Source organism: Cryptomeria japonica, chromosome 4, assembly GCF_030272615.1.
Source record: "Cryptomeria japonica chromosome 4, Sugi_1.0, whole genome shotgun sequence".
In the NCBI taxonomy this organism is placed as follows: domain Eukaryota; kingdom Viridiplantae; phylum Streptophyta; class Pinopsida; order Cupressales; family Cupressaceae; genus Cryptomeria; species Cryptomeria japonica.
This window is the reverse complement of record NC_081408.1, coordinates 331,725,662-331,869,840: the sequence shown is the minus strand read 5'-3', so window position 1 is coordinate 331,869,840 and position 144,179 is coordinate 331,725,662. Positions and strand designations below refer to the sequence as shown.

At 39.5% G+C, this 144,179-nt stretch overlaps 1 protein-coding gene and 1 long non-coding RNA gene across 2 annotated transcripts; both read left to right on the top strand.

The window, feature by feature from the left end:
- Positions 1 to 68,254: 68,254 nt before the first annotated feature.
- LOC131875120 (uncharacterized) lies at positions 68,255 to 116,015 on the top strand. Its single transcript, XM_059219147.1, has 4 exons — positions 68,255 to 68,363; positions 114,443 to 115,277; positions 115,481 to 115,669; positions 115,866 to 116,015. The coding sequence occupies exons 2-4, from the start codon at positions 114,540 to 114,542 to the stop codon at positions 116,013 to 116,015; spliced, it is 1,077 nt and encodes a 358-aa protein (XP_059075130.1). The 5' UTR covers positions 68,255 to 68,363; positions 114,443 to 114,539.
- Positions 116,016 to 134,116: 18,101 nt separating this feature from the next.
- LOC131875464 (uncharacterized) lies at positions 134,117 to 135,329 on the top strand. Its single transcript, XR_009372322.1, has 3 exons — positions 134,117 to 134,447; positions 134,569 to 134,641; positions 134,744 to 135,329. It is a non-coding gene; the product is annotated as an uncharacterized LOC131875464 (long non-coding RNA).
- Positions 135,330 to 144,179: the final 8,850 nt, after the last annotated feature.

The following is a 144,179-nucleotide window of genomic DNA, read 5'->3' as shown; positions in this document are numbered from 1 at the left end:
GAACCCGATGGTGCAGGAGCTTGTATCAAATGTGCTCTAAGAAAGCATCAAATAAATTATATAGGAGATCGTATCGTATAGATGATGCGCATGATGTTGTTGAAGGGTGTAAGAAAAAAATTGTGCAACCTAATTATCCTGGTGAATCATCATCGAGAACATACATGCCCATTCCATATAGAGTGTTTTGGGAGATAACCGGTACGTGTTCTTTTTTAGTGTTTTAAAATGTTTTTTTAATTTTTTAAAATACATTCCTAGTTCAAATGTTTTAAAACAACTTGATCTATGTATGTTCGTGTACACATGTACATTTTATAGATGTGGATAGAAGATCAATTCATGGATGCAAGAGCGTGGAGAGGACAAGATCTTTGCATTGTGTCATGAGTACAGATAATCGCCCATGGACATTGTACACTAGGGATTATTCATGTTTTTGTTCTAATTGCATTGTTCTGAGTATAGATAATCACCATCTATCTAGGTAGGTCATAAAGTTACAATAAATACGTAAGCACCCACACATGAAGTGCATTCAATTTAAAATTAAAATTAGTTAAATTCTAGAGAGAGAGAGAGATCGTTAATCTTGAGCTCATTAAAAATTAAAAATGTACACATGTGAAGTTCTCGCATAATTCATAGATATATAAATTCAAAGTTCTTGCATAATTCAAATTTAAATAAAAAAATTTAAAGAGAGCGAGAGGGAGATTGAATTAAAAATATATAAATTTATCTATATATCACATACATACATTTTAAATTATTAAAGCATTAATGAGAGAGAGAGGGAGATCATTTTCATGACAGGGAGAGAGATATAATTAATTTTAGAGAGAGAGAGAGATAGATCATTAAAGATATATACATTTACTAAATTAAAACATAATTTTTAAAAATAAAAATACATGCCGAGAAAATTAAGGGAAGAGAGCTCGAAAGACTAAATCATGTGCATGTACATACTAATTCAAATACATGTTGAGCAAATTAAGGGACTCGAGAGAAAAAGACTAAATCATAATGTGATAAGTATGTGGTCAAATTGGGTCCTAACCGAGTACATTATAAACATTCTTGGATGTTATAAGGGGTCATAAATGGTCGTAAGGGGTCATGCATGTGTTAGAACACATGTGTGAACCCTTAGGACCACATATGACCCCTTAGGACACTATGTGATCTTAAGGGGTATGTTGTACACACTAGGATGTTATAAGGGGCCATATGTGGTCCTAAGGGGTCACGTGCATGTGTTAACACACATGCATGACCCCTTAGGACCACATATGACCCCTTAAACACTATGTAATAGACTAAGGGGTATATTGTACACACTAGGATTTTATAAGGGGTCATATGCAGTTCTAAGGGGTCACACACATGTGTGACCCCTTAGGACCACATATGACCCCTTACTTGACACTGTGATCCTAAGGGGTGTGTCATACACACTAGGATGTTATAAGAGGTCATATGTGGTCCTAAGGGGTCACACATGTGTTAGAACACATGCGTGACCCCTTAGGACCACATATTCAACCCCTTAGGACACTATGTGATCTTAAGGGACTGTATGTCGTACACACTAGGATTTTATAAGGGGTCATATGCGGTTCTAAGGGGTCATGCATGTGTTAGAACACATGTGTGACCCCTTAAGACCTCATATGACCCGTTAGGACACTATGTGATCCTAAGGGGTATTTCGTACACACTAGGATGTTATAAGGGGTCATTTGTGGTCCTAAGGGATCATGTGCATGTGTTAGAAGATATGTGTGACCCCTTAGGACACTATGTGATCCTAAGAGGTATTTCGTACACACTAGGATGTTATAAGGGGTCATATGTGGTCCTAAGGGGTCACACATGTGTGTTGTAAGACATGCGTGACCCCTTAGGACCACATATGACCCCTTAGGACACTATGTGATCCTAAGGGGTATGTTGTATACACTAGGATGTTATAAGGGGTCATATGTGGTCCTAAGGGGTCATGCATGTGTTAACACATGTGTGACAAGCCAAGTAGGACCACATATGACCCCTTAGGACACTATGTGATGGACTAAGGGTTATGGCGTACGTGCATTAGGATTTAATAAGGGGTCATATGTGGTTCTAAGGGGTCACGCATGTGTTAGAACACATGTATGTGACCCCTTAGGACTGCATATGACCCCTTAGGACACTATATGATCCTAAGGGGTACATGTTGTATACATTAGGATGTTATAAGGGGTCATATGTGGTCCTAAGGGGTCACACATATGTCAGAACACATGCATGACCCCTTATGACCACATATGACCCCTTAAGACATTGTGATGGACTAAGGGGTATGTCATACACACTAGGATTTTTTAAAGGGTCATATGTGGTCCTAAGGGGTCACACATATGACCCCTTAGGACACTATGTGATCCTGAGAGGTACATGTTGTACACACTAGGATGTTATAAGGTGTCATATGTGGTCCTAAGGGGTCACACATGTGTGACCCCTTAGGACCACATATGACCCCTTAGGACACTATGTGATGGACTAAAGGGTATGTCGTACACACTAGGATTTTATAAGGGGTCTAATGCGGTTCTAAGGTGTCACGCATGTGTTAGAACACATGCGTGACCCCTTAGGACCACATATGAACCCTTAGGACACTGTGATCTTAAGGGGTATGTCGTACACACTAAGATGTTATAAGGGGTCATATGTGGTCCTAAAGGGTCATGCATGTGCTAGAACACATGTGTGACCCCTTATGACCACATATGACTCCTTAAGACACTATGTGATCCTAAGGGGTATGTTGTACACACTAGGATGCTATAAGGGGTCATATGTGGTTGTAAGGGGTCATGCATATGTTAGAACACATGCATGATCCCTTAGGACCACATATGACCCTTTAGGACACTATGTGATCCTAAGGGGTATGTTGTAAACACTAGGATGTTATAAGGGGTCATATGTGGTCCTAAGGGGTCACGTATGTGTTAACACATGTGTGAAGGGCCAAGTAGGATCACATATGACCCCTTAGGACACTATGTGATAGACTAAGGGTTATGTCGTACATGCATTAGGATTTAATAAGGGGTCATATGTGGTTCTAAGGGGTCACGCATGTGTTAGAACACGTGTGTAACCCCTTAGGACCACATATGAGCCCTTAGGACACTATATGATCCTAAGGGGTACATGTTGTATACACTAGGATGTTATAAGGGGTCATATGTAGTCCTAAGGGGTCATGCATGTGTCAAAACACATGCATGAGGTCTTTATGACCACATATGACCCCTTAGGACAATGTGATGTACTAAGGAGTATGTCATACACACTAGGATTTTATAAAGGGTCATATGTGGTCCTAAGGGGTCACGCATGTGTTAGAACACATGCGTGACCCCTTATGACCATATACGACCCCTTAGGACACTATATGTGATCCTAAGGGGTACATGTCGTACGTACTAGGATGTTATAAGGTGTCATATGTGGTCCTAAGAGGTCACGCATGTGTTAACACATGTGTGACCCCTTAGGACGACATATGACCCCTTAGGACACTATGTGATCTTCTATGGTCCTAAGGGGACATATAGTGTCGTCAGAGGCATATGTGGTCTTAAGGGGTCCTAAGGGGTCATGTTGTGTGTGTAATAGGATGTGAAAAGGGGTCATAGAGGTTTTATTTTGTCTAATTTGTCTAAATTTATTATCTAAGTTTTTTAATGTTTTTTTAAATTTAAATTATTATTTTATTTTTCTAACGTTTTAATTTATTATATTTAGTTTTCTAACATTTTTCTAATTTTTAATTTTCCTAATGTTTTCCTAAAAAATTTCAAAAGTTTTTCTAAGTTTTAAAATTTTAGTATAGATATGTTTTCTCAATTTTTGTTAACATTTTTCTAAAATGCTGAAAAAAAAACAATAAATATATAATTATTTAATTAATAAAACAAATTAACAAAAAAAATTTTTACTAATTTTTAAATAGATTTAATAAAAAATAAATAAATTTTAAAAAAAACATTATTAAACAAAAAAAGGTTATTTTGTGCGCCTGAAATAATGTAGGTTGAAAGTTGAAAGATGAGAAGCGCTAGCTACTGCTGACAGGGCACGGTGACGTAATATTGATGTAGGGTTCGCTCTTGTTGGTATTTTGGATATGTTGATATGGTTTTGTCATTGATGTCAACACCTGTCATTACTTGTCAACACTTATCAGCACTTGGAGATTTTGGTTATGTTCACCGAGAAGACAAAGACTTATGCAAAACACTGGTATTTGGTTCACCGACAGATTATATTGTTCACCGGCACTTGTAATGACTTGGAAACTACTTGGTTATGTCGAAGACATTATTCGATTACTTGGTCTTGGCGATTTGGTTATTTGTTTATTTGGGTTTGCATATTTGATGTTACCGACAAATAGGTCCAGGATAAGCACTGACAGTCATATCTATTCCAGATCAGCATGGCATGTTATGGAGATGATTTATTATTATTGTAAATGCATTGAGCCGACATCATGCATCGTTTATTGATTTATTTTTAATTGATTTTATTGTAATATCTTTTAGTGAGCCGACCTATTGAATTGGTCTTAGGTTACAGTATATGTGTAAGATCTTATTTGTAAGATCGATATGCGATTGGGAAAAGAATTGTAATAGAGTATATGCAAAAATAAGCAGAGCTATACACACATATATCATTTGAAGGTTGAAGGAGGGTTTTGTGAAGGCAATCAGAACTACACCGGTACTGAATCCAGCATATGAAGATGCTATTTTGTGCAGTACATTATCATTGGATTTAACCATCCAATTGTAGTCAGTGTGACTCTCATTTTTTGATTGAGCAGTGAGCTCTAGGCAGCTGGCCTTTCTGCATGTGCAGAATCCATATTGTAAACACATACTATCTGCAGTAGTATCATTTGATTGTGGTTAAGGCTTCCCACCATGGTTTTTCCCCTTATAGGGTTTCCACGTACGAAAATTGGTGTTGTATGTTGTGGATGTTATTGTCTTTATGTTTCATGCATTAATATTTACCGGTACTACATTTAACTGTTAAGACTGTCTATCGGCATAAAGTTTGGTTTACCGATATTAAGCATTAAGTTTTGGTTAAGTTAATTTTGGTTGAATTTATTGGACAACTGATTCACCCCCCCACCTCTTAGTTGTCTCTGGGACCTAATAGCTCTAACCCCCTCTCCACAGTAAACTCCAAACTTGAAAATGATAGTTTAATTGTCATTTTTGGGTTTTATAGAGATTTTTTAAAAATATTTTTTTAATGGGTTCAATCGAACCCAGATTCGATGGTGGGTTCGATCAAACCCAGAGGATGGTTCGCTCGAACACCCCTAGTTCGTTCGAACCCCCGCAAATTTTTTTTCTCTGCCTCCGCCAATTTTGTTCGTTGGCAAAAGTGGGAACCATTATTGTGAGTTTACCCTAATATTACATAAATATAATTAGTCTAATATAATTTTAAAATAACAATGAAAAATATTATAATAATTAAAATTTAGAACAGATATTTTTATTACAATACTATGATGGCAAGTACTCGCCACTACGTGGCACTTGTTATTAAATAATTGTTTCATTGAGTGACCTTTGGTCTATCTATTAGTGACTTTAATGTCTCATAAATAACTTATTAAGGATCAAGTCTTATTAGGTATCAATATTTTTATGGAATACCGTAGTTCTATTTTTTTAGCATGTTATGTACCTCAAGTGATACTCTCACTAGTTGATACCACAACCTATACAAAATTTATTAGAGTTATCGTGCATTCGCTAATAATTATTTATTTTATTATTAGTCTATTATCCTCTATGCTTAAGCCAAACTTAGTCATTTAATAATATGGTAGGTATTTATACACTTTATTCCTTTATGGTTTCTTTACGGTTGCACACCTTTAGGGTTGCTAATCTCCTTTTATAAGGATTGTATTGTACTGTTTATTGATTCCCTCTTTGAATGATAATATTTTTCTTCAGAGCCATTATTGTTTTTTTGCCTCCATTCTTCTCTTGTGACAAGTATTTTGCTTGCAGGTGTTCTTGGGATCTCTGAAGTTGTATTTCTCAACTTCTTCATGGTATCAGAGCTCAGATCTGCTGATGCATGTTCTTGATTTTTTAGAAGATTTTTGGAGGCTAGGGTTTCAAGTTTTTTCAAAGCTTTTTATTTGGATCTGGGGTGCTTCTTTTTGGGGGGGCATTTAGGGCTCAAACGGACCTCACCTTTGAGCTCAAAACACTGAAAACTCCCCATTTTCGCATAAAATTTATCAAATTTGGACAACTTTAGTCTTTGGAATTTTTTGTTTTGTTTTTGCTCATTTTTGGCATGAATTTTGAGAAATTTGTTGAAAAAAATAAAATAAAAATTATTAAAATTGTTTTTGGGTAGTTTTACGACAATACTTAGGCTGAAATTAAAAAAAAATTGTGAATTTTTTTTTTTGAAAGTGTTTTTTAAAGCACATGGGGGGGTTGGTGACCTCTGTAGGTCCATATGACACGCTGCAGGTCGTGGACCCTGCCCCACCACTTGCAGCAAGCGCCGCCCTCACTGCCCATGCCTTGGGAGATGTTGCCTTCTAACCTCCCACCCGCTTCGCCAACCTAGTCGCCTTCCGACCCTCGGCTCCCACCTCACCACCGAACCTCTTGACCGTCGCCGCCACTGAGGCCCCCGCCCATCGGATTTTTTTTCCGACAGCTCCTTTACCAGTGCCCAATGATATTTTTCGGCGATGATTTTTCCGGTCGACGATCCCTTTCTGACAGGTGGTATTTTTTCGATGACCTATTTTTTTCGACAGCAAAGAATATTCTACTGACGTCGGCAATATGAACAACTTGCATGGCCCCCCTGTGACCCTCTTTGTGCCCTAAAAGAGGGTTTTCTTTTGTTTTAGCCATAACTTGAGAATACAATATCATTTTTTGAAAAACAAGATATCATCGGAAAGATAGTTTTGTCTACTTTTCAGATTTGTGGGTTTCATCACCTAGTTTTTCTACTGGTACATTCTATATCCATTTGAAGTCAGAGGTGTTGTTTTCAATCCTAAGCTCGTATCTTTTCACCAGTGTCTCTGTTTTTTGCGATTCCATTGGCGTTGGGACGGTGTTTCAGAGCTCTTCACATCCATCCATGCACTTTTTCCAGATTTTACTCCAGGTACATTTTATTCAGTTTTTTGTGTTTTCACACTCTGGTGAATTACCTGGACATATGAGCTCATGGAAACTTCTTGTTTGGGTGGGATGACTTTTTGTTGGTTGTTCTTCATGTATTTCCTTTTTTCTTCTTTGAGCATTGTATATATCATTTTGTAAGCATTTTCCCTTTTACAAACGCATTGAGATAAAGTGCCACTATGCCTTTCATGCTTGGGATCTTGCACATCTTGTGCCTTATTGTACACACACTCCATCATAAAGTGCTATAGGGGGGTTTGATGTTTTCCTTTGTTTTCCATCTACCTTTGTCACGTGAGTGTTCCTTCCATGATATTAGCCTCATTATATGTGTCAAGTGAGTGTTCCTTCCACGACATGAGCCTTTATATGTGTTTGTACTTTCTTTTGCACTCTCGATGTTTCTGGTTCTTCATCATGCAATTTTTCTTGGCATTCAGTTTCAGTGTACCTATTACCTCTCCCTTGTCAGCATTATGGGGGGGTTTCTCTTGTTGGTTGTTGGTTTTAATGCTTCCTTGGTTCATTGGAATGAGCTATGTATTTAGTATTTGTTCCTATGTACTAGGCAGATGCAGTGGCTGGTTACCTATGCATTTCAGTGAGATGGATCATTTACCATATGGATACTCTTTCATTCCATTTTTGGAGGCAACCTTCCATCTTTGATTGATCAGCTCTTTAGACTTTGGTGTTTTTACCATCTGTATCTTCGAGTTCAGTTGTTTTCCTTTGTTTGACATCTAATTCAAGTAGTGTTATTTGAGGGGCACTCATGCATATTACAGTCGTCTCTACCTAATCTTCTTCTATTTCAGTGGAGGTTCTTCAGATCGACAGTTATTCTTCGACAGTGTTTACAGTTCCATGCTTCAATGGTGTTCTTCATGTTCATCCTTTGTTCCTATTTTCTTGAACACTCTCTAGTTTGGAGGCTTCTTCAGTCCTTCACTAGCCTTCATCTCTTTTTGGAGTAGATTTTTGTCCCATGAGGTTTTCTCTATTTCTCCACTTTACAGAGATCTTTTGTATTTGGGTACCTCATCAGGCCTAGTTGTCGGGACCCATTGTTACTTTCATGCATTTTGTTTACATGCATTTTTTAGTCCTTAGTTGTTTTTAGCTACTCTCTAATTTCATCTTTAGGGGGGGTGTTAGAGTTATCATGCATTAGCTAATAATTATTTATTTAATTATTAGTCTATTATCCTCTACGCTTAAGCTAAACTTAGGTATTTAATAATATGGTAGGTATTTAATAATTATTCTAATTATTAAATACACTTTATTCCTTTAGGGTTTCTTTAGGGTTGCACACCTTTAGGGTTGCTAATCTCCTTTTATAAGGATTGTATTGTACTTTTTATTGATTCCCTCTCTGAATGATAATCTTTTTCTTCAAAGCCATTATTGTTTTTTTGCCTCCATTCTTCTCTTGTGACAGGTATTTTGTTTGTAGGTGTTCTTGGGATCTCTGAAGTTGTATTTCTCAACTTCTTCAAAATTCATATAAAGAATCATGAAATCAAATGAAATAAATATTTTCCTTAAAATCCATAATTAAGAATTTTAATCTCTACTCTAAATCAATTTATCTCGGGTAAGTGTACCAATAGTTGTTATAGCTAACTTCATGCACCCACAGATTCTAAAAGGACATCAAATTCTGATGCTTTTTTTTTCTTGCATGCGTCTTAACTTCTTATAGCTATTGTTTTGGCATCTAGGTAATAACAATGCACATTGTGGGATTTGTTATGTGTATAAGGGTAAAAAAGTACACATTTCAAAGTGTCACTCAATACCTGCTTTAAAATGTTCAAATAACAGTGCAGTTAAAATTGCAATACTATGCACAAATGCCCTAGTAGTTGTGTTCTATGGGTACCAATAATGGTGCACAAATGGGCCAATTATGGTTTGGTATATGTGAAATTTATCATGGGTTTTTAGTTATTAGTTTTTTTATTTTTTTTAAGTTAGTAATTGGGAGGTTGGGTGTGCAAGGAGTGGACGAGAACATGAACAATAACTGGTGCTCTTCCCCTAGTGATTTCATATTGTATTTGAATTTTAATGTTCACCAAATCTTATATTTAAGCTCTTTATTTATGATAGATTGAAATTCATGTGAATACATGATAGATGAAAATTTACATGGATACACCAAACCACTTAAATCCTACTTGAAATACTTAATCAAATCAACCACTATTGATCCTAATTTCTTACTCTAAATTTATAAGTATGAAAACATTTTTAAACTTAATCTCTTACCACAACATTATCTAAAACAACGCTTAAATCATTTGAATATCTAGAATAACACCTAATAATGTATAGAATTATAGGCATTTGCTCACTGAGCTGAAGCTCTAGAAAGTCTATCATACATTACATCTTTGCCGATGTGATTTGAGACGAGTTTATTTTAAGCGATTAAGAGATCCCATACTACCACAGTACTCAATTGATTTTGAGTAACATATCTTCTGCCAAGCGTTCTACAGCTCCGCCAATGCACTAATTACAGGCATAACACTATAGTGCCACCCAACTTTCTTTATAATCTCTGTCATTTCAGTAATGAATAAGAGCATATAAGAATAAAAAATTATCTCTTTATCTCTACCTATCTCCCTTTTTATTCATCTCTCTCTCTCTCTCTCTCTCTCTCTCTCTCTCTCTCTCTCTCTCTCTCTCTCTCTCTCTCTCTCTCTCTCTCTCTCTCTCTCTCTATATATATATATATATATATAGAGACATGCCTCCTATCCACCCATTTCTCTCTCATTCTCCCTCTTTTTGGACCTCTATATCCATATCTCTTTTCCTCTCTATATCTATCTTTCTATATCTTCATCTCTCTCCAACTATTTATTTTTCTCTTCCATATCTATATATTCCTCTCCCTTCTCTCTCTCTGCCTCTCATACCTCTCTCCTTCTCTCCATCTTCCTCTCCCCATTCTCCATCTCTATCTCCGACTCCAACTATATCTTCATCTTCTTCTCTATCTATTTACCAATCTCTCAATCACTCTTACCCCTCTATATATCCCTCTTTCCAGCCCTATCTCAACGTCACTCTTGCGTTCACCCTATTGCAAAGATTATATGAGCTTGTTGCTAATAAAACTTGATTATCTTATCAATTCAAAGGTTTTATTTTAGTTATGAATCAATCCTTGTAAGTGGATGCATAGTTGATTTTAAACTATAACCTCTCAATTAAGTCCTTTGTTGTACAAACAACATCGTGACCACAAATTGACCTCAGGCACTACACATTTATCCAAAAAATAAACCAAATTTTTCCCAATTGACCTTCCACACCTCTTTGCCATACCCATTGCACACCAAAGTGCAATTAGTAGTTTATATTATTTTATTAAAATAAGATTTATAGTTAATATTACATAAATATAATTGGTCTAATATAATTTTAAAATAACAATGAAAAAAATTATAATAATTAAAAATTAGAACAAATATTTTTATTACAATACTATGATGGCAAGTACTCACCACTACGTGGCACTTGTTATTAAATAATTCTTTCATTGAGTGACCTTTGGTCTATCTATTAGTGACTTTAATGTCTCATAAATAACTTATTAAGGATCAAGTCTTATTAGGTATCAATATTTTTATAGAATGAGGTCATGATCATACCGTAGTTGTATATTTTTAACATGATATGTACCTCAAGTGATACTGTTACTAGTTGATACCACAACCTATACAAAATTCATATAAAGAATCATGAAATCAAATGAAATAAAGATTTTCCTTAAAATCCATAATTAAGAATTTTAATCTCTACTCTCAGGTAAGTGTACCAATAGTTGTTATAGCTAACTTCATGCACCCACAGATTCTAAATAGTACATCAGATTCTGATGCTTTTTTTTTTTTCTTGCATGCAACTTAACTTCTTATAGCTATTGTTTTGGATTCTGGGTGGTAACAATGCACATTGTGGGATTTGTTATGTGTGTAAGGGTCAAAAAGTACACATTTCAAAGTGTCACTCAATACCTGCTTAAAAATGCTCAAATAACCGTGCACTTAAAATTGCAATACTTATGCACAAATACCCTAGTAGTCATGTGCCATGGGTACCAATAAAGGTGCACAAATGGGCCAATTATGGTTTGGTATATGTAAAATTTATTATGGGTTTTTAGTTATATGTTTTTTGATTTTTTTTAAGTTAGTAATTGGGAGGTTGGGTGTGCAAGGAGTGGACGAGAACATGAACCATAACCGACGCTCTTCCCCTAATGATTTTATATTGTATTTGAATTTTTAATGTTCACCGAATCTTATATTTAAGCTCTTTACTTGTGATAGATTAAAATTCATGTGAATACATGATAGATGAAAATTTACATAGATACGTCAAACCACTTAAATCCTACTTGAAATACTTAATCAAATCAACCACTATTGATCCTAATTTCTTACTCTAAATTTATAAGTATGAAAACATTTTTAAACTTAATCTCTTACCACAACATTATATAAAACAACGCTTAAATCATTTGAATATCTAGAATATCACCTAATAATGTATAGAATTATACGCATTTGCTCACTGAGCTGAAGATCCAGAAAGTCTATCATACATTACATCTTTGCCGATGCGATTCGAGACGAGTTTATTTTAGGCGATTAAGAGATCCCATACTACCACAGTACTCAATTGATTTTGAGTAACATATCTTCTGCCAAGTGATCTACAGCTCTGCCAGTGCACTAATTACAGGCATAACACTATAGTGCCACCCAACTTTTTTTATAATCTTTGTCATTTTAGTAATGAATAGGCGACAGATAAGAATAAAAAATTAGCTACTATTCGTATGAATTAGTTTTTTTGAGCTTTAAAGCTACTGACTTATGAGATTGGCGAAGCTTTTTAGCTGTAGAACTGGCTTATGGGATTGGAGCAGCACAGCAAAAAACATTCCAAATTTTTTAGCTTTAAAATTGAGTTATGGGATTGGGACAGCTTGATTTTTTAAGCTTTAGAGCCTTTTTTTAATTGGATTAGCAAGGCTTTTTGTTTACGTTTTCCTGCAGCTTACAAAGGAAGACACGTCTACAGTCTGTACATAAATTCAAAACATCTCAGAAGAGGCTGGCTCCATTTGAACACGTACGATTATTTAATGGGTGATACATTCATCTTACCCTCTTGCTTTAGGATAAATATTCTTTCTATTCTCTTATATTTTCAAAATAGGATTTCTCCTTATTACAATTTGATATTAATTCGAGCCATAATAATTGATATCCAATGAAGTTAGATGTAAGAATAACTAAAAGTTTTACCAACAAATTTTAAATAACTAAGAACAAGAAAATAACACAAGCTCATAGTCTTCTATTGCTTCTACTAATTGATCAAATGAACAATATTGCACGATGTACGTGCAACACAAAGTCTCACACACAACCCAATTAAACTACTCTAAATCGATAATAGAAAATAGAACAAAGTCTTCAACTATTATCAATTACACAACAAGATCTACAATTAGAATATTGTAGCACAAAGTCTACAAAATTTGGTTTGATTCTCTTTAAACAAATGCCTTCTCCACAATGCACAATTCAATTGATATAAGATAATGAAATGAGAAAGACATAAGAACAATCTCTCTTCATCAACACACTAAATCCAAAACAAAGGTTGGATGCCAATCTATTTTTTATATTGATGAAAATTTTGATTTACGGCTTAAGGTCAAAGTCTCAAAGTTCTCCTCAAGCCAATAGAGTTTTGATGCATAAATTAAAGATGGTTATCTACAATAAGACTCTCTCCTTTATATAGTGAAGAGCATTGAGCAAAAATAGGGATACTACAACTACTTTGACTTATTCAATAGTACAGTCCAATTTGATTCAGGAATTGTACTATCTTTACATGTAATTTTGTATATACAAAAAGACATGTAAAATGTCAATAACAAAATGCAAAATACAAACTAGAAAGCATAAAAATTTACTGTGTTCAGAGACACGTCTGTTGGCTTGATGATGATTGTAATGATTAACTTCATCATATGTTGTCATTGATGAAACACATACACACACATATGTTCATATTGTCTACTGGTGTGACTTTAAAGTTGTTTATTCTACAATCGGTATACTAGAGGTTTATATCTAACCGGTACATGGTGACAATAGGTATATGTATGGAGACAACTAGTGATTATACTTAACTCGACATCAACATGAAGATCCAGTGGATATTATCAAAGGAGCATCAAAGGATAAACGGCTTACATGATTAACTCCAACTGACATTGATTGTTCCAACTGGTATTCATTGATTATGTGATGAGTTATCACTAGTCGTGATGAGTTATCCTTACCGACAAGTTTTGGCAGTATTTTTGTGATGCGTTATGATTGTTTGACTAGATACACTGCACCTAGGTAATTGTGATATGATTTCTAGAGGCCGACATGAAATCTAAATGTCTATATATTGACATCATGATGAATTATTTTGTATGAGCGAAGGAGATATGTTATGTGCAAGGCAGAAGTATTAAGTTGCAGAGTATGATGGTAAAGAAGTGTTGAGTGCGTAGAAGAGGATCTATCCAAGAAAGTTGTGCTATTACTAGATCACACTACTTGTTGTTTTCTAATCATTGCAACAGTCAAATCCCCTAACCAGGTAAGCTCTAACAAGCTTCATTGTACAAATCCTCTAACTAGGTGATCCATTAGTTTGGATTCAAAAATCCTCCACTGAGGTTACTCCTTACAGGGTACCACCTTTTACTAGGTATAGATTTTAATTAAGCTTTGGGATCTTTAACAGGATTCGCTCCTAGCATAGCACTTTGTAGACCTTCATTGGTCAGTTATCTATTGCTACAGATATTTAACTTGTGAGTCCCATCTCACGGTGGTTTTTACCTATTTGGGTTTTCCATGTATAAACACTTGTGTTATGGTGGACATTATACTTATTGTGGATGTTGTTATATAATTTTAGATTACATGCATATTGTTTAACAAACTTATTAAGTATTTCTACCAGTCAGTATTTAAAGTAGTTTTGTTTTTGGTGTCATTGATTCACCCCCCTGCCCCCCCACCTCGGTGCTTTACAAGTCCATCAACGTCTTCTTCATTAGTGTTCCTCCTTGGGAACTCTTCAAACTTTTGGATAGCATTATGCATCTTGGATTCATTAGGCTTCAGAGTATGAATCAAGATGGAAAGAACTAACGAAATTGAATCCTCTATGTTGATTATCCCTTTTTATGCTTCTTTAGGATTATTTCCAGATTATCCAAGGTCACTTGGAAATTCATTAATTTATTGATAGAAGATAATATGGAATCACCTTCTCTAGCTTCCTTTTGAATTAATGGACTGGATCCTAAATAATAGTGTCAATGGGGAGAGTTTCTTTATCCTTATTAAATAGCTTACAAGGGAGCTCTGAAGCCTTGGTGATAATGTCAAGTACCTTGTCGTCACATTCTTCATGTTCTTCTTGTAGATCTTTTACCAATTATTCAAGAATGTCTACCTGATGTATCATCACCTCCCTCTACTGAATGTACATTCTTTTGGTGGGGATAAATTCATTATCCACTAGGATTTACAATTTAAAATCCTTAAGATTTGTCCAAGCCTCAAGGTCTTTCTCTTGTACTTGTATTTCCTGCATGAGAAGATCAAGTGTTTGGCCAAATTTAGACTTAACACTTTCCAAGGTTTCTAACAACTTAATTGAAGAGCTCAAGAGATGTGTTCTCTAGGAAATCATCATGTTGATCCATGCACTGACATCCCTCCCTTGTGAACCAATTTACTCAAATTTCTTGATGGCTTCCTCATCAATTGACGATCCCACTAGTTTAATCACTTCTCAAGATTGAGTGATTTTTGATCAGCACCACAGTGAGTTGTTCCATTTGAAGCTTGAGTTTATCTTTGATAGCTTTATCTCTATCATATCTCACAATCAATGCTTTGGGTGCAGAATGAACATCCTCCTTAGTTCTTTCATTGGTATGTTTTCCCAATTTAATCCTACTTATCACATAACTAGATGCTTGGACTTCCCCAACAAACTTATCCTAGGGTGGCACAACTACCTTTCTGCTTGGTCTACTTCAACCCATGAAATGGTTTTGGACCTTTTTGTAGTTTTTGGCTTTGCAAGAACAAGTTGAACAAAATTGAAGTCATTTGGGGAGATAGCTTGCTTTTTCCTTTTGGGTGTAACTGATTGTAGCCAAGGAGGAAGAGTAGAATCTACTTCTGCACTTGCAACTTTTATCTGAATAGATGTTGTCTCTTACAATGCAATGCCAATTGCAATTGGTGTAGTGTGGGTCATAAATATGGATGGGATTTCCATAGTTGATGTATTGGGAAAAACATTGAACATGAACCTGTCAAAATCAATGAAAGTGGCATCAAACATGGTGGTAGATACCTCTAACAAGCAAGGAAATGAAGAAAGTGAACCAAAAACATTTCCTACATTATCTTGAGGGGTGTCAAGGATTTATTCACTCGTAGAAAAGGAATAAATAGATATTGTTGGAATGACAACAGGAACTCTAGAAACAATGGGTGTAGATGCAACAATGGAAACAACAAGCAAAGATTGTACAATAGATACAACGAAAATAGGAGGAAGAGATTGTACACTAATGGCATGAGAAGTGGTTGCGATAGAAATAGAGGTGGAAACCTCTAGAGCCACTTCAAAAGTAGACTCATTTTGTTGTAACAAGAGGTTTTGAAAGATCTTCCTCTTCTTGTATTTACTACTCATCAATTTGTTTGAGAACCTACTCATCAACTTGTTCTTGAGCATGAACAAATGTTTCCCCTTTATCTTTCTTCTTATCCTTCCCCACTCTACATTTGTACTTAGGTTCTTTCTTCAAGGTAGAGGCATACTCTTTATTATTTGTCCTTAGTTCTTGCTTCTTTCCAAGAGGCCCTATAGTGTCCTATTCCAAGCTTGTTCTAAAGGGCTTCAACTTAATCCCTTTCTTTATGCAATCAAACATTGGTATTTACAAGGATAAATTAAAATATTTTCCTTATGGAGATTGACACCTTTCACGATCACTAGATCATTGGTAGAGGAGTGTCAGTAATCTTGTTCAACATGTACACAAGGTCAATGATGTATCTTTCATCTCCCATGGCAGCAACAACTTCTGCAAGCTCAATATTTTCAATTTGTTCCAATGTGAGCCGACTATAATCTAGCCTTCTTACATCTTCTTTAATTTTACATTTGACCCATATATCCTCAATCCAATGCACATGTGTATAACTCTTCTTGATTTTATCTTTCATTCCCTCATAGTGAAAATCCTCTCTTCTTTTGAATTTTTATGGTGGCCCATTGCATTTTAGTTTCCATCTATTTGGCTTTTCATGATGTAGTCAATGAGCATCTACCAATAGGTAGAGGAAATTTAAACCCGACTTTATGTGCTTCTGATTGTTGACTATGAACAATCATTATTTGTTGGTTGAACTCCATAAGGACAATTTTATCACTTGGATATCTTGGCAGCATGAAGGGGATCCCTCATACTACCCAATCCTGATGTATGAAAAAGTAGGGAATTGTATCCATAATTATTGAAAGTATTCCAAGCATCCTTTGATACTCTTCTTTTCTCCAACCCTTTCTCAAGTGAACACATGAGTCCACCAAAGAAAGCATCATTTACCCTTTTGAAATGATTCACACTTTCCTTGAGGGTCAACTGAGGATTGTACTTATAAATAGGAACAATCTTTAAGTCTCCTTTTGATGTGAGACCTGGGAAATGTATCATAGAGGCTGCAACATATACCAAATAGGAGGTCGTATAGAACTTCAAGGTAGTTGTTACTTGAGACAATTGTTCACAGATTACGTCACTAATTTGTTGTCCCTAATAGATCTTGTCTCTACCTTTCCTGATTACTTGGATGTACCAATACATCCATTCTTGGAAGATATTCCAAAACCTACAAACCTTTGACCCTACTAAGGAGACTTATCACATCTCTAATCTCTTCCTTGAAATCACTTCTACAAATAAGCTTTGTCCACCTTTTGATTGTTGGCCTGTATGCCTCAACAAAATTGGAATTTATGTTTCTTTTAAATTTATCAAATGCTTTATCATAGTGATCTTGGGCTGACTCTATGCTCATATTTGCATATTCATGTACCTCAAGACACTTGAAGATCATGTCAAAGAACTTTGTGCATCAAGCCTAATTATCATTTTCCTATCCATTTCCTTGGCACTCCTTTTCTCGTTTTCAAAATGTGCAGTTGTTGCCAAGACAAATTTAAGATCATGAGCTGTTGTTGGGAAGATGAAGGCCATTGTTGATGAGCACTTGCATATTGAAGAGTTTGTGGTTGTTTTTCTATCTATTCCAGGAATTTGAACATATCCACATATTTTATTGTATTGTCTAAATAATATTAGTGACATTTGAAGACATGATCTCTCTTGGAAAACACTCTAATATTTGAACTTCATCTTCTTACTTGAAGATGATTATGTCATCTTAGAGGAAAACTACAAGTTTGTTTGAAATCACTTCCCAAAGTTAGAAAAAAAAAGTATTTGACAAAAGTTGTAAATCAAGTTTTAAAACCTAATTTACGGAAGGGATAACTCAAAATCTTTCAAATTGGGTTTTAAAACCTGATTTGCAACTGTAGACACCTAAAATTGTCCAGTCTAATTAAATAAATATTTTATTTATTTAATTATCTAAGCCTAATTCTTCTATTAATTAAATAAATCTTTATTTATTTAATTAATTCATTTATCCTCTTCTAGCCTTATTTCTCATTTAAATAAATACATTTATTTATTTAAATTATCCCTTTCCTAAATTAAATAAATATTTTATTTATTTAATTATCCTACTTCTTCTATTAATTAAATAAATATTTATTTATTTAATCAATTCATTAGCTTTTTCTACACATGACACATGTCATTCATCTCTTAATTCATACACTACCTACCTCTTTCATTATTTTGGTATTTCTTTTACCTACCCTCTAATCTTAGCCGGCCTCTCTTTTTACACCTCTCAATCTTATCCCTCCATTTCATATTGTGTCTTCCATTTAAGAAGATGCCTCCTTCATTATCAAACCCTAATGACTAATCTTGAAGACTTGGCTACACTACGATCCTACTTGCAACCACATTCCGTTCTTTGTTGAGCTCTTGTGCATATAAAAATCTGAGAGCAAATATATCAAGAAAGATCAATGGAGATAGGAAGAATGGAGATCAAAACCCTATTGGACATATGATGGTATAATCTTTGTGATTTCATGTGATTTGCATTGTCTTAGGTAATCTTCATATGTTATGGTGGATCTTTGTTGATTGTTAGGCTAGGGTTTTGTGGTTGAATTCATTTAGCCTTTCAATATTGTTATTATTGTTATCCATTTTCACCATACACATTTTGGCATGCCCGGTGGGACTCTTGTCCCTTTGCATTTAACCCTTTTGTTGCAGATTTTGAGTTTTTGAAGTTGCAAATCGGACATTTTTCGACGACATTTTAGGTATTTCCGCGTCTGCGAGTGTTCGGATCGCATCTCTAAGTTTCAGGAGCGTCTGCGGAGGCGGGAATCGCGTCTGTGTTTTCAACAAATTTTGTTTTGCAGTTCTCAGACAGGGGCGTCTGTGTTACATAATCGCGTCTGCGTTACTTATGATCGCGTCTGTGTCCGAGAAGGGCGTCTGTGTGTTTTGGCCGCGTCTGTGCATCACAGAACCGCGTCTGTGTCATACAGACGCATCTGTGTCTGGTATAACAGCGTCTGTGTTTTTACTGTTTCAGAATTTCAAACTTTCTTTGATTCAGTTTTCGGATTTCGCACCTAGGGTTTCAGATCTGGTTTATTTTTGGACTAACCCTTGCAGATTTAGCTAACCAAGTTTGTGCAATTTGTCTTGGAAGCAAAAAAACGTTTTTGTTGAAGGCCCCTTTTTCACAAAGTCTTTTGGGTTTCTAAAATTTACCTAACTTGTGTGCTTGCAGGAAGGGGTGATCATTTGAAACAACCCAAACTACTAACAAATTTTGTTGCAGGTCCTTGGCTAGGGTTTTTGAGATTTTGTTGTGTGCCTTGTTTTCATAGATTAGCAAACACTTCCATTGGTGCACTAAAATTGAATCATTGTCTTTTGTGTCTTGAGCAATAGGCTCTTTTTGTTTAATCTTTAGAGGGCCTGTCTTCCCGTGTGGTCATTAGGACTACTAGTGAGAAGAGAACGACCCAAGTGGTAGCGAGGAAAACCCACCTCATCTGAACTACTATAATCAAATGTATTCATGGTGAAAACTATGAATAACGTGTGCTGATTAGTTCATACCGACACTATGTCTCCCCATAAACCCGTTTGATCAAATTTATTTGATCATTTGTAGGGCGTAACCCCTACCGGCTGGGAGCCTTCTGTATTTACAGAGCTGAAAGTGCCGCATGTATGGCCACACGAGCGGATGCCCTTACTAGCACCTTTTTGTTTTAGAGGCCCAAATCCTTCTAGTTGTTGAGGCAGGAGGTCGAACCTCTGGTAGCGGCCCACACACATACGGTTCTTAGTAGAGATACAAAGTTCGCCATGGGGAGTTTTCATGGGGACTGATGCTTGGCTGACCTGAGAAGTGAGTACCGAGGGTGGAGCCAGTGAGGTCAATCATCTAAGTATCCGCTCTGAATAGCGTAGCCTCGAGGGTAAAACCCTATGTGGGATCAACAACTATTGTCTTGGCCAGCCATAAGAATTGTGCTTGTCTTATGTTAAACATTCAAACATTCAAGACCAAACAACTAAACATTGTGTCTTTTGTGTCTTCAAGTGTATGCAAAACAACTTTATATCAAACAACACACTTTTGGAGTCTAAACACTTGCAAACATTGAGTCCTCATTAACATTGTATCCTCTTGTCATGAAAAACAGTCAAACAGTCGGATTTGGTCACAACAAAACAACTTCACAGATTGGAAAAATTCCATGAAGTTTACAGAAACGCGTCTGTGTCTGTTCTAACCGCGTCTGAGTCATCTAAGCACGTCTGTGAAGAGAAGAATAGTGTCTGTGTCTGTAACAGCGTCTGTGTCAAACAGAGACACGTCTGTGTCTGGGAATCACGTCTGTGAAGTATACAGAAGCGTCTATGTCCAAAATTGAAAATTTTTACAGTCCAGCAAACAAAAGAAATCAGTTTTGGAATACTTGAGCTTCCTAGGTTGTTTCTTCAGGTTTCATCTAGCATTCAATCTGTCCTTGGGTCTCATACAGTCCATCATTGCTTCATATCTAGTTACATTCATACTTGTCTAAACTTGAGTCAAAAAGGTCACTTGCTTGTCCTCATTATACTTTGTCAACATACTACATACAACTACACTTTGCTAAGTGGTCCCTCATCAAGGTTTCTTACCTTTGGGTCTCATTTGGTCTTACTTAGAGTCAAGGTCAGCTTACCTCATCAAGAGAAACAATCATCTCTTTGGAAGTCACACCTACTCTACTACTTACATACTTGGTCTTATACTTTGGACATTGCAAGTACACCTCAAGATTCATTTACACTCCATACAACTCTTGGTCTTCCATACTCTTTTCATTTTTCATATAGTCTCTCACATCTTGGTCAAACACCTAGTTCATGGTTGAAACCCGTCTTCAAAAATCTAGGAGAAAAGCTAAAGAAGCTCAAGAGTCCGCAAACATGAGTTCTTATGAGTATGACAATGATTTATTTTTCAATCCTGAGCACACTACATTACCTGACATGGATGTTTATAGACACATTCCAAATGTGGAAAACATAGACACTACAAACAAAAATGCTACATACAATGACAATATGGACAACTTTTCAATACAATCAGCAGATGTAGAAGAATCCATAATGAATCCTCATTTCAATAGATTGGTTGAAGAGATAATGAAGAGGGATAGACAATACTTCTTACACATGATGGCACAAAGTGGAGCTAAAATACCTCGTGACTTTGACATGTCTCAACTTATGGAAAACCGACCCTCGCAACAAACTCACTCCAACATGGATCAAAGGAGACCCAATAGTGGAGGAAATAGAGGACCACATATGGTACCTGAATCACCATCAACTTTGCTTCAAAAACCAGAAATCCCACATACACACAGTCAAACATATGATACTTACCTTCGAAGACCATTATGGAAGTCTTATGCAGATAGATATGCTCAATCACATGCTCAAGCTATGGATCAATCAAAACAAATGGACATTCAAAGGCATGCTCAAAATTTGGACACAAGGAAACCTCATGTCAAATTTGGGGGCAACACAATAGAACATGACATGCCTATAGAATATGGTATACACGCACAAAATAGATATGGGGTTCCTCAACATGAAGCTATACCAAGTGCTCCCTATATGCCGCATCAATATAGACCTCCTCCATACAAACATGTCTATGATCAATATCATCCATACATGCAACAAGCTCCTCCTCAAATTGGTGTCTCAAACATGGGGTATGCTACAAGCAGTCGATCGCCACCTAAGAATAATTTGGAGCAACAAATCAGAGATTTACAAAAGAAAATGGAGGACATGAGTACACCAAAACCAACATACACTATGAGAGACATATGTCCTTATCCATTTGATAAGAGCATCCCAATGCCTCCATTTCCTGCACACTTTGTGACGCCAAAATTTGACAAGTATAGAGGAAAAGGAGACCCCAAGGCACACATAAGACAATTTTTCACAACTTGCATTGAGGTAGCGGCAGAAGAAACACATTTGATGAGGTTGTTCCCGCAAAGCTTAGGCGATCAAGCTATGGAATTGTTCTCTCAATTACCTCCTGGTATTAAGTCATGGGGTGACTTAGTAGAGGCATTTATTCAGCATTTCTCTTACAATATAGAAACAGATATCTCAGTCACTACTTTGTGTAATACTAAGCAAAAGGAGAGAGAATCTTTTGCGTCATTTTTACAAAGATGGAGAAATCTAGCTAGCAGATGCTCTTGCGAAATCCCACGGAAACAAATGGTAGAAATGTTCACTCAAAACGTTAACAAGGACATTGGCTATGATCTAAGGAAAGCTTGTTTGTCCACCTTCAAGGATGTTATTGAAAAGGGCTTAGCAACAGAAAAGGTCTCAATTGAGCAAGGAATCATTAAGATATTCAAGGAAAACAAAGATGACTTTAAAGGAAAAGACAAGCCAAGATTTTGGAATAAAAACAAGAACACAGTCAATGATGGTGTTGTTGATGCCAATACAGTGAGACCCAAGTTCATCTTTTCGGGATCAAGTTCTACAAACAATCAAGTGAATACTCAAACAACTTCTAGATCACGAAGGAAGTACACCCCATTGGGAGAACCACTTGAATCAGTATTCAAAAAGCTTGTGGCAAACAAAGTGATCACAGTTCCAGATTTTCCTCCATATGAACCAAAGGTCAAACCAAATTGGTGGAATGATGATGAGTATTGTGAGTTTCATAAGAGCAAGGGTCACAAGACAGGTAATTGCCATCGACTGAAGAACATTGTGCAAGATCTCATTGATAGAGGTGATATTGAGATTGAGGGACACTCATCCAATCAAGAACATGAGATGTTTAAGGAACCATTCCCAAAGCATGACAAAGGAAAAGCCAAAGTAACAGATGATCAGGCCAACTATACTAGAGCACCTTACAACTATGACTCAACTATCAATCACATCTCGACGGACAATCATATCTCTACTATTACCATCAAGAACAAAAATCTTGAGAATCCTCCTCAGAGACCCAAGATTGTCCTAAGAGGTGTTGGATCTTCTTCCGAACATACCCCTGAATGTCATGTTACAACCTGTCGAGGTAAGATTACTTTGCCAGGTGCTTCCACTAAAAATGTCGCTTCTTCATCAACCAAACTTGAGTATGACCTTGTAGAACAGTTAGGGAGGACACCCACACTCATCTCCATCCTTGAGCTCCTATGTATATCCCCCGCTCATAAAGCTATTCTTGACAAAATCTTGAGAGATACTGCTGTTCCTACTGATCTGAACGTGGACCAGTTTCAAGCCATGGTGGGATACCTTTCCATTCCACATTCCCTTACATTCACAGAAGCCGATGACGCCTCCGTATGTCAGCCACATAATGCACCTTTACATGTTGAAGCCTTCATACACAAACATCGAATAAAGCGAGTCCTGATAGATGGAGGAGCAGGTCTAAACATTTGTACATTGAGCACCATTAAACAATTGGGATATTCAGATAAAGCTGTGAATTCAAAAAATCAAATCACCATCAAGGCATATGACAATGAAGAGCGCTCATCTAAGGGCACGGTCACCTTACCTCTAAGAATTGGGCCAGTTACAAAGGATGTGGTTTGTCAAGTCCTAGATCTGGATCTCACATACAACATATTGCTAGGACGTCCTTGGATTCATGAGATGAGGGCAGTCCCATCAACATATCATCAATGCATTAAGTTTCCTCATAATGGAGTCGAGGTAACAGTTAACGGTGATCCTAATCCGTTCATATATTGCAATAACCTGAGATCACATACGGAGACCATCATTCCTAGTAATCGTGAAGCTGTTCCTTCTTCGGCATACATTGACCCTGAGTCATTGAAACCTTTGACATCAAAACAAGGTGAACTTAAAGGCAAATTTCAAGACAAAGGCATGGGAGAATACGCTTTAAATCAGACCATGTATTTACGACAAGTCATGAGCTCTCCAAAAGAATATGGAAGGCCACATCCTAACAAGCAAATATCCATCATGATACTCAAATGGGATCCTACTACCTTTCAAAGATGGGGCGAACTAGAAGAGGAAGATTTATACAGAATGCTCTATAAAGACATTGAAGAGGACACACAAGATCAGATCAATATACCCTATGAGAAATATGGCAAAGGCTTCAAGATTCTACAAAAATTCGGGTATGATGGAAAAAGCCCTCTTGGGTTACGCAAAGAAGGCACTATGGAGCCCTTACAACCTGAATTGACTGTAAAAAGAGAACGCTCGAAGGGACTTGGTTTTCTGACTTCCAAGATCCACACTAAAAGGACAGAAGAGGCATCACAAATCAAAGTTGCCAAAGTTCAACAAGAAGATTACTATTCCACAGATTCCAATGAATGGGAATGGGGTTCAGACAAATCCTCCAGTGACTATGAGCTCATCGAGACATTTAGAGAGCCAAATGAACCGACAAAAGAAGAGGAATTTTATAAAAAGTTCAGGGTGGGTCAAGAAATAACCCATAAAGATTCCGCACAGTCTTCGTCTCAAGGTCTTAGGTCGAAATCACATAGGATGAGGACACCTGTCCCGGAAGGCGCTACTAGTGACGACAATTTGGATTCGCTTGCGATCGAAACTGATGAGGAGAGTGCCATCGATGACCTCGACAATTGCCTCGATATACCCGAATATAACCACATCTTCACTCTTAGCCCCGCAAACTCCGAAAACATTAAAGGCCTTCCCCTTGTTCACCACCAACTCATTGACTGGGATTATGAAGGACCAGCACAATTTGACACATTTCAAAATGACGAAGCTGTTATTGACTATCTGGGCATACGAGATGATCTTCCCCCTAGGGACCACAAAGCAGGATACACCATAGAACTCAACAACGTGGCATATTTTGGTGAGGGTGTCGGACCTTCCAGTTGCAAAAATGTGAAAATAAGAACAAATCAAGGGTCTTATGGCGAAAACCACACTGTGGCGCTATCTGATCCCAAAAAAGTAAAAAGAAAGGACGTATCTGAGGGTGAAAACCTCTCTGAGGCACCTGAAGATGGAAGGCTCGACATTCTCCCAGCATCATATGAGGAAAAGTCATCCATGTTGGTAGAAGAGACTATCAAAACGAACATTAGTATAGAAGAAGTTCCACACAATATATTCCTGGCTCAATCATTGACAGAGTCCGAAAGGGCAAAATTCATAAGCTTCTTCAAAGAACGACAAATCAACTTTGCATGGTCATACGCTGATATGCCTGGACTAGATCTAGATTTGGTAATGCATCATTTGACAGTCAAACCGGGGGCAAAGCCAGTAAAATAGAAATTAAGGAAAATGCATCCACAAGTGGCATTACTAGTCAAAGCAGAGTTGGAGAAATTATTGGATGTTGGATTCATACGCCCAATTGATTATCCTGAATGGATCTCCAATTTAGTACCTGTCAGTAAACCAGATCGCAGCATCAGAATATGTACAGATTTCAGAGACATCAACAAAGCTTGTCCGAAGGATGGCTTCCCATTACCAAATATCGACTTGATCGTTGATCTCACAGCAGGTCATGAAATGTTATCTTTAATGGATGGATTTTCCGGTTATAATCAAATCAGGATTGCACCCGAGGATCAACACAAAACATCATTCACTTGTCCGTGGGGAACTTTTTGTTGGAATGTTATGCCCTTTGGGCTAAAAAATGCAGGTGCTACATATCAAAGAGTAATGACCACTATCTTTCATGATCTCATGCACATAACCGTGGAAGATTATGTTGATGATCTCTTGGGTAAATCAATAGACAGAGATACACATTTGGACATACTTTCAGTCATCTTTGATCAGTTGGAAAAATACAAGGTAAGATTAAACCCCAAGAAATGTGTCTTTGGAGTAACCTCCGGGAAGCTCCTAGGATTCATTGTGTCCAAAAGAGGAATCGAAGCCGATCCAGCAAAAGTCAAGGCTATCTTGGACATGCTGCCACCCAGAAATATCAGTCAACTTCGATCCTTACAAGGGAGACTCCAGTCTATACGAAGATTCATAGCACAACTTGCAGATAAGTGTAATCCTTTCCAGCACCTGCTACATAAAAATATCAAATTCAAATGGGATGATAACTGTCAACAAGCTTTTCAGACGCTCAAAGATTATCTTTTGAATCCGCTAGTTTTGATGCCACCAATTCCCGATCAGCCTTTGCTACTATACATATCAGCTACTCCAACAGCACTGGGGGCACTCCTAGCACAACAAATAGCTGACGGTAAGGAAAAAGCAGTATACTATATCAGTCGCACATTGGTGGGATATGAGCTAAACTACACACCAATCGAGCGTGCATGTCTCGCTGTGGTCTTTGCTTCATAGAAATTACGCCATTATATGCTCACTCACAAGACTAAGTTGATTGTAAGAATTGATCCATTAAAATACCTTCTCAACAAAGCTACACTTACTGGGCGACTGGCCAAGTGGGTAATGATCCTGAGTGAATTTGACATTGAGTATGTGGACAGAAAAGCAATAAAAGAACAAGCAATCGCGGATCAATTAGCAGATGCCCCCATGATAGATGATGTTCCTCTAAATTCAGAATTTCCAGATGAATCCATTTTAACAATATCACACGAAAGACCATGGCAACTATACTTTGATGGCTCATACACACAGCATGAGGCAGGAGTTGGTATTCTCTTTATAACTCCTCAAGGCGATTCTATACCAAAATCATACCGCTTATCATTTCCTTGCACTAACAATATAGCGGAATATGAGGCATTAACAACTGGATTACGAATTGCAGTTCAATGGAAGATCCAAGAACTTCGTGTTTTTGGGGATTCTCAACTTGTCATCCGTCAAGCAACTGATGATTACCAAACGAAAGATGAAAAATTAATGCCTTACAAGCAACTGGTAGATGATTTGAAACGACACTTTACAAAGATAGATTTTGAGCAGATACCAAGAGAGAAGAATCGTGCTGCAGATGCCATGGCTACAATCGCTTCACTAATTGACCTGCCTCAAAATGAAACCTGCTATGAGTTCCTGGTAGACAACCTATTGGTTCCTTCATATGAGATCACTCCTACTGAAATGATATGCGTTGTCGGTCCCAAATCCCAATTATATGGTTCCATATTCACATATCTTCGTGACAATATCTTACCTCCTGATCTATCAAACAACCAACGCCGCACTTTCATTCGCCAATCCTCTCGATATGTCATTTTAGCTGATATCCTATACCGACGAGGTCTAGATGGCACTCTTCTTAGATGTTTAGAAAGCGACGAAGCTCAGATTGCGTTACGTGAAGTGCATGAAGGGATATGTGGTCCGCATGCTAGTGGTCCTACCTTGGCCAAGAAACTCATCAGGACTGGATATTATTGGCCCAATATGGAAAAAGACTCATATCAGTTTGTCAAGAAATGTAAGCAATGTCAAATTCATGGAGACCTCATACATGCACCAGCACAAGAACTACAACCACTGGTGTCTCCTTGGCCCTTTTGTCAGTGGGGACTCGATCTCATAGGCAAGATTCACCCTCCTTCTTCCAATAGTCATAAATTCATTATCACAGCCACAGAGTATTTCACAAAGTGGATTGAGGTTGTGCCTCTCACACAAGTCACTGGGAAACAAATTGCTACTTTCATCCTTAACTATATCATTTGCCGATATGGTATTCCTAAATCCATTATTACTGATAACGGGCATCCGTTCAAAAATTAGGATGTTCGTGAACTCTGTGACCGCTTCCATATTTCCCATCGTTTCTCCACACCATATTACCCCCAAGGTAATGGCCAAGCTGAGGCGTCTAATAAAACAATTCTTAAAATCCTCAAAAAGACAGTCGACGACGCTGGCCGTAACTGGCATAACCAACTCAATCCTGCATTTTGGGCCTACCGCACAAGTGTCCGCACACCTACAGGAGCTACACCCTACTCACTTGTCTACGGCGCTGAAGCCATCTTGCCTATTGAGGTCGAGTTACCTTCTTTACGGGTCTCTTTGCAAAACATCATCAGTGATGAAGATTACAGGGTCTCTCGCTTACAAGAACTAGAACTGTTGGATGAACGGAGACAAATTGCTTTTAATCATCTCAAGGCTTACCAACAACGAATGAGTCGCAGCTACAATCACAAAGTCAAGCCTCGCACATTTGAGGTAGGTGATTTGGTTCTCAGAGAAAATCCTAAAAATCAACAAGACAGAGAGAAGAGGGGCAAGTTTGAACCAAACTGGCTGGGTCCTTACATCGTTACAGCAGTCTATGGATCTGGGGCATATCAGCTCTCTACTACAGAGGGTGAACCTTTGGAGGATCCTATCAATAGCATGCATCTTCGCAGGTTCTACACATAGCTCTTAGGAATATCCTAATTCAAAAATACAAAAAAATCAAAAAATTTAAAAAATACAAAAAAAATTATAAAACATAAAAAATCGTTACTTGGTGAAAACCTGGCAAACAGGCGCCTTGTGACACAAAAAAAAAAAAAAAAATTTGAAAAATCAAAAAAAAGTAAAGAGAAATAATTTCGTCCAACGGTGAAAACCACTTCGGTGGCGCCCTGGGCAAGTACCATGGTGAAAACTGGGTCACCAGCGCCATGTGTAGAGACATTGCTCCTCCCTCCTTCAGGATTCACTTTCATCCTTCACTTTGCACACACTCACGACCTATTCGTCCACAATAAACTTACCCATTCCCATCATGGCTTGTTATTGATCTACCCAAGATTGGTTAGCCGTTCATAATAAACCTCCCTTTCCATCCATAATAAATCAGATCCTATCTGTGGCTAAGGCAAATCCTACGTCTAGTGATGGGTGTGGAACTAAGAACATCACACGTTCTGAGGAGTACAGTTTCTTCTATCTTTCTTCAGTCTATTCGCGCGCAATCCGCAATAAAGCAACATTTGCATCACAGATTCGCAATAAAGTTTCGTCTTCTCTGCAATAAAGTATCAGTTTCATGGATTCAGTCAGTTTCAGATGAGACATAGCAGCAACAATGGACTTCAACAAAATCAAATCTTTCAACAGACTCAGACAACATATGGTTCAGTGCTATCTATTTTTGTGAAAGTGAACATTGTGACCACAATCAAATACAACTTATACAAGTGACAAGAGACACTAAACTTGAGGACTACAGTGGATGTTGGGGGTCGAATCTTGGTTTTCTTTTGATTTCATCTTTTTGGTGACATGTCTTTTAGCTTTTCCGGGATGCCTCTGACTAGAGACTCTATCTCCAGGATGTCTTTGACTAGAAAGGCGAGGATGGGGTATCGTCACCTATTTGTATTTGCTGTCTGTGGATTGTCTCTTAGTAATGCTATGACTTGTCCAAGGATATGAGGACACTATGAGTCTAGTGTGAACTGGGGCATTCCTTGTTTGTGATTGTCTTATCTCCATGCAAACAGGCACAATGACTTTCTGGGTCGAACATATGCCTCGATTGTCATAACCTACTTGCCATAATAAAGCTCAATGATGATAACGCACAAGAAGCTCTTTCACTTTCATATCTTTTGTCTTCCATCCCCCTTTCTGGATTGACTTCCATCGTCCTTCTTGAGTCCGCATAGCCTGCTATCACATGACTGAGTATAATGACACACCAAAAACATTTGCATTTCATGTAGTTGCACTTGCATTACCACATATAAGCATTTCACACATACATATAGATATCACAATTGCATCACATCCTGCACACAACACTTGTTAGCACAATTTACATTTGCATTATCATATTCATCTGCATTACATACATTCACATTTGCGTCATGCATCACATATAAAACATAAAAGAACAAAAATATTGCATTGTATCATATACATATTTGCATCCATATCATAAGCATACATTCTAAGAACATCTCATCACATAGGTACACATGCATATCGCTGCCGCAAAAATGAATCATCTCTCATATATAATCAAATGTGTCATGATACAATGATGTCAAAAGAATCATATGGCTACAAAATCACCCGCGGGTGTCTACAATACAAAAAAATGGTACAAATACTGATACAAGGGAGCCCTCTATGGCTATGATGAACTCCCTCCCTCAGAGCCGCCTGGCCTCGACGGAATCTAAGCTCTAGAAGGACCCGCTCCAGGATCACCCTGCCTGTCTGGTGGTGGAGGAGGACCCATGACCCCACCACTCAATGCCTGTCTCCTCCGGCTCCCTCCCGTAGCCGTCGCTATCCGCGATGGTCTATGGAAGCTCCTCGCCTGCTGATCTGCTGGCACGACACCATAATACAGGTCCCTCCAGTAGGCAATCTCCTCTCCGGCTCGCAGGACATATGCATAGCCTGCTCCTGTGTCCTTCGCTGCCTGCCTCCCTGCCCTTAGCGCTATCTCAGCCTTAGTGTAGCGCTAAATCGCCTGATCCCTCTCCTGCTCAATATCCCTGAGCCGGGTCCTGAGCCGATCCCTCTCCCTCTCCAACTCCTGGATCTCGTCTACCTGGCCCTGACAGATCTCCCTGAGCTCAATCAGCTCATCCTCCTCTGGATCCCCACCCTCTGCCTCTGCCTGTGGCTCTCCCTCTGTGAGTGCCTGCTCCTGTACCTGTCCCTGTACCTGTCTCGGTACATGTCTAGGTCCCTGTACCTGTCTCTGTCCCGATGCCTGTACTGGCACCTGTCCCTGCACCTGTCCCTGTCTCTGTCCCTGTGCCCTAGGACCCTGTGCTGCTGGTACCTGCAGGGGCACTCCACCGTGACCCCTCACCACCTGGGCCTGTCCCTCCTGTCCACCCTCCCTCTGAGGTGCCACCCTCCTCTCCCCAACTACTCCCCTCCGCCTCCGTCGGCCTCTACCCCCATCGCCTCCACCATCATCATCGTCATCTCCTCCTACCTCTCCCTCCAGTAGCTCCCCTGGATCTGTCAGTCGCGGGAATGGATGCTCTGCCCAATATGTTGTATACTCTTCATCCATGCCTGCATCCTCAATCTCTGGCCACATATCCCAGGGTAGGGGCATCATCTCTGCCAGCTGTGTAACTGCCTGATCATATGACAACAATGGCCCGAACTGCGCCTGATCCCTCACTGTATGAGCATACATACCCGAGCCCCGTGGCATCCTCTGGATCCTGCCATACTGCCTGCATACTCTGTCTATCAACTGCCTCTCCAATATATAGGGCGTCCGCCCAATCAGATATCTGCTCCTGAAGGTATAAGGCAGCTCCACTGCGTCATCCTCCCACTCCTCACATCCCAGATATGGCCTCCAGATGACTACGTCAATGTCATCTATCACTCGCCTCCAATGCTCTAACCTGCCAATCCGAGGCTGCGAAGTGATCATGTCATATAAATGCACAAAGCTCTGTCCGTGACCCCTGCCTCTGAAATGTATCGGTCGTGTGATAGGCAGATGCTCATATGCCCAAACCTGCAGAAGTGTCACTCCACAGCCTAGTCCCACTGATCCATGGTAGACAAACTGGTGAAGCTCATAATATAGGTGGGCCAAAACACATGGACCCCACGCATATCTGGTGTGTTGCGTCACCAATATCTCCAGTGCTCCTCCCCGGCCCACTGCCAACCCCTGTGTCGCTCTGTCCGGACATAGGAACCCACTGATAGCTCCTCTGATCACAGCTGGCAAAGCTAATCCTGTCGCGGTCATGGTGTCCCATGCCACATGTCCTGCTCTCATCTCTAGGCCGGGATCCTGAAACACCCGTCTCAAAGCCTCTCTGTCTCCATCACGATCATATGGAATCAGCTCTCCATCGATCGGTATGTGCAGAATCCTATAAACATCCTCAAGGGTGACTGTCATCTCACCCATCGGCAAATGAAATGTGCATGTCTCTGAATGCCATCTCTCGGCCAGCGCAGTCAACAAACCCATGTTTGCCCGAAACTCAGGCACATACAGCACGTGTCTCAATCCCATCTCCTCAATGGCAGCTCTATCCTAAAATGACAACTCTGGTCGCAACCTCTGTGTGGACGGAAATCTCTCCCGTGACTCCAACATAGGCAAATACTCCTGCAGTCAAGCAAATCAATCATGTCAGTCAGGGTGGCATTCACTGTTCATCACAAAATGCTACTTGCTATCTAAATGCATATGGTTATCTATTCTAGTGACACTCACTGTTCATCACAAAGTGTTGCTTCTATCCTAGTAGTGCTCCCTGTTCATCACAAAGTACTACGTGTGTGACACTCCCTGTTCATCACAAAGTGTTACTCACATTTTGCACTCCCTGTTCATCACAAAGTGTTGCTCATACTTTGGGTACTCCCTGTTCATCACAAAGTACTCTATCTTGGTGCTCCCTGTTCATCACAAAGTGCCTTGATCTATCCTAGTCTTCCTCGAGGACCTGCTTGAGTGTATCCTCTCAGCAGCTTATCCAATCGACAACGTATGTTCATCACAGAACTGCCGATTTGACCTAGAAGACCAAAACCTTGCATTTTTTGACATATACGCGCTTTTAACTCACAAACGCGTTTCTACCTCACAAACGCGCCTATAGACTGCACAAGCACGCCTAAACAACACAGACGCGCCTGTTTGACATAAACGTGCCTAAATCATTCACAAACGCGACTTTGGCACACAAACGCCCCTTCAGGACGTAGACGCGCCCGCATCAAGCACAAACGCGGTTCCAGACACAGACGTGCCTGGCACCGACACAGACGCGCCTGTTGGACACAGACGGGCCTGGCACCGACGCAGACGCGGTTGCACGTTTTTGCACTTTTTTGTGCCCTATTCCTAAGCGCATTTCTTGCTAACTAGCATGCATTAATGACAAAATTGAATGCGTCAAAGTACGAGGAGGTTTGGTGGTACTTACCGGCTCTCCTGCCTCTGCTGGTCTCTGAAATCGGCGAACGCGGTCGAATCTGTGTACGAAAGCCATCGCTGCTGACTGCTACTGCTCTTTTTCTTGCTCTGCACTATGATCTCGTGAAGGTGTAGATGACAATGAGGATGTCTTTTGCCCGTGGTCTATCTTATAGCCTACCCTAGCCCTCGCCTTCATTTCCCGAGTCAGTCTTCTTCATCCCGTGACTCTGTCACTTTATCCGGTCTATCCATTCTAACCTTTCTTTCTTATCGAGAGATTGTCTGCAATCTTTTCAGACATTTTCATCCAATCTCTCGAGGGGGCATATTATTCCCATCTTGGGGCAACTCTGTATCAGTTCATCTTATCTTCTTTGAAACAACGCGACAAGCCGCATTGTCTCAAAGAGGGGCAAAATGTAGACACCTAAAATTGTCCAGTCTAATTAAATAAATATTTTATTTATTTAATTATCTAAGCCTAATTCTTCTATTAATTAAATAAATCTTTATTTATTTAATTAATTCATTTATCCTCTTCTAGCCTTATTTCTCATTTAAATAAATACATTTATTTATTTAAATTATCCCTTTCCTAAATTAAATAAATATTTTATTTATTTAATTATCCTACTTCTTCTATTAATTAAATAAATATTTATTTATTTAATCAATTCATTAGCTTTTTCTACACATGACACATGTCATTCATCTCTTAATTCATACACTACCTACCTCTTTCATTATTTTGGTATTTCTTTTACCTACCCTCTAATCTTAGCCGACCTCTCTTTTTACACCTCTCAATCTTATCCCTCCATTTCATATTGTGTCTTCCATTTAAGAAGATGCCTCCTTCATTATCAAACCCTAATGACTAATCTTGAAGACTTGGCTACACTACGATCCTACTTGCAACCACATTCCGTTCTTTGTTGAGCTCTTGTGCATATAAAAATCTGAGAGCAAATATATCAAGCGAGATCAATGGAGATAGGAAGAATGGAGATCAAAACCCTATTGGACATATGATGGTATAATCTTTGTGATTTCATGTGATTTGCATTGTCTTAGGTAATCTTCATATGTTATGGTGGATCTTTGTTGATTGTTAGGCTAGGGTTTTGTGGTTGAATTCATTTAGCCTTTCAATATTGTTATTATTGTTATCCATTTTCACCATACACAGCAACTAGGAATGAATGTTCAAATCATGCAAATATATGCAAATCGGGTTTCAAAACTCAATTTGCACTTTGTTTGGCTCATTATGCGAATCAGATCTTGAAACTCAATTTGTACCTATGGGTGGGATAATGCAAAAGAAAAATGTGTCAATTGGGTTTCAAAACCATATTGATATTTTTGGGGAAGGTCTTAGTCTTGTCATTTGAGTTTTGAAACTCAATTACAAAAATTGTAGATCAACACAGTGAAAGTCGTGGTTTGATTCCCAACCTATACCTCAGGAATTATACCTTAAGTGTGGGTAGGGATTCACACCTTGACCCACACATAGGAAATTGGTGATGAGATGGAAAGGTGTCAACTAAGGTTCAGGACTCGACCAATACGCAAAGTGTGTTTTGTCAGGTCATAAAACCTAGACAATACTCTCTCAAGTGTTGTGCTATTGAAACCAAATAAAAACTAGGTGGAGTTTGGGTTAGGAAGCCTATATTGCACCAAACATGGGTTTAATTTAGACTTCCTAGCTTGAACCCCACCCAATGAAGGTATAGTAAACATAAAACCAGTGATGGGGTTAAAACCCCACCCTCAAGAGACAAAAATAGAAATAAAACCCTAGGAAAATAATGTCGAAAACAAGAAAGAAAGTGATAAAACAAAACAAAAATAAAACGCATGTTATTTGTACCAAGAAAAATCTGAAAACAAAAAGTACATGATGGGAGGATTGCAGGAGGTCGAGGAGAACACCACAAGCAACAAGGACTAGAAATGAAATTAAAAAAAAAAAAAAAAACATTCAAAAAATGATTTTAAAAAATTATAACTCAAATTCCATTAAATGCAATACATACATGGTGTTTGGAGAGCATTTCAAGTTTCAAAACCTAAAATGTAATGACATTCATTTCGATTTTCAAAACCCAAAACATAGTCATGATAAGCTCCAAACTTGTATCCCGGGTTTTCAAACTCGAAATACATGTGTATTTTAGGTATCAAAATCTGAAATAGATATGACTATCAAAATGGTGCAAAGTTGAGTTTTAACCTTGAATTTACACAAAAGGAAGAAAAATACTAACTCCTAAAATTAAAAACTTGACAAAAATGAAAGGACTAAAATCTATCTCGATCGAAGCAACTTTTGAGGAGACGAATCACACATGAGGGAAGACTAAATATTACCTTATAAAGCATGCTTAGTGTTCATATAAGAAGTGTCAATGTGTTGGGTGTGTAGGATCATAGGGGTCCAAGAAGTGGCAATGGGGGAAAAAAAGTGTTTTAAACTTTGCCAAACATGTCAAATTCCACTTTGACTTTTTGTATGGGTCGAGAAAAAGTCGAATTTGATTTTTTAGTAACAAACCAAAATGAATATTTGCTAGTAACGGATATCCATTTTGTGACATCATTGTTATGGTGTCATGTTTTCCAAAATGGATATCTATTTTGAAAAGCCTAAAAAACATACTTTAGTAAAATGGGCATAAATTTTGTGTTTTTTTTAATAGAAATTTTGATCTTGTATAGGCGTTGGAAAGGTGATTCAAAGACCTATTAAATGGATGAGGTAATTTTATTAGAGTATACACCAAAAATTAATTATAATCATTTGAAGTTAATCCTTCAATTTAAAAAAATAAAAAACTCACAATTTTGCATACAAAGTATTTTTTTTTCATTTTTTTGCTCCCATGAGAATTAAATCATCTACAAAGTAGTAAATAATGAAACATTTTTATTTTACATACTAAAAAGACTAGAAAATTTTCATAAATCATCATAGAATTTTTCCTTGTTATCTTTGATCCTATACACACCTTTCCCAAAGTTGACATAGGATAACATGTCCTTCGATATCTCTCTATCCTTCTCTCTATTTTCTTAGGTATATCTCACTCTATCACCCCCCCCTCCTTATATTTCCCTTTCTAATCCATCTCTCTCCCTTTCCCTTACTCTACTTCTATATATATCTTTAATTTATCTCTTCCCTCTCTACTTATCTCTCTCCTTTTCTCATCCCATCTAGATCTTTCTCAAGTTATAACTATTTAAATACATATATCTCACTCTTTGTATTCATATCTCTCCCTCTCCCACTCTATCCCTATCACTCCCTATTTCTATATCTCTCTAATAATTTCTATTCTCTCCATTTATCTTCTCTCTACCTTCTTTTTCCTATACCTTTTTATTACTTATCTTTATCACCTCTTTTCTCTCCCACTCTTGTCCCCTCTATCTCTATCTCTCTAGAGATCTATCTTCATGTATATCTATATCTCATTATCTCTAAATCTCTCTTATTCACTCCATCTCTCCCTCAATTTGTCCTACTCTCTCTATGAATTTCTATCCATATCTATTTTTACCTCCATCTTAACATCTCCATCTCTTTCCCTATCCATCTCTCTTTCTATTTCTCTCTCTATCAATATATCTCTTCCTCTATACATGATTAATCTACCTCTCCTTCTCTTCCTCTATTGCCCTTTGTATGTATCTTTCCCTTTCTCTACCCTTATCTCTTTATTTACTCCCTCTCTCTATATCTTTGGCTCTCTCCCTCCATCCTTCTCTATACCCTCTATATATATCTCTCTATCTTTCTCCCTTTCTCTCTCCCTCTTTCTCTTTCCCTATCTATAATCTCTATTTCTCTCTTTATCACTCTATCACATTAACTACATCTCTCTATGCATCCATATCCCTCTTCCTTTATATATCTCTGGTGTGTGGATTATCTTCCCCTCTAAATTGTGTTGCTAGGGAGGGAGGGGGAGATAGGTGTGAGAGAGAGGGTGATTAGGATGAAGAGAGAATTAGAGAGAGTTGGGGGTAATTAGGGGGCATGAGGAGAGGGGAGAGAGACAAATATAAACAAAGGGAGAGGAGGAGAGATGGGGAGAGAGGTTAAGAGAGAGACAAGGAGGGTAAGGGGAGAAAAGAGAGAGATATGTGTGAGAGAGAGAGGGTAATTAGGGGACAAGAGAATGAGAGAGAGAGAGAGAGAGAGAGAGAGAGAGAGAGAGAGAGAGAGAGTAATTAGGGGGAGGGGTAGAGTGGGGAGAGGGAAGTATCAACAAAGGGAGAGGGGAGAGAGGTTAGATAGAGAGGGAAATTGAGGGGAAAAGGAAGTATCAACAAAGGGAGAGGGGAAGAGAGGTTTGAGGGAGAGAGAGAGGGTAATTAGGGGGAGAAGAGAATGTGTGTGTGTGTGTGTGTGTGTGTGTGTGTGTGTGAGAGAGAGAGAGAGAGAGAGAGAGAGAGAGAGAGAGAGAGAGAGGGGGAGAGGGGTGAGTATCAATAAAGGGAGAGGAGGAGTGATGGGGGGAGAAGTGAAGAGAGATATGGAGAGAGGGTAATTAGGGGGAGGGGAGAGGAAGAGGGAAGTATTGAGAGAGAGAGAGAGAGGGTAATGTGGAGAGGAAATTATCAACAAAGGGAGAGGGGGAGAGAGTGTTAGAGTATTCGGGTATTTACTTGATTAATTAAGCATTCTTTGTTTAATTATTTAAGTTCCCTTTATCTCTATTACACTTAAGCTAACTTTAGGTGCATATAATTAATTGTTTTAATTAATTATTATGTGCAAACTTAGGTTTTCCCTTTTTAGGGTTTCTTGACCTATTAAAGGTTGAGTTCTTTCTTTTAATTGTAAGAATCACATTACATATTTTTGTGAATATTGAGCTCTCTCTTTTTGAGCATATTCTCTGTGTTTTGTATGTTCTTCAGATTTTGCTTCATTGCTTCTGCTTGTAACAGGTTATTCAGCTTGCAGAAGATCTTTAAGCTCCTGTGGTGTTGTATTTTCTCAACTCCTATATGGTATCAGAGCGGTAGATCTGCAGCTGCTTGTTCTTGTTTTGAGATTTTTGGCTTTGGAAGTAGATCTGGGGTTTCAGGAATTTTTTTTGTGTACCTAGGGTTTGAGCTTTTTTTCTGAGCACTTTGGGCCTAAACGGACCTCACCATCGTGCTCAGAAGGCCCGAAAACCCCTATGGTCATATAAAATTTGACCTATTTTGGTTCCTGAGCCTCTGGGAGCAATTTTTTTCTCAGATCTAAGCCGTACGGCCCTAGCACGCAGATCGAGAAAAAAATAAAAAAATAAAAATAAAAATTTGCCTTTTTACGGCATGCAGGCCGAAATTTTCTTTTGAAAAAAAAAAGGTGAAAAAAAAAAAGGGGGAGATTTGTTTCTTTTTAAGAAAAAAAAAATTTTTGGGAAAGTTTTTTTTTGGGGTTTGTGGGTACCGCAGGGTACCGGACTGACAGGCTTGTCAGACCTGTCAGTCCGGCCCCTGCGGCCCCCGCCGGCGGCCCCTTCGTCCTTTTCCGGACGCCGCCGCTGTTCCTCCGGCTCCCGCCGCCCATGATCTTCCTCCGCCGGCGAGTCTCCCGCCGCCCGCAAACTGCCCCCGTCGGCCACCGCATATCGCCGCTCCGGCCCCCCACCGGCTAGGTCCGCCGTCTTCGCCTCCCTGCGCTGCCGCCGCCGGCCAATCACCGCCCGGCCGCCGCTCACCTTCCGGCCGCTGCCTACCAGCACTGCCGGCAGCCCGGCTCCGTCCGCTCCCTGGCCGCAGTTTTTTTCCGGCCGCCACCGGTGCGCCACCGGATCTCTGCTCCCTGGCCACCGGACCACCAACAGGCCACCAGACCCCTTTTTGGGGCCTTTTAAGGGGGTGTTTGGTTTTTTGGCCCTATCTTGGGCATACGGAGTCGGATTTTGGTGAACGAATAGGCGTTGGAAAGATGGTTCCGAGGCTGACCTCATGGTGTTGGTACTTTATTCCAATTTTGCTGTTTGACTGTGTTTTTTTTACAGTCAAAGTGAGGTCTCTTTTTTGCACTCCGGGAGACGTAGAATGAGCATCCGACCTCCGTTTTTCGAAAACTTTATATTTTCAGAAAGCGTGTTCTGTGTCCTTTCCAGAAAAATGAGTTTTTTTTCCAGATTCTTCTCCATGCATATTTTATTCAGTTTTTTTCTTTTCAGCACTCTGGTGGATATCGTGGTTGTTTCAGGTCCTGGGATCTCTTTTCTGAGTAGGGTGTCTCTGTTTTGGTTCTCATTTCTATTTCCAGTCTTCTTATCATTGTAGCTTGTAATTATGCAAACGCACTGAGATAAAGTGCCATCATGCATTGTTTACTTGGAATCTTGCATATCTTGTGTCTTGTTGTACATGCACTGTTGATCAAGTGCCATGAGGGGGTTGATGTTTGCCTTTGTTTGCCATCTTCCTTTGTCAAGTGAGTGTTCCTTCCATGACATTCACCTCATGATGATGTGTCTCAGCACCTTTGATGTTCTTGGTTCTTCGTCATGCAGTTGTTTTTGGCTGTCTTTTTCAGTGTTCCTGTCCCTCTCCTACTTCCGCATTATGGGGAGGTTTATCCTGTTGGTTCTAATGCTTCCGTGGTTCGATTGATCAGCTCTTCAGGCTTTGGTTTCTCATGCCATCTGTATCTTCGATTTCAGTTGTTTTGCCTTGTTTGCCTCCTGATTCGAGTAGTGTCATTTGAGGGCACTCATGCAGATTACAGTCTTCTCTACCTGGTCATGTTCTAGTTCAGTGGATGTTCTTCAGATCAACAGTTATTCTTCGACAAAGTTTGCAGGGTCTTCATGCTTCAGTGATATTTTTTTCCATCTCTTTTTGGAGTAGAGTTTTGTTCCCATGTGGTTTTCTCTATTTCTCCAGTTCATAGAGATTTCATTGTATTTGGGTACCTGATCAGGCCTTGTTGCCGGGACCCATCTTTATTGCTTTCATTAGCTGTTCTAGGTTTTAGCTTCTCCCTAAGTCTAGCTTAAGGGGGGGTGTTAGAGTATTCGGGTATTTACTTGATTAATTAAGCATTCTTTGTTTAATTATTTAAGTTCCCTTTATCTCTATTACACTTAAGCTAACTTTAGGTGCATATAATTAATTGTTTTAATTAATTATTATGTGCAAACCTAGGTTTTCCCTTTTTAGGGTTTCTTGACCTATTAAAGGTTGAGTTCTTTCTTTTCATTGTAAGAATCACATTACATATTTTTGTGAATATTGAGCTCTCTCTTTTTGAGCATATTCTCTATGTTTTGTATGTTCTTCAGATTTTGCTTCATTGCTTCTCCTTGTAATAGGTTATTCGGCTTGCAGAAGATCTTTAAGCTCCTGTGGTGTTGTATTTTCTCAACTCCTATAGAGAGGTGTGAGAGAGAGAGGGTAATTGGGGGGAAGAGAGAATGAGAGAGATATTTGAGGGTAATTAGGGGGTAGAAGGAGAGGGAAAGAGGGGAAAGTATCAATGGTTCAAAGAGAGAGGTCCAAAGAGAAGGTAATTAGGGGGAGGGGGAGAGTGGGGAGAGGGAAGTATCAACAGAGAGAGAGAGAGAGGTGGGGAAAGGGGAAGTATCAACAAAGGAAGAGAGGGAAGAGATGGGGAATGAGCCCCCTAATTACCCTCTCTCTCTATCTCTTTGTTCATACTTCCCTCTCCCCCTCTCCCTCCCCTAATTACCCTCTGTCTTTGTCTCTCTTCACCTCTCTCCACATCTCTCCCTTTGTTGATACTTTCCCCTCTCCCTCTTTTCCTATCCACTAATTACCCCCAACTCTCTAACTCCCATTATTTCTCCCCCCTAATTACCCTCTCACCTCTCCTCCATATGCCTTTATAGATACTTCCCTCTCCCCTCTTTTCCTATCTACTAATTACCCCCAACTCTCTAACTCCCATTATTTCTCCCCCCTAATCACCCTCTCACCTCTCCTCCATATGCCTTTATAGATACTTCTCTCTATCTCTTTGTTCATCTCTCTCTCTCTCTCTCTCTCTCTCTCTCTCTCTCTCTCTCTCTCTCTCTCCCTTTATTGATACTTCCCTCTACCCATCTCCTCGTCCCCTCTAATTTTTTTTGCTAGGGATGGGAGGGAGATGTAGAGAGACAAGTCTACATCTTAAGACAAAGAAAGTGAGATAGAGGAGGGATTAAATAAGAGGTAGAAATATAAGTGTAGAGATTGAGAGAGAGAGAGAAGGAATGAGGGATTCAATGAGAGTTAGAGAGACGGGTCTATAGAGAGATGTATAAATATGGACAAAAAGAGAGGGAGGGGGCAACAAACATGTGGAGTGATAGGTTTAGATCTTAGGAGAGAGAGGTAGAGAAAGGAAAAAATATAGATAATATGATTTACCAAAATTTATTACACTCCTTAGTAAAATTCCTAGATTTGTTATTATTAATTACAATTTTGAGAAGATTTTTGCAAACAAATTCATGAAAGAGGGAATTCATATGTAAAAGTAGAGAGATTTTGATGTTTCAAAAATGAAAGATGAATTAAAATTAATTAAAAATATTTTTTAATACATGATATAGAAACACTACCTATTCCATAGTGTAGAGCTCTGAACCACCTTTCCAACACCTATAAATAATCAAAAATTTGATAATAAACGTAAAACTTATGTCCATTTTACTAACTTGTGTTTTTCTAAACTTCCAAAATAGATATTCATTTCAAAAAACATGACATCACAACAATGATGTAAGGAAAAATATATCCATTAATAATTGATATCTATTTTTTCTGACATAATTTTTTCCCTGCATATTTCCCTTGGGTTTTCTTTGGGATTTGGCTTGGACATTCCAAACCTGGAAAGTCAACACAAATAACGCATTTACAAGTTTTCCTTGGTTTTCCAGAGTTTTCTCATGTGGCTGACGACTTTTTTCTACCCAAAGTTGATGAAAGGAAAAGGGTTTTTTAAAGGAAATTATCAACTTTCTAATGAACTTATAAGGAACTGAGAGGGGAGGGTGAATCGGTGATAGTAAAAACAATACAAACTGAATATCAATTTCACCAACTTAAAACTCAATAGACGTGCAAGAAATAACACCAAGTATGTGTTAGGATAACCAATGGACAATTGAGAGGGGGGGGGGGGTGAATCAGTTGTCAACAGATTATATTAATCAAACCACTTTATAACCTTTAACCAGAGCACATAAAAATTGAATACCGAAATAGCAGAAACAAATACCAGTAAGAAATAAAACTTACGAATGAAAAAAAGAATTAACAAAATGCAACCATACCACATAACACCATGATTTGTACGTGGAAAACCCAATAAAGGGAAAAACCACGATGGGAAGCCTACTCACAGTCAGATGATACTTCTGCAGAAAGTATGTGATAAAATGAGGGGCATGTACATGCAGGAAAGCACACTGCCTAGAGCGTACTGCTCATTACAAAAGAGTCTCACCGACTACAGATAGGTTATAACCACCTCAAGATAATTGGACAACAATCAAGAAGAATGAACTACCAGAGATAGAATCTACCATGCTTGATTATAGTCCTGGTTAAGCTCAATACCAGAGGCCTTTGACCTCTTACTTCAACCCAATTCGATCACCTATGATCGACCAGATCTCCTTCGCATATGATATTTCATTCCGCGAGCACAACACTCTATCTACAATGAGATCTTAAATCAATTTATACAAACCCTAAGGCCTAAACCAATTAGGTCAGCCACCTAAAAGATATTACAATAATATCATTACATATATCCATATTACAATGATATGTCATGTCAGCTTTAGATCAAAACAACAATAACCAATCCATAAAAAATATCGGTAACATGTAGAGAACACGTTAGCATGATACCGGTCCATAACCTAGATAGGTACCGAGCCTAATCTGGGTCCACCACGCCAAAGTGATATCTCCAATCAGTTGAGGCATGATCAAGGATCACCTTCTGCATCATGAATTCCATCTAGAAGCCGCACCAGCGCCACTTTTACATTCTGTCAAATTTTCTCAGTAAAAGCTTTGCTGGTTAAACCTTAAGCCCTTACCAGTAACACAAGATCTTCTATCGGTAACCAAAACCTGTCTGTCGGTAACCAACCAAAACAGCTAGTGTTGACATCAATGATAAAACATCAATGCAACACATAATCAATTCCTCCATATTACCAACAATCTCCCCCTTTGGCATTGATGGCAACACTAGATGTGAAAAGAAACATCTAAGTGCCAAGAAATGCCAAACATTTCTCATAGAAGATATAACAATGAAAAAATGAAAAAAAAAATGTAGCTGGGATTTTTCACATTCACATAAACATTATTTTTCACATATAACTCTCCCCCTTTGACATCACTGCCAAAGATATGACATAGATATCAAAAATTATGTGAATCTCAAAGCTTACTCCCCCTGAGTAGTAGCACCACTACATCAACCCGGAGCAAAGGATAAAGTTGATGATGCATACCGGATTGATGGTTTGCTCCACCAATTAAGTTTCTATTTGAAGGGTAGATACCCCTAACTTGTCTCTCAAATACTCAAATGATTCCTTAGGCAACGATTTAATGAACACATCTGCAATCTGCTCTTTAGTGTTCACATAAACCAATTTGACTTCCTTTTCTTCCACCTTTTCCTTTAGAAAGTTATATTTTATTGATATGTGCTTAGTCTTAGAGTGAAATACCAGATTTTAGACATGTCAATAGCTATAGAGTTATCACAATAGATAACTACCAGTTCACTACAATTTACCTTGATATCCTTCAACATTTGTTTCATCCATAATACTTGAGTGCAATTAGTTGTTGCTGCAACATATTCAGCTTCTGCAATAGATAAAGAAATGCATGACTATTTTTTGTTGATCCATGAAACCAATTTCTTTCCAAGAAAGAAAACTCCACTAGAAGTGCTCTTCCTATCATCAATTTCTCTTGCCCAATCTGAATCTGTATATGTACATAAAGTGAAGTTATCATCTCTAGAATACCATAAGCCATATTTTGTTGTTCCTTGCAAATACCAGAATATTCTCTTTACTGCACATTCATGATTTTCTTTAGGATTACTTTGATATCTTGAAACAATACTTATTGCATTCATAATATCCGGTCTAGTCTGAGTTAGATATAACAAGCCACCAATCATAGACTTATACGTTATCGGATTTACCGGTGCAGGTGTGTCTTCGATAGATAATTTCTCACTTGTCACCATAGGAGTACTTACCGGTTTGGAATTATCCATACCAAACTTCTTCAACAATTCCCTTAGATACTTAGTTTGATAGATAAAGATGCCTTTGTCAGTTTGAGTAATCTGCAAACCTAAGAAAAATCTCATCTCACCAATCATGGACATTTCAAATTCATTCTTCATATTATTAGAGAATTCCATGCACAATTTATCTTCACATCCAAAAATGATATCATCAACAAATACTTCAATAATCAGAATATTATCATCAATGATCTTATAATATAAATTACTGTCAATACTGCCTTTAGTAAAACCAAGCTTCAAAAGATATTTATCCAACCTTGCATATCCAGCTCTAGGAGCTTGTTTCAATCCATATAAAGCTTTTCTCAACCTGCAAACCATATCTTTATCATCTGCCAGTGAAAATCCATCAGGATGCTCAATGTATACCTCTTCCTCAAGTTCACGATTCAAAAATGCACATTTAACATCCATTTGATAGAACTTATAGTTCTTATATGCTGCATAGGCAATAAATAGTATAACAACTTCAATTCTAGCTACAGGTGCAAATGTCTCACCATAATCAATTCCTTCCATTTGAGAATATCCTTTACAAACCAATCTAGCCTTTTTTCTTAAAACTTGACCATCTTCATTTAGTTTATTTCTAAAAACCCATTTAGTTCCAATAACATTCTTATTTTTAGGCCGGGGAACTAAAGTCCAAGTCTCATTCTTCTCTATCTGATCTAATTCATCTTCCATAGCCTTTAACCAATGTCTATCTTTACAAGCTTCAATAACAGATGTCGGTTCAATTTGAGAAATAAGACATACCTCTTCATTTTCCAGTCTTCTTCTTGTCATAACTCCCTTGTTCCTATCTCCAATGATTTGATCTTCAGAATTATTTAACCTTACATACCTTGGTGTCTTCTGAATTTCAGGTTCACTATTCTGATCATCAATCATAGTTGAATTTTCTAATTGTACTCGTGTAACTGTCTCAGTGTCTTGTACTGATTGAGTCATTGCCGGTTCAGTTAAGATCATTTCCAATGTCGGTTCCCTGTCATATGATATAGATTGATTTCTGTATTTCTCATCCACTTTCACATTTTCTCCCATCATCATAGTTCTTGCTGCATCCAAAATGGTTCTATTCTTTCTTTCCACTACTCCATTTTGCTAAGGAGTCTGGGGTGCAGATAACTGTCTCCTAATTCTATTTGTCTCACAATAACTGTTAAATTCATGAGAAGTGAACTCACCACCTTGATCTAATCTCAAACATTTGATTTTCAATCCAGTTTTTGTTTCTACCTTAGTTTTAAAGATCTTGAATTTCTCAAAGGCTTCAGACTTCTCCTAAGAAAAGTCACCCACATCATTTTAGAATAGTCATCAATTATCAGCATGAAATACCTATCACCTTGAAAGCTTCTAGTCCTTGCTGGACCACATAAGTCAGTGTGAATCAAATCAAGTACATCATTAGATTTATCATGTATGCTCTTAAAAGAAGTTCTAACTTGCTTTCCCAATTGACATTCCTTACATACCAGATTATGAGGCTTTATAATCTTAGGTATATCTCTAATTGCCTTTGTTGAACTAATCTTAACAATACAATCAAAATTAACATGACACAACCTCTTATGCCATAACCAACTCTCATAAATATGAGCAATCAAACATGTCTTATTACCAATGTTCAAGTGAAAGATATTACCTCCAGTCTAAGTACTGATTGCAATCTCCAAACCAGTTTTGTTAATGATTTTGCATTTTTTATCTTTAAACTGAAGTTGGAAACCCTTGTCCACCAATTGACCAACACTTAAAAGATTATGCTTTAAACCTTCTACATAGTAGACATTATCAGTATTATGCTTGTCATCCAAAGAAATAATACCTCTACCTTTGATCATACATTCTTTGTCATCTCCAAATCTGACTTGACTGTCATTCTATTCTTGTAGGGATATAAATTTTCTTTTATCACCAGTCATATGATGTGATCATCCACTATCAATTACCCATTCATCCATGTCTTCAACTTTTGCTACCAGGGCCTTTTCTTCACTCTTGATAGCCGGTTCCAGTTTTTCTTCCTTTAAAGCATAAAACACCCATTCCTTTCCATTGCCAAATCCACTAGCAGAGTAGGTTGTCAGTTCATCCTCAGAGTCATCACTTACTCCTTCCTCATCTTCTATGTATCATTGTCTACTTTTCTTGAATCTATATCTGTTCTGATTAGGCTTAAATGATTTCTTAACTCTTTCGTCAAATCTTGCATTCCTTTCAGGACATCTAGATGCAAAATGACCAATTTTATTACATGCAAAATATTTAAAAGGTGCTTTTCCTTCATACTTACTTCTTGTCGGTCCTTCAAGTACTCTTCTAGCAAATAAGGCTTCAAGTTGCTCAAATTCTTCATCCTCTTTCCTCATATCTACCAATTCCTTTGCATATAGGGCTTTCCAATCACTTTTGTCGGTAGATGATGATGCATGAAAAGTAGGTTCAGACTTTGTAGCTCCAGAAGGTCCAAATTCTTCAAGCTCAAAATCATATAATTTCCGAATCAGAATGTCTCTGTTAACTAAAGTGTTTGCCATTGTTCTCAATTCATTAATTGTAGTTGCCTTCATCTTGTAAGCTGGTGGGAGGGCTCTCAAGACTTTGGAAACTATTTCATCTTCACTCAGAGATCCTCCACAACATTGAATTCCCATGACAATCCCATTTACTCTTTCCATAAATGTAGCAATTCTTTCATTATCTTCCATCTTCAAGTTCTCATATCTTACCCAGTAACCATCAAGTTTAGCAATTTTGATAGTAGGATCACCTTTATTCATAGTTTGCAATTTATCCCTCATAACCTTTGCCGATGATTTATCAGTCAATCCCATGGTTTGTTGATCAGTAAGTGCACACAAGAGGGCATCTCTAACTTTGCAATCATTTTCAATATTCGTGTCCAGGTTTGCAGGAGTTGGATTGACAGATGTCGGATCATAAGGTGTGTATCCTTTCTCAGTGATCTCCCAAATATCCTTGCCAAGACATCTAAGATGAGTCTCCATTTGAATTTTCCATATCCCATAATTTGTTCCATCAAGCTTAGGGATTTCTCTTCTGAAAATAGTTGCCGGTGGATTTGAAGTATTAGTTTCCATAGGATCTACCTCAAGCGGTTAAGCTTCTGCAAAAGAGGACCAAAGCTCTGATACCAATTGTTAGGATAACTGGTGGACAACTGAGAGGAGGGGGGGGGTGAATAAGTTATCAACAGATTGTATTAATCAAACCACTTTATAACCTTTAACTGGAAAACATAAACATTGAATACCAGAATAGCATAAACAAATACCGGTAAGCAATAAAACTTAAGAATGAAACAGAGAATTAACAAAATGCAACCATACCACATAAAACCATGATTTGTACGTGGAAAACTCAGTAAAGAGAAAAACCACAGTGGGAAGCCTACCCATAGTCAGATGATATTTCTGCAGAAAGTATGTGATACAATGAGGGGCCTGCACATGCAGGAAGGCACATTGCCTAGAGCCTACTGCTCATTACAAAAGAGTCTCACTGACTATAGAGGGGTTATAACCACCTCAAGATAATTGGACAACAATCCAGAAGAATGAACTACCAGAGATAACATCTACCATGTCTGATTACAGTCTTAGTTAAGCTCAATACCTGAGGCCTTTGACCTCTTACTTTAACCCAATTCGATCACCTATGATCGACCAAATCTCCTTCGCATATTATATTTCATTCCACGACCATGACACTCTATCTACAATGAGATCTTACATCAATTTATACAAACCATAAGGCCTAAACCAATTAGGTCGGCCACCTAAAATATATTACAATAAGATCATTACATATATCCATATTACAATGATATGCCATGTCGGCTTTAGATCAAAACAATAATAACTAATCCATAAAACATCTCGGTAACATGTAGAGAACACGTTAGCATTATACTGGTCCATAACCTAGATAGGTACCGGACCTAATCTGGGTCCACCATGCCAAAGCGATGTCTCCAATCAGTTGAGGCACGATCAAGGATCACCTTCTGCATCCTGAATTCCATCTAGAAGCCGCACCAATACCACTTATGCATTCTGTCAAAATTTCTTAGTAAAAATTTTGACGGTTAAACCTTAAACCCTTACCGGTAACACAAGATCTTCTACCGATAACCAAAACAACTAGTGTTGACATCAATGACAAAACATTAATGCAACACATAATCAATTCCTCCATATTGCCAACAGTATGTAATCACCATATAAAGCATAAACCACATGACACAAGAGTTTATACATGGAAAACCCAAACGGGAAAAACCACGGTGGGAGTTAGTACCCACAAGATCCACTATCTATAGTATAGAGATCTGACTGGTTAAGGTCTACAACACCCGGTTAGGGGCACACCCTATTAGAAGTGTCTAAGCCTCGTTAAGAGCTTTACAAAAAGGTCCATGAGAACCAACCCTGTTAGGAGCTACCCAAGTTATTGGGATTTAAAAAACACAAGCTAATGTGTCACCTGGTTAGAGGATTTAATGATCAAAACTGTTAGGATCTGACTGTACCCTGTTAGGAGTGACCTTGTAAGAGGATTTTCTTGCTGCAACTATTAGGAAGACAACAAGTACAAATGATCTCAGTATAACATCTTTTGTGTCTGATAAGATCTGCTTCAGAACATTACAACATCACAAATACTTCATCTCTCAACTCCTTTGATCTTCGCACTATCAGAAATACAAAATTTGCTCATCATCTATCACACTATCAAGCTCATGTATATATATCCTTTCATACCTCATCACACAATTAAAATTATCATAAGGTCGGCTAGAACCTTATTACAATTTCCTAGGTTCAATTCATCTAGACAATCTTGCATTGTACGCTTTAGTTATGTCAGCCACTGACATAATAAATCCAATTTTGTGTCATTTTACTGATCTGAGTGATTTTCATCACTACCGGTTAACTGTGTTTCTTGGTCTCTGCCTTGTTGATCAAATCTCATTTATCTGATTAAATTTTCTTGTGTGGTCATGAAGTTATCATCATTTGATAGTCATCAATGTTGCTACAAAACCGCAGATCCCTTCATCCTTCATGGATTTCACATACCGGTTATCAGTGTGAGACTCTGTTAGTCATTTTACCGGTTGAAGTCCTAATTACCGGTTCTGATAAAACTGTCTCTGCTTTATCGGTTAAGTCTATCCAGTTGAACTGTAGGACTTAGATGACTTAAAGAAACATAGTTGCCATCAATGACAACATACAAAATAATCTCATACATAAATCTAAACTCTATGCACAACAGACATATACTGGTTGCATCAAGCAAATACACATTACCGGTTTAGTACAAATGATCAAATGCCAACAATCTCCCCCTTTGGCATTGATGGCAACACTTAGGAAAATTTTGTCAACTAAGTGTACAAAACAAAAATTGACTTCATGACATACACTCCCCCTTAGCAATTGCATGCCATTACAAAAGTGAAATCATTACTCCCCCTTAACAGTACATACAAAATTTTGACTAGAATCTTATAATTCTACTCCCCCTTTGACAACAATACCAAATAAATAAGTAAAATACATACATTGCATCAAAATTTGTCATTAAAAATTGCATGTATATAGATATACATAAAAGTTGTAAGGTCTTTACAATGCAATTCTTAAGAAAATATCACTGAAATGAAACTTCAATTGTTTAAGGTCATTGTCTCATGTGTCTAACAGTGTCTCAGTGATTTCAACATGTGTCAAAATTTGTGTAGCAAATTCTTCCATAGCATCAACAATGCTCATCTCCGGGGTAGCCAAAATTGCTTCAGACTCCTTGTATGTTCTTTGTAAGATTTCAACTTTCAGAATTAACTAAATCTTCAGCTCCTTCAAGGATCATATCCGCTTCACTTGTTCAAAATCATAAATTCCTAATATGTGGTGTAAGGCATCAACTGATTTACCAAAATCTAAAGTGGAGTCTTGTACCGGTATGTATGCTTCACTTATCCTTTCCAGTTCCTTCTCTGTATCTTCTCTCTTTTTCTTTAAGTTAGAATAGAGTAATGATACTTTAGATATAGTGGCCAAAATTTTACCTCTAGTTTCTATTCCGATTTTCAAAACATCTTTGCTCACTGTTAAAGCAACCTTACCTTTGTCAATTTTTGAAAACAATTGTTCTCCCCTTCTCTTCTTGTAATCTTTTTCTGCTAAAGCATGAGCTACCGCTTCAAGTGATTTTAGTTGTTCACTGGTATCAACAACTAATTGTCCAAGCTTTGCAATAGGGGTGGATAGATTATCTATATTAGTCTCTAGTAGGAGACTTGAAAAAATTTCAACAGCAGTTTAAATGGTCTCTGCTTCTTGTTTCTACTCTTTCAACCTCTTATTTTGTGCTCGGGATTGCATAGCAATGGCAATCTCCATTAATTCAGAGGAACTCAAATTGTCCATACCTATAGGACCTTCAATACTTACGGAGTCCTCATCATCATCATCATCGATCAAGGTTTTCTTCTTCTCCTTTGTTTTCTTCTCTTCATCCCTTTTCTCTTTTGACTTCTTCTCTAGTTTCTCTTTTCATGTCTCTGTTTTTTCCTTCTGTGTTGTTGTAGTGACTGGTGGGAGTTCACTTTCAACATGATGTTCCTTTACTGGTCGTGGTTGCATTTCCACACTTTGTTTAGTAGTTGGTACCTCCTCTGCCTTATCAACTGAATCCTTCTAATTATCCTCAATGGCAATATTTACATTTGCATCTACACTTACATTGATTGGTGCAGTTTGAGTTTATGTTGATTGTGCATTCACTGGTTGCTCAGAGAGCTTTTGTCTGCTTCTTTCTCTTCTCCTTTGTTCTCAACCTATTCCTGTTGAGTATCAAACATATGTACATCAACTTCAAAAACATCTACATTATCAGCAGTGTTAGCAACATTATTTGCATCACCAGTATCATCATCTATTATATCTACCAGTTCAATATCAATAGGATCATCTTGCATATACTTCTTGTCCGATTAAAAGTCTATGACCTTTACACCTTCAGGAAGTTCTGCTGACTTTGGCATATCGGGAGCAATAGCCTCAATTACTTCACCTTTATCCTCTTTTTCATTGGGAATGAGACCCAAAGCCTTTTTCACCAAAATCTCAGTCTCCTTTTGAACTGATTCGGTCTCTCCAACAAGCATTCTTGTTAATCTCTTCTTTGATCTGAAGAAAGCTTTTGCATTTACCTTTATTTGTTCAATTTCTTCTTCAGTTGCTTCCGGTTGCAAGTATTTAAGTGTATAATCAATAAACTCTTTATCTAGGCTAATTGCCCCTTGCCACCTAACATCAATCAAATTATATAAGGAATCCAGAATTTTCCCTTGTAATTCAATCAGGGCTCTACTAAACTTTTTCATACTGAAGATGACTGCATCTTTGATCTCCCTTCGTTGAATTTCAGAAAAATGAGTAAACAGTATATTTAAACCTTTGTAAATATGACACTCCTTAATAATTCTAATCATTCTAGTGAAAGAATCTTCAAGTGTCAATATTTTTCTAGTTGCTTTACCTTTACGAGTAGTCTTCTACTTCTTAGCACTTGCCCTTAGTGCTCTCTTATCTTCTTCTAATTTTGTTTCCTCTATATTTGTCATCGATTTGTGAGCTTTCTCCTTCTTTCTTTTTCCGGTTTGGGCAGGCACAACAAGAGGTTCAACAATTTTACCTTTCCTTCGGAATTGTATTTTAGAGGGTTTCCCTCTTTGAGATTCAACAGGCTTCTTCACCTTAGTTTCTTCTTCTTTCTTCTTCTCAGTTGCTTTGGTTGCTCTAGTCTTACAGGTGGGGGTACCGGTTGGTACACTGGAAGGTCCACCTTGTTGAGCCTCAAATTTGTCTCTTGTTGCAGCTATCTGTTCTTTTGTGAATCCGGCCTGCTCAGGAAAGGCATGCACCTCTTTTCTTACTGTCTTTGCTATCACCAGTTTCTATAATTCAAAATGCACTTTCAGTAGTTTCTCCTTATAGGTTCCGAACCTCTCAACAGTAGCATCTACTGGTTGGCCTAATAAATGGTCAGAATAGGCAATGAGTAGATATTTATCTACTTCATATCCCATGGGCATTACCCATGTGGTTCTTGGAATCACAACTTCCATTAGCCATGTATCTGTGTCAACCATGAAACAGATGGAATCCTCATATTTGTTTACAACTTTAGCTGAAATTCTCTCTTGCATGCATTTTCTTTTGAAATTTCTTGAAATATCCCCAAATGATACCATCAAACTTGTCTTTGATCATTCAGATACTGTTCTTTATTTGCAATAGTGCTGGAGCACCAGATATCCATTGAATATCACCTATACCGGGGAAAAAGTTCTGAAAATAGAAGAATAAGCCCATAATTAGTTGAGAAAATTTAGATCTCAGTTTCTTGTTCTTCTTGACAACTTCCAAATTTGTCATTAATTGACTTCTTATTGCTTCATAGAGATCATAATCAACATCCTCCTTAATCATCCGGTAGGCAATGTGAATAGTTGTTGCCTGTATACTGTTCATTCTGCTTGAATAGAAAATTCTATAGCCAATCACCATAGATGCAAATTTAACAACAAGATCATTAATATCATTCACGGTCATGGCTCTTTTATCCCATCTAGATCCAGTTAACTCCACAACATCATTCTTAGGTATAAACCTAAGCAATGACACTTCGCTGGTTGAGCAGAAGTCAGTTACATCCTGGATTGCTTCCTTAGTGATTTTGTGAGGTCTGTCCAACCACATAAATTGATCATGAATATGGCTAAAAAAAAATCTCACCAACTCGTCATCAAAATCATCGATGAAATTGATCGCATGATGAAAACCTTTATTGGTTACGCTTTCGAACTGTTCTTTTAATCTTCCCTGTTCATTACACAGAGATTTGTATTGCTCATAAATAACTGTAACTCCCAAGTCTTCAAGTTTATAGTGATAAAAGGATCTTACATCCTCTACATGCAAAAACACATTCGATACACCAGATAGGGCACCAATAGGGTCAGTTTCCTCCGACTTGTATGGATGTCGTTTATATTCAAGTCTTGTCCTCTCGGTCACATCAACTAGATGTGGAGTATCCATACTACAATATGCACAACTTTGAAGCAAAGAGTAAGATTCATTGATAAATACCTTGTCTGCTTCGGTGCTAGGGTTTCCAACCATCAAAAACTTTCAATACTCGATCACCGAATCAAACTTCACTTCGATCACCTCAGATTGTTGGTAAATGGTCTGAATGTTGCTAGCACAAACTTATCTTTGCTCTGCTCGCTTCGCCAAGAGTTCTCAAGATGTAAAGTGACAAATGAAATTCAAAAAGTTCTATTTATTTGCACTTTAACTACTGCAATAAATGTATTTACCGACAAAACCCTAAAACGCATTAGCAAACTCTAAAGCATATTACCGGTAGCAAAAAATCAATGATATTTACTGGTTATGATCCATAAACATATCAAAACATAAAAATGCATCAGAATATGCAGATTTAACTTACCATACATCATCCGGGGGTTCAACTCAAGATTTGACAATAAGCTCACCCCAAGTTGTAGAAATGACTTAGTTTGTCGGAGATGGACTCTCCACATTAGGTGAAGAATCTTGATTCCTCAGATGGTTTGTCATCACTCTTCTTCTTCTAGGTCTTATTCATCTCAGCTTTGGTTTCTTCAATATCAACCTTTTGCATTCCTTTCCGGTTTGCATGATGATTCAACGGTTGGTTCTTCTGTGTTCTGCAAAACTTGGCAACATGTCTCAGTTTGTTGCAATGATAGCATGCCATTCTATATGCTCTCCAAGGTCCTGCATTGCCTCTCCCTGCTCTTATTCTACAATTCATAGCCACATGTCCATAGTTGTTGCAGATTGAACAAGTCACATTGACTCTCTTTTCAATCTCATAAGGACTAGACCGGTTAACATTGGGTCTTTGCCAATTTGTGTTCCTCCGATCAGTGAAATTCCTCCTCCTATCATCGATAGGTCTTGGATTCATGTGAGGTGCATGATTGTTTGCTCCATATTTGCATGCAACTGATCTATGCCCATACATGTTGCACGTATAACAATAACCTTCAAATCTCCTAGGCATATATCTAGTATTATGTCTATAACCAATTTTAGCATCACATCTGCTTCTACAAACATTAGTAGTATGTATTGGATTATGACAGTTAAAGCAAACATGTTTGTAAGCTTTCTTATCGGTAGGCTTCTAAGCCTTAGGAGTAGTTTTACCTTCATGCATGTCGCTATTGGTACCAGAAGGTTCACCTTTCTCAAATGTATTGTATCCTAACCCAGATGTATCACCTTTCATCCTCTGAGATTGGATCTGTTCATCCAGCATAGAGGATATCTTGTTGAATTTATCAAGCTTCTCATTGGCCTTAGCAAGTTCCTTTGTAAGATCTTCATTTCTTTTCATGAGGGTCTCTCTAAGAGACATTGCCATTTCAAGATCTGACTGTAATGCTTATTTTTCTTCCTTCTCCTCATGCCAATGTTCATACAAAGTTGAATCCTCCTACTTGATCTTAAAGATTTCATGCTCTTTATCTCGGATCTGATCCTCAACTTTTCTTCTAGCTTCAAGTTCCTCACTCATCCGAATTGTAAGTGCTTCAAGCTCTCTTCTCAGGTTAGTCTTCTCACCATTTAGCTTCTCCACTTCTTCAACCAATGCATCAATTTTCGCCTCATCTGAAGAGCTGATGTCAGAGATCTCCAACAATTGTTTGGTTAGTTCCTTCCTTTTAGCTAGTGATGTCTTATACTTGCCTCTTAGAGTTTCTAACTTATCCTTAGTTTCAACAAGTTCTCTAGCCATCTCTCTATAGCTCATTCCTTCACCCATATTTGCCCTAGGATTAGAGATCCCTTCCAAGCGGTTAAGTCTTAAGGAAGTTAGGCTCTGATACCAATTGATGAACTTATAAGGCACTGAGAGAGGGGGGGGTGAATCGGTGATACTAAAAACAATACAAAACTGAATATCAATTTCACCAACTTAAAACTCAATAGACATGCAAGAAATAACACCAAGTATGTAATCACCACATAAAGCATAAACCACATGACACAAGAGTTTATACGTAGAAAAAACAAATGGGAAAAACCATGGTGGGAGTTAGTACCCACAAGAACCACTATATGCAATATAGAGATCTGACCGATTAAGGTCTACAACACCCGGTTAGAGGCACACCTTGTTAGAAGTGTCTAAGTCCGGTTAAGAGCTTTACAAAAAGGCCTGTTAGGAGCTACCCAAATTACTAGGATTTGAAAAACACAAGCTAATGTGTCACCTGGTTAGAGGATTTAATGATCAAAATTGTTAGGATCTGACTACACCCTATTAGGAGTGACCTTGTAAGAGGATTTTCTTGCTGCAACTGTTAGGAAGACAACAAGTACAAATGATCTCAGTATAACACCTTCTATGTCTGATAAGATCCGCTTAAGAACATTACAACATCATAAAGACTTCATCTCTCAACTCCTCTGATCTTTGCACTATCAAAAATACAAAATTCGCTCATTCATCTATCACACTATCAAGCTCATGTATATATATCATTTCATACCTCATCACACAATTAAATTTGTCATAAGGTCAGCTAGAAACTTATTACAATTCCCTAGGTTCAATGCATCTAGATAACCTTGCACTGTACGCTTTAGTTATGTCGACCACCGACATAACAAATCCAATTCTGTGTCATTTTACTGATCTGAGTGATTTTCATCACTACCGATTAACTGTGTTTCTTAGTCTCTGCCTTGTTGATCAAATCTCATTCATCTGATCAAATCTGCTCATGCAGTCATGAAGTTATCTTCATCTAATAGTCATCAACGTTGTTGCAAAACCACATTCCTTCATCCTTCATGGATTTCATGTATCGGTTGTTAGTGTAAGACTCTGTCAGTCATTTTACCAGTTGAAGTCCTAAATATCGATTTTGATAAAACTGTCTTTTCTTTATCGGTTAAGTCTATTCGGTTGAACTGTAGGACTTAGATGACTTAAAGAAACATAGTTGCCATCAATGCCAACATACAAAATAGTCCTCATACATAAATCTAAACGCTATGCACAACATACATATACCGGTTGCATCAAGCAAATACACATTACCGGTTTAGTACAAATGATCAAATGCCAACACTTTCTACCAATATTATTTTGAAATTAATAAATAACTATTACTAATTATTTACATACATTGTGTCTAAAGTCTTGATTGATAGGTTGATTGAAAAACATCTATACATTTAACATGGTTAAACATTTTTCAAATCCAAAAAATGCAGCACATTCTATGTTTCATCTACTATAGGAATTAAAAAATAAATGAATTTGATGAATTTTTCGCCAAGTTATGGTCCACAAACAAACACGTTTTTTTAATTTTTAAAAAGTTCTAATAAAAAAATTATAATTAATTAGCTAAAAAGATACAAAAAAAATGTGGCATGTTCATTCATGTGTCCTCTACTTATATTGAAAATTTTAGAAAAAAAATATATTATGTTTTGTTTGTACTTATGTTGCGCAGACATACACTGACTTTTTATTTTTTCCTTGAAATTTTAGTAGTACTACATTGAAATTTCATTTTTCCACCAAATAGATTTAGCTTTTTTCAAAAAACAACTAGTAGTCTAGAAACTAGATTCAATTTGCTACAAATTTGTTCTTACATATTATTCAAATTATGTTAATAACCTATTCAAATTTTTATGTCAATTTGCCTAACTCTGATTTTCTGAATTTTCATCACCACTTAAGGGCCTACTTTGGACCCCCATGATCCTACACACACCCCGTGTCTTCTTCTTTCCACCTACATGAAAGATTCAAATGTCTCACAAACAACATGTTAATCCTTCCAAAATACTTGACATTTAATAATAACCATTCATCATAACAATTATCATTATTTAGCATTAACTACCTAAACATACAAATGCATATCAATCATGATTATTTATAGCCAATGCTTCATGAAATCAAGGTAAAGTTGACAAATGTATTGGAATGTCATTGTAAACATAGGATAAAGTGCCATAAATAATGAAATAAATAAGACAATTTATTATGCCATAGGCATCTACAATGACATCAAAATGTTCATAAACAAAAATCCATTCTTGAAACAATTTGACATGCAAATGACAGGTAAATGCATGAAATACATGCCATGTTTCAATTTTTGTGGATGTGTTATTTTATTACTCCAAATAAAATACAACCCTCGCCACTTGTCTCCAACTAGATTCACAACTTTTTGCATGTAGGACTTTTAATGGATTTGTGATTCTCTTCTATTACTATTATAAGATAGCTCTCGACATATTTTACACATATTTTTTAAATATAGGTATACTAGTAGGCTCATTATGTCGAGAGGAATCTACAATGACATCAAAATGTCCATAAACAAAAATCCATTTTTGAAACAATTTGACATGCAAATGATAGGTAAATGCATAAAATATGCCATGTTTCAACTTTTGTGGAGGTGTTATTTTATTACTCCAAATAAAATAGAACCCTCGTTACTTGTTTGCAACTAGATTCACAACTTTTTGCATGGAGGACTTTAATGGATTTGTATTCATGGTATTTAGTATTTTAGAAGAACATTTATTTTATAGATGAATCTCTTCTATTATAAGATATCTCTCAACATATTTTGCATATATTTTTTAAATATAGATATACTAGTTATAGACTAGTTTTGTCTTCACTCCATCCATTCTTTTATTTGGATCAAATTTGTAAATGATGGAATTGATGGAGATTTGTTTCACAACATGCAAAAGTAGCCCTTAAATGTTAAAAAATTAAATATATATTTTGGGCTATCGTTTTTGACTCCCTTTTAAGTAGCCATTATGAGTTGACTTGGGCATAATGTTTGTTAACTTTATGTTAAGGTATTGTATTTAAAGGCAATTTGTAATCCTTTTCAAACCATCTAGGATTTATTTGAACATTTTTCTTAGAGCATCAATATTGCATCAACTTACACCAACATTCCAAGGTTTTTTACCATGCTTGCATGTTGTCTTTGATCTTTTGTTTAATACTATTGACTTGGTGACATGTGTTTATTCAAAAGAGAATATTCTTTACCTATCAAGTTCCTCAAAATTATCTATTTGCATTGCCCTCTTTTAAAAACAAGTACTAGATCAACGTGAAGCTTCTAGATTATGAATTTAGTAGAGATCATATCCACATGCATTAGTTCAAATCTATATATATGAAGGTCAATTTTGTATTTGTAAAAATAAAAGAAGAGAAATACATTTCTAATTTGAAAACGCTCATTTGATATTACAAAAAATATGTTAGGATAACTGATGGACAATTTAGAGGGGGGTGAATCAGTTGTAAAAAATAAAACCTTTTACCGGAATAACAAATATATCAATTAAGCACAAACATAAATCATAAACCAAATATCATGCATCCACAACACATAACACCAAGATTAGGACATGAAAAACTCTGGAAAGGGAAAAACCACGATGGGAAACCCTACCCACAGTCAGATAATACTTCTGCAGTAGGTATGTGATTACAATAAAGGGGCCTGCACATGCAGGAAGGCACACTGCCTAGAGCACACTGTTCATCACAAAAGAGCCTCATTGACTACAAAAATCTTCGAACTACAATCCAAAAAGAATAGTGAACTGCAAGAATAACATCTCCTATGCCTGAGTACAGTTCCAGTTAAGCTCAATACCGAAGGTCTTAAACCTCTTACTCAAACCCAATTTGATCACCTATGATCGACCAAAACCTCTGCATATGATTACAACTTTATACACACACAGATAATCAAATAACCCATGATCTACAAAGAGATCTTACATCATATTTATACAAACCCAAGACCTAAACAATTAGGTTGGCCACCTAAAAGATAATACAATAAATCCATTACATAAACCCTCAAACCAATGATAACCCAAGTCGGCCAGAGATCGAAACAACATTAACCAAACAATAAATCCAACCGGTAACGCATCAGAAGCATCCACCAACACATTACATAAACCGGTCCATAACCTAGGAGAATAACACAGAATAACACCAAACCTAAAATAGGTTGCCATAACCCAAATGTAACACCACTGATCAACTGGAACACGAACATGATAACCATCAGCATCTTGAGAACCTTCTAGAAGCTGCACCAATACCACTTATCGAATCCATCAAAAGATCTTCAACAAAGATCTGTCGGTAAAACCCTTACCAGTAACCTAAAGGCTTACTAAAATATATGATAGCTTCCAGATCACCAAATCCTGAACCAACTGAATGTAACACGCATCTAAACTGTTGGCATTTTTGATGTTTATGTTGTGATTGTCATTTATGGACACACACTTGTATTGAGATCCCCTTTATATGTATGAGCTTGTGCTCAACCGGTATTTGTTCCAACCAGTATGTTGTATACTAGTCTTTAGACTAGTGGTGATTTTGTAGAATGTGTTTCTCGGTCTGAAGCGGCATGTCGACCCCAAGCAGTTCGTAGATCACAAGTGGTACGAGGGAGCAAAGCGGCACAACACATTCTTACTAGTCTTCATTTTTGTCAAACTGGCAACCGGTATTTTGTATGAACCGGTAATACTCTGTGATGAGTTACCAAGCGACATTTTGTGATGAGTTACCAATCCACCAATTGTTTGACGGTGCTGACACATTGACGGTGCTCCTTGTGTCGTGTTACTGAGTATGTCCAGATTCATTGAACCTAGGAAATTGTAATGTAATCCTATTGGACCGACATGAAATCAGATTCCTTTAAAAGGACATCATGTCTAGGGTTTTAAGTTGTTGCTGAAAGGGTTAATGTTGAGCTAGGGTTTAAGGTGGGAGTCAAGAACGATCTTATCTGAGAAGATCAAGTTGTAACTGTGAGAGAGAGAGAGAGAGAAGACTAAAGTAATGCTGGAATGCATTAGCTGTGAGCAATACTGGATCTAACCAAGCAGTTTGTACTATTAGATAGATCAAACACTTGTTGATTACTCACATCTTTGACAAGTTTGTAGCCCTTAACCGGGTAGGCCTCAAAGCCTTTGTAAAATCCTCTAACAAGGTGGTTCACACATGTGAATCTAAAATCCTCTAACAAGGTACTCTTTAATCAGACTTATCTCCTAACAGAGATTGAGATTCCTAACAGGATCTGTTTTGGTGAAGAACATTGTAAGACCTTAACCGGTCTGGTTTCTATTCTGCAGATAGTGACTTGTGAGTTCCATCTCACCGTGGTTTTTCCTAGTTGGGTTTCCACGTCAAATATCTTGTGTTATGGTTGTATTGCTTTTGTGGGTGAATGCTTTATTCGCATTTTGGTTTGCATGTGTGGTAACCAGTTTGACTGTTAGACTGTTTTACCGGTTTATCTTTAGACTGTGTAAGTGTTTTAGTGCAGAAGTTTTTGGCATACTAATTCACCCCCCCTCTTAGTATTCATCAATTGGTATCAGAGCCTACCTTTCTATAAGTTTAACCACTTGGAAAGAGATATGGGGGAATACACCTTGAGGGAACTTACTCAATGGCTCACTAAGTCTGAGCAAGCCTATGATGATCTTATGGTCAAATACAAGGCATCTCAAGCAAAAAGAAGAGAACATGCAGAGAGGCTGATGGAACTATCTAAAAGTAGTTCTAAAGATGAAGCTAACATGGAAGCCATGATTGCTGAAGTGAATAAGCTGAATGATTCAAACTCCAATCTGAGAAAGGAGTTGGAAGGACTGACTATTCGGTTTAGTCAAGAGCTTGAGAACCAGAGAAAAGCTGAAGATCTGGTAAAGGATAGAGATCATGAGATCTCCAAATTGAAACAAGAGATTAGTGCACTGACTGCTCGCCTTCATGAGAGCAGAATGGAAAAAGAAGACATGCAAGGAGAACTGAACATTGCCATCTCTGAAAATGCAAGTCTAATGGAGACAAATACTGCTATTTCCAAAGAACTCTTTGAGTCAAAGGAAATACTTGCTAAGTTTGGCAAAAGTACTGTCAAGCTAGAGAAAAAGCTTGAGTCATCTAGACCGGCAAATAATACCAATGGTCTTGGTTTTTCTGGACATGAGGAAGGAGAATCCTCAGGAACAAATGCTGAAGCATCAAAGAAGCAACCGACACTCAAAGCAAAAGGTAAGCAAAAATTCAAACCTATTTTCTTTAACTGTCTTAAAGAAGGACACACTGCCAATGTATGTAGGAGCAAGGCCTACAATAATTTTCCTTATTTTATCAATAATGTACCTAGATCAAATAAGTTCAATGGTCATTGTTATGCATGCAACAAGTTTGGGCATAGAGCATTTGAATGCAGGTCTGTAATGAATAACACTCGAAGATATCCTCAGAGGACCCAAGGAACTGGTCCTAAACCTTGTATGAACCGGAACCACAACTGGTTTAATGTCTTCAATCATTAGTCAAGAAGTGGTGGCCATCAAGTGGCAACCAGATGGAGAGAAAGTTGTATGATCTGTCATAATCATGGTCACACTGTTGCAACATGCAGAAGGAAGAATGGAAACATGTACAATGGACATTGGAGAGCACCTGGACTTGCTTGCTATCACTGCAACAAACCGGGTCACATTGCAAGATTCTGCAGAAGCAGAAAAAGTATATCTGATGATATACCAGTCACTTAGGAAGGAGAAATAGATGTTGAAAAAGTTCAAGGGGACATGAAGAAAACATGGAGGAAGAAACCAACAATGTTGGAAGAGGAACCGGTTTCTGCACCTAGTGTGGAAATATCGGAATCGGCAAACTAAGCCTCAAAGGCTTAGGGGGAGAAAATGACGAAATGCTTTCGAACCCCCGGTTGACACCGGTAAAAGACCTTAACCGGTATGCGATACCTGTTGCTTGGCAGAAGACCAGAAACGGTAAAAAGACAAATTAGGGTTTACGCCCTAATAGAGGAGCATTAATGACGGTAGGTGAGAAACATGTATAAATGCATTTTTCAAATCATTTCTCACTATCTATTTTCGAGCGAAGAAAAGTTTTCAAGTGCAGGGCGAAGAAAAGGCGATTTGAGCTTTGATTTCAAGAAAGTGAACAACCTTGAAAGAGATTCAAATCCAGTTTGCAAGCGGTAGTGGAGAACACAAAGTGGTGATTTGACATCGGCGGAGAGTGAAGTGAAGCAGAATCAGGAAGCCCTAAATTCGCGTTTGAAAGGTATTTTTCGTGTTCTTGAAATACTCTTCAATGGCGTCCACATCTCATACCAGTTCAAGTACATCCATTGAGTCAGAAAGTTTCATTCAGAGGAAGTCCAAGTATAATGCTTTATCACAAGTTCCAGCCGGAGTCATAGTTGAAGAAGGAATTTCTGATTATATTGATTGCAAAATAGAAGACCTAGGGTCTTTAGCCATTTATACTTAGTTAGGTCTATTTTGCGGAAAGGACAAAAGGATCAAACCAGAATTTAGTGTCATAGAGAAGAAGAAATTCCACAACACAGTATATTTTCTGGAAGACTTCACAGAGGATCACATCAGGATTATCTTGAGTAGAGTCCATGGTGACAAGATGTACTTGGAGAGGATGCATGATATCACGCCTCAGGCAATTCATGCAGTCACCGGTTTCTGCAACACAGGGGAAGTGCCGACCCTGAGAAAAGTGAGCAAAATGGAAATGACCAAGCTCACCGGTTCAACAAGTGATTCACGGGGTATGACAGTCAATCCTATCAAGGATGATCTGGTGAAATACGTCTGCATGGTGATAGGATACAAAACGTTTTCAGCTAGTAGGATTAATTCTGTATCTGTTGCAGCGGTAAATGCTGCTTACCAAATGATAAAAGAGGATGCATCTTTTGATTTATGCACCGACATGCAGGGCAACTCCTGCTAAATCTTAAGGCAATCAAGTAGGACAACTCACTGAAGTTTAAGTTTGGACAACTACTGGTAGGGTTGTTCTTTTATTTCCAAGGCTACTTTCCAGGTGTAGGAGATGTCCAGTGGTCACCTGACCAACCGGTAACCAAGCAGATAAAGGAAAGCGTGCAAGCCATTGGAAACGGCTACCCTGAGGTACTGAACAAATATTTTGATGAGTTCAAAAGAAAGATGAGTCAGAGGGTAAGAATCTCAGGTGACATAGTGAAGAAATACGAAGATGACATCTATTTCACTATTCAGGTGGAAAAATGCCTAATGGAGGCTGTTGAGCCTAGAATGGAGGAGGTAGAGCCAATGGGCTATGAAGTTATGTTTGACATGCTGGAAGGGTATGCCTCAACCCTTATTGCCTTGCCTCTTGATCCAAAGGCTAAGAGGACTGGAACCTACTTGGAGAGGATTGCACCTGTTGAAGAACCATCGGTGAAGAAGGGAAAAGAACCGGCAACTAAGAAAGCTAAGGCAATGCCTGCAACATCGTCACCGGCTACCATTGCAACTCCAAGAGTGACCAAGCGGTCATCGGCAAAGAAGAAACTGGAGGTAACACCAGCAAAAGTCTTCGAAAGAAAGAGGAAGACTAAGGCAAATGAACCGGACTCCGAAGAAACCGAGTCTGATGAATAGCCAAAGAAGGCAACACAGACAAAGAAGATGAAGAAGAATGAACTGACAACATCCGCACCAGTAAATATAGACATCTCCTCATACAAACCTTTGACACATTGTCAAAGAACAATAAAAAATATTAGGAGAAAGTTACTTCATGATTTAATAGATTATTATGATGAATTCAATAGTGAGGAAAAATATGAAGTACTACAGGAAATCATTCTTTATTTATGTAAAAATGACTGGTCACCATCAGAGATTAAATCTCAAACACCGGATTCATTATTTAAAGCATTAGATAATAAATGATGCATTGCCATTGAAAAGGAATAGGAGATCAGGGAGAAAGTCTTTGCACAGTACTTCCTCGAACTCTCTAATTCAGAATTATTTGATGCCCTGGATCAAAATAAAGGTCTCTTCTTCACAAGGAGAAGAAGACTCTGGTTGCTGGAGGGGAGAGTTGATGATGTTGAAAAAGATACACATCAGCATATGGCTCATGCTATCAACTCTCACAAAGCACGAATGGCCAACCTCCAAGCGGAAAAGGAACCGGTTATTTCCAAACCGGATGAGGTCTTTGATGAGGAAGGAAACCTGGTTGAAGAACCAATCGACACCATCAATGTTGATGCCCTGGATGTAGATGATGGCACTTAGGACATACAATCTGAGGGAACTGAACAGGGGCAACAAGCCGATCAGGGTGGTGAACAAGTTGAGGACACACAACAAGCGGCAAAGGAACAGGAAGAGAAAAAGAAGAAGGATGAAGATGAGAAACAGAAGAAAGAGGAAGAGAAGAGAAAAGAGGAAGAGGAGAAACAAAAAGATGAAGAAAAGAAGAAGCAAGAAGATGACAGGAAAAAGAAAGAAGAAGAGGATAAAGAAGAAAAGAGAAAGAAGGAAGACAAGGAGAAGAAAAAGAAAGAAGAGGAAGAGAAGAAGAAGAAGGAAGCGGAAGAGAAGAAGAAGAAGGAAGAGGAAGAACATAAGAAGAAGGAAGCGGAAGAGAAGAAGGAAGAGGAAGAACAGAAGAAGGAAGCGGAAGAGAAGAAGAAGGAAGAGGAAGAACAAAAGAAGGAGGAAGAGGAAGCACAGAAGAAGAAGGAAGAAGATGCAAAGAAGAAGGTAGAAGCAGAAAGAAGAAGATGGAAGAGGAAGAGAAGAAAAAGAGAGAAGAGAAAGAGAAGGAAGAGAAGGAGAGGAAAAAGAAGGAAGAAGCAGACAAGACAATCAAAGCGATGAAGAGCACACAGATGGAGACTCCTAAGGCAACCGGTAGCCAAGCCAAACCGGCTGCTATCTCGAGCCCCATTGATCTCCAATCTGCAAGTGAGTCTGAGCTTATGCAGAGCATCAAGGTTGCCCAAGAGCACCTTGAAGGCATTCGCAGGAAAAGAGAACAAGCTATTATTTAGGCGGCTGTAGACACACTTACCGGTTTAATCCCCGGTACTAATCTTCTTGACATTGAATCATCACTAGCACCACTCAAACTTCTATGTACTGTAGTGGATGATTAGGTGAAGAGTCTAGAAGAAGCAACAGAGGCCAATGTAAAGAAAGAGCACCAAAAGGCTCTTAATGTCGCTCTAGTGAAGAAGTTGAATGAGCTTAGGACTGAACTGCTAAAAGATCAAAAGGACATAAGGAATGCCTTGGATGAGGGAAACTTGCTACTCAACAAAATCTGTCAACCTCATCTATTTTGTGATGATGTGCTAGCCAAGAAGCAACAACTTCAAACAGACTTACAGTCCTACTTGGGCACATTCAAGACTCCTTATGATTCCTTTGCAGCATATGGGCAAACCGTTCATCGGTTCCAGGTCCAGTCAGCCAAGATGGAGCAAGAGATTAGTACACGGTCTAGGGATTTGTAGGAGCTTCAACTGGTATTATTTCCACGACTGCAAATTCTTCAGAAGTGTTATCTGAACCTGGATGCCCTGACAGTCACACAAGAACTGAGCACAATAGATGCCATGGAGGAACAGGTATCCCAGATGCAGACAGACAAGGAAGTGGCAACCTCCCTACTTGAGTCTTGGTCCCTCTCCATGAAACAATTTTTGCAGGACTATAAATCGGTTTTTGACAAGTATTATTCATTATTGTCATAAACTCTTTTATATATATATGGAAACAGGGTTTTTCAGCGGTACTTTGCCATTGTTGGCAAAGGGGAGAAGTATATCTAGTTTTTAGTTTTAAAATTTTGATCTTCTGTCATATGGGGGAGAAGTATATCAGGGGGAGAAGTATCTGTTTTGAAATTTTGATATATGATGTGATATATGTTATATGCTCTGATGATTATGCTCTGTATGCAAAATTGCTATACACTATGTTGATTAAAGGATAGTGTATATGCTTAGGGGGAGCAATTTTGTTAATGGCAAGTTTTTGTTGTAAAACACTTAGATGTCAAAATTTTATTTTCCTAAGTGTTGCCATCAATGCCAAAGGGGGAGATTGTTGGCATTTTTGATGTTTATTTTGTGATTGTCATTGATGGACACACACTTGTATTGAGATCCCCTTTATATGTATGAGCTTGTGCTCAACTGGTATTTGTTCCAACCGGTATGTTGTATACTAGTCTTTAGACTAGTGGTGATTTTGCAGAATGTGTTTCTCGGTTTGAAGCGGCATGTCGACCCCAAGCGGTTCGTAGATCACAAGTGGTACGAGGGAGCAAAGCGGCACAACACATTCTTACCAGTCTTCATTTTTGTCAAACCGACAACCGGTATTTTGTATGAACCGGTAATACTCTATGATGAGTTACCAAGCGACATTTTGTGACGAGTTACCAATCCACCGATTGTTTGACGGTGCCGACACATTGACGGTGCTTCTTGTGTCGTGTTATTGAGTATGTCCAGATTCATTGAACCTAGGAAATTGTAATGTAATCCTATTGGACTGACATGAAATCAGATTCCTTTAAAAGGACATCATGTCTAGGGTTTTAAGTTGTTGCTGAAAGGGTTAATGTTGAGCTAGGGTTTAAGGTGGGAGTCGAGAACGATCTTATCTAAGAAGATCAAGTTGTAATTGTGAGAGAGAGAGAGAAGACTGAAGTAATGCTGGAATGCATTAGCTGTGAGCAATACTGGATCTAACCAAGCAGTTTGTGCTATTAGATAGATCAAACACTTGTTGATTACTCACATCTTTGACAAGTCTGTAGCCCTTAACCGGGTAGGCCTCAAAGCCTTTGTAAAATCCTCTAACAAGGTGGTTCACACATGTGAATCTAAAATCCTCTAACAAGGTAGTCTTTAATCGGACTTATCTCCTAACAGAGATTGAGATTCCTAACAGGATCTGTTCTGGTGAAGGTCTGGTTTCTATTTTGCAGATAGTGACTTGTGAGTTCCATCTCACCGTGGTTTTTCCTAGTTGGGTTTCCATGTCAAATATCTTGTGTTATGGTTATATTGCTTTTGTGGGTGAATGCTTTATTCACGTCTTTGTTTGCATGTGTGGTAATCGGTTTGACTGTTAGACTGCTTTACTGGTTTATCTTTAGACTGTGTAAGTGTTTTAGTGCAGAAGTTTTTGGCATACTAATTCACCCCCCCCTCTTAGTATTCATCAATGAAAAACTAATTCACCAAATCCCGAACCAACTGAATGTAACACGCATCTGAACCACATGAATGACCGAACCAAACCATTTCCACCAATCTGAACGTACCGGAGAATACCAGAGATGGTCTCCAGATCAACATCACAATCCAACCACTCTACCGGAACCCGATAGACAACCAAACAAGCTAGTGTTGACATCAATGACAAACATCAATGCAACACATAATCAATTCCTCCAAATTGCCAACAAAATATTGATAAATCAATAAATCGATTAATAAAACAAATTTACATCAAATTTTTAACAAAATAACTTTATTTAATTTCCAAACCTTTATTTCAACAAATTTCAAAACCAAATCATATCTAAAATAAATGATTTATTAACACTTATTTAATTTTAACATATACACGTACAATTTACTCCCTTCATTAATTTTTTGGTTTTCAATTAAAGAAAAAGATAATATCTAATGCAAATTTTTAAAAGTGAAAGGAATAAGAATAAAGAAAAAAAAAGAATTATGAGCGAACCGTCGCATTGACTTGAATTAAAATAATGATCTAACTGTCATATCGAATTGAATAAAATGAAAAATGAGCGAACTGTCATATTGAATGAAATTAAAAAAAATGAGCGAACTGTCATATTGAATGAAATTAAAAAAAATGAGCGAACTATCATAGAATTAAAGTGCAGGCAGTGCAGGCAGTGCATGAGGTATGCTGGTAAAACAAACCTTTTTTTCCATAGTTAACACTGTAAACTGGTTAGATGCCATTTTTCCTGCAATGTGTTAACACTTGCTCATCTAAATTGCCACCTGTGCACGCTTTTCATTCTAGCATAAATTGAGTAAAATACCTAGTATCAGGTTTGTAGTCTGTTTTTTGTAGTTCACTATGGCAATAAATTTGGCAGCTGGGCAGTCAATCAATTGGAACTAGAGGCTGCATTTTACTCACTTTTGATCTGCAAAACCATTGCGATGACCAATTTGAATTACATAACTAGAGTTATCCTATGCATGTCTAGTAAACCAAAAAAACATGCCAATCGATGGAACCCACAATGCAGGAGCTCTTGGTATGGAGTCGTCCGGGCTGACAATCTCAATTGAATGGTGTGAGAGGACCACGAAATTGGGCATCTCACACCATGAAAATTGGCAGCCTGTTTCTGTCAAGCTCTGCTTTATTCTTAAGCTGTTGTAATGCCAAACTTAAGGGAAGTACATTTGCTGCAGGTGGGTTGGTTTACTGATGGGCTCCGGTAATGCAGTCGAAATCTGCGGTACAAAATTTAAACAATATAAAGATGAATTGACGAATGTTCTTGTGGAAGTCCACAGATGGGTTTTACGGGTCAGACTGGCGTGTGGGTTGGCAGTGCCCTAAAAAATAGTCTATGCACTTTGGTGTAGTTGTTTTGGAACATATTCTAAAACTTGCTCATGAACAAGGTAAATGGAATCTTTTTTTCCCTTGTAAGCTCCTACATGGGCAGTCTCATATGCCACATTGCTATCGGTTTGGCCATGACCTAAAAAACAACCTTTATATATGTGATGGACATAAGTTTTTACCTGTTCTTATATTTATTTAGCAAGCTTCTCGAACTAACCTTGTGATTAGAAACATTCTGACACAATTCATTCCAAAATTACACAGTTAGTTCCAGAAGCTTGCTAAATAAACCTATATATGATTTTGTTGTTCTATCTGCCTAAACACTAGGACAGACTGAGATAGACTAGCAGGGGTTTATGGCATGGTGCCTCATAGCAGCATTTTAATTTCTGGGAGTGGCATCATGTTACGTACCATCACGTCCTTGTCCATCCGAGAATCCATACCACCTGTGCAAGAAGCCCCTACATCTGTTCAAACTATTGCACTTCCTCAAGAGTTGTATCATGTGCCCGGGAAATTACTTCAACTTTCTAGGCAGCAATCTTCCCTGTCTGTGTAGGTAGGCCCATTTGGAGAAGACTTTTTAAAGTTCGGGACAGAACATTGTCCATCGGTTTGAGAGGGGTACCAACTTGTTTAAGAAAGGAATTGGTTTGAATTTTGTCCACCATTCAAAGATTTTAAGTCTTCCAGCAGTGGTTGCAAGTTTGTTTGGTGGGAGTTCGTCACGGCCGTACATGGTTCTAAGTTCACATTTTGGAACTAACGGGGGTTGTGAAGTCTTCGGCAAGGAATTTTAGATATTGAGATATCGAAATTAGTGCCACTTCACTGTTGTTTGCGAAGTGCAGAATTTCAACGATAAAGGTGGGATAAACAACTAAAAAGGTTCACAAGGCAAAGAATTTAAACTCAGACTTCGTGTTTTAGGGGTTTGACTCAAAGGAAGGGGCATCTAGTAGTATGTAGAAATTGGGAACAGGGGATTAAGAGGTTGATGAAGCTCATTATCCAGTTAAAATTTTAGGACAATGTTGGGATAGAATACCAAAGAATTAGTAGGTCAGATTATTGGGGGCATACTTTAACGAGTGTAGCTTGAAATAGCCTTGCTCAAAAAGTGTCTGAAAGCTTAGGATGTGTACAACATGCTGGAAGGACATGGAAAATTGTTAGACAAAGGCTGACCCTCAAAAACTGTATTGAAAGGACTGAAATTTGCAAAGTAAAAAAACCAAATAATTATGAAAATTTGGGAAAACTTAAATTTTGCTGGCAAGAAAGATCCTCTCAACCTCCTTGGGGATTGCTTGTGACATGCTTTAGATTCCAAGTTGAATTGTTACATTTTCTCTTTTGAGACTGTTCAATTCTTGTAAAAAAACAGCTATAAATATAAATGAATAGCCATCTGAATGCAAAAATTAGAGAGAAGTTTTGTCGCAAGACGTCTCGTCTCAAAGGTTGCATTTCTTTAATAAAATGTGGAAATGATTGTCAAATGGCCTTTCAGATTTCAAGTTGATTTGTTTTATTTTCTATTTATGGACTGTTCATTTCTTGTTAAAAATTGCCATGAAGGAATAGCCATTTGAATTAAAAGTCAGAGAATTTTTGTTACAAAACATCTCTTCTTAAAGATTGCTGGCCTTTTATAATATGCTAACAATATTAGAAAGCAGATGGTGTCAGCTTTACAGTACTTCTTAAAGATCGTTACCTGATTTCTCCCATAATATGGGAGAAATGATTTGCATCTCCTCTTCGAGATAGCAATACACACCTCTCATCATCATGTGAATATAGTAGCAAATTCGTTTATTTAAACTTTGTTTTCCCTGTGTTAACTTTTTTCTACGTTCATTCATGGTTCAATTATTTCTATGCTATAGTTATTGCACTTTAAGTGTTTTTTCCCATAAGACATCAAAGCTCCAAGAATTTAGTTAGCTGTCCTCTGGATTCTCAATGTAAGTTTGGATCAGCTCAATTCTCACCTCCCAGCATCCATGAACAGTCTGAATTTAAGGAAGCAATGAGAGAATGTATGGGAAGGTTGAGAAAGTATAGGCCAAAAATGCAGAGAGCAACTTCGACGAAAAAGGGAAAGATGTTACCTCTACACCACCACTTACAGATTAACCATTGTAAAGTAGTTATTAGAGTTCCAATTGAGACCAGTAGAACCTCTGAGACGGCCACGGCCTTTGATACAAAGAAGAATAATAGAAGGTAAGGTAAAAGGCGTTGCTCAAAGTTATGCATCTGTATCATCCCAGTGGAGCATTATCAATCCATTGGTGAAAGAAAATCAAGGCATATCCTAACATGGAAAAGTTGATTGATGTGCAAGTACACCATATTCTGTTGATGCTCATCTTTAATGGGAACAGTGAGTTATCCAAATGAATATTTTTAATCATTTTGATGCAAGAATAAGGAAGTATAACTTCATGGTGTACAGTCAACCACTCATTATCTCCCATGAATTGATGGACGTTTTATGAAAGAATGGTAGGAAAACACCAATTCCAAAGGCCCAAGAGGGAGTTTCGCCGAGTTCTGTACAGAATATCGTCTAGAGATGTTTTAAATGGCAACATTCCAAACTATTATAGGTTTAAAGATCACACACATGAAGTATGTGAAGCTCCAACTCCAAGTTCTCCTAGGCTTGTTATGTTGCTAACTAATGGGCGAGTAATGTGATTTTGACATGGCTCTACAATTCATCTTATTATAGCAATCAAAGAAGGGGAATGCCTTTAGCTGGTGTGAGTTCTTGTCCACCGAGTTGAATGCATGTTGAAGGATGCTTAAAGGCTTTCTAGTGGTCATTGCATGAAATAGCTCTTTTCTATGATCAAGTGCATGTGACAAGCATTGCACTTAGTGGCATTGAACAGATTTTTCTACTTGGCCAAATGAATCATTTGGAGGAGGTTTTGGTGTACCATTGAGACTATTTGGGAATTAAAGTCACTTCTCCCCCAAATTTCAATTAGAAAACACCAAAATTGAGCAAAATTGGGAAGAAGGTGCTGAGATTTTTTGAGAAGACATGACTGCAATTTTGGGAGAAGTCAAGCACATCCTGAGTTCTTAAGAAGTAAAAAGTCAAGAAATGTACATATAAGAGAATAAATGGATAGAGGGTAAGGGTTTAGCAATAGAGGAGCTGCAAGAGGAAGAGAAATTTGAAGATTAGAAGCATGAGATAGAGCTTGAGAATTCTAGATGTATAGCAAGCGACAAAGTCTATTTCCAACTTTGATGATAAATATGGAGTTGACACTTCTAAAGTAAATTAGACGGTGATGGAGGAGCTGGCAAGTGTACACCAAGTACCCATGAGGCGTGATACTTCTCAGTACCTGTTCCTTTTATTTATGTCGAAGAACTTTACACTCTAGTTCTTTGATAGGTGACATGGGCAAGATCCTTGGCCTTCTACTTTTTGTCTCATAGACTAAGATCCCCAACTTGTTGAGCTCATGGTTATACATAGTAGTGAGCCTTGATCCATCAAAGAGTTGTTTACCAATTTTTGAGAGGATGACTGTTGACGATAAGGTAGCTTCAGTCATAATTCTTGAGGACTGACTGAGACACCATTATTGTCTAATTGGCCTTTGGCCTTAGACAATTACGAGTAATAGTTATCAATATCGTTAAACCCCATAAGTAGCGATTTCGAATTAATGCCAATCGATGACAATCGACTTGACTCCATTATCAAGTTAGAAGATTTACATAATCTGTTGTTCGATCATCACATTGGTTAAATCGCTTAAAGCACATCAGTTATAATAAACTGATCTATTAATCTATAATTGTTAGTGCTAAGTTAATCAACCGATCATAATGGAATTGATTAATGAAAACCCTTGAGTATCATATATCAATGATGATACGATCATTGCAGATGGATATATATAAAGGTTATACAATTGCAGATCATCGAAGTACAGTCGGGATACAATATAACAGTTGGTGACCAATAAATATATAAATCATATTTGGCGATATGTATATCTGAAGTGTAAATGTTATTGCAATGTCCAATTTAATAAACAAATTATATGTTTGACGGTGTATTTCAAGTTTTTGGTATTATGACTATGACAATAATATTTTTCTTTCGTTTGCTGCAGGTATGGAGGATGAACATGTATCGATTTCAATGTCATCTCCTTTATTTTGAATGATGTATAAATAGTAAGATAGCCACGATCAAGTGGCACCTTGATCGGACATGTCTTTTAGACATGTCCGACCAAGATGTCACTTGGTCGTGACTCTTACAACCATCAACCGATCCATAATGATAACTAATCGGTGCTAGTGTAAATGATAACAGATCTATAAACATACCCGATAATGAATCGGTATCATTGTTAATGGTAATAGATCTATAAACATACTCGATAATAAATCGGTATCATTGTTAATGGTAACAGATCTATAAACATACCCGATAATGAATCGGTGTCAAAGCAAATGATAATGGATCAATATAAACACATTGATAATGAATCGGTTTAAAGTAAACAATAACAATAACTGTTAGCATTATATGTGATCGGTTTAATACCCCGATAGTATATTAATGCCGATTCATATATGAATCGACATTAATATGCTATCGAGTTACTAGCCCGATAGCATTTAGATTGACGCTTAACATAGTTAATTAGGTCGTCAATCTAATCCATCATTATCCAATATCAATATCATAATTATGATCAATGTTATAGTTTGATAAACATAAAGCATGAATGAGTAAGCTAACAGAATAGAGGAGATTAATGATTTAGGAGAGTCTTATCTTGCAAAAGCTACTAATGCATTAACACTCCCTCTTAGCTTTGGAAGATAGATAAAGTAACCTGCATCACATTTCTTTTCCATAATGTCAGTCTCCAAGAATATATATCATCTATACATACGATATGAAGTACCATCAGGACATAAGATACAAATATAGAACATCACTCTAAGTATGTGACATAGAGTATCACCCAACCATGTGATATAAAAGATTCATCATTTTATTATGACAAGATATCACCTAAACACGTGATATTAGTATTGCCTAAACACGCAATACTAAGGATAAACATATGAGGATTGTTAAATTCTCATCTTATCCAGATTGTGATATGTGCACAAACATTTTATACAAATGTTTTATCACAATACCGTCATGGCACATCCATGACATACCAGAGATCCAACGTGATAACTGGTTTGAGAATCATAAGATTGTCACCTTATGATATTTGCATACAAGTGTTCATAATCTGAGAGATCGTCACCTCTTAGATATAAACATAGGGGGTCAAACCCAGAATGTCCCAACATGACAAAAGAAGTTTACACATTAAACATCTTATTAAAGCAGATTACCTTTCTATCATACCTAAACCTTTTCTGAAGTGATCAACCTTCACTCTGGAAAGTGGTTTGGCCAAGAACTATATGTAACCTTATTCCTCATTATTCATGACAATAGACTGATTACAAAATGTCAAAACAATGGCCAAGACTCTTGGCTCACAATGAAGTATGACTCAAAATTTCTGAGTACTAATGGCAACAATTAACTCATGCATACATAACTGAAACTCAATGAAAAACATTGCCAAAAGAACCTCTATGTGGCGCCTTGGAGTATAGATGAAGAAGCAAGCAATATCAAGTCTCCTTATGCCTCCCTTGTGCCAAATCGACCCCTTTTGCAAATCTGCCTCTATTCTGATGTTGATGGCAATAATAAATAAATAACAGCTCCAACGCCTCCTTTCGAGCATCAAATATCATCAATGTCCTCTAAAGAGGGCGCTCCAATCTAGGAGTGATTCGACGCACCAAAGTGAAGATATGAGCAAAATCATGGGATATGGCAAGTCTGGTTGAACTTGTATCAGACTTGATATATGATTGACTCCTCCCCAATTTCACCTCCAATATGCTTTCTTAGGAAACGCCTATCCCTTCTTATGTTGTAGATGCAAGCATGGTTGTTAATTCACCCAAGAGCTGAAGTCTTCTCCAGAATCATCCACCATGAATGCTGATGTCAAACCTCAATAAACTCAGTATGAAGGACTGAAGTATCCTTCACTCTCAATTGCAACCCTTCAGAGGATCTTTCACCACCTCAGTTATGCTATCAATGGGAGGTATCGTTGCCAAAGACAAATAGATCTGCAGAAACCCTTGGCTCCATAAACTCAATCAATACAAATTTCAATTCCTGGTTGCTCAACTATGAGGCTGCCTCCTCTATTTATTCTTTTTGTTTTAGAGGTCGGCCTCCTTCTAGAAGAAATAAAATAATATTTAATTGATCTATCTAGAAGATTCCCCTTAAATAATAATAATGTTATTAAAGTGACTTTATTATTTATTTGCACTTTAGATAATTAAAATATCATTATGAATATAAAGTGCAACACACGTGACATCATACGTGAGAACACATTATCTTACTTAAAATCATATTAAAATGGAATGTGAAGCCACAAGCAACTGCCCAGTTGACCCTCTCATCAACCTTTTGACCTACGAGGATCAAGTAATAGGCCAAAGTCTTCTGCAGACTGATCCTTATGAAATTGGGGACATTAAAATCCGCCCTCCCTGAAATTGCGGACGAATCTAAGAAGATGAAATCACCAACCGACAAGTAGATAGCTGCCATATCATAAGAAATGGGTAACAAATCTAAAGATGGATTGTGGTTGCCTTCATTACCCTCCAAGGACAACTCTTGAGTGGCTGATCCACTATGAGTGTCATCACAAAAATCATCATTACCCTCAAAATAATGTTCCTCAAACTTTCTAGAATTAGACAAACTTTGTCTATCATGAATGTGTTGAAGATGAGCTTGGTTTGTTGAACTGACAACTTGGCTTGCTTTGCCCTTTCTGGCCATCCATCAATCAACCTTTAGGACTTCTCCTTATCAGCTGCTCCAAAGTGCCTGAAACTTCTCCTGGAATGAGATGCAACACCAAAATTTCCATGTGCTCTACTTGCATCATGTGTACCAAGATACCAACCATAGTAACACTTATGTCACTCCCTTTTCCATAATTAAAGGTTGCCATATCATGAGAGAGTGAAGACATATCACTGTTGTTCATGTACAGAAAATAGGGATTGATTAACTTGTTTGTCCTTGCCTTCGAATTCCTCATGTGACAATGTGGTCACCCCATGTTGATGTAAAGAAGTATGACTACTGTTATCAAAATTAGAATATTTGTCATACCATTGTGTAAAGTCTTCACCCTTTTCAAGCACCTCTTCAATGTAAGCTTCATGACCCACACTTGTAGACTCATCTTCACAATTTCTTCCATGTGTAAGGACTGTGATCTCATAAGAATTGTGGAACATAATGCTGCTGTCCTCAAACAAATCAGTGATGATATCATGCCATTGTAAAGTGTTACCTTCATCACGAGTAATCAGAACACTAATGGCTGCTCCTCTAAGAAGAGGATCAACTTTCACATCCACCCAAGTCTGATATAAAAAATCAGAATGCTCATGATTTGAATTCATCCCACCAAACCCATCTTTAACACGTAATTCTTGAGTGCCATCTAGAGATGATTCCAAGGTATCATCATTCTCATGATGAAGTGTAAAAATGTGTCTGCTGTCATCAGTATACCCGTCATATTCTTCAAGCTTCACAAGTGCATTTCTATTGGAATTTTCACCCTCAACACTTGCACTTTGTGGACCAATACTTGTTTTCTCGTTTTCACAAGTTCTCCCATGTATGAGAGCAGCAATCTCATAGGAATGAGGAGGAATATCACTTTCCCAATTTAGATCTTTGGACTCTTGTTTTTCATTGTAGTCATCAATTACTATCAAGTCTTGTTTTGTCTCATCTCATCTTCTTCTCTAGGAGTAGCTGCTACAAGGGATTGATTTTCTGGATTATGAGAGGAGTAAATATGCCCACTCAAAAGTAGACAAAGGTCAGCAATTTCTCTATCTTGATCTTTTACCAATTGGACAACCCTGTCCCTATCTCTAACCATTTGTAGATAGTCCTCTTTTATCAACTCCAAAGCTTCTTTGAAAGGATGCAAATGTTTATATGGAATGCCATGTCCAAATGAGATCCTCTAGATGTTTGTGAGTGCTGTCCTTTCTTGACAATGTATGAGTTATTCCATCTTCCTCCACCAACATTTGAGCTTCCAAATCTTCCCAAACCAAGGGCTTTTGTTCCAACTGTCCTTGGCTGCCATAGTCTGATTTTTCATCATGTGAAGGTGAAGAAGCAGTATGATCATCCATAGAGTCCATACCATTGCTACCCATATCATTAGCATGCTTTACGCTAGCCTCCAATGTAGAAGTCTCAAGTGAAGCTTCTTGCAAAGATGAATTAGACAACTCATTCCGCATGGCTGTCCTCATATCCTCTTGAGTTAAATCAGCATGTCTAACAAAATCATCATATAAATTTCTGCCTATCATGGGTGAAGTATCTGTTGAATCAATTTTCATTGGATTAGACAATTTAAGCACAACTCACTAATCTGATCAACTGCAGGAAGAGTAAAAATAAACACAATAACAACAACACACATAACACCAAGATTTTGACGTGGAAAACTCGGTTAAGGGAAAAACCATGGTGGGAACCTACCCACAATAAGATGATACTTTGCAATAGTATGTGTAAATATTACAATGGGGAATGCACATGCAATTAGGCACATTGCCTAGAGTTCATTGCTCAAAATATAATGACCTGGAAGGCTACAACTCTTAGGGAAGGTTCACTACCTTACAATAACATTTAGACTACAATCCGGTTAAGATGAACTGAAAGAATAGCATCTCCAAATGCCCGATGACAATTTCGGTTAAGCACAATTGTCTGCCCCGCAACACACTCTGATCAACACTTCACACTGAAAAATGAATTCGCTTGCTCGCACATATACCACTCTTTGACAATGCAGACACAACCATCACACCTGAATTACATGAATATAACACTTATTTGTACAAATTATCAACCTTGACTACAAGATCGGCTCAACCCTCAAGACCTAATTACAAAATTACATCACATGATACATAAACCAACCATCGGACCAATACAATGTCATAGACGACATAGCATGGACCCAAATCAAATCCTCGAATACGCAACACCACTAAAAGTCCTGCCAAGATCAACAACAACACGCTATACCACTGAAAATGTTGCATAACACGAAGAACATCACCAAACCCATAAGATCTTTAATAACACGCACAATGATCAATGCGGACCAGCAAAACAAATAGGGCACGATTAGGAAACACCAACAAGCACGTTAAAACCATCTGCAATAGCTGCACCAACGCCACTTAATCAAATCTCCATTGATCAACACGCTAACACTCAAGAACACTCAACAACAACAATTGGGACAAGAAATATAACTTTCGGAGCACCAAATCACGAACCATCTGAATTGAAGATACACATGAACATTCCAAACATTCTCCCAAATCCGCAACCAAAGATATGATCATAACGGAGCACAACAGATCAAATACCAACTTAACTCTTTGCAATCACCGAAACATTAAAACATAGGAATATGTTGACATCAATGACAACAAGATATCTTATGAATGTAAAAAATAATCAATGCAAAGGAATAAGTCAACACCAGCAGTCTCCAACAAACTCCCCCTAAGATCATGCATACAAAGCTTCAAAGATAAGGCAGTTTTTCATATGCTTCTCTCCCCCTTTGACAGCAATGCCAAAGACAAACTACAATTTTTTTTTTTTTTGATCGATAACATTATGTAATATATTGCTTAAAATAGAAAAGTTTTACATCCGAAGAGCAGATAAACTTCTTGCGACACAATGGGGACACGCCCCTACGACAAAAAGGAACCCGACAAGACTCCATCCCACCATGGCCAACAACCACAAAAAAGGCCACATACATACACAAAAACCACAAACTAGGCCCTGAACAACCCATAAAACCTAGCTACGAAACCACCCCAATGCCTCTTCTCTTGAAAAATTGGGGATACCCCTGCTGGGTCCTGCCTCCTGCGTCACGCTTCCTCCATCTGGCACCGTTCCTGGCCTGCTACCACACAGAGACCCTCGCTCCACCACCTTCGCCAATTTCTTTGGGATTTGATGTCGAACCAATGGCCTCCCATCCACATCCAGAGGGGCCTTAGACCGAATGGGAGTCACCTTCCCACGGATCTTCACTCGCTCGGTCGGCCCCAATTTGCACACAAAAACCACAATCTTGTCCCAAGCTTTCCTTGCATCCTCCACCTGCAATTCTACCGGCCGGGAAGCCGACCAGATGACAAAAGGCTGCAGCACCCCAACATCCACTCCAATCCTCCTCCGCGAGCCTTCCACCGGCTTCAGCCCCTCGCTAATGATAGCTCATGCCGCCACATCCTGCAAACCACCTGCCCATTTGGGACTTAACACCAGGGAGGTAATCCATTGCACTTCCTCCACCGACTTTCCCACTTGCAAAGCCAAGGTAGCAAAAATCGACGAAATGTCAAGGTTGGTTCTCGACCGCCAATCAAGCGTCAGGAATTCCTCTCCAAACATCAACCTCACTGCACTCCAGAAATCCTCTCCATCCACTCTGAAGACGTTCGTCAGCCTAATCCTCGAGATCAGCCCACGAAACGTAGGCAATTGCCCATCCGACAACAAAGAAAAATTGGCTTCCATTCTTTCACGCTACTTCACAAAAGAAACTCTGAATACTCCGCCTACCACCATTCAGCCACCACAAAACGCCAGGAGTCGAAACTCAAAGGCCTTTAAAAGCCACCTCCATCACATGTCATGATTATTCCACACACCTCGCAGAAAACTAAGCATCATCGCCAGTCACTCACACCGATCGCCTCCATCATCATCCATCACCGCAAGGCCACTTGCAGTAGCATCGTGGATCACACACCACGAGGATCTTTAATACCCACAGGACCATGGCAACAATTGGTCACTTCAAATCGAGCTCGGGTTCACTTTTCTATGATAAGCCATCTAACCAAATTCAAAATCAAGAGGGCTAGAATTTCTAAAGTCCTCGAACAAACTAAACTTATTTTCCAAGGAGCCATTCGCTCCCACATTTGAAAGTTTGTTAGCTTCCAAGTTTGCTTCCCGAAGGACACGAGTCACCTTAAAATCTTCAAAACCGCTCAACAGAAGTTGCATTCTTCAAACCTGCTTGTCTAAATGCCACGCCTCCATTCGACCTCGAGCTATCCCATTCATCACAACCTGAGAGTCTCCTTCCAAATGAAGTTTCTTTACTCCCAGTTTCCCAGCCATAAGGATAGCTTCTAACGCTGCTCGACACTCAGCAACGTTGTTCGTCCCATCCACCAATCTCTTAGCACCAATGGCCAGAGTATTGCCCTGATCGTCGTGAGCAATCACCCCAACATTAGACACCCTTGGGTTGCCCCTCGAAGCGCCATCAAAATTAATCTTAATCCACCCCTTTTTAGGCGGAGTCCACTCAGGGATTGAAAGACCCTGACTCTGAAGATTAGCCCTCAAAAGCCCATTAACAGGCCGACAAATTACAAATTATTATTCTCTCCCCCTTACTAGATAATCTCTCCCTCTTAGAATAAACTCACAAATCTGAATATCAGATTCATACACTGACTACTCCGGATGAGTAGCAACATCAACTCATCAATCTGGATAAGAAGATAAGACTATGAAGTCCACCGGATTGATGCATCTCCATGCATCTAGTTGTCATCAGGAGGGGCAGAGACCCCTAACTTGTCTCTCAAATATACAAATGTATCTGCAAGCAAATGGTTAGTAAAGATATCTGCAATTTGATCCTTGGTAGATACATACTCCAATCTGACTTCATCATTGACTTTCTCCCTCAAGAAATGATACTTGATTGATATATGCTTTGTTTTAGAATGCAGTACCGGATTCTTGGAAATATTAATAGTACTTGAATTGTCACAGTATATAACAGTATGCTCATCATACACAACTCTAATATCCTTCAACATTGCTTCATCCAAAGTACCTGAGTATAGTTGCTAGCAGCAACAATGTATTAAGCTTTTGTAATAGATAGAGATATAGCATTTTGCTTCTTACTGGACCATCGAAAAAGAAAGCTCCACCAGTAGTGCTCTTCCGGTCATCAACATCACCTGCCCAATCATCATTAGTATAAACACATAACATGAAATCATCATTCTTTGGATACCACAAACTATAGTCAACTGTCCAATTTAAGTATCTGAAAATCCTCTTCATAGCAGTAACATGATTCTCTTTAGGATCAACTTAAAATCCTACACAAAGGCAAACAACATGCATAATGTCTGGTCTAGTCTGAGTCGAGTATAGCAGTCCACCAACCATAGATCTATACAAAGTCTGATTGACTTTCTGAGATTCATCATGTTTAGACAATTTGCATCCAGTCACCATAGGAGTTTCAACAGGTTTAGAATCAGCTAACTGAAACTTCTTCAACAATTCCTTCACATACTTAGACTGAGAAATGAAAATGCCTTTAGCAATCTGTGTAATCGACAATCCTAAGAAGAATTTCATCTCACCTATCATAAACATCTCAAACTCTTTTTGAATATCATCAGCAAACTTCATACTCAAATCATCTCTTCCAAAAATAATGTCATCAACAAAGACTTGAACAATTAAAATGTTATCATTATCAACCTTAAAGTATAAATTACTATCAGCAGTACCTTTACAGAATCCCAACTTCATCATATACCTATCCAATCTAGCATACCAGGCTCTAGGGGCTTGCTTCAGTCCATATAGTGCTTTCTTTAGTTTACATACCATGTCTTCTTCATCTGATAATGAAAACCCATCCGGTTGCTCAATGTAGACTTCCTCTTCCAAATCACCATTCAAAAAGGTTGACTTAACATCCATCTAATATACCTTGAAATTCTTGTAAGCAACATAGGCAAGAAGTGATCTAATAGCTTCAATTCTAGCTACCGAAGCAGAAGTCTCATAATCAATTTCTTCCATCTGAGAACATCCCTTACATACCAATCTTGCTTTGTTTCTAACAACTTCACCGACTTCATTCAATTTATTCCAGAACACCTATTTAGTGCCAATCATATTCTTGTGTTTAGGTCTCGAAACAAGCTCCCATGTGTTATTCTTCTCAATCTGATTCAATTCTTCTTCCATAGATTTTATCCAATTCTCATCTTTACATGCTTCTGCAACATCTTTAGGTTCAATCTTGGAAATCAAACATATCTCTTCAGCTGCAATCCTTCTCCTAGTCATCACACCTTTATTTTTATCACCAATAATCTGATTTTCTGAATGATTCAATTTCAAATACCTCGGAGTCTTCTGATTATTCTGATTCTCTGGTTCTTGAACTTCTTCATCGGCAGCAACAATGTCCGGATTAACTGTCTCTACCAGATCATTCTGCTTTAGGATCTCAGTCTGCACAGGCTTTGAAATAACATCTTGATCTTCAAACTCATATCTACATGCCCTGATCTACTTTCCATGACATTCATTAACCTTCACAATTGCACTTTCCACTATCTTCTTCAACCTCTTATTGTAACACCGGTAGGCCTTGCTCTTAGTAGAATAGCCCAAGAAGATTCCTTTATCACTTCTTGCATCAAACTTCCCTATATCCTCATCCCTTTTGATATAACATTTGCTTCCAAAAATTCTGAAATATCTAATTGTAGGAACATGACCAAACCATAACTCATAAGGAGTCTTATTGGAATCACCTTTTATATGCACCCGGTTGAATGTGTATACAACAGTGCTAACATCTTCTCTCCAAAAGGTTTGTGCAACATTTCCTTCAATCAACATAGTCCTAGCAGCATCCAAAATGGTTCTGTTCTTCCTTTCAACAACTCCATTCTGTTGAGGGGTTCTAGGAGCAGATAACTGTCTTCTAATTCCATTCCTTCCACAAAACGAATCAAACTCACTGGATGTGAATTCTCCTTCTCTGTTAGATTTCAAACACTTCAACTTCAACCTTGTCTCAATCTCCACCTTAGCTTTGACTATCTTGAATTTCTCCAGTGCTTCTGCTTTCTCCCTTAGAAAAGTAACCCACATCATTCTAGGATAGTCATCAATCAACAACATGAAATATCTGTCACCCTGCATGCTTCTCACTCTTGTAGGACCACACAAGTCAGTATGCACAAGATCCAATAAGCCACTAGATGTATACAACTTACTTTTGAATGAAATTCTTGTTTGCTTTCCCAACTGACATTACATACCGGATTAAAAGGCTTATCCTAATCATGCAGTCAAAATTAACATGGCACATCCTTCTATGCCACAACCAACTTTCATCTATCTGAACAATCAAACAACTTTTCTCACCGACATTCAAGTGAAAGATATTACCTTTAGTCTTAGTCCCTAATACAATCTCTATAACGAAGGCATTTAGAATCTTGCATTTACCATTCTTGAATTGCAAATCATATCCCTTATCAACCATCTGTCCAACATTCAAAAGATTATGCTTCAATCCTTCAACATATAAGACATCATCAGTATTATGTTTACCAAAAAAAAAAGTAGAACCTCTACCACAAATCACACAAGCTTTATCATCTCCAAATCTCACTATACCACCATCATACTTCTCCATATTCACAAATTTGCTTTTATCACCTGGCATATGATGTGAACAACTGCTGTCAATTACCCATTCATATTTTTCTTCAATCTTAGCAGCCAAAGCTTTCTCCTCAACAATGCAACTTGTAGAATTCACTGGTACCAGATCATCTTCTTTGATAGCAATAAATACAAATTCATCTTCTGAATTCCCATTCTCAGACTCTTCATCTGCCACACCTTCATCAACAACATAATATCTTTTCTGATATCTGTACTTTTGGTTAGGCTTATAGGGATTATCATACTTATCATGCTTCTCATATCTATCATGCTTATCAGATCTATCATATTTATCATTCATACCTTGACATTCTTTGAGGACACCTAGAAGCAAAATGTCCTATCTTATTACAAGAGAAACATTTCAAAGGTAACTTTCCATCATACTTAACAGATCCCTTAGGCAATCTCTGAGCAATAAGTGCTTCAAGCTCATCCAACTCCCTTTCTCGTTCTTCTCTCTTTCATATCTAGAAACCCTAGATGAACTCTCTCCCGGATCATACTTTTGCTTCCTGGATACAAAAGCTTTAAATGCAGTCTCAAATTTACCATGTGATTCTCCAAATTCACTCAACTCAAAAGCAACAAGTTTACCAACCAGCATATCTCTTGTCTTAGTAGTTACAGTCCGGATCTCATCAATAGCAACAACTTTAGATTTGTAAGCAGGAGGCAAAGATCTCAACACTTTAGCAACAATCTCATCTTCTTCAAGAGTTCTATTGGCACATTTGATGTTCATAACAAGTTCATTCACCTTAGCCATAAAGGATGATATGTTCTCATCTTCTCCCATCTTCAACATCTCATAGTTTCCTTTCAAACTCTGCAATTTAGCAACTTTGACATGTTTATCTCCTTCATACAAGGTTTCTAACTTTTCCCAGATCTCATGTGCAGTCTGCAGACCCATCACATTAGTCATCTCTGAATCGGTCAAGCCACTCAGCAATGCTTCTTTAGCTCTTATGTTATGTTTAGCATACTTGATCTTAGTAGCAGTAACCAGACCATTCTGAGGAACATTGTAGGTATTCTTTGTAATCTTCCAATAATCATCTCCAAGACACTTCAAATGACACTCCATCCGGTCCTTCCAAATAGTGTAATTGTTTCTATCAAATCTTGGACTCTCTTTCTTGAAAACATAGGTTGCCATCCCGGATCTCCTCAAGCAGTCAAGCTTATTCCGGAGGATCTAGCTTAGATACCAATTGTTGGCAACAACAATGAAGGAAAACTGAGGGGGGGGTGAATCAGTTTTCACCGGATTAGACAATTTAAGCACAACTCATTAATCTGATCAACTGCAACAAGAGTAAAGATAAACACAATAACAACAACACACATAACACCAAGATTTTGACGTGGAAAATCCGGTTTAGGGAAAAACCACGATGGGAACCTACCCACAATAAGATGATAAGCTGCAGTAGTATGTGTAAATATTACAATGACAAATGCACATGCATTCAGGCACACTGCCTAGAGCTCACTGCCTAGAGCTCACTGCTCAAAATATAATGACCCAGAAGGCTACAACCCTTAGGGAAGGTTCACTACCTTACAATAACATTCAGACTACAATCCGGTTAAGATGAACTGAAAGAATAGCATTTCCAAATGCCCGATGGCAGTTTCGGTTAAACACAATTGTCTGCCCCGCAACACACTCTGATCAACACTTCACACCGAAAGATGAATTCGCTTATTCGCACATACACCACTCTCTGATAATGCAGACACAACCACCACACCTGAATTACACGAATATAACACTTATTTATACAAATCATCAACCTTGACTACAAGGTCGGCTCAACCCTCAAGACCTAATTACCAAATTACATCACATGATACATAAACCAACCACCAGACCAATACAATGTCATAGACGACATAGCATGGACCCAAATCAAATCCTCGAACATGCAACACCACCAGAAATCCGACCAAGATCAACCACAACACGCTACACCACCGAAAATGCCGCATAACACAAAGAACATCACTAGACACATAAGATCTTTAATAACGCGCACAATGATCAATGCGGACTAGCAAAACAAATAGGACATGATTATGAGACACCAACTAGCACGTTAAAACCATCCACAATAGCTGCACCAACATTACTTAATCAAATCTCCATTGATCAACACGATATCACTCAAGAACATTCTAGAGCAGCAATTGGGACAAAAAAGATAACTTGCGGAGCACCAAATCATGAACCATCTGAATTGAAGATAAACATGAACATCTCAAACATTCTCCCAAATCTGCAACCAAAGATATGATCATACTGGAGCACAACAGATCAAATACCAACTTAACTCTCTGCAATCAGCGGAACACCGAAACACAGGAATATGTGGACATCAATGACAACAACATATCCTAGCAGCAACAATATCCAACAGTATCTCTATTCTTTGTTCTTCTTTTTTGCTTGCCACAACCTATCCCATACTCCATATAGCAGTCGAAATCTAGAAAACTTTTGGTCTTATCTGGAAGTCCTCTACACTCCTCATAAGCAATCATCACTTCATCAACAAATTTAGAAGTCATATTTCTCACACAGGAGGGCAGGACACCGCTCTGATACCACTGTAATATCCCCTATTGTTATGTTTGAAAATGTAGGGAATATTAACAAACAATTGTCTGATAACCTTTTGTTCTAGTTTCAAACTATATAACTTGCGTGTTATGTTGTTTAAACAACTGGTATAATTTTGCGTGTTATGCAACCCTTGAAGAATTTCGTCAAACACTTGACATATGACTGAAACTAAACTTTAGATTGCTCCCATGGTACTAATTTCAATTGGCAATGATATGATTGCTTGCACATAACTTCTAAAACATCAAGATAGCTGTTGACGAGAATAATCATTATGTTATGTTGTTATATTATTTTTATGTTGTCGTCGGTAATAATGAGTTACGGCGGTCAGTTAGTTAGCCGACGGGTAGGTAGTTGGAGTCGCGACGGTTGTGTCGTACCCCTTCGGGTATTATATATTGTGTACCTTTTCTTCGAAGTATGATCATGTTAGTAGTGTCAGATGTAATGTTATAAGCACTTATTGTACATGGACTGTGGAATTAATATATAGGCTGGTTATTTAATATATTTCCATTATGTTCTGTGCATTTACTTTCTGCATTTAACCGTTTACCCGAGAGGGCAAACATTTGGCGCCGTTGCCTAGACGAACTCGGGAACGGAAGACACGGATGGCGCACAGACACAATGGGCCCACTCGTTGGTGAAGTAAACCCGGAGGCCGACGACGCGCGGACAGAACTTTACATAGGAGAAGACACGGCAACGCGAGAATTTTCAATTTTGCTCCAGGTAGCCATTCAGACATACGTTCGACGAGGAGCGGCGGAGGTAGAAATCCCACCAAGTGCCGTGTGGACAACGTCGGAGGTTAGCCCGGCAGTAAATCGGTTGATGAACCACCTCCCCCGGTTGCTTGCACAGGCATCGCTGGCACAACAGGCCCGCCTGGAGGAGATTGCCCAGGAAGAGCGACGACAACAAATCCTGCAACGCTACGAAGAGAACAGCCGACGGGAAACAGAACGAGATGGCGCCAGGCCAGGAGGAAATTGAACCTTTGACTTATGCCCAATAGACTAAATAAGGGCAAAAATAAAAAGATACAGAGTGACGAATGGGAAGTGGCACAAACCGCATTGAATCTCAGACAACAGATAGAACGAAGGCGTAGGCTAAAGCAGCTTGCCGAGGGACGACCGGCCGAGGGGTTGCCCAAAGGGAACCTAGGAGGTGTCACGGAGGTTGCGGAGGCAGAGATAGATGGAGAGAACTACACTGCTTACACTGTTGTAGGGTTGCCAGGAGTCACGGAGGGTGCCGAAGGAGAACTCTACAGTTCGCCAGAATACCACCGTAGGGTAAGAAGCCGCGAAGAGTTGGTGGAACAAACAAGGCGAAGTCTAAACCTGATCGACGCTACCAGAGACTTGCTAAAGAATTTGTCCATTTCAGAGGACAACCGGAGGGAGACAACCAACCGGAGGGAGACACCGGAAGGTGACGGTACGATCGAAGGTGCCGAGGGAGCACAAGGGTACCGTACGGGAGGCAATTTGTTTGGTTCGGTGTCAGCAACTTTTTCCGGAGGACCCACGAGTGGAGATTCAGTTGCAGGAGGCGAAGGATCGCCAGGTACAAGCACACAAGGAATTAGAGGAGCGAGACCCAGCAGTGGGATGGCGAGTAAACAAAAATTGCCAAAGTTCACAGGGGAGGGCAAGGACGACCCCTTACGGCACTGCCGTACATGTGAAACCATTTGGTCCGCCAACGGAGTAACAGACCAGGATGACTGGGTGCAGCAGTTCCCAGCCACGTTACGAGGAGTTGACATAGATTGGTACTCCGATGTGGACAAGCAAAAAGTGGCCACGTGGGCCAATCTACAGAAGGAATTCACGAGGGAGTTTCGGTTGCTCCGTGATGACAATGAAATTGTAACGGAGATATACAGTACCAAACAAGGTACGAGGGAGACAGTACGGGCATACAGTCGGAGGCTGAAAGAACTCTTGGGTAAAATGGAAAGCCAACCCGTAGATGGATTGAAGAAACGATGGTTCGTTGAAGGGTTGAAATCCTCCCTACGGAGGAAGATGAAAATTGTACCCCCGACGTCATATGACGACGCTTATAATAGGGCGATGGACCTGGAGAGCGAACACAAAACATCAAAGAAGAAGAAAAGTAATAAATCCTCATCCGAGGATAATGACTCTTCACAGGAAAGCAACAGCGACGACGAGGCTGGCAAACGGGTGCAAGCGCTCCAGAAAGACATGGAGCGAATGAGAAAGGAATTCAAAATAATGAGAAGCATTGGTCGGAACGAAGGGGACATATGGTGCACTGAGTGCAAAGAGGAAGGGCACACAAAGGGTACTTGCCAAAAGAAGGCATTCTGCGAGATTTGCCAAGTGATGGGACACTCCACCAAGGAGTGCCCATACAACATGAAAACCCGAGGTACGCAAATGAACCAGGTGCTGTTCACGGAGCAGGCCACAACATCCGCACCAGCGGGTACCGGCCAACATACCAACACAACGACATCATCTGGAGGATACCGGGACAACAGACGCGGCGGCGGCGGAAGGAATAGCAACAATACCAATAACGGAAGCCGTATCCAGTATGACGCCAAGGGCCGGCCAATTATCCAATGTAGGGCCTGTAATCAGTGGGGGCACTTCGCCCATGATTGCACGAAGGAAGCCACCCCTCAGCACCTCTGCCGTTGGTGTGGGCCAGGCGACCATGAGGACGCAAATTGCCCGCAGGCAGGGGTTAATCTCCTCAACATTGAGAAGGCTGAGAAGACTGGTGAGAAAGAAGTACTGGCGATCACCCGCGCCCAGACGAAAAAAGCCACTTATCTCGACCCTCGTACGGAGGAGGAGAGATTACGGGAGGCAAAGGCCAATATTGAACGTGAGATGACGATCGAACGACGGGACAATGAGGTGGTGAGTACATCATTCCGTACGGAAGCGGAAAATAACATCATTGGGCAAATATTGCAGATGGAGGTGCCGATAAAGGTAAAAGACCTTCTAGACTCTATGCCACAATTGAGGACTGCCATCCTCACCAATGTGCAAAGCACCGCATTATCGAGTACACCACAGGTAGGGGTTCCTGCCACCGCATCGTCGAGTGCACCACAGGTAGGGGTTCCTGCCACCGCATCGTCGAGTGCACCACAGGTAGGGGTTCCTGCCAACGTTTCGAAGAGTACACCACAGGTGGAAGTTTCCGCCAGCCCTTCGACTGACGCGATGTTACTAGCCGTAAGCAGTGGTAGACACCCAGCTGTGGTAGATATGGGTATCCGTGGGACCATTCTGAAGGACACCATTGTGGACGGTGGATCTGGGGTGAATGTACTACCAGAAGAAACATGGAAGCGGTTGGGGAAGCCCACCTTGTGGCCACCCACATTCAACCTGGTGGGAGCGGACCAACACGACATTAAGCCACTCGGCCTGTTGATGGCTCAGCAAGTGACGATTGGTACGCAACCATTCTTGTTAGATTTCGTGGTTATTCCCTCGAAGAAGAAAGGCTATGACGCCATCCTGGGGAGAGCGTGGTTGATCAACGCGAGGGTAAACCACAACTGGAAGAATACCCTTTCCATGGAGAAGGGAGGGCGGAAATATACCATTGACCTACACACAAGATGTCAGCGAAGAGCTCGCCTCTTCAGACTCGGACTCAGAGGATTCTAATAAAGGGGAAGGGGGTCCCGATGAAAGCAAGGGCAAGAACGCGATGGAGCCGAACAGTGAAGGGGTGCTCGAATTGGAGGGATGTTCTGAAGATGAGGTATGCTCACTTAACGGGCTCTTCCACTGGCAAATGGAGGATTACGAAATGTTCCAAAGCTACAGGCTCGAAGTAGAGGAACCAGAGCAACCAACAGAGGTGTACTTGTCGGAATACAGAAAATATTGGAAGGGAGACGCCCCAAACCCTGGCGATGTAAATAATCCGAAGAGTGTCGGCAACGATTGGAACCCTGTGTGGAAGGCCGCAGCCTTCAAAATCTTTATTATCCTTCTTCTTATGTACGGGAAGGAGGTCGTGGTCCCTGTAGAATTTGTGGTTCCAGGTCTTCTGATGGCCATTGAAAATAGATTGGCCACCAACGGGTACAAATTGAAACCTTACCACGCGAAGCACGCAGGGGACCCGAGAGGCCAGACAGACACTCGAGAGCCCGGAGGGGGACTCGAGAGGATGGAAGGGGACCTAAGAGGCCGGGCAAGCAACTCGAGAGGCACGGGACAAAAGCAGGAGACTTTTGGGCGAGAAAAACCGAGAAGGATGAAGGGCGATCCCAGAGATAGGGGACCTGAGTCGAAGACTCTCTAGACAACTTCAAAAAAAAGAAAAAAAAAATCGCACTGTCGTACGACAGCGACCGTACGGTCAAAAAAAAGGGGAAAATGGCCACCATACGGTGGGACCAAGGTGACAAGGTGACACCACTGTGCGGTGGACGGTGCACCACCGTGTGGTGGAACCACCGACGGTGACACCACCGTGCGGTGGAATCACCAACGGTGACACCACCGTGCGGTGGAATCACCGTGTGTGTCACCGTTGGTGGTTCCACCGCATGGTGGTGCACCGTCCACCGCACGGTGGTGTCACCTTGTCACCTTGGTCCCACCGTACGGTGGCCACCACCGTGCGGTGGACGGTGCACCACCGTGCGGTGGAATCACCGACGGTGACACCACCGTGCGGTGGAACCACCGACGGTGGAACCATCGTGCGGTGGGACCATCGTGCGGTGGAACCACCGACGGTGGAACCATCGTGCGGTGGTCACACCGTGCGGTGGGAGCCACCGAAGGCCGCGCAAGGATATAAAACGCCGCACACCGAGGAGAGGAAGAAGACACCACGCCGCACACCACCGAGGAAAGGAAGAAGCCACCACACCGCACAACCGACCTTGGCAATAAAACCCCGCGGAGGAAGAAGACTCCGAACACGGCCGAAGCCACATCACCGCGCAGCCAGGGAAAGGGACGCACCGCACGGCCCGATCAATACACACAGCCCACGAGCTACCGCAGGGAGTGAAGCGGACGGATGGGGTCGAGGGTTCTTACAGATTGATCCGCCGCTTAGGGAGAGCGGGATTTCGCACAATTCCACACAGCCACGTAAGGGCAAAACGATCGCCACAGGTAGACCAAGCAGTCGCACGATTGGAGGTGCCAGTGCTATTGTTGACCGTACAGGGAGGTTGTATGGCCGGGTTGCCATCGGGGACATTACAGTGCTAAAAAAAAAAAACGACAACGACCAGATTTAAAATAATTTGCTGGAGTTTGAAGCCAGGACACTGGAAATTCAGAGTAGAAAAGAAGGGTTTTTGGCATCTTAAAATATCACAGAAATGCAGTGCGCCATGGACTTTCGTATGGTTTTGAGGGTTGTAAATTGGTGTTGGCGGCGGGGGCGCTGCCCCAGGACCCCGCGAGGGGCGCTGCCCCAGGACCCCGCGAGGGGCGCTGCCCCTCGACCCCGAGGGGGCGCTGCCCCCAGACCCCCAATTTATTTTGAGCTACAGAAGACCACGGGAAGTGTTGTGGTTTTCCGTATTGTGAGAAAGAAGCCTGCAGCTAAGCATTGGCGGGGAAGCCATAAGTCGTAGAGGGAGACGGATTTGGAGGTTGGGAACAAACAGAGTTTGAGGGAAGGCATTGCAGGTTTGCGCAGTGGTATGACACCAGGGAGTTATTCAGTTCAGTTTTTAGCCTTTGGGGAGTGTGATGGAGGATTTGAGGCGTCTCCTAGCATTTGTGCCAGCGGATTGTGGCCACCTCCAGGCATGACTGGTACGCTTTGAGGAACTCGGAGTATGTCTCGGCTGGACGTGAGGTTGCCTTGGTGGATGCACAGAGGGCTCGGGAGGAGCTGTCCACCAGGTTGGAGGCAATAGTCACGTGAGACTTAGTTCAGCGTACCCAGGAGTTGGATGCCGGGAGAGCAGCACGGGTGGCTATCGAGGACAAATTGGCTAGGGAGATAGTATCAATTGAGTAGCAGTTGGTGGAAGCTGAGACTGAAAAACGTGTTTTGCAGACAAGTTTGGGTTAGGCATAGGAGGACTGTGATGGCAAAAGAAGCAATATTGGTGAAATCCGCACTTGAGCATCGGATGGTAGCAGAAAAGGGTTTTCAGGCGAGGACGCAGGAAGTGTATAAGATCCGGGCCCGACTGGCGTCAGTAGTTTCTGCCGTTCATCTCTATTTTGTATTAAGTCGTCGGAGTCGACTTCTTTTTTTTGGGGGGATGATGTTGATGGGAATAATCATTATGTTATGTTGTTATATTATTTTTATGTTGTCGTCGGTAATAATGAGTTACGGCGGTCAGTTAGTTAGCCGACGGGTAGGTAGTTGGAGTCGCGACGGTTGTGTCGTACCCCTTCGGGTATTATATATTGTGTACCTTTTCTTCGAAGTATGATCATGTTAGTAGTGTCAGATGTAATGTTATAAGCACTTATTGTACATGGACTGTGGAATTAATATATAGGCTGGTTATTTAATATATTTCCATTATGTTCTGTGCATTTACTTTCTGCATTTAACCGTTTACCCGAGAGGGCAAACAATAGCCTTCTAGGATGAGTATGCAATAGTTTGGTGTTTTTTTGATGCATATACATGAATTTAATGCGAGAAATGCACACCTACATCAGACTGATATTTTTTCACACAATTGGTATACAACTCGAAGATTGAAGCAACAACATAAGAACTATATGTAACCTTATTCCTTCTTATTATTCAAGACAATAGACTGAATACAAAATGTCAAAACAATGGCCAAGACTCCTGGCTTACAATGAAGTATGATTCAGAGTACTAATGGCAACCATTAACTCATGCATACATAACTGAAACTCAATGAAAAACAATGCCAAAAGAACAGCTCCAACGCCTCCTTTCAAGCATCAAATATCATCAATGCCCTCCTCCAAAGAGGGCGCTTCAATCTAGGAGTGATTCGATGCACCAAAGTGAAGATATGAGCAAAATCGTGGGATATGGCAAGTCTGGTCGAACTTGTATCAGACCTGATATATGTTTGAATCATCCCGAATTTCACCTCCAATATGCTTTCTTAGGAATCACCTATCCCTTCTTATATTGTAGATGCAAGCATGGTTGTTAATTCACCCAAGAGCTGAAGTTTTCTCCAAAATCGTCCACCATGAATGTTGATGTCAAACCTCAATAAACTCAGTATGGACTGAAGTATCCTTCACTCTCAATTGCAATCTTCCTTCGGAGGATCTTTCACCACCTCAGTTACCCTATCAATGGGAGGAGGTATCGTTCCCAAAGACAAATAGATCTGCAGAACAAATATCAATTCCTGGCTGCTCAACAATGAGGCTGCCTTCTCTATTTATTCTTTACCTTTTAGAGGTCAACCTCCTTCTAGAAGAAATAAAATAATATTTAATTGATCTTTCTAGAAGATTCCCCTTAAATAATAATAATGTTATTTAAGTGACTTTATTATTAAATTGTAGTTTAGATAATTAAAATATCATTATGAATATAAAGTGCAACACACGTGACATTATATGTGAGAACACATTATCTTACTTAAAATCATATTAAAATGGAATGTGAAGCCACAAGCAACTTCCCAGTCGACCCTCTCATCAACCTTTTGGCTTACGAGGATTAAGTAATAGGCCAAACTCTTCTGCAGACTGATCCTCATGAAAATGGGGACATTACAATCCATCCTCCTTGAAATTGTTTGTCCCCAAGCAATCTCAGCTGCAATGCCAACACTAACACCACCAACTGAATTTGCTGTATCAACTCAATAGCTGATGTGAACCATGCCAAAGAAAGATGTGCAATGGGAATCCAAGTAGGGCAGCCATTGATCAATGACGAATCTAAGAAGATTAAATCACCAACCAACAAGTAGATAGCTGCCATATAAGAAATGGGTAACAGATCCAAAGATGGATTATGGTTGCCTTCATTACCCTCCAAGGACAACTCTTGAGTGGCTGATCCACTATGAGTGTCATCACAAAAATCATCATTACCCTCAAAATAATGTTCAACCTCAAAATTTCCAGAATTAGACAAACTTTGTCTATCATGAATGTGTTGAAGATGGAGCTTGGTTTGTTGAACCGACAACTTGGCTTGCTTTGCCCTTTCTAGGCATCCATCAATCAACCTTTGGGACTGCTCCATATCAGTTGTTCCAAAGTGCTTGAAACTTGTCCTGAAATGAGATGCAACATCAAAATTTCCATGTCCTCTACTTGCATCATGTGTACCAATTTACCAACCATGGTAACACTTATGTAACTCCCTTTTCCATAATTAAAGGTTGCCATATCATGAGAGAGTGAAGACATACCACTGCTGTTCATGTACAGAAAATAGGGACTGATTTGAACTTGTTTGTCCTTGCCTTCGTATTCCTCATGTGACGATGTGGTTACCTCATGTTGATGTAAGAAGTATGACTGCTGTTATCGAAATCAGAATAATTGTCATACCATTGTGTAAAGTCTTTACCCTTTTCAAGCACCTCTTCAATGCAAGCTTCATGCCCCACACTTGTAGACTCATCTTCACAATTTCTTCCATGTGTAAGTACTGCGATCTCATAAGAATTGTGGAACATAATGCTGCTGTCCTCAAACAAATCAGTGATGATATCATGCCATTGTAAAGTGTTACCTTCATCATGAGTTATCAAAACACTAGTGGCTGCTCCACTAAGAAGAGGATCAACTTTCACATCCACCCAAGTCTGATATAAAAAATCAGAATGCTCATGATTTTGTTTCCTTATCGTTTTAGGGATTTTTTCTTTGTTGTAGAAACTTGCCTTATTCAAAGGAACTATGTTGAGTTTGTAATGTGTTTCGTTTGTACACTTATGGTATTGAGTTAAAAGGGTAACTTGACTGACACTTCTCGAAGTCTATCCCCTAGTTATATCATAATGCAAAGTATATTTAATTTACACCTGGAATAAGTCTGAGTTATTGATGGGGCATTCATATTTGAGACTCCGCTTCAATTCTTATAAAAAGTTTATTTTATACATTCTAAAAGGAGTGATGCCCCTTACAGACATCTTCTTTATTAATAGTCACCACCTTAAAAGCAAATCACATCTCTTCATGACAAATAATTTTTCTTTAGTAATTGCACCTCCTCCTTGCATTCTAAAAACTTTGCAATTAACAGAGCTTTACCTTTTGACAAATATTTCCTTTGGACTACGAATCGCCCTTCATTAAACTTTCTTCTTATTCTCTTTTCAAATCTACTATAACTCTTGTTAATTAAATGGTTATTGTTTGATTATTCACAAAAGAATCAAATGTACATATAGCAATTACAAAGATGATGTTTCCTAAAGAAACAATCGTTCATTGAGCACGAAATTAGAAAGAAACTAATTACATTAAAATCACAATATTGACCAAGTAATAAATACATATGCTAAAATATTCTAATACCCTCCCTTAATGGTCAATTTGTCAACTACACCAAGTTGCCCCCTAAATTTTACCAACTTGTCCGGGCTCAGCGACTTGGTGAGGATGTCTGCAATTTGATCCTCAATTGGAACATATTGCAACTAAACTGATTAGTCTTCTACAAGTTGGTGGATGAAATGACAACGAAGCTCTGCATGCTTGGTTCTTTCATGGAAGATTGGATTTTTGGCAAGTTTGAGCAACCCTTGATTGCCACAAAAGAGGGGTGAAGGCCCTGCTTGAGACATTTGCATGTCAGAAAGCATCCTTTGAAGGCAAATTGCCTCAGAAGCTGCTTTAACCATTCTCCGATATTTTGTTTCGATCGAGGAAAGAGCTACCACCTGTTGAGTCTTTCTAGTCCATGTGACTGCACCTGTTCTTAGACTAAAGACATACCTCGATGTAGACTTCCTGTCATCAACAAAACTTGCCCAATCTGAGTCTATGTAACCAATAAGTCTAGGGTCTTTGCTTCTACCATACATAATGCCAAAGTTAGAAGTGCCCTTCACATATCTCAACAAAGGCTTCGCTGCATAATTGATGTTAGGTCTAGTGGCGGGAGATAGATGAGAATGCCCACTAGTTGCCTGAACGCTGATTCGTCCACCATAGGTGAATCTAAATTGGCTGACAACTTCAGCCCTTTTTCCATAGGTGTTGAGGTAGGTTTGCAATCCTGCATCCAAAACTTATCAAGCAGACTCCTGGCATACTTCAATTGAGAAATAAAGATACTGCCATCAGTCTACCAAACCTCAACACCTAAACAATAACGCAGAAGTTCCAAGTTTGTTAGGTCAAAGGATTGGCACAAACTCTGTTTGATCGCCTCGATCAAAAGTGCTGAACTACCAGTGATAATCAGATCATCAACATAGATGACAAGTAGACTAATATCAACACCATTAGTTTTGACATACAAATTGGAATCAAAAGGACTCCTTTGAAAGCCTTAATCATTGAGGTACTTATCAATTTTTATGTGCCAAGCTCGAGGAGCTTGTTTCGGGCCATAGAGTGCTTTCACTAGTCTGCATACCCAGTGTTCTTTACCGACAACCTTGAATCTTGGAGGTGACGTCATATAGACTTCTTCCTACAACTCACCATTGAGGGATGCACTCTTGATGTCCATTTAATGGACTTTCCAACCAAACTGGGCTGACATGGCAAGGACAAGACGAATTGTACTCATTTTGGCTATAGGAGCAAAAGTCTCCTCATGGTCAATGCCCTCTTTTTGTGAGAACCCCTGAGCAACTAACCACGTATTGTACTTATCAAGGGTTCCATAAGCCTTATACTTAACTTTATACACCCATTTGTAGCCAATGGGCTTTTTCTTGGGTGGAAGATCAGAGAGGACCTATGTTGTTTTTCAGAAGACTGTGATGTTCAACTTCCATAGCCTGTTCCCACTCAGGTATACCTTTAGCCTCTGAATATGTTTGAGGCTCATAAACACTTGGAATGTTGGCCATGAGAGCAAAATTAACTGTATGTTGCTGTTTGCCCTTGTTTCTAAATGATCTACCCTCAATGAGCTCATTATCATGAAGATCACCAATAGTCTTGGCCCAGCACTTAGGCTAGAGAGTAGAAGTACCAACATCTAAAACAGGTGGATCAACATCACCAGGAATGTTAATAACAAAGTCATCGAGATGTTTCTCAAGATTCTCCTAAGCAAAGTTAGGTGGAGCAACAACATGCCGAGGAGACTCCACACCTTTAGAGTCAAAGTCTGCAAAATCCCTCCCATTAGGTGGACCTAAGAGAAGACAAACATCCAAATCCTTAGCCTTTAGAGGCTGATCCTCAGGGATCAAAACAGGAGAAGAGAGCTGAAAAGGCCCTCATTCTTCATAAAAAACAATGTCCTGACTGAATATTAGACGTCCATAGTCTACATCAATCAACTGGTAAGCTTTGTGATTATCATTGTATGCAGTGAACATGAGTTGCTAACTCTTAGAATCTAGCGTTTGGAATCCAAACATAAGCTGTAGAGCCAAAAAATTTTAGTTGGCTGATTTTGGGCTTTCTACTAGACCAGGCTTCCTCCAGAGTCTTCTTCTTCACGGCCTGTGTGGGAGACCGGTTCAAAAGATAGACAGCAGCGTAGATTGCTTCTGCCCAAAATTTCTTTGGAACACTTCTATGTTCCAACATGGATCGAGCCATCTCAATTATTGTGCAGTTTCTCTCTCAACAACACCATTTTGCTGAGGGGTGTAAGGTGTGGTAAGCTGGTGCTTAATGCCATGTTGTGCACAAAAGTCGAAAAAATCAGAAGAACAAAATCCCCCCCCATTATATGACCTTGGAGTTATTATTTGCTGCCCAGACTCTTTTTCTACCAAGGCCTTAAACTTCTAAAACATGCTAAACACCTCTGATTTTTGTTTAAGAAAATATGTCCACATTTTGCGACTAAAATCACTAACAAATAACATAAATACTTGGACCCAGTAACTTAGGAGTATTCATCGGACCACAAATGCCAGCATGAACCAATTGCAATACCTTGAAGCTCGCCAAGAATCACCATCCGTGAATGGAGTCCGATGTTGCTTTCTAGCCTGACAAGCTCTGTAAAGTTTGTGATTCTGAGTCTGAATCTCAGGTAGACCAACAACAGATCCTCCCGAACTAGCTGAGAGAGATAGTGTATGTTCAGATGCCCATACCATTGATGCCAGAGATTGCTGATGGAAGAACTTTCCGTGGCCATGGCATGCTCCTGAGAATCATCAGTGTCAACAAGTCTATAAAGATCGTGATCCTCAATACCCACAACAACTGTAGCATGAGTTTTTCGATCAACAATACTACATTTGTGCGAATTGAACACCCCATCAAGCCGAGGAGAGTGTCTCATAATCTGACTGACAGAGAGAAGGTTGAGTTCGATGCCTGGAACATAGTATACATTGAGGAAAATTAAATTCCTCCCTCCAGATTGAATCTACACATTGCCCTTGTCGGCGATAGTATACTCTTCCCCTCCTCCAAAGATCACAAAATCGTGGAAAGGCTGATATTTTGTGAACTAGTCACTTCGATGAGTGAAGTGTCAAGAAGCACTTGAATCAATATACCAAGCAGAGGACTTCACATGATCTGCAGGTCTTTTAGCCATAAAGGCATAAAAGGCAGATTCCTTCTGCTTAGTGTGCTTTGCAACATTAGCTTTCTGCTGAAACTCTCGCTGCTTCTTCTATTCAGAAGCCAAGCGTGACCGACAGTCTTTCTTCATGTGACCATACTTGTGGCAATAATTACACTGAATGTTCTTCTTGTTAGAGCTGTCCTGGGATTGACTTGAACCTTTCTGCTAAGAGGACTGACTTTTCCCTCTATCCTTAGCGAAGGATTTAGCGGAAAAGCCTTGCTCTGTAGAGGACGAACTAGCACCGCTTCCAAATTGCTGTTTCCAGTGATCCTGCTGTAGAAGTTTGTTGCACAACTCTAGAAACTTCAAGTCAACATTAGTTGAAGTAACGTTGAGCGTCTCAATAAAGTGCTCATAAGACTTTGGTAGACTTTTTAGAGTGATGACTACCATGTCTTCTTCCTCCATCTTCCGACCAATCGCTTCCAACTGATCATGGATGTCCTTGATTTTTCATGAGATGCTCCTACAAAGGCATCTGTTTAGGCATCATGATGGAAAACAGTTGGTTCTTTAGAAAGAATGCACAACTTTTATCTAATGTTTCGTGGAGATCCTTCAGATGGGTGCAGATCTCTGTAGCTGTCTTGCCTGATAGCACTTTAGGTAGTTGATCATTAGTAACTGAAAGTTTGATAAGCATCACGGCTTTCTGGTCGCACTCATCAAATTTTTCCTGGTCCTATCCAACTATTGTAGGACGATATTCTGAACCCATAACGGGTTTGTCAAGGCAGCGATATTAAAAAATTGTCATCATTTGTTGCTTCCAAGTGTTGTAGTTTCCGTTGTTGAACCTCTGACTGCTTTCCAACATAATGTTGGTCAAAGACGCCACCTTTCACGCTTTTCGATGTAGAAAAATGAGGTAAATAGAAGAGGTAAAAATCTAAGTGCACGAAATATGAGGCATGGATCCCAATGCATTGAAAAACAAAGGCAAATTTAAGCACAAAAAATGAGGCAAAACAAATCTGCTTGCACAAGTCCCAATGCACGGATTTTTGAGGACCCAATTTTTTTTCTAAACAACCCAACATTTTTTTTTTTGAAAAATTTGTGCCTTGGCCGCAAGAAATAAACCAGTCACTACCAGATAAGCCCTAGATCGGCAAACAAAGGCGAAATGACTAGGCACGGGCGATAAAGAGCTGAAAACCCCGTCGTGGAATAGAGAGCAGAAAACCCAGTTCGCGGATTAGAGAGCAGAAAACCCAGTTCGCGGAACAAAGAGCTGAAAACCTCGATCACGTGGGCGTTTTAGGAGGTCGCAGGAAAAAAAACCCTGTTGCAAAATAAAAATAAAAATACAGAGCCGCACACCCCAAGTGCCATCGCTGTGAAACCCTCGACTGACAAAAAAACGGTTGGTGCAGAGCAAAAAATTGCCCAAAAATCTTTCACGCCACACAAAAAACAACCAAATATGGGTTGCAAAAACTAGAAAATCATGAAGCAGAACTCAGGGGGTTGCGGGTTGAAGAAATACATGACACGGGATGAGCAAAACTGAAGGTGAAACACAAATGCGAGCCACATACGCGAGCCAAAAACACAGACGCACGAAAAGATGAAGGTGAATCCCTTGCATCGATAGACAACTAAGAATCACACCAGTTAGTGATAAAAAAACGCAGACCAAAGACAATCCCAAAAACCCTTCACAAAACAGTCACGCAATTTAAAAATTGCAGATTACAGACAAAAGAAACAAAACTTGAAGAAATTCAAAAAAATTCTTAGAAGAGGCCAAGAAAGTTTTCCCATTTTGATACCATGTTAATTAAATGGTAATTGCTTGATTATTCACAAAAGAATCAAATGTACATATAACAATTACAAAGATGATGTTTCCTAAAGAAACAATCATTCAGTAAGAACGAAATTAGAAAGAAACTTTTTCACTAAAATTACAATATTGACAATTAAATTAATAGATATGCTAAATTATTCTAATAATTTTGATATAAGTTCTTTACTATCTATTTTGAATTTTCCTTCAAATCTACATATACTTCTTTGGATATTCTTTCCTTTATATATGAGATTGCTGATGTACATAGATATATCTTTTTTTATAACACATGTACTCCACACCCCACACCACTATAAATCCTAGTCTCCATCTATACCTTCAAGGAATGCGACTCTTTATTGAGGGACACTATTTCCTAAAAGTTATGCCTTCCAAAAGGGAGGCAACCTTTACAAACAAATCTATTTGTATTGACATCTGCCATTTAACAATTTGTTTGTTAATAAACACTCTTCCTAAAACCGCACCCTTCCATGTCGATGGAGTCATACCTATTGGAGATATCTCATTGCATCTTTAATCGCTGACTAAAGATCTGTTAATAACCTTTGCTGCCTTTTCATTTTGGAAAGTACTTTGTTCATTTATTTATAAAACATCCGCTACCTTTACATCAGTTGCTGCACATTATCCTTAAGTCATTGATTTTGATGTCTAATGACCTTAATACATTATTTGTATATAATCGCTTATTAATCCCATAACCATTACTCTTTTGTTATGTGAGTTGTTGATCAATATCTGTATCATGGGCTACGACTATCGATGCAAGAGGAATGAAGTGGTGGTTTTTTTTTATGTATCATGGAGCCATACTTCTATACCAAGCAATTTTGTAATAATATCCAATAGACCAGGATTGCTTTTAGACAACCACCATTGCTGCACAGATGAGTTTGATCATCAATTATCTTTATGAAATCACACCTTTCCACTGCTTGTAGAATGAAATCGCTGCTATATATGAACTCTATTAATAAGGATCGCTACTGTCTTTACATGTTAATATAATTGCTACTTTGGTAGCTTTGATCACCACTTCATGCTGCTATTTATGATTTTACTCGATCGTTGTCCTCCTTAACCTCTCCTTTATTCTCTTCTTAATGTCTTGAGAGAGTCAATGTGGCAAGGAAAATCGACCATTATTTGTTGTTTGTTATAACCATAAATTGCTACCTTGTTCTCAATAAAGTCACTGTCATAAGGTTGAGGTAGTTGGTCATATCAAAGAAACCTTGCCCCGTACTCTTTTTGAAAGAGTCTCAACATATATACAACTTGCTTGGGTGCATCAATTGTTTTTATACTAATTGCTATACCTATCATTGCAGCTCCTTATCGGTGAAAATAATACTTGATATGGTTGCAGCTCGTAGACATTATATGTCCCTTCATAGCTATACTTGATTCTCAACTTTTTGATCATATCTCCTCTTGCGAATCGATCGGAAGTTTGTTTGCCACATAATGGCCACACTCACTTGCAATCATTTTTAAAGAATGAGGTCTTCCCTTTGGCTCTTGAGGTTGAATCAGTCCTCTCTTACGATTGATGATCCTCTTCTTCTTTTTGTAAAAGTTTTGTTATTGTGTTTGCTCAACTTCTGTAATTGTTTTGGGAACTTCTGTAATTGTTTTGAGAACCAACTAGAGTTTTGCATTGAGAGGATGTTGGCACCATAATGTTCCTTTCTCGTAGTTTGCATTCGTATTGTAAGATAACTGGAAATACATCAGGTATGAATCAAAGACGGAGCATACACATGAAAACACAAAGCATACACATAAAAATACGTATTGTTAGATTCCTTTATATTGACTAGGATGATTTATTGATTCATCTTTACCCTACAGGATGGCAGGATCAAAGCTCTGATACCTTTTGTAATGCCTCCTACTAGGAGGCTGCCAATTTCCATTGAATAACATATATCACTATTCATTATTTTTTCCATAAATTAATTACCTAAACTAAATAACTATGTTTTCTCATAGTACAACTGATATTGTCCATATTCAACCCCAAGGCTTACTTCTTATTCCCAACCGTGGATGGGGATTTACTTGTCTAGGGCGCAATGACACCACCTCCATAATGAAGCCCAGATTTCAGGAACACCAGTCCATTCACCCTTAGGGCTCACCCGATATGTGATGGGTTTACTCTGCCTCTCCCTAACAATACCATGCCTCTCCTTATGGGGGGAAGAATTAGAATTGATTAAGTACTTAGACACTGAATATATTGATACCTCATTGTACCCTGAACATACATATATTCATATAAAAGAAATTAAACATAACTGATATATGTGATTGATTTTCCTATTACTGTCAAATATGAAACTATGAAATGTAAAGTCGAATGAAACATATTGCATTATAGCCATGTATATGCTTTTCTCAAATAAACTTATTGAAATATGATTATAAGAGAGTATTTTTGCACAAGTCAGACACAGCGTACCGGTCTGCTGTCCAAGACAATAATGGTAATAACTTGTTTGCAATCGAATACAGTTTCCAGATCCAATTTTCAGTCAATGGTAATATTATTCTCTATTTCTTTTTTTCTCCTTTTTTTTCCCTTTGTCCTTTTTGAATGCCCATTGCAAATGAATACTTGTCCCTTTTATATCTTCCCATATGAGGGAGGAGTCATGCTTTTTCATTATTTTGCCCATCTGAAAGAGTCACAACTCTTGACCCTTAATTACAATTTAATTATCTTTTATTAAAGTATTTTCTTTATTTATTTTTAATGATGATTTCCCTTAAATTAATATTAAATGACTCTTAATTAAACTACTGCCATCTTTTAGTCAGCTATCTAGAATCTAGTTTAAGACTGTAGTTTTGATTTAATCAGTAAGGCTGTGATCATGCTTTTATTAATGCTGTGATCTGGTACATTCCTTGACGGGGGCATGACAATTCTTTTTATCAAAGTGTCCATATTTCCTTTAAAATCTTTATTCAAAAAATTGTCTTAGAATTAAGACTTCACAATTTTTGAAATCACTAAAGCACAATGTGAATTTTGAAGTGAACCCACCAATGGATGGAATTAGGTTTTCGTCAATCCACCAAGAATAGGGCTTGCTGAACTTGAAAACACAAGCTCTCAAAGAAACTCTCAAGAAAATAACATGTCAAGGATGAGAAAATGACTTGCCTTCACCCCCTTTTAAAGGTCCAACAAAACTGTTTAGAAGAATAAGATTTAACCTCTTTAGAAGCTTTTAGAAATACTTTATTTAATAAAGTGACTTTATAATTTTTTTTTATTTTTCACTTAAGTCAGTTAAATTAATTTAAATAAAGTTACCCTTAAGATTTATTTTATTGGGACAACTTTAAAATAATTAATTTAATTTATACCCTTATAAGCTTCCACCTTACCCTATGGGAATAAAAATAGGCCAAATGACCCCGCTGGATGATTGCTCGAAAAAAGGGGACATTACAGTCCTCCATTCCTGGAACTACTTGTCTTCAAGAAGCAAACCCAGATGTTGCAGAATCAAGTACTCCTTGATTACCCTACTTCTCAGTCTATGCTCCCTCCCATCCAAGATAGCATCATGCACCAAAATCAACTTGCCCTCCTCATCTAATGATGGAATCTTTGGAGAAGATGTAGTGTGCTGCCCAAGCACTCTTTTGAGGCAAGATAAATGAAACACTATTCATTTTGCTAGCTTCAGTCAACTCTAGCTCATATGCAACTTTTCCAACTCTCCCCACAATCCTGCAGGGGCCATAGAATCGAGGCTTCAACTTTTCTGCACCACTCTTTTTTAATATAGACTGTTTGTACGAATGTAGGCCCAAGAAAACTAAATCACCAACCTCAAATGTCCTCTTAACCTTCTGCTTATTTGCATATATCTTATGCTAATTTTGTGCATGTAATATCCCCTGCTTGTATAGGACTGAAAATGCAAGGAAATATTATCAAACAATTGTTAGACAAACTGTTGTTCAAGTTTCAGACTATATAACCTGCGCGTCATGCGGTTTTGGACAGCTGTATAATGCTGCGTGTTATGCAGTTTGCCTTGGTTTTGCTTGCAGTGATTTCAAGGGATGATTGACCAACTAATTAAGCATACAAACATTATAATCATCTAGTTGACATTTTGTCAAACAATTGTCATGCATCCTCAGATTTGAACAACTTGTTACAGCATATATAAAACTCACAGCTTATTTATTTACTGCAGTCCTGATTATAAAATACTTAAGAGAGGGCCAAGACAAAAGATGACTGATGCAAATAAACACTTATAGCCAAATGACATTATGTCAAACAGTTGGCACACATGCTGATCATAAATGCACATTTACATCAAACATTAGGTTCCCAACAACAACCCTTATTGAATGCGTATTCCAAACAACTATGAACACCCAACTTTATGGCTTACAACATAATAGTTTTCAGAATTTTTTGAGTAACAATGGCAGCTAATTAACTGCTGCATACAACTGAAAACTCAATGATAAACAATGCCAAATGAACCTGGAATGAAGCGCCTAGGTGTAGTGATGAAGAAGCAAGCAATATCACACCACTATGTGCATTCACCTTGCCAAATCATGCCTTTTTCAAATTCGCCCCTGTTGTGATCTGCAGTCTGATAATAAATAAATACCAACACAAAAAGCCTCCTTTAAGAACTTAACTTCATCATGGTCCTTCCCAAAGGTGGGCGCTCCAATGAAAAGTAGATTTTGATGCCCAAGCAAGGAGATATGAGCAAAATCGTGATAAATGGTTGACTGGTATGAACTTGCTTCAGACTGAAATATGTTAACGCATGATAGCTTCGGTAAGATAAATGATTGAATGAGAGATAAAATGAAGTCTCTCATTCAATCATTTATCATATTGAAAACTATGATAAAACCTTCAAGCAATTAATTCCTCTTTGATAGCCATTCTACATTTGCATATAAACAACCTATTGATAATCATACTATGTATTTTGGTTATGTTCATCGATCTAATAAATCTTGTATTTAGATGTATATCGATTAACATAAATAATGATAAATAAATGATTAATGAAAACACCGATTAATATATATCGGGCTGCATATAATATATCGGATTGCATATGATATATCGGGTGGCAATATAACGAAGATCATTGATAGTTATCGGTGTGTTAGTCTACACCGATAGTTATCGGTTGTTAAGGCTAGCACACCAATAACTATCGGCTGTTAGCATTAAGCCAACACCGATAGACATCGTTTTAATACTACTCCCACACCGATTGGCATTAACGTTGAACATGCATTTGTTTAGTATAAACAAAGAGGCACGATCAAGTAATGTCTTGATCGGTCATGACCGATTAAGGCATTGCTTGACCGTGCCCCATTTGTTACATTCTTATATTGAGTGGCATTCATGAGATAGGACATAGAAAATATTAAATGCTCCTCCCACTTGCCATACAAAAGAAGATAGTCAGATTTATCATATAAATAGATAATACATAGATCAAGAAAATATAAACTAGAATATAACTTGCATATTGAATTGTAAATTGAACATCATTTACAAAATATAACCTACAACCGCCTCAAATCTCCTCCAAAAATAATCCTAGGGAAATCGCCTTGCCTTCTTTAATATGTAGATGCAAGTGTGGGTCAAAATGAGCCAAATCGTGGCTCTCCTCCAATCTGATATAAGTCTGAAAAACTGAGATTAAACTCAGAAATGAAGTAGATGTAATCAGCTCCTTGTAGACTAACAATGAGGTCCTATTGCCTCCAAATATCTCCAATGTCTTCTCAAGTTCGAACCTAGCAGTGTGGCCTTTGGGCACAAATCAAGCACAATTGAGATGACTGAAGTATCACCTCCTCCTATGCAACCCCTCGAGAGATCTTTCACTCCCTCAGTTCTGCTATTAATGGGAGTTTTTCGTTCCCAAAGACAAAGATCTGTAGAAACCCCTTGGTTCCACAAAACTCAATCAAAAACAAAACAATACCCAGGCTGCTTTGAAGCTCAACTAGGTCTCCCTTTATCCTTTTTCAGTCCATCTCTAGAAGCTTCTAGAAATAATATTAAAATAATATTATTTCACTTAACTGACTTTATGATATAATATTTAATTAAGTCACTTTATTAAATTAATTAAATATAAAGTCATCTTTTAATTTTTAATTTATTTGATAACTTTATAAATAATTAACTTAATACCATTAATTAAAATAATCAATTAAGCTATCCATGAAAAATAATAATAATTTGGACAACTTAACTAATTAAATAAATAAATTAATTCCTCTCTAGAAATGGGGACATTACAGTGCATGGTGTAGATTCCCCATAAATGGCTTAAGAATGTCTTGGCTATCTTGCATCAACTCTCTCGCCTTTATCATCAAATGCTAAGTCTACAAAAGAGATAGTGTCATACCCATACAAGGCTTTGAATGGTGAATTCCCGTTGACATGTAATAGGTAGTATTATAACAATGCTCTCCTAAATATAGCCACCCGAGCCAAGCCTTATTCCGTCCTACAATATGATTACATAGATACCCTTCAACCCATTTGTTTACAATCTTCGTTTGACCATTTGTATGTGGGTGGTAGCTAGTGCTCAGGGGCAACTCAGTACCAATCAATTTCTATAGCTCTTGCCAAAACACACCGAGAAATCTGCTATCCCAATTATTGACAATGTTCTTTCAACTTCTTTGGAAGTCCATGAAGTCTAAAAACCTCTCTAAAGAACAATTTTGCAACTTGAGGTTGTAATATCCCTTGGCTAATTTGACCCTGTTTCGCTTATTGAACCCCAAGGAATATTGTCAAACACTTGGCATACAATGTTTGAAGCCGTTGTAGTGAATTCTTTATTTGTCTTCTTTGGGTTTGTAGGCTGCAAATGAAGTTATGGAAAGCTTCTAACAATGCAAAGTTGTTATAGAAATGATATGCTAGTTGTTTTAGAGCTTACACACACATGAAATGACTAAAATTAACTAGTACAACTAGTAGACATTAAGACAAACACTTGTCATGCATCCCAAAGTACACCTACAGCCATTAGGCATTTAAGCAAACAGTTGGCATGAAAGCTAAGTGGCTGATCAATGTTGAATGTCACCTGGAATATCAATCGACCCCAATCTGTAGGTGATGAAGGTGGCTACAGGGGTTTGCAGAATGTAGAAGAAGCAGCCAAAGACTCCTTATTCAATCTTCATCATAAATCTAAACAAACATCTCCAATTTGGTCTCCACAAAGACCACAAAATTGGCAAGGTACTGTAGCGTTTACTGTTCACCGGTACTGTAGTGTTTACTATTCACAGGTACTGTAGCGATTTACTATTCACGGGTATTGTAGCGCACTGTTCATGCGCACTGTTCACAACACTGTAGCAGCAAATAAACCCTCTGTATGATGTTCTCAGTCTACCATATACATATGCCCTCAGCTATGCCAATAAATCTAAAAATAAATCCCCAATCAACACAATGTCAACTTCTGGATGAAGCCAACCCTAGGAGCAACTTCAGATGAATATCTCACACCCTTAGATTGCTGATGCAATGAAGTCTTCACGTTCTCCAATTCTGATACTCTGGACAAGCTGCAGAAACCCCAGCTTCTTCTCCAAAGCCAAGAGACAAGTCTTCTCATCAAAAATAACAATGATCAATCCCCCTTCTCTTCTTTTCATAAGCCTTATATATATATTTCCCATGAAGGTTTGATTTTCTCCAATAAGGCATTAAATCAATTAATGATATTAAATGACATTTAATGATATAATATTTTCACTTTGTCATTTAATATTTCACCTTGGTAAAAGAGCCACAATTAATTAATTAAATGGTCCCCTTTAATGATACTTGGACCCTTAAGTTATAATATAAAATTATATTATAACTTAATAATATAAGCTCAAAACATTAATGTTTATTTAAACTAAATAAACATTAATATCTCCACTAATACTCAACATTTTTAAACGCCGTCTGAGCTGGGAGCTGACATGATGAAGCTGCATATGACCATACCCCTTTACTAAAAATAGAAGGGGTCCATCTCTAACGTCTCAAACTTACTATAAATAGTAAGTATAGCAAATGAAGTCCAAATGATACCAAACGAAAGCCAGATCAAAACACACTGAACTCTAGAGCTGATACAAGCCTCGGGAGACCCTCTATCCATACTCATTAGCCTACGAGGGTCAGAATGATAGGCTAATCACCAAAAAACCATGTCTGCTAAAATGGGGACATTACAGAGGTGCCTTATGATCAGATGAAATAGCAAAGAAATGTGTATACTGAGTCAATTTGTCAATAGCCACATCTATGCAATCTATGCTTTGGATTTCGGAAGACCAGATTTAATCCATGGATATACGCTCCCACTTTAGCTTAGGAATAGGCGATGTCTGAAGTAAATCTGTAGTAAACATATGCTCAAGCTTGTTTTGCTGATTAGCCATACACTTTTAACATGTAGCAAGATATCATCCTTGAGATCCTTCCATTAGATTCTCTCCCTAATATGCTTGTAGGTGTTGAAGAACCTTGGATGTCTAGCTAGCAGGCTACAATGAAACGATCTCAAAATATTATCCTTCATCTGAGATTCAGGTACCAAATATATCTTGTCCTTGCAGTATATCACATTATCAATCACCTTAACCTATCAACTTGAATCTTGTCGTCCATGAGATTACATGCAAATGTATTCTTGGAATAAACCAAAAGGTGAGTCTTCCAATTAGCTGAAATCTCTGACATAGAGAAAAGTGTGGGTGTCCTAGATAGTGCACAACTATAACATTCTTTTCCCCTTAACATATTCAATATCGAAATCATATGCTTGAATTTTACTCACCCACTTGTGCTGCCACTCATTCAAATCCTTTTGCTCTAGAATGTATTTCAAACTGTTGTGCCAAAAAAAATTTCACTGACCAAATACTGCCTAAACTTTGCCAACACATGCATGATGGCAAGCATCTCCTTATCATAGGTGGAATATATCCACATCTCTCAAATTCCTACTCTCATAGGCTATGGGTTGCTTAGTTTGCATAAGTACAACACCTATCTCTTTACCCGTGTAATGTCCGCACTTTGAAATAAAATTTAATGGTAAATATTAATAATAAAATTAAAATTTAAAAGAAAATTTAAATTTAAATTGAAAATATAAAAGAATTTTTAATTAAAAATTAAATTAAGTTAATGAATGAACAAAAGACATGAAATGATAAGTTGCGACTCTCCCAAATATGAGGTATAAAAGGGAGAAGAGAGCCTCAAATTGAGAGGGGATAATTTAGGGGGTGAATCAGAAGTGCAAAACTGACTTTAATAAGAAGTGCAAATCTGATTGTGAAATGTTGTGTCCCTTTCAAAGGGCAGAAATAATGAAGAGTTGCACTCTTTCAAAGAGTGCTAATGGTGAAAGGGTGTGTCTCTTGCCAAAGGGCATACATGATGAAAAGGTGTGACCTTTCCCTCATATTGAGAGATATAAAGGAAAGGAATCAAAGTATCCAGTAACATCACCATCAATCAATTCAGATTAAAACTGTTATTAAGTTACAGGCAGTAACAGAGCTGATCATCTGATAAATGGTCATAGTTATACTGTAAATATAGTGGATACTACAATCTAATACATGAACATAATCAGATATAATAAGCATATAAATGTGATGGGAATTAATTCTAAATATAATGTGATGAATTTAACTTATAAAGCTGATAATGAATGTAATTTAATGCTGTCACAAAATCTGATATAACACAATAATTTGGACAATATAAGGACTGATTAATATGATGGTATAATAATGCTAAACTAAGGGAACTTGTAACCCTTGCAAGACTGTTATAAAATCATATTAATTGCAAATTCATTGCTTAATGTATGTGGGACCCTCTCTTAGGTATGCCACTCCATAGTGGATGCCTAACCCCTGCCACATGGAGCCAAGAGGGATGAAGCATCTGCTCTTGGGCTTAAGAGAGGAGGTGGTTGTGATGAGGGGGAATGGCAATATGACACCTCATTGGGTACACCACTCCATAATGGATGCTTAACACTTGCCACATGGAGCCAAGAGGGATGTAGCGTCTGCTCTTGGGCCTAGGGTGGAGGGTCTCTTAGACACCCTTTCCAGCTAGCCTACCCCAGTGCACTAAGAATTGGATAATAAAGAATGGCAACTAACCTACAAATCTGATTTTATCTAACAAATATAATACTAATGGAAGATAGTATACAAAGGTACTCCCATAAACTTAATCACCTATTTTAGATTTGGGCAAATTTAGGTTAATTTAAAGTATAACTAATTAGGGGACATTACAAAAACATTGGGTTGCCCATGCAACCTCACCATGTCTAAACAAAGCCTCCATCCTTTTCGCTATCACTATCCTTGGTGCACCATTTGCCAAAGCTCTCAACACTATCTTCCTCCCATCTTCCTCGAACTCCAATTGCATCTTTTGAAAAACCTAAATGCATCTACCAAGTGAATGTAACCATTGGATTCCTAGAACAACATTAGTCTTACCAATCCCAACCACATAAAAGTCATCAATGATTGTAGTCATCCAATTGAATGCTCTACTAAGAAATATCTTCTTAGTACAACTCATTTTGAACCCATCAACCACCATGAATGACACTAAATCCTGGAAAGTCCTCAACTTGCATTCCTCTCTTCACCACTAGACCCTCATCAATGAAATTATGAGTTGCTGCACTGTTAACTAAACATGTAACCCATTGTCACTTCAAGACTCCTCTCACTCTGAAAGGGTGATACTTAAGAACTCCCGATGATCTAGCAATAGTATCATATGCCTTATCTCTTGTAGCAATATCATCATGCTCTAATTTCTGCTCATGTTCGCTCACTGACTAGTGTCTACTACTCTTCATCAATGTTGGAAGTGACCTCTATACAGTGCGCTTTGCCTTTCCTGAGGAACTTGTGACTGGGTTCCCATGGTTCCTTGCAACAAAAACATAACTTCTTTCTATGCAGCTCATTGGTTGTCTCAAAGTACATCTTTGGTGGCGTATTCTTAGGTTGAGTGAAGGTTCTCCTAAATGGTTTATTATTCTTGAAATTCTTCTATTGGGATTGATGTGTAGGAGGTGTAGTCTCAAGATTAAGCACCATCTGGATAGCATCTTGTAGTGTACTAGGCTTGAAAATTTTCATCAAACCTCGCAAATTTGGATTCAACCCTTCTATTAATAGCATTAAAACTCTCTTTTTCGACATATCGGGAACCATAACAACCACCTTTTAGAACTCATTGATGTTGCTATCAACATCACCACTCTATCTAATCAATGCCAACTCATGGAAATACACCTCTACATCCTTTTGATCAAATCTAGCAATCAATTTGCTGCTGAACTCATCATAGGATTGTATCAAAGCATGGTTTTGTATCACCAAACCACGATGCCACCAATCATATGCTGCTCCGTCCAAATGCAAGGTTGTAAACTTAACTGCTTCCTCTTCTTGCATGTGTTTGAGTGTCAAAAATGTATCAAGCTTGTGTATCCAAGCACGTGCCATGCTTTTCCCATTGACATCAAAATTTGGAAGAGTTAATTACAAAGCATGTTGAACTTGATACTCCTTATATTGAATTTGTGGTTTTTGTTCCTATTTTGCCTTTTTCTTATCCTTGCACTGATTCATATATTGGTTCAATAACTCATTTCTGATCTCCTTAGGAAGTAATTGGTATTCATCATATATGTTTTTGTATCACTTCATTAACCAATGGCTTCTCCTTGGGTTGAGATGCTACCTCCTCTTTCCTTGGTATGAATGTAGGCTGGAAAGGTCTACCTGAACCACCTATATTAACTCTCCTTGGAATGTGATTACCTGCATTGCTACCATCACTGGTTTTATACTTTTTTTTATTCACTTTGAGTTAATTCATATTTTGTGACATTTGCCCAATGGCTGTAATCAACTGTTGTTGTGACTGCATAAATTGTTGCATCATTTGGTTTTGTCCACATGCAAGATAATTCAATATATTTTCTACACTAGGCTGGCCAAATCTCCTCTCAGTCCTATTTCGAGGACTCTCATTGCCTGAATCCTTCGATTCAATTTTTGTTGCAGCTGTTTGTGGCCGTCTTGCTACTAATGCTGCAGAGAATGTGCCCTCTTCTAGATATGGATTAGTTAACTGGAGCTGTCTTCTTTTTTATTCTCTTTCTGAATATCCTTTGGCCCTGCCACAAATGTACGTAACTCTCCAGGCTGGCAAGACTTTGTCTCTGATACCACATGCTGAGCCGCAACTCATATGGACCAACTAGGAATCAAACCTAGGACCTAGGAATCATATTTTGAGCCCCAAAATTGCCCAAAGCACAATTGGTCTTCCAAGCAGGCTACTCAATGGTATCACTCTGACAATGCAGGTCCTAAAGATAGCTTCAAGTGGAATCTATAAAACTCACCAAATTTTACTTGGCCTTGAATGGCAGGAAGTACATGATTCATATTAGATGCACCTGATTATCCATGTTCCTTTTTCTTTATCTATGTTTATGCTATCCTGTGGAGCTTTGTTTATAGCAGTGTAGCAATAATTTGGAAAAAATTGTGATTAACCATGACTTGGCCTTGCTGCCAGTTTTCCCCCTAAAATATCTCTGGTTTTTCAATAAATGTTTGGTCAATGAAATGTCATTTAATTGTGATCTTTTTAAGAGTTGTGAGTTGTCATGATTTTCAAAAATATCACAATTTAATTGGGATTTAATTGCAATTTTTGCTATAAAACCTGCATTTTGATCAATGCTGCTCATTTTACACTGATTTTGGCAAATTTTAGGTTTTTTTTGGCACACACTAACCCTAACCCGAATTTTACTAATTTTGAAAAAATCATCTTTTGGTTTTCTGAGTTATCCCCAAGAAAGATTTTTGAGACTATGGTTTATAGTTTGCTTTAGTCAGTGCTACTATTTTCTTTATTCTTCTTGTTAAACGTATTATGGTCTTTATGGGTGTTAGAGATGCTGTAGGTACTTAATGATTGTAATATTCTGCAGTCTCTTTAGCTCATTCTAGTCATCCATAGACAGTTTAATTTACTAAAATTTAATTTTTTCACATTTCTGCTACAATGACATATAATGCCTTGCCTTCAGGATTTAAGGCCATCTTTTGGGAAAATCAATCTTTGATGTTCTGCTAGATTCTGCCATTAATAGAAAGTAAGTTTATGACAATATTCACGTGGGTAATTTGTATGCTATGTGATATTTATACTTTTAATAACATTGCACTTGCATCTTAACTAATTTGCGTTATAACAGATACTATATGCAAATTTTTTTATTTGATTGTGCTTTAATTATCATAAATACTAAATGCTGTGTATTTGTGTGCCAGTTATTCAGCATGCATATTTGTTTTTTTTCTGCAGATCGTTGAATGATTCAATAAATGTTAAAGTGTTCAGTTGTCACTTTATACATAAAAGTATATCATGAATAGTGTGAAGCATGAACAACAATCTTCAAGGCCCTCAAGATCCCATCCGGATGACATCAAAACATCTCATCATAAAGATGGGGCAAAAGGCTCTGAGCTCTGGACAGATGGGCTACTCTGTGCTTATGAGCTTTTGTCTGGGAATAAGAAAAAAAGTAGAGATAGGTTGCGTTCTAAAAATCAAATAGCACCAGAGAAAATTGCTCAAGATATAACTAGGATCAGACAGTCTGATCCAAATAACTTGTCTAAAACCAATTTAAGCAGGGATTCAAAACTAGAGGAGACTACTATTGTTTCAACCGATAGGGAAGATCCACAACCAAGTTTACTAAATATTGAAGAAACAGCTGGAAATAAAGGCATGGTGATGCCGAGGGAAAGCCAAATTGCAAGAAAGAACAGAAATGTGGATACATTTCAAGAATGCTCTTGGGTCCCAATTGGATGGTCAAGACTATTGGAACTTGTCCAGATGGTTCAAGTTGACACAGAATGGACTTCTCAGCCAATAGAATACATTGAAGAAGAGGATACTCGTACTGTTGCCGATGTTGCAGCTCCATACTGGCAGAGACCAGCTGGGCCAACTTGGTGGTGCCATGTAATGGTAGGGCATCCAAAAATTGATTCCTGGTTAAAGAACTCTCAGTGGCTGCATCCTAAAATCAGTACTGCTCTAAGACATGAAAACCAATTAATTAGCGAGAGAATGAAGCACCTATTATATGAGGTAAAAGTCCCTTGTTTTTGAGTAGTTTTACCAGTTTTGCATTTGGGATGCGCTATTATATTTATGTTCTATATTGTTAGAAATTCTGCTCTCTTGTGAGATTCAATCCATGAATCATGATGTGAAGAAAGTACAAGGATGATCCTAGGACTATTGTTTGTACTTTGTTATCAACCCACCTTATTGATTGTATCACATTTCAGGTTCCAGTGCGTGTTGCTGGAGGACTATTGTTTGAATTGCTAGGACAGACAGTAGGTGACCCTCAAATTGAGGAAGATGACATTCCTATAGTACTTAGATCTTGGCAGGCTCAGAACTTTCTAGTCACAGCTTTGCATGTCAAAGGAACAGTGCCATATTTAAATGTTCTTGGAATTATCGAAGTTCAGGTAATAAACATTCCATTTGAAGAGTTTTTCAGGAATCTGGTGAAAGAGCTACCTAAACACACTGTTCCATCTTGTTTGTACATTTATTTTCATTTGTCTATATGATGATGTTAGAAATAACACACTTTGAAATTTTGAATAGACACATCTCTTTTGTCATTTCCACAATCTAATGTAAACAACATCTCTTTTGCAGGATCTTCTTCTAGCTGGAGGTGCCACAGCTCCCAAAACAGCACATGAACTGATTGCAAATTTAGCTTCTCGTCTTGCAAGATGGGATGATAGGTGCTTTTCATTATTTTTTTTTAAAAATTCAGAATTTCACTTATACATTTCTAGATAAATAGCCATTCCTAAATCGGATAATTGTAAACAAATTAAGTTTCTAAACTGGTTAATTTTTTGAAGAGTTGATCAGTGTATATATGACTGCTGAAATTGAATGCAAAACGCAGTTACTTATATGAAATTAAGTTTTATAGCATGCATATATGCTCATTGAAAGATGAGTGTTGTTAACCTCGTAAGTGTTTACCTCACTGGGTAAACAGGAAGAATACAGAAACTGAACAGTAATGCACAATGCAAATACAAGAGAAGTACCAGAATAAGCTTGCCATTAATGTCAAAGGATGTTCATATTATAATCTGTCGTCAATATTACATGTCCTCCAACACCCGGAGATGGTACAATATATGACAGCCGAAGGGGTGCGACACAACCGTCGCGACTCCAACTACCTACCCGTCGGCTAACTAACTGACCGCCGTAACACATTATTACCGACGACAACATAAACATAATATACCAACATAACATAATGATTATTCCCGTCAACATCATCCCCCCCAAGAAAAGAAGTCGACTCCGACGACTTAATACAAAATAGAGATGAACGGCAGGAACTACTGACGCCAGTCGGGCCCGGATCTTATACACTTGCTGCGTCCTCACCTGAAAACCCTTTTCTGCTACCATCTGATGCTCAAGTGCGGATTTCACCAATATTGCTTCCTTTGCCATCACAGTTCTCCTGGGCCTAACCCAAACTTGTCTGCAAAACACGTTTTTCAGTCTCAGCTTCCACCAACTGCTACTCAAATGATTCTGTCTCCCTAGCCAATTTGTCCTCGATAGCCACCCGTGCTGCTCTCTCGGCATCCAACTCCTGGGTACGCTGAACTAAGTCTCACGCGACTATTGCCTCCAACCTGGTGGTCAGCTCCTCCCAAGCCCTCTGTGCATCCACCAAGGCAACCTCACGTCCAGCCGAGACATACTCCGAGTTCCTCAAAGCGTACCAGTCATGCCTGGAGGTGGCCACAATCCGTTGGCACAAATGCTAGGAGCCACCTCAAATCCTCCATCACACTCCCCAAAGGCTAAAAACTGAACTGAATAACTCCCTGGTGTCATACAACTGCACAGACTTGCAATGCCTTCCGTCAAACTCTGTTTGTTCCCAACCTCCAAATCCGTCTCCCTCTACGGCTTATGGCTTCCCTGCCAATGCTTAGCTGCAGGCACAACACTTCCCGTGGTCTTCTGTAGCTCAAAATAAACTGGGGGTCTGGGGGCAACGCCCCCAGCGGGGTCGAGGGGCAGCACCCCCGCGGGGTCTGGGGCAGCGCCCCCGCGGGGTCTGGGGCAGCGCCCCTCGCGGGGTCCTGGGGCAGCGCCCCAGGTGCACCTCCGATCGTGCGGCTCCTCCGATCGTGCGGCTGCTTGGTCTACCTGTGGCGGTCGGCCCGTGCTTTACCCTTCGCATCACGTGGTGGCGTGGTGGTGCGGTGTTCGGCGTCTTCTTCCCTTTACTCCTTGCTGTGCGGTGATGGCGGTGTGGGGTTGTTTTGTTCTTCGTCGCGGTGGTGTTGTGCGGCGTCTTTGATGTTTGGCGGCGTTTTATTCTTCCGCGGGCTACTTGGTGACCGCCTTCGGTGGCTCCCACCGCACGGTGGTGCCACCGTCGGTGCTTCCACCGCACGGTGGTGCACCATCCACCGCACGGTGGTTCCACCGTCGGTGATGCCACCGCACGGTGGTGCACCGTCCACCGCACGGTGGTTCCACCATCGGTGATGCCACCGCACGGTGGTGCACCGTCCACCGCACGGTGGTTCCACCATCGGTGATGCCACCGCACGGTGGTGCACCGTCCACCGCACGGTGGTGTCACCTTGTCACCTTGGTCCCACCGTACGGTGGCCATTTTCCTCTTCTTTTTTTTTTTGACCATATGGTTGCTATCGTACGACCGTGCGATTTTTTTTTTTCAATTATTATTATTTTTTTTTTTTAAAGTTGTCTAGAGAGTCTTCGGCTCGGGTCCCCTGTCTCTGGGATCGCCCTTCATCCTTCTCGGTTTTTCTCGCCCAAAAGTCTCCTGCTTTTGTCCCATGCCTCTCGAGTTGCTTGCCCGGCCTCTTAGGTCCCCTTCCATCCTCTCGGGTCCCCCTTCGGGCTCTCGGGTGTCCGTCCGGCCTCTCGGGTCCCCTGCGCGCTTCGCGTGGTAGGGTTTCAATTTGGGCCCGTTGGTGGCAAGTCTATTTTCAATGGCCATCGGAAGACCTGGAACCACAAATTCTATAGGGACCACGACCTCCTTCCCGTACATAAGAAGAAGAAGGATAATAAAGATTTTGAAGACTGCGGTCTTCCATACAGGGTTCCAATCGTTGCCGATACTCTTCGGATTATTTATGCCGCTAGGGTTTGGGGCATCTCCCTTCCAATATTCTCTCTTCCAATATTCTTTGTATTCCGGCAGGTACACCTCTGTTGGTTGCTCTGGTTCCTCTACTTCGAGCCTGTAGCTTTGGAACATTTCGTAATCCTCCATTTGCCAGTGGAAGAGCCCGTTAGTCGAGCATACCTCATCTTCAGAACATCCCTCCAATTCTAGCACCCCTTCACTATTCGGCGCCATCGCGTTCTTGCCCTTGCTTTCATCGGGACCCCCTTCCCCTTTATTAGAATCCTTTGAGTCCAAGTCTGAAGAGGCGAGCTCTTCGCTGACATCTTGGGTGTGTAGGTCGATGGTATATTTCCGCCCTCCCTTCTCCATGGAAAGGGTATTTTTCTTCCAGTTGTGGTTTACCCTCGCGTTGATCAACCACGTTCTCCCCAGGATGGCGTCATAGCCTTTCTTCTTCGAGGGAATAACCACGAAATCTAACAAGAATGGTTGCGTACCAATCGTCACTTGCTGGGCCATCAACAGGCCGAGTGGCTTAATGCCGCGTTGGTCCGCTCCCACTAGGTTGAATGTGGGTGGCCACAGGGTGGGCTTCCCCAGCCGCTTCCATGTTTCTTCTGGTAGTACATTCACCCCAGATCCACCATCCACAATGGTGTCCTTCAGAATGGTCCCACGGATACCCATTTCTACCACAGCTGGGTGTCTACCACTACTCAAGGCTAGTAACATCGGGTCAGTCGAAGGGCTGACGGAAACCTCCACCTGTGGTGTACTCTTCGAAGCGGTGGCGGGAACCCCTACCTGTGGTGCACTTGACGATGCGGTGCTTTGCACATTGGTGAGGATGGCAGTCCTCAATTGTGGCATAGAGTCTAGAAGGTCTTTTACCTTTATCGGCACCTCTATCTGCAAGATTTGCTCAATGATGTTATTTTCCGCTTCCGTACGGAATGATGTACTCGCCACCTCGTTGTCCCGTCGTTCGGTCGTCATCTCACGTTCAATATTGGCCTTTGCCTCCCGTAATCGCTCCTTCTCCGTACGGGGGTCAGGATAAGTGGCTTTTTTCGTCTGGGTGCGGGTGATCGCCAGTACTTCTTTCTCACCAGTCTTCTCAGCCTTCTCAATGTTGAGGAGATTAACCCCTGCCTGCGGGCAATTTGCGTCCTCATGGTCGCCTGGCCCACACCAACGGCAGAGGTGCTGAGGGGTGGCTTCCTTCGTGCAATCACGAGCGAAGTGCCCCCACTGGTTACAGGCCCTACATTGGATAATTGGCCGGCCCTTGGCGTCATACTGGATACGGCTTCCGTTATTGTTATTGTTGCCTCTTCCTCGCCTGTTGTTTCGGTAGCCGCCAGACGAGGCGTTGTTGCTCGCAGGCTGGGACGTGCCGGCTGACGCAGATGGTTCTGTAAAGAGAACCTGTTGGTTACGGGTCCTCATATTGTACGGGCACTCCTTGGTAAGGTGTCCGACAATCTGGCAAATATCGCAAAATGCTTTTTTCGGACAAGACCCCTTGGTGTGTCCGTCGGTACGGCAGTCTGTGCACCATAAATCCCCTTCGTCACCTTTGCTTGTGCTTCCTTTGGTTGCTTTTATCTCTCTCATCATTCGCTCCATATCTTTCTGGAGAGCCCGTACCTTCCGATTAGAGTCGTCATCACTGCTATCACTTTTGTCAGAAGAGGAATCATCCTCCGACGAGGATTTATTTTTCTTCTTCTTGGACGTCTTCTGTTCACTTTCTAAATCCATTGCCCTGTTATAGGCGTCGGAGTATGAAGAGGGAGGTACTATCTTCATTTTTCGTCTAAGGGATTTCTTTAGACCTTCCACGAACCACCGTTTTTTCAGTCCGTCTGCTGGCTGGTTCTCCATCTTTCCTAGCAGCTCTTTGAGCCGCCGGCTGTAGGTTCGAACAGTCTCGTCCTTTCTCTGTTTCGTGCCGTAGATTTCGGCTACGATCTCATTATCGTCTCTTAGGAGACAAAACTCTGCTTGAAATTCCTTCTTCAAGTCTGGCCATGTGCTAATTTTAGCCTTATCCGTATCCGAAAACCAGTCGATGGCTACGCCCCTCAGGGTTGCGGGAAACTGTGTTACCCACTCGTCCTCATCCGTAACACCATTCGCTCCCCAAATTGTTTCACAAGTGCGACAGTGGCGGACAGGGTCTTCTTTCCCATCCCCATGGAACTTTGGAAGTTTTTGTTTTTGTGCCATGCCTTGTCTTTTTACTACTGGTGGCTGTTGTCCTACTCCGGATGGGTCAGATCCTATAAGGGGTGCTTGACCGCCGTGCCCCGGTGTCCCTCCGACACTCCTGGCAGCCCCGGTGTCTTCTCCCTCTTCTGCCTCCTCCCCACTCCTTGGAGTTTTCCTAGCCTCTGGTGTGTGTGGCAAGTCCCTGAAATCCCTCAACTGAGTTTTGGTACACTCTATCCTACGGCGGGTTTCCGCAAGTAACTCCTCCCGACTCCGTGGGTGGTCGCTGGCCTCACCGTCCCCTTCGGAGCGTTCCTCCTCTCTTCGCTTATACCTCTGTCGCCTTTCCGCTTGCTGTTCAAGGATCAAGGCACGTTGGGCTACTGCACGTTCATCTATATATTGTTGCTTATTTTTGTCTTTATTCAGTGTATTGGGCATTAATTCCCAGACCGCTTTCTATATACTTAATGACATAAAAAGTAGAACACTTTTATTCATTCATAATGTGGAAGACAAGTTTATGCCAACAATATGACATAATTATTACAATAAGTGTTCTTTATTCCGTCCCGTATGGCTCACGGTTCAAATGCCCCTGACCTGGCGCCATCTCGTTCTGCTTCCCGTTCCTCGTACTGTTGCAAAATTTCTTGGCGTCGCTCCTCCCGGGCAATTTCCTCCACGCGAGCTTGTTGTGCCAACGATGCTTGTGCTAGCAATCGGGGGAGATGGTTCATCAACCGATTTACCTCCGGACTCACTTCCAACGCTGTCCACACGGCACTTAGTGGGACTTCCGCCTCCGCCGCCTCTCGTCGCACGTAGGTCTGAATGGCTACTTGGAGTAGAATTGAAAATTCTCTCGTCGCGGTGTCTTCACCTACGTAGAGTTCCGTTTGGGCATCGTCGACCTCCGGGTTCACCTCACCAACGGGTAGGCCCATTGTGTCTGTGCGCCATCCGTGTCTCCTGTTCCCGAATTCGTGTCGGCAACAGTGCCAAATGTTTACCTCACTGGGTAAACAGGAAGAATACAGAAACTGAATAGTAATGCACAATGCAAATACAAGAGAAGTACCAGAATAAGCTTGCCATTAATGTCAAAGGATGTTCATATTATAATCTGTCGTCAATATTACATGTCCTCCAACACCCGGAGATGGTACAATATATGACAGCCGAAGGGGTGCGACACAACCGTCGCGACTCCAACTACCTACCCGTCGGCTAACTAATTGACCGCCGTAACACATTATTACTGACGACAACATAAACATAACAACATAACATAATGATTATTCCCGACAACAGTAAGAACTTCTATGAGCTGCTCCTTCTTGATAAGATAGTTATAAATTATAATATACTTATTAAGGCTGCTTAATTTTCAAGTCAAATATGCTTATTATGTTTTGGTTTTCAAGGAGAGATATAAATCTTTTTATTAGGTGTGAGTGGTTAATCCTTGCATCTAAATTTGAAGGTTTTGCAACTGGCAAAGAGGAATTAGCTCTGGAGTGGGGAAAAAAGTAGCTTGAGGTACAAGACCTTAGATTAGAGTTTGTCATCAAAATTTGGAAATCTACATAGCTCATTAATGGTAGGTCACTGCTAAGTGAGACACCAATTTGGTGTATGGGGATTCCCCATATGAAAGCATTTCAAAGCAGATCTGTGGATGAGTCTTGATTTGATGTACCAATTTGTGATGACTAGAGGAAACATAAGAGCTATTGGGCATGTATTCATTTTGATTGGAGACTATATTCAGTTTTAGAACGCATGACATCCCACACCAGCTCCTGGATTTTATCCTATGAAGAGATGGTATGTGATGAATATAAGATTTTTTTTAGATTGCAAGAATTGGGTAGCTCCCCTATAAATTGCAGCACACTTGGTAAACTTTTTTCACGATTGGTGACATTGGCACAACACGCCTTCCAATACCATGGAGATAGTAGACTGGAGACCTCATGACTTGTTGCCTACAATAGGATGCTTTAGCCAATTGAGCCACTGCCCCTGCCCTGCGATGAATATAAGATTATGCATATAAGAAGCATATACTTGACCTGCATGCAGAGGATAAGCAAGATAAAACTGATCCAAATCACCTTCAAACAGCAGTTCTTAACTCCTCAAACCCTAACTGCCCAACAAATAAAGACTATGGCCAACCACAAAGAGGTACAACTAGCATATGAGAGTACAAACAGCCCAAAAGAAACAAGAACAATAACAAACTCCTCAATATCGATCTCTCTCAATCAGATTTTGCAATGAAACTCGAATAAAATTGAACAATAGAATCATCAATCAGCTCAATTGTGTTTCCTGAATAAAAACACTAGGAAATTCTTTAGATTATGTCTCTCAATAATGTGGAGAATGTCACCTAAAAAGGGGTTTCATCCTCACAAACCAAAGAAGAGTAATCTCCAAAAGAAATGACAATATCAAATATCAAACGCAGCATGAGAAATGAGCTCCACAAAACTACTTTTATAGCTCTCCCAAGAAAATCAACCCTCTTCACTTTTTACTTTTAATTTAATAAAAGTCACTTTTTAATCTCCCAATTTGCATCCAAATATAGAAAGGCTCCATTCATTTAAAACAAATATTCTTTCACTTTATAACTGGCCCCTATAGTCCATTAAATAAATTAAAATAATGATAGTTAAATCTTAAATTTAACTTTATTAATTAATAACTTATCATTATTTTATTTAAAACCATGGGACTATAAAAAATGGTGAGATAATCATCAAAACTGAATCAAACGACAATACTAAAAATAGAAACCTTGCCAGCTGGCTCAGTCGGTGCTCAAAATTGACTTACTAAAAATAGTAATTTAAGTTGCCGGTCGTTCGGGCTCGGGTTTGGATTTGCGGGTTTGGCCAAATTTTTCTTTGGGGTTTTGGGTTCGTTAGTACAAAAACATAAAAAAAATAAAAATATATATCCATATATGCATCAACAGTTAAGCTCAAAATACTCCACTTTGCTAATAGTCAAATAACATAGCAAAATACACCATCATCTATTAAAGTTTTAGTTCAAATAACATAGCAAAATAATAAATACACCTTCATATTAATGTTGAAGTAGGTTTTACCTTCTTAGTGTTTTAGGAGGTCAAAATTAAGGTTGGGGGGGGGGGGGGGGGGGGGCGTTCGATTTGTTGTTTTGGCTTTAAAAAACAATTAAAAACATCAACAAAATCAACTTTTCCGCCAAATTCCTGACGGGTTTTGTGAAATACTCCAAAATTCCTCCCAGGTTCTTCTAGGTTCAGCAGGGACAAACCCATAGTGTTTGGGTAGGACCTTGTTTGAATCCAAGGAGAATCGAACCCGAACTAGGATCTAGGGGGAATCGGATCGGGTCTTGAGGATTCCTAAGGAAGAACCCGATAACTTAGTAATTATTGGAAGACTAATCCAAAATCACTCCTAAAAGGGAATTTTGCTCACAATAATGGTGGGAGCTCAAGTAAACGTTAAATACTGCCAAACTGTTGGACAAACTACCTCCAAAGTTCCCTAACTCTAACTCATTAGCCTATGGGAACCAAACTGTCCACCAAACCATCGGGTTAGGAAGGGGATATTATAGTCCACCCTTCCCAAAATTGCTTGTCCTCCAGCAATCTCAACTTAGGATGCTACAAAATCTGCTCATTCTCACACATTCCATTCTCCACTGACAAGTTTTTCCATTTGACCAAGAATTCTTTGATGACCCTCCTCCACAGAGGTCGCTCTCTAGTGTCAATGATGGCCTCTAGAATCAATATCAGCTTTGAAAGATACCAAGCTGCTAACAGTGCTTTTGTTAATGAAATCAGATATATTCCAAGTCAGCAATCATTCATATTCATTTCCAAAACACATGTATAGACTCCTAACAAAGTATATCTAACTCTATATTCAACCTTCATGCAGATGTATGAAGACTTATTCCAACAAGCTTATAATATCACAAATGTTACACAATTACAAATTACTCGTCTCTAATGAACAACTCCAGCAAGTGTGATCTTTGAAATTTAGCTTATCGCTTTCATTACTTGCAGGTGTCTATCAAGTAAGTGTGTGCCCTCTTGCACTCCCGACAATCCTTCTAACTTTTGCTTGAGACTGCACTGCTCGATGATTATGGCCTAGATCGTCCACAACTTGAATGGGGTCCAATTTCCTTAAGAAACCATGATTGAGGCGCTTGGAAGTGGCGCTGCCTCTCCTTGGATGACCACGATCTTCGCTCAAAGCCAAACTCACACTTAGTATATGCCACAAATGGAGCCATGTCTTTCAGCAGTTGTGCCAGACAAAGGTAATGTCATATTCATCCCAATCATGCCAACTGCCAACCACACATCCATGAATTGGAGAAAGGCTTCAATTTTGCACAGGTGTCAAAAGTATCACTCCTACTCGGGTGGAGATGTTGGCTCTAGCAGAGATGGATATCGCAAATGTCCACGACTTGCAAAACAAATCTTCATATGTAATGTCCCCTTCTTAGTAAGGAGTAACCAGTGGTCCATTGGCCTATTCTGGAGATCCGTAGGCTGATTGGAATGAGGAATTAGGGTTTCCTATTTTTGTGGAGCTTTGTGTGGTCCAATTGATGCTTATCTGGTAGGATTTCTGCAATTCCAATTGAGGATTCCTTCTGGATTTTTCGAGAGCTTCATGGTGGTATAACATGCATTTTGTTCTAGAGTGATTTCTGAACTTTCTATTTTTAGTAAGTTTGTGGCAGCTGACTGGATTTTGAGGTTTTTTTGGGTTTTCCGAGCTCTCACAGGGTTCGATGAGCATGTCTTTCAGAGATGTTTTCATGACTTACTCCTTTTAGTATGTATCAGTTCAGGTAGAGCTATTTGTGGCAGTCTTGAGCAGAGTTCCAATCCAGTCCAGAATTAGTATTTTTTGCGCTCCCATTCATATGGTTGATTTGGCAGTGATCATTGGGCGATTTATAATTGATTAATTAAATATTATCACTTTATCCTAAAGTTTAATATTTACTTATTTCACTGATTATTTTGGAGGAACAACTTAGGAAGGAAATATAATATCATTTATCTTAAGTTATGTTTTATTTCCCAAGTCAGAAAAGGGCGTCCAAATTGAATATATTTCATGTATCTAATATTCTAATGTTGCAATTGTGGACCTTCGGAAATGGGTGACTAGGCTTACCTAGGAAAGTGGATGCCATGTTTGAAAGGGACATGAAAATGAAATAAAGTGAATTTCAAATGAGTTTGGGCGCCATTTGCATTTGAATTTCAGATGGAGAAATCTATTAATACAAGGGATGGGCTCCACATTTCATCATCTTGAAGAAATCATATCGTTATGCTGCCAGAATGGTGAGTGAACTTGAGCTTTGGAGTTGTGGCTCCCTAGTTTTGCCAGATTCATACTTGAGACATAGTACCTAGCTGAGTGGTGGATTGTTGGTGGAGTTTTTTAGATTTTTCAGTGTGGTGTGGTTTTTCAATGTTGTTGGTTTGGTGTGTGCTGAAGTAGAAATCTGTTCGTGAGGCTTTGTGTGTTCGCCAAGTCTTTCTGGGTATTGGCTTTGATTAATTCTCTCCCCTAGGCGATGGAGTCTACCAATTTGCAGATCCTCACTTGCTGATTTGAATTTTATAATGCAAATCGTACTTCCTAGCTGGACTATACCATTCCTTGTCTGCCTCGAGCTGCGTGCAGGTTGTTGTTGGTGTTCGCGGTGCAGGTTTGAGGTTCTTGTTGCATCTTCTCAGTTTTAGCTTTCATTTGCTTCTGTTCTTGTGTCATTCAGTGAAGTTTTAGGTGAGTTATGAGCATAACAGTGATTTTGGTAGTGGCTGTTTTTTGCGTATTATGCGTACAACAGATTTCTTTTTCAGTTTAGTGATCAATGGTGTGTTATTTCTCTATGGGTGTGCTTGTGTTTGCTAAGTGTGTTAAGCTTGGAAGTATTCATCAGTATTGGACAGTATAATCTCTCTATTCTATTCATTGTATCTCTTTATTGTAAGGCTGGGTAGTAGTACTAACAACCATTTCTGGATTGTAAAGCAAACTCCCGTTGAAAAGTGGAAGAGGCCGGCTTACCGCCTACATTTAGCTCTGTAATACTGTCCTCCCGTTGTATAAGCAGTAGAGTGATTTTGTAATTTCTTTGTTGTCCTCCAACTGAATAAGCGATTGAGTTGATAGTGAATTTCATTTCTATTCCTCCCGCTGCATAAGCGGTAGAGTGTTTGTTCTTTAGTTTCTTGCATCATCCTTGGCTGGTTTACCGTCAAGATTCTTATTTCCATCCTGCTGAAAAGTGGAAGGGGCTGACTTGCCGCCCAGTATTGTAATAAGCATTTTCAAAAGTTTGCATCTAATGATCCCTTGCCACCGTATGCTGTCACCCTCCTAGCTTGGGCTCTCAGTGATAAAAAGGTGTAGGGTTCCTTTCAGCTGGTTTAGATTTCATTATTCTAACCCTAACGGGTGTTGGTGTGCTTGTAAAATTGTTAAAAAATAAAAAAATTTGTTGGGGATATTACATCATAATACCTGAATGCAATCTATTGAATGATATATTAGTCCACCAAAGAAACAATAGCCGACTTCGAATAATTATAGAAGCTTCCAATAAACATTAGCCCATGGCTTATAATATTTGTCCACACAAATATTAATTGATTTCCAATAGAAACATTTATGGAAATAAGCTTTGATATTAAAACTCACGACTATAATATTAATCCTTCATATTGAAAGTGTGGAAGAAATATAAAACCTTTGGGTCCCACACAATGTATTATTTCTCAGAATAAAATCTTTTATTTAAATCGGCCACTTATAAAAACATTTTGCAATATTTCATTGAGCCATGATTTCACAATTAGCGCTAATATTGAATACAACAGAATAAAATATAAACTCAGACGATATTAATATTAAATCTGACAATAGAATTTATTTGCAAATATTTTATTTCTGAAACAAACCCTAAACCAAACAAATTTGTCTCCAATGGTGGTTTTGTTGGTTGAAAATTTTGTACACCTAAAAAGACATGCACAATAATGGTTTCAGCCATAGCGTGTGAGTTTAAGACTCTCCTAATTCTAAGGGAAGGCTCCCCTTTTTCTACTTTTTCTAACTATTACAAATTAATTAAACACTAATTTAACTTGGGTGAGACAACATCCTTTTCTCCTTTTCAAAAAGATGATATTCTTTTCTCTTTTTTCAGAAAAGAAACTTCGACTTATAGTAATGAATACAAAAACTTTTAAGAAATTCCAACAATTAGAAAGATGCTTATACAAAAGGAAGCAAAGTTTCCATGAAAGCACAAATCTCTCCATCGTTTCCTTGGGACGGGAATGTAGAAACAAAGCTCAAATTCTTCACTCTTCTATTGTCCTATCAACTTTCCAAAAGATTAGTATAATAACAATATACAACATACATCATCTCAAAGTCTGTCAATATGATGCACCTCTAGACTGCTATTGAATAAGAACAATTACAAGCACAAAGTCTTGTAGTCTCTTCCTATCTTGACACTTAACTATGCTAATTTAACCCTCATTATTTGCAGCACAAAGTTTGCAAGAAGTCAGATTAAAGCTCTTTTCCAACAACCTCACTAGAATCTCAAGTATACACAGAAAAATATATCATTGTAATAATATAAGAATACATTAGATATATGAACAAAGCCCCAACACAAAGTCTGAAACTCAAATGTCCTCCTTATATTACTTGAGAGTCCAATTTACAAGTATAAAACACAAAGTTTTTATTGCTGTAAATTTCTGCAGAGTTTTCTTGCTAGCCAAAAAGATAAAAATAATACATAGAGCACCCTCCAATATATAGGAGAGGGGCTTAGAGCAAAAAGTGGGAGAAGTCCAACTAACTAAAACTTATTCCACAACTAACTATATCTAACTATGATTCATTCTAAATTACAGTCTTATTGTCTTTCAACTTGTAATTTGTTTACATGTAATTACAAGTTACAAGAGTATAAGTAATATGACCGCTTGTAATTACAAGTTTTCAAATTACATGTAATTTGTCGAAAGAAAAAAAAACATTCTACAACAAAACAAAAATATGATTCAAGTGTCAAGAGACTTCTTATTTTTCTCTATTCTTGGCCATGAAAGCTTGAAATTTGGCAATTGATTCCTGCAATTCATCAGGATTTGGACCTGCTATATTTCTTGCAATAACAACCATTTTGATGATGACATCGAAATACCTTACGGTTGCTACTCTATGCTCCTCAAGAACAGTTAGCATTTTATCAAGAAAGACTTGGCAATTCACAAATATATTGATTGAAGCCATTGTGAACTGTTTAGATTCAAGCTCCTAATGAAGCTTTGACACCAATTCAGAAAGTATCACATTTTTAGGAAGCAACTCCTCATCTTGACTTAGCATCTTGTAGGACATTTTCTCAAATTTGGAAATAATATCCTACTCCACTTCAGTACTCATTTCTAGAGCAGCTTCTATATCTTTAATCAGGTCCTTGACAACTAATGATTTATTGATCATAAGTTCTTCAAATTCAATGTACCTTTCTCTATTTGGTATCACGGTATTGTTACCTAGGATTTCCAACTTTACTTGATCCATTTCATGCCAAACTTTCAATTCTTTTTCAATGGATTCCAGACTTTTCTTAAAAGCTTTAAAAGTCTGGTTTAGCTTTATTTTTGCTGCCCTCACATTAACCAGCACCTGTAAAGCTTTCTTCACCACTTTTGTTCTTCGATCTGCCAATTGATCTACCCAAGAATCAATAGCCTTGGCCTTTTGTGCGGCTTTTTCAACCTGTTGGATAGATTCTTCGGAAGCGGAAGAAGTTAGGGGATCAATCTTTTTAGAAGATTTAGTGATCTTTTGGATCACTAAAATGAGTTGTGCATTTTCCTCCTTGAGTTTATCCTTCTTTGCTGAAATCTCATCATAACTCTGAACTAATGAGGCTGCAAAGTCTTGAGCATCATGCATCAATCCAACATGTGTCTGTTTTCCTATCTCCACTCTCGTGAACCTGTAATCAAATAGATGCATTTCCCCTTGTGGCTTATCAGTAAGGGGTTCTGCCACCTCTGCATACTTCATCGTGTTACTATCCACAACCACTTGTGAAACTGTTTTGGCTTTCTTGGCAGCCTTTGGCTTGGATTTTCTAAGCTGCTGAAAGTCAAACACATTAGGAGAAATTTCCTGCTTTTTTCTCTTAGGAGCGATTGAGCTCAACCATGGTGGCAAATCTAATGAGCTTGTCTCAGTAACAACATCTGTACTTTGAGAAGAAATAGGCTTAGTCTGTACTACAATTGTCATTTTAGGTGAGGCCTCGGTCTAAACAAGAAGTAGTGTTTGCTCAGATGACAAGTCATGGTAGGCTTCGAACATGAACTTATCAAAGCTTATAGCAGAGGTGTCAATCTCAGAAAGTGACATACTTTATAGAATGGCATATGAAGGATTTGCATCAAAAACATTCTCCAAGGTGTCATGTGAAATATCCATAGGTAGCTCTGCTACTGATGATGACACGACAGTGCAAATGGATACACTTGGTACAACAGGATCAACATGAACTGTAGAGAAATAATCAACATCTGTGTCTATTGGGGACATAGGGACATCCAAAGACATTTGGGGAATGGACGTGTGAGGATAATCTAAGTTCAAAGTAGTAGGAGTTTCTGGAGCATTCTCCTCTTGTTGTTCATCTTCAGGGTCAATAACCTAAATTTGCACTTGAGGCTTCTCTTTTCTTTTCAACGATACCTCTCTTGGAGGAATAACTAAAGCTTTATTGACTCTTAGCTTGATTCCGGTACTGGAGGAAGAAGCACCCTCTTTGGACTTGACTCTTACTCCAGACTTACGCCCAACAGGTTCTTTGGAGTCATCCTCTGCTCCAACCTTAATCTTTAAGGTTAACATTATTGCTCTTCAACCAAGCATTGGCATTAGAAAGGATAGACTGAAATCTATCAAAGATTGAGGTACATTCCTTTTGTGACCATTTGACAGAGGGAAGAGGAGCCTCTATGACCCTTTATTCTATATACTTTGGATCAAGTATTTTTCCATCTTCTACCATGCCTTCTGTAATCTTGGTTAGATTCAGATCTACAAGTTGCTCCAAGGTAAGTTTGCTATAGTCCATCTTCTTGGTGTCTTCCTCTGTACAAAGATCAACCTAGATATCCTCAAGGCGATGAACATGAGTGAAAGCTCTCTTAATTTTATTTTTCATCCCTCGGTGGTCAAAATCTTTCCTGGCCTTGAACTTCTTCAACTTGATTTCTTGAAGCTCTGTCTCTGTAAGATGCCTTGCTAGAATTTGATGTAAAACCCTGTCAAATTGCCTTTAGACAATTTGACAAACACATTGCTTGCAACCTGTATGCTTGCTGGTTCGGTGTTACAGTTTGATTGTTTTGTTTTGATTGGTACGAAATATGTTTTGGATGCTTGTAAATGATCACTAAGATGTCTAGCCAAAGCTAAGATGCAAATGCAATTCCTTTTTTGTATTTTCAGATGCATATATATGACCTACTCATGAGAAAAGTGCACCTACAACAGATAGACATTAATATAAACTGTTGGCATGCAAACTCAACTACAATCCTCTTATTCAATGCTGCTATAAAATGTGCTGATTACAAAACTCTGATTATCATGCTCTACAAGCAAATTACAATGGCTGATTTTCCCACTACCAATCTCTAACGTAACAAGATTATGCCATGTCTAATGGCTGCAATTTGCTACAGTCTGATTACAAGCAAATAACATGAGAATTCAATGTAAAGAATCTGTGACAAGTTGCTGGAATGATCTGCTGATGATGATATGAACCTCCTGAAAATTATAGCAGCAAATATGCTATCTAATCCTTGGGTAATACCATACCAAAACATATTAATACTGCAACAGCACTGTAGCACGGGTACTATTCACGTCACTGTAGCAGCAGATCAATCGCTTCAATTTTTTCTTCTTCAATAAGCTCAAACTTGGCTCCTGAATGAAGCCAATCCACAGGCAACCCTTCGGAAGATATTTCACAACCTCAGTTATGCTAATTAATGAGAGTTTTCGTTCTCAATGATCAAAGAAATGCATAAACCCTAGGTTTCCTACTCCAAGAGAGGAGCTCTCCAAACACACAAGTATAAAATGATCTAATGATGCCTCTTTCATTTCTTTTGGTGCCTTTCCCAATTAGGTCTATTTCTCTTGAGGCCTTTTAAACTCATTAAAAATCATTAAATGCTTTTATAAGTCATTTAAATGACCACTTTAACCATAAAGTTATATTATATCATTGTGATGCACTTTATTAAATGACTTTTAAGTCATTAAGTGGCCCCATTCACATAAAGTGGAAATATAACATTATAATTGCACTTTATGATTAATAATTAATAAAGTATTACTTTATTTATAATTAAAATCATAGTTTAAAAACTCGCGGACTCGCCGTGGACTCGCCACGGACTCGCGAGTCCTTGGGAGCCGCGAGTCGACTCGCCTAGGACTTGCGAGGCGAGTCCTTGCGAAAGACTCGCGAGTCTTGCGCAAAGACTTGCGCGAGTCTTTTGCTCGGACTCGCGAGTCTTTCGCAGGGACTCGTGGGACCCAGAAAACACACAACAAAAGACTTAAAATGCATTTTCAAAAAATTTTTTCACCTCATTTGTGATTTTCTTTGGTTATAACATGTTTGTAGGGTTTGCAGGAGGAGAGGGAAGAAGAAAAAATCAGCAAAAGAGATCTAGGTAAGGATTTTTTCTCTTTCTTTTTTTTTCATTTGAATCATTTCAATGTTTTGAAATTCAAAAAAATCTTGAAAAACAAGGGGATATGTTGCCAAATTTGTTTCTATTTCCTTTCCTAAGTTATTTCCTCATTTTTTTTCTTGTTTTTGAATCCTATTTTTCCCAAATGATTCATTGTCATTTTTTTTGTTGATTTTCCATAAAACCCTGCTGATTTTTTTTTTCATGTTAAATCAGCAATGGCAAGTTCAACTCCAAGGGCAACCCCAAGATCAGGAAGACAAAGAGATAAAGCATGGAAATATGAGATTCCAGGAAGCAAAAAGGGGGAGGTCACTTGCACCGAATGTACAAAATGGATGATTGGTGGAATCAATAGATTAAAATACCACCTTGCACAAATACCTAGATATGGTGTGGAGGCATGCCCCAAATCAACTCCTGAGATTATTAGAGAGATGAGGCCATTCTTGCTGAGAATGATATGCAAAAGGAAGAAAGGCAAAAAACAAAAGAAGCCATGGTAGCTGCAATGAATCCCACATTGTCCACTTCGGGTCCCATTGGTTACACTCGGGGTCGTCAATCACTTTCATCTTTTGGTGACAATGAGGGTGAGGCTAGTGGAACTCCTGTTAGTTCAGACCCTAATTTTTTTGTACCACACAATGTTCCAGGTGCACAACCTTCACTTGAAGGTACATGATGGAATAGAGAGAAGCATGAACAAGCACGGATAGCAGCTTCAAACTTTTGGTTTTACAATAATCTATCTTTCAATGCAACAAACAATGTGTATTGGGAAGGTTTTGTTAATGCAGTAACAGTTGCGGGTAAGGGGTTTAAGGCCCCAACAGGTTATTACTTCAGTGGGCCATTGCTAGAGAAAGCTGTGCAAAATACACAAGGTGTGGTTGATGATCAGAAAAGGTATTGGAAGGGAAAAGGATGCAGCATTTTATTTGATGGATGGACAGATGGACGGAATAGGACTCTTCTTAACTTCTTGGTGGCTTCAAATGGTGCAATGGCATTCATAAAGTCTATTGATGCCTCAAATGAAATAAAAAATGTAGATACTTTGTGTAATCTGTTGGATGGTGTGGTCCAGGAAGTTGGAGTTGAGAATGTTGTCCAAATTATCACGGACAACGCAGCTGCATATGTATCTGCAGGTAGAATGCTTATGGAGAGGCATCCTTCGATTACATGGAGTCCTTGTGTTGCACATTGCTTAGACTTGATGCTAGAGGACATTGGGAAGATTGGATGGGTGAAGAAGGTGGTTGAAGATGCAAGAAGTGTCACCAAATTCATCTACAACCATACTTGGGTGTTTGCTTTGATGAGAAAACACATAAATGGCAAGGACCTTGTGCAACCTGGAGTGACATGATTTGCTAGCCACTTCATCACTTTGCAGAGCATTCTTAGTGCCATTCCTCATCTTAAGCAGATGTTTGTGTCAGATGCTTGGTTGGGGTCTGCATGCTCCAAAAGACCTGAAGCAGAGAAGATTGTGAGCATTGTTTTTGATGAAGGGTTCAATAAAAGTGGAGAGGAGTTGACTGTGGTAAGTAACAAACACAAAAGTAAAGCTTATACAATCTTGTCTATTTGCTGATTTTATTTTTTAGGGGTTGATTTTGTACTAATTTAAAATTCGTTTTCATTTTTTTAGGTGACAGAACCTTTGGTAAGGGTTCTTCGTATGGTGGATGGAGAGGGCATGCCAATGAGTTTCGTTTATGAGGCCATGGATAGGGCCAAAGAGGCCAATTTACATTACTATCGTGGAAATACAAGATAATGTGAAATCCTTTGGCGCATCATTGATCGTAGGTGGACAAACCAACTCCACCAACCGATACATGCCTTCGCCTACTTTTTGAACCCAAAATTCTACTTCTCTGATTCATTTAGGGATGATGAGGAGGTCATGGCAGGTGTTATTACATGCATTGATAACATGACACCTGATCTTGAGTTGAGAGACAAGGTTCTTGATGAGTTGGAGGTGAGATTTGACATTTGCAATTTCTCTATCTTTATTTATGAATTCGGAAATGTTCATTATTGAATTTGAGTTTGACACTTTGACTATCTATTTCTGAATTTGGAAATGTTCATTGTTCAAGATCTACAAAAGTGCAGAGGGGAGACTGTTCTCATCATAACTAGCAATTGATAGGAGAGGAAAACAACAACCAGGTAAAAAATTTAGTAACTTAGTTCAATAGTGCAAGAAAAAACCTACAAACTTGATTGTTACATTTTTTTCTCAATTCTAATATTTCTAAATGTTTTTTGTAGATTTATGGTGGGAGAATTATGGTGCTGGCACGCCTAATCTTCAAAAGATAGCTATCCATGTTTTGTCTCAGCCATGCAGTGCTTCTGGGTGTGAACGAAATTGGAGTGTATTTGAGAGCATTCACACAAAGAAGAGAAATAGATTGACACAAAAGCGACTCGATGATCTAGTATTTGTTCGGTACAACCTTCACCTTCGAGTTAGACAGATGGAGGGTGTTTCACATGAGGCCATTGACTTGGATGAAATTGATCCATATGGTGATTGGACCATATGAATGAACAAAACGATGGTGACGATGTCCTCCTTATCGAAGAAGAAATTGCAGAAATAGAGAGAGGAGCAGCACAAGATGCAGAAGGAGCAGGATTGGATGAAATGGAGGATGAAGATGAGGACGAAGATGAGGACGAGGATGAGGACTTTGACTTTGAAGAAGAATCATCTCACCATTTAGATACCACAACACCCACTGCTACTACTTCTAGCTCAAGGCCTGAAAAATTGAGCTATATTAGGAAAAATACAAAGAGGAAGATGTAGTCTTCTCTTTGGTTTGTTCATTGTTGTTTTTCACATTTGGAGTTGGAGTTGGACATATCATTATATGTAATTTTGTGAACATTTATATATGCTGCCATGAATGATGAAATTTTGTGAACATTTTAGAGTTGAAAGTTGAAAGTTGAATATGATGCCAAACTTGATTATGCTGCCATGAATGGTGAAATTTCAAATATTGCGTGTTTGTAGATCATATGACATGTGTAATGTTTCAATTATGGCACTTATGTTCTTTAAATGCATTAATTTCTTCATTTTTTTTGTAAAACTACGGTTTTTTTTTTGCCGAGTCTTTCACGAGTCCGAGTCCAAATTTTTGGTTTGCCGAGTCCATGGCGAGTCCGAGTTTTTGAACTTTGATTAAAATAACATAACTCTAGAAATAATCATTATTTCTTGTTTCTGTCTGAACCTAGGAGTTAACCATTGTATCCACTGTGCATCCATCTGCCTTACTAAAAATAGTAAGGGTCCTTCTCTAACATCCCCTGACTTACTATAAATAGTAAGTCCCTCTAAACGGAACCAGAAACATTTGAATATCAATGCCTCATAACATATGAAAGATTTGGAGAGATAAACACTTACAACTGTTTACCTCACTGGGTAAACAGGAAGAATACAGAAACTGAACAGCAATGCACAATGCAAATACAAAAGAAGTACTAGAATAAGCTTGCCATTAATGTCAAAAGATGTTCATATTATAATCTATCGTCAACATTACATGTCCTCCAACACCCGGAGGTGGTACAATATATGACAGCCGAAGGGGTGCGACACAACCGTCGCGACTCCAACTACCTACCCGTCGGCTAACTAAATGACCGTCGTAACTCATTATTACCGACAACAACATAAACATAATATACCAACATAACATAATGATTATTCCCGTCAACATCATCCCCCCCAAGAAAAGAAGTCGACTCCGACGACTTAATACAAAATAGAGATGAACGGCAGGAACTACTGACGCCAGTCGGGCCCGGATCTTATACACTTGCTGCGTCCTCGCCTGAAAATCCTTTTCTGCTACCATCTGATGCTCAAGTGCGGATTTCACCAATATTGCTTCCTTTGCCATCACAGTTCTCCTGGGCCTAACCCAAACTTGTCTGCAAAACACGTTTTTCAGTCTCAGCTTCCACCAACTGCTACTCAAATGATTCTGTCTCCCTAGCCAATTTGTCCTCGATAGCCACCCGTGCTGCTCTCTCGGCATCCAACTCCTGGGTACGCTGAACTAAGTCTCATGCGACTATTGCCTCCAACCTGGTGGTCAGCTCCTCCCGAGCCCTCTGTGCATCCACCAAGGCAACCTCACGTCCAGCCGAGACATACTCCGAGTTCCTCAAAGCGTACCAGTCATGCCTGGAGGTGGCCACAATCCGTTGGCACAAATGCTAGGAGCCACCTCAAATCCTCCATCACACTCCCCAAAGGCTAAAAACTGAACTGAATAACTCCCTGGTGTCATACAACTGCACAGACTTGCAATGCCTTCCGTCAAACTCTGTTTGTTCCCAACCTCCAAATCCGTCTCCCTCTACGGCTTATGGCTTCCCTGCCAATGCTTAGCTGCAGGCACAACACTTCCCGTGGTCTTCTGTAGCTCAAAATAAACTGGGGGTTTGGGGGCAACGCCCCTAGCGGGGTCGAGGGGCAGTGCCCCTCGCGGGGTCCTGGGGCAGCTGTCAGCAAATCATTTTAAATCTGGCCGTCGTCGTTTTTTTTTTAAGGGCACTGTAATGTCCCCGATGGCTACCCGGCCATACAACCTCCCTATACGGTCAACAACAGCATTGGCACCTCCGATCGTGCGGCTGCTTGGTCTACCTGTGGCGGTCGGCCTGTGCTTTACCCTTCGCATCACGTGGTGGTGCGGTGTTCGGCGTCTTCTTCCCTTTACCCCTTGCTGTGCGGTGATGGTGGTGTGCGGGGTTGTTTTGTTCTTCGTCGTGGTGGTGTTGTGCGGCGTCTTTGATGTTTGGCGGCGTTTTATTCTTCCGGGGGCTGCTTGGTGACCGCCTTCGGTGGCTCCCACCGCACGGTGTGACCACCGCACGATGGTGCCACCGTCGGTGGTTCCACCACACGGTGGTGTCACCGTCGGTGGTTCCACCGCACGGTGGTGCCACCGTTGGTGCTTCCACCACACGGTGGTGTCACCGTCGGTGGTTCCACCGCACGGTGGTGCCACCGTTGGTGCTTCCACCGCACGGTGGTGCACCGTCCACCGCACGGTGGTTCCACCGTCGGTGCTTCCACCGCACGGTGGTGTCACCTTGTCACCTTGGTCCCACTGTACGGTGGCCATTTTCCCCTTCTTTTTCTTTTTTTTTGACCGTACGGTCGCTGTCGTACGATCGTGCGGTTTTTTTTTTTTTGAAGTTGTCTAGAGAGTCTTCGGCTCGGGTCCCCTGTCTCTGGGATCGCCCTTCATCCTTCTCGGTTTTTCTCGCCCGAAAGTCTCCTGCTTTTGTCCCATGCCTCTCGAGTTGCTTGCCCGGCCTCTTAGGTCCCCTTCCATCCTCTCGGGTCCCCCTTCGGGCTCTCGGGTGTCCGTCCGGCCTCTCGGGTCCCTTGCGCGCTTCGCGTGGTAGGGTTTCAATTTGGGCCCGTTGGTGGCAAGTCTATTTTCAATGGCCATCGGAAGACCTGGAACCACAAATTCTATAGGGACCACGACCTCCTTCCCGTACATAAGAAGAAGAAGGATAATAAAGATTTTGAAGACTGCGGTCTTCCATGCAGGGTTCCAATCGTTGCCGACACTCTTCGGATTATTTATGCCGCTAGGGTTTGGGGCGTCTCCCTTCCAATATTCTCTGTATTCCGGCAGGTACACCTCTGTTGGTTGCTCTGGTTCCTCTACTTCGAACCTGTAGCTTTGGAACATTTCGTAATCCTCCATTTGCCAGTGGAAGAGCCCGTTAGTCGAGCATACCTCATCTTCAAAACATCCCTCCAATTCTAGCACCCCTTCACTGTTCGGCTCCATCGCGTTCTTGCCCTTGCTTTCATCGGGACCCCCTTCGCCTTTATTAGAATCCTCTGAGTCCGAGTCTGAAGAGGCGAGCTCTTCGCTGACATCTTGGGTGTGTAGGTCAATGGTATATTTCCGCCCTCCCTTTTCCATGGAAAGGGTATTTTTCTTCCAGTTGTGGTTTACCCTCGCGTTGATCAACCACATTCTCCCCAGGATGGCGTCATAGCCTTTCTTCTTCGAGGGAATAACCACGAAATCTAACAAGAATGGTTGCGTACCAATCGTCACTTGCTGGGCCATCAACAGGCCGAGTGGCTTAATGCCGTGTTGGTCCGCTCCCACCAGGTTGAATGTGGGTGGCCATAGGGTGGGCTTCCCCAGCCGCTTCCATGTTTCTTCTGGTAGTACATTCACCCCAGATCCACCATCCACAATGGTGTCCTTCAGAATGGTCCCACGGATACCCATTTCTACCACAGCTGGGTGTCTACCACTGCTCAAGGCTAGTAACATCGGGTTAGTCGAAGGGCTGACGGAAACCTCCACTTGTGGTGTACTCTTCGAAGCGGTGGCGGGAACCCCTACCTGTGGTGCACTCTTCGAAGCGGTGGCGGGAACCCGTACCTGTGGTGCACTCGGCGCTGCGGTGCTTTGCACATTGGTGAGGATGGCAGTCCTCAATTGTGGCATAGAGTCTAGAAGGTCTTTTACCTTTATCGGCACCTCCATCTGCAAGATTTGCCCAATGATGTTATTTTCCGCTTCCATACGGGATGATGTACTCGCCACCTCGTTGTCCCGTCGTTCGGTTGTCATCTCACGTTCAATATTGGCCTTTGCCTCCCGTAATCTCTCCTTCTCCATACGGGGGTCGGGATAAGTGGCTTTTTTCATTTGGGCGCGGGTGATCGCCAGTACTTCTTTCTCACCAGTCTTCTCAGCCTTCTCAATGTTGAGGAGATTAACCCCTGCCTGTGGGCAATTTGCGTCCTCATGGTCGCCTGGCCCACACCAACGGCAGAGGTGCTGAGGGGTGGCTTCCTTCGTGCAATCACGGGCGAAGTGCCCCCACTGATTACAGGCCCTACATTGGATAATCGGGCGTCCCTTCGCATCGTATTGGACCCTGTTTCTAGTGGAATTATTATTATTCCCCCGTCCGCCTTGTCGGTTTCCTTGGTAGCCTCCGGAAGATGCATTATTGTTTGAATCCGATGTGGAGGGCTGCTCCTGGGCAAAGAGCACTTGCTGGTTACGTGCCTTCAGATTGTATGGGCATTCCTTCGTAGAATGTCCCATGATCTGGCAGATGTCACAGAATGCCTTCTTGGGACAGACACCCTTTGTGTGGCCGCTCTCCTTACAATCCGTGCACCCCAATTCATCATCCTTGCCTGTGGTCCCCTTCATTGTCTTAAACTCTTTTAACATTCGTTCCATATCCTTCTGAAGGGCCGTGACTTTCTTCTTCGGCTTCTCATCACTGTTACTCTCTTCTTCCGACGTATCATCTTTAGAGGATGACGAAGATCTATTCTTCTTCTTTTTGGCCGTCTTATTTTCACTTTCCAAGTCCATGGCCCGATTGTATGCATCATCGTAGGATGTCGGAGGCACAATTTTCATCTTTCGTTGTAGCTTAGGGTTCAGACCCTCGACAAACCACCGCTTCTTCAAGCCATCAGCCGGTTGGCTTTCCATCTTTCCGACTAATTCCTTCAGCCGGCGGCCATATGCCCGTACGGTCTCTTTCTTTCCTTGCTTTGTTCCATAGATTTCCGAGACTATCTCATTATCATCTCGGAGAAGCCGAAATTCCTTCTCGAATGCTTTCTTCAATTCATCCCACGTAGTTACCCCGGTTTTATCCAAGTCTGAATACTAGTCAATAGCCACTCCTCTCAGTGTGGCGGGGAACTGATTCATCCATTCATCCTGGTCAGTCACCCCGTTGGCTGTCCAGATGGTTTCGCAGGTACGGCAATGCCGTGCGGGATCATCTTTGCTATCCCCGTTGAATTTGGGCAACTTCTGTTTGGTCGCCATTGATGGAAGTCGTCCACTTGGAGGTGGTTGTGGCCGTGTCTGCCCTCCGACGCTGCTCCCTCCGATGCCACTGATGTCTTTAGTGGTGGTGAGCAAAGGTACGGTGTTCTGCCTTGTACCTACCGTGCGGTTAGCTTCCCCTTCGCCGTCCTCACTCGTGCCCGGCTCCCTTCGGTGATCCTCCCTTTGTGGCGTGAGAGCGACTACCGTGCGGTTAGCTTCCCCTTCGCCGTCACCCGTGCCTGGCTCCCTTCGGTGATCCTCCCTTTGTGGCGTGAGAGATAAGTTTTTGAACCGATCTCGAGTCTCTTCAACTAGTTCTCTCCGTAACCTAGTTTCCTCCAGAAACTCTTCGAGGCTTCTCGCTCTACAGTAGTCTGGCGACGCGTAGAAATTCCCCTCATCTTCTGCACCTTCCGTGACACCTCCTTGGTTCCCTTCAGGCAACCCTTCGGCAGGTCATCCTTTGGCAAGTTGCCTCAGCCTCCGTCTACGTTCTACACGTTGTTCTAGAATCAAAGCCTTCTGCGCAGCCTCCCACTCGTCGGTTTCTAATTTCTTATTTCTGTCTTTATTCAGTAAATTGGGCATTAATTGTGGTACAATTTCATGTTTCACAACACATAAACCAAAACACAACACGTCTTTATTAATTCATTCTTTTGTATACAATCAACATAATTCTTCTGCTTCTAACAGTGTTCTTTATTTCTCTCCCTTCACAATTTAAGGATTATTTGTCCTTCGTCGGTCTTCCCTACGTCCGTCATCCTGGCGCTCATGAAATTCTCGTAAGATTTGCTGTCGTCGGTTCTCACGGTAGGTGTCTTCTCTACGGTTTTGAAGAGCCAAAAATGCTTGAGCCAGAAGGTTAGGCAAATCGCTCATTAACCGATTCACCGCCGGGCTTACACCAAGCGCGCTCCACACAGCATCCTCTGGAACAGCCTCAATGGTGGCTTCCCTCCGTACGTGTGTTTCGATGGCCGCTTGAAGGATGTAAGAGAAATCTTTTGTGAGTGCTCGTTCTCCTTCGAACAGTTCTTGGTGATCCTCGTCAGGATTACTGCTCGTCCCCTCGGGCAATGGTTGTCCCATTATCCCTGTGCCATGTAGTATATTCCCGTCCCTCCCGAAATAATTTCGGCAACGGCGCCAAATGTTTACCTCACTGGGTAAACAGGAAGAATACAGAAACTGAACAGCAATGCACAATGCAAATACAAAAGAAGTACCAGAATAAGCTTGCCATTAATGTCAAAAGATGTTCATATTATAATCTGTCCTCAACATTACATGTCCTCCAACACCCGGAGGTGGTACAATATATGACAGCCGAAGGGGTGCGACACAACCGTCGCGACTCCAACTACCTACCCGTCGGCTAACTAACTGACCGCCTGTTGTGACCATTTCACACATCACCCCATCGCAAATGGGGACCCCCTCTTTTTGCTTGTTTTTCGCTCGTTTTTGCTTTCGTTTTTAGGGTTTTGTTAGTTAGTTGGTTGTCTGGATTTAGGGCCAAGCCTTAGGGTTTTAAATTTTGTCTTTTCAAGCCAAAATCTAGTCCTTTTTGAGAGCTTTTGAGCTTCCTTTTCTAGAATGCAAATTTTGAATGCAATGATTTCGCCAAAATGGTCTAATTTTCAATTGGAATGTTCATGCAGAGCTTAAATTTGTCTAAGTGTTGACCGTCAATGTGAATTTTTGTCCGATTGAATATTTTGACCAAATTTTGACTTTTTTGAATTTTGATCCTGGGCATTGGAATTGATTTGTTTTCGCCTCGTGAAGTGTTAAAATGTGAAAAATCTTGTTATTTTGGCCTGTAGGAGCAAAATCGCTCCTGTCCCTCAGTGAAGGACGGGAGCTCATTTTCAAATATCTCATCATCCCTGCAGAATCCAGACAAATTTCAAGTTGGAAGTGATGGAGAACGGCGAGATCTTTCCATTGAATATAAATTGAAGATTTTCATGAGCACAGAAATGCCTCTAGGAGGAAAATCGCTCCTGTCCCTCAGTGAAGGACCGGAGCTACAATTCAAATTTCGCCTTGTCCTTGCAAGATTTTGAAAACTTAACAATTTGAAAGGGTCCAAAGGAAGATGCTTTGCCAAATGAATATAATTTGAGATGCAAAAACGAAGGATAATGACCTATATTGACTAAATCGCTCCTGTCCCTCTCCAAGGGACCAGAGCGAGGTACCTTGTAGCTCTCGTCCCTCTCCCAGGGACCAGAGCGATTTCCTTCATTATGCAAAATCCAAACAAGGGTCAAGGCAAGTTTACGTTCAAAAACAAGGGAAAACATGAGATGAACGCATTGAATATAAATTGAAGATTTTTGGGACGTCCATAACAATGTTAAATGCCTAGTTCGCTCCTGTCCCTCAGGAAGGGACCAGAGCGATTTTTGATATAATTGCTTTTCTTGCAAGGTTACAGACAATGTCAAGGCATGAACGAATAGAGTGAAGAAGGACGAGTCCGTTGAATATAAACTTGGAACCTGGCAAAGTGAGATAGTGGCCACAAAGGGAGGATCGCTCCTGTCCCTCTCCAAGGGACCAGGGCGATACAATGGTGATGATACTTCCTACGCAAGTTCAAGGTCGTTCCTCCGAAGTTCAAGTTCGACACAAGTCAAGACAAGGTGGCGAGGGACGTTTCAAGGCATTTTCAATCAAACACAAGCATCAAGGTCGTCACGTTGGAAGGATTTGCACTCTAAGACCCCAGATCGCTCCTGTCCCATGGGAAGGGACCAGAGCGATATTTCCATTAAGGCATCGATTTCAAAAGACAAGCAAGTGTTAAGCTACCAAGAGGATCGAATGGACGTCATTACACGCATTGAAGATAATTGCAAGTTGATAAAAACAAGAACAAGCTCGCAATGATGAATTTCGCTCCTGTCCCTCAGGAAGGGACCAGAGCGATATTGAGTGTATTGATCAATTCATGCAAAATTACGTTGAGTCAAAGTTTTTTTCAAGGTCACACGAGGTTCAAGACATCTTTTTATAGTGACATGCAAGAGTTTTGAACGTCCAAACATTATCAATCAAGCTAAGGAGTCCATATCGCTCTTGTCCTTTGGACAAGGACCAAAGCGATTTCATCAAAAACACTCATACTCCTTCAAAGTCAAGGCAAGGCGAGGATGGACGAGGTAAAGGACGTTATTTCAAAGGCAATAAACAATGAACCAAGGTTAAATGTTACCAACTTGAGCTCAAAACGGAGAAAAGACATGGATCGCTCCTGTCCCTCTCCAGGGGACAAGGGCGATGTTAGGCAAAACACATGATATTCTTTGAAAATCACGTTAAGACAAGGACGCACAAGGTTTTAAATGGCATTTGGAAGATGATACAAGGAAAGGATCGTATCAAAATGGAGAATTTCAAGCAAAAAACCTTAGGATCGCTCCTGTCCCTCTCCAAGGGACAAGGGCGATGATCCTTATAGCATCAAAGGTACCTTGCAAAAGCAAGTGGGACGTGTGCGGAATGGACTAGCAATGATGTTATTCGCCTAGCAATGGAAGTTCGAAGATCAAAGATGCAAGATGAACGTGGAAACATGGAGATCGCTCCTGTCCCTCTCCAAGGGACAAGGGCGATGATACATCTAAAGACGCTCATGCGCACATGCAAGGCAATCTAATTCGAAGAACCCAACCAGATGATCGATTTAGAACGTGGAAATGAAGGAGTTGAACGTTGAAAACGCAAGAATCATGACAAAATGGTGAATCGCTCCTGTCCCTCTCCAAGGGACTAGGGCGATGAGGTACGTCCACTTCATTTTCAAATTTTTTGGC

Coding starts and splice junctions, on each gene's coding strand:
- LOC131875120 (XM_059219147.1), top strand. CDS start 114,540: ATGAATAGTGTGAAGCATGAACAACAATCTTCAAGGCCCTCAAGATCC. Junction 115,278..115,480: donor TGAAGCACCTATTATATGAG/GTAAAAGTCCCT, acceptor ATCACATTTCAG/GTTCCAGTGCGTGTTGCTGG. Junction 115,670..115,865: donor TTGGAATTATCGAAGTTCAG/GTAATAAACATT, acceptor TCTCTTTTGCAG/GATCTTCTTCTAGCTGGAGG.